Source organism: Neovison vison, chromosome 4, assembly GCF_020171115.1.
Source record: "Neovison vison isolate M4711 chromosome 4, ASM_NN_V1, whole genome shotgun sequence".
Classification (NCBI taxonomy): domain Eukaryota; kingdom Metazoa; phylum Chordata; class Mammalia; order Carnivora; family Mustelidae; genus Neogale; species Neogale vison.
This window is the reverse complement of record NC_058094.1, coordinates 78,164,674-78,308,852: the sequence shown is the minus strand read 5'-3', so window position 1 is coordinate 78,308,852 and position 144,179 is coordinate 78,164,674. Positions and strand designations below refer to the sequence as shown.

Below are 144,179 nucleotides of genomic sequence, written 5' to 3'. Positions count from 1 at the left end.
CATTATTCTTTCTGATGATCAAATTGCCTTCTGTTGATGCCTCCTGTGTCCTTTGAAGATGACCCCAGTAATTTTTTTAATTGTAGTAAATTATATATAACTTTTGTCATTTTCACCATTTTATGTGTACAGTTCAGCATTAGTAAGAACATTCACACTGTTGTATAACCACCACCACCTTTCTCCAGAATTTCTCATTTTCCCAAACTGAAACCCTCTACCCATTAAACAATAACTCCCTACACTCTCCTCCCCACCAGCCCCTGACAGCCACCATTTTTTCTGTCTCTGAATTTGACTACTCACTGTAGGCACTTCCTATAAGTCAAATTACACGGTATTTGTCTGTGACTGACTTATTTTACTCAGCATGTCTTCAAGGTGCATTCATGTTGCATCGTGTGTCCAAATTTCATTGATTTTTTTAGGGCTGAATAAGATACATTTTAGGTGTGTATCACATTTTGTTTGTCTGTGCATGGATGGTCCCTTGGGTTGCTTCTACCTTTTGGCAATTATGAATGATGAACATGAGCGTACAAGTATCTGTTCAAGTCCCTACCTCCAATTCTTTGAAGCTTATACCACACATGGAGTTGCTGGATCATATGGTAATTCTGTGTTTAGTTTTTTAAGGAACTACCCCCACTGTTTCCCAGAGCAGCCGCACCACTAAGTGCCCAAGCATTCTGATTTTTCCACATCTCCATCAGCACTTCTATTCTGTTTGTCTTTTTTTTTTTTTTTTAACGATATCCATCATAAGAGGTGATTTTTGTCTTCCTGGCTGTGATGTATGCCCCACAAGAAATGAGTCTGATGTTCGATCATTTCTTTTGACTGTGTATACCTAAGCTCATTGGCCAGGGTGGCCAAAGAACCACACATATGGGAATGGGGAGTGACGAAGTACAGGTATCCCTCTTGGAGTGATGAGTGTGTCTTGGAACTGACTAGATGGGATGGGTGAACACCACCATGAATGTACTGAAAGCCACTTAATTGTAAACTTTAAAATAGCTAAAGGTAAAATTTGTGGTATGTGAATATTACCTCAATTAAAACAAAATGAACAAACCAACAAAAAACAGTGGAATGAGGTGGGATAAAGGAATAAAACCACTGCTGGATAAGCAAGGGAACATTTCTGAGGAGCTCCTGAGTGGTTGGGTTGGTTAAGCGACTGTCTTCAGCTCAGGCCCTGATCCTAGGGTCCTGGGATCTAGCCCCAGGTAGGGCTCCCTGATCAGCGAGGGGTCTGCTTCTCCCTCTCTTTCTATCCCTACCCCCAACCCCTACACATGCTCTCTCTCGCTGGCTCTCACTCACTATCTCAAATAAACAAATAAAATCTTTTTTTTTTTTAAAGTATGTTTTTGAAAAAAAAATATTTAAAGCTGGAAGTGTGAGGACCAAAGTTAAGTGACAGAGTGACATAGGAAACTGAAGAGCCAGACACTATTTCAAACTGAGATGAGGGGAATGGGAGGGCAGTGAGGAAGTTCTTCAAGATTGTTCCAGATTCTTTGCAGGCTAATTTAGGTATTTGGGACCGAAAGGGAAACTGAAAATCAAAACAGCCAGTAATTTCACTGTAGAGACCTCAAAAACAGACACCTAAAAAGCAATAATAAGCGGGATGTCATCTTAAGCTTTGTCGGACTCTGTCACTTGTTATTTCTCCAGTATGGGACTAAGTCCTAGTGGCTTCCATGGTCAAGGGAAGTTTCCTCTCTGAAAATTTGATCAGGGCTTTCCCTATCAAGTAATCAAAGTAATTAAATGATAAAAAGTATAATTTTTGCCTAACAGTTCAGCAAAATTTTAAGATTGGTAATGCTAGTATTGGTAATGTGAGGAACAGGGAACTCTCAGGCTCCAGTGGTAGCAGTGGAAGATCAGCAGCTCTGGGGGGTAATTTGGTAATATGTAATCAGTTTTTTAATATGCATACCCTTTACCCAACAATCTTACTTCTGTAAATTTATCCTAAGGAAATAACTGGAAAGGCATATAAAGTTTAATGTACAAATACGTTCATCATGGCATTATTTATAATGAAGAAATTCTCAATTCTCAGCAGAGAATTCATTAAATACCTTATTGTAAAGCCATGCAGTGAAATGCTGCTATATGGATTTAAAAATAATCATGAAGATCCGTATTTGTTATAAAGAAAAATGCCCATGATATTGTTATATTTGATAAAAAAAAGATTACAAAATCATATGTGTATGATCACATTTTTTAATATATGCATAGAAAAAATGGGGAAGGGCACTCATCCAAATGTTAGTAGGTTTTCTCTCTGGACAGAGGTGATTTTCATTTTTGCTTTACACTGTTTATATTGCCTAGATTTATTTCTATTAATGCATTATCTTCATTACAAGAAAAAATATATGAAGTGGTGTTTATTTTGAGAAACTCTCTAGTAAAGAAAAAATAAAAATGAGAAAAACTTAAGAACATAAAATACTTCCAAGACAAAGATACTGATGAGCTCAGCTTAGGTTGACATCTCAGCTGGATCAATGGCGTCTGGCCGCTGGATTCCTCCACTGTGAATCAAGGCTCCTGGAGAAGAGGAATTCACTGTGAGCCGAGCAGTCACTCCAGTTTTTGTATATTATGCCATATCAGCGAATTTATGGACAAATATCCTGACGGCAAGTCTTAAACCTCTAGGTTTAGATCAGAAATTGTAATTGCGGCTATAAATAGGAAACTCTTAAAAGCTAAAAAAAAAAAAAAAAAATCCTATCTGCCCTACCACACCTCTAAGAAGATTCTGTTGTTGGTGAGTAAGGCCCACACATGTTATATTTTAAACACTCCAGGGGATTCTAATATACAACCTGGGTTGAGAAATAATGGTCTACCCCAGACTGAGGATTTTTTGTTCTGGATTAGCATCTATGTGATTTAGAACCAAGGTTCTCAAACATGGGGAACAAGTTAGAAATGCAGATTCCTTGGCTTCAACTCAGACATTCTAATTTAGTAGGTTTGGGTGGGGCCCAGGAATCTGAATTTTTTACAAGTACATCCCAGGTGATTCCAGCAAAAGTAATAGCAAAGCTTCTGGAAATAAATACATACATACGTACATACATACATACTAAATAAACAAAAAGCACATTTTACAAGATATGTAGAGTAAAAAGTTTAGCATGGTTCTAGTCAGACCTTAAAAGCAGATGGCCATCAGAAATATTTCTGCCGCTGGGGCGCCTGGGTGGCTCAGTGGGTTAAAGCCTCTGCCTTCAGCTCAGGTCATGATCCCAGGGTCCTGGGATTGAGCCCCTCATCAGACTCTCTGCTCAGCAGGGAGCCTGCTTCTTCCTCTCTCTCTGCCTGCCTGTCTACTTGTGCTCTCTGTCTGTCAAATAAATAAAATCTTTAAAAACAAACAAACAAAAGAAATATTTCTGCCAAGAAATCTAGTATCGAAAAGTATGTAGATTTCAAGGAGTTACTTCTATGGAGGTTAAACAACACTGACAGAGAGTGGCACAGGATGGAAAATTTTTACTATTTTATTTTCTTTTATTTTATTGTATTGTATTTACTATTCAAATGCATCATTTAGGGCTACTAGAGTAAGTTGTCCCCAGAGCAGCAGTGTGACAAGGAAAGAGTCACTACTCGCCACAGTACTGTCCTCTGGCATGAAAAAGATGACTTCCTTCCTGCTGCTACTCAGGGGACACTGGGTTTCCCTTTTTCAGACTTTCTTCCCTCAACTTCAGAAATCTGAGGAGTAAGATAGAAAACAACATTCCTGTGATCGAATGGGAAAAATTTTTTAAAAATGCTTTCAAATAGATGAGGAATAAGTTAGAAATACAATTCTTGGGAAAGTCTTCTTTCAGAATCTCTTAATGCTCTCCAAGTCCTTTCAAGGAAAAATAATTCAAAGAAAAATTATGAAATAATGGCTCCCAGGCGGCACAACCAGAGTGGTTTTTGTACAAAGAACACAATAGTTGTTCTCTTGGAGAACTTTCCTGATGTCCTCCGGTATCACTCCGTCCCTCAAAAAGGAAGCACTGCATTGAAGGGCCATGAAAGTTTTCCATGGCAGGCTGGAGCAGAGCTTAATCTAAAAGTCAGTCTCCAGTGGCATACAAGTCCTCCTTTCCTTGACAGAATGAGGAGCAAGAAGGCTGTGTTTAGACTTATTGTCCATGTGTGGTCCTCCCCCTCATCCCTGCTCACTGCCACAAACGTTTTGCCCCCACTGCACTCCAGCTCTGCAAGATGACGCTGATGGAATAAGTTACAGCTCCAGAGCTGCTTGCTTGTCATAACTCATAAACCAAGGGATGCAAACACCAAATGTAAACCCTCAAAATAGTAACATCAGTTAGCCACTGTGAACCGTGTTGAACTTTTTCCTGGTCTCCTCTTTGCTTTTAGGAAGTCATGACAACACATCTGGACAGATTGCAAGGGAGTCCTTGTGGTTAGATGTCTAACTGGTGAGTCCCTTACAGTCTTGGGTTCAAATTCCAACCCTAATACTCTAATGTGTGATCTTGAGAAAGTCATCTATCCTCTGTCAACCTCATTTTCCATATCTGTAAAACACATAGATCAATGGAGCAGAATAGAGAGCCCAGAAATAGACCCTCAACTCTATGGTCAACTAATCTTTGACAAAGCAGGAAAGAATGTCCAATGGACAAAAGACAGCCTCTTCAATAAATGGTGTTGGGAAAATTGGACAGCCACATGCAGAAAAATGATATTGGACCATTTCCTTACACCACACACAAAAATAGACTCAAAATGGGTGAAGGACCTCAATGTGAGAAAGGAATCCATCAAAATCCTTGAGGAGAACACAGGCAGCAACCTCTTCAACCTCAGCCACAGCAACATCTTCCTAAGTACATCACCGAAGGCAAGGGAAGCAAGGGCAAAAATGAACTATTGGGATTTCATCAAGATCAAAAGCTTTTGCACAGCAAAGGAAACAGTTAACAAAACCAAAAGACAACTGACAGAATGGGAGAAGATATTTGCAAATGACATATCAGATAAAGGACTAGTGTCCAAAATCTATAAAGAACTTAGCAAACTCAACACCCAAAGAACAAATAATCCAATCAAGAAATGGGCATAGGACATGAACAGACATTTCTACAAAGAAGACATCCAGATGGCCAACAGACACATGAAAAAGTGCTCCATATCACTCGGCATCAGGGAAATACAAATCAAAACCACAATGAGATACTACCTCACACCAGTCAGAATGGATAAAATTAACTAGTCAGGAAATGACAGATGCTGGCGAGGATGCGGAGAAAGGGGAACCCTCCTACACTGTTGGTGGGAATGCAAGCTGGTGCAACCACTCTGGAAAACAACATGGAGGTTCCTCAAAATGTTGAAAATAGAACTACCCTATGACCCAGCAATAGCACTACTGGGTATTTACCCTAAAGATACAAACGTAGTGATCCAAAGGGGCACATGCACGCAAATGTTTATAGCAGCAATGTCTATAATAGCCAAACTATGGAAAGAACCTAGATGTCCATCAACAGACGAATGGATCAAGAAGATGTGGTATATATACACAATGGAATACTATGCAACCATCAAAAGAAATGAAATCTTGCCATTTGTGACGACGTGGATGGAACTAGAGGGTATCAGGCTTAGCGAAATAAGTCAAGCAAAGAAAGACAACTATCATATGATCTCCCTGATATGAGGAAGTGGAGATGCAACATGGGGGGTTAAGGGGGTAGGAGAAGAATAAATGAAACAAGATGGGATTGGGAGGGAGACAAACCATAAGTGACTCTTAATCTCACAAAACAAACTGAGGGTTGCTGGGGGGGGGGGTTTAGGAGAAGGGGGGTGGGGTTATGGACGTTGGGGAGGGTATGTGATATGGTGAGTGCTGTGAAGTGTGTAAACCTGGCGATTCACAGACCTGTACCCCTGGGGATAAAAATATATGTTTATTAAAAAATAATAAAAAAAGTTTTAAAAATGTAAATAATTATTGGCAAGGGTATAGAGAAATTGGAACCTTTGGATATTGCTGGGAGGAAAGTAAAATAGTACAGGCACCAAGAAAAAAATATGGTAGCTCCTCAAAAAATTAAACATATATATCATACATATAATCCACCAATTACACTTCTAGGTATATACCCAAAAGTAGTGAAAACAGGAACTTGAACAGGTAATTGTACATCAGTGTTCATAGCAGCTTTTCATAGCAACTTCTCATAATAGCCAAAAGAAGGAAACAACCCAAATGTCCATAGCCTGATGAATGGATAAACAAAATGCGGTTTATATACATACAGTGGGATGTTATACAGTCTGTAAAAGGAATGAAGTTCTAATGGATAATGGATAAAATGCGACATGAATAAAATTTAAAGACATTATGTGAAATGAAATACACCAGATACAAAAGAATATTGTATGACTTCACTTACATGCACTACTATGCAGTCAAACTCATAGAGACAGAAGGTGGAGAAGTGGTTACAAGGAGATGGAGGAGGGGGATGGCAAGTTTTGTTTAGTGGGTACAGGGTTTCAGTTTGGGATGTCTAAGAAGTTATAGAAATGGGTAGTGGTGATGGTTGCCCAACAATCTGAATTATACCCTCAAGAAAGTTTCAAATGGTATGTTTTATGTATGTTTTAACAATTTTCGTTTAAAAACTTTTAAAGAATCAGAGGATACCCTATTTGGCAAGCATCACAGAAATAAATGGTTTAGGCATCAATGTATCCATTGATGAGACTAGTGGGTGAAAGTATGAAGGAGAACAGGAAACTTAGAGTATCAAGGTACCTCCCTTCTCTTAATTATAGAAGGAAAACCGTGACTTTTAGAGTGGAGAAACCAGGCAGACAGGACCTTAACCAAATGATCAAGTTCATTTCACCAATATTAGGAGTAATGGACCCTCTGGGCCTCCTGACAGCTGCACCAGGAAACACAACAGCACTTCCTTTCAGCAGTGCTCCTACCAAAAATGTGTAGCCTAAATCTAATGATGAGGAAGTACCAGGGCAAAAGATACCACAATGAAAAAGGAAATTCCCAAATCAACTGGCTTACAACAAGGAAGACTTCTTTCACCAAGAGATAGAACTGCCCCAGCCTTAGCTAATCTAGCATTTTAGATTTGTATTTGTCTCTTGACGGTTTTCATTCTGCTATCCTTAGCCTGTTCAGCTCCCCTGTGTTTGCAAGAGAGCTGTGACTCCCATGTTACGTTCCAGACATAGCAATGGGCAACGAAGACAAGGAGCTATCTCTTTTGATATTTCTCACTTTTAATCAACGAGGAAAAGGCTTCCTAGAAGACCCCAATACAAGTTACCCTCCTGGGTCTTTGGCCCAATATAGGTCACATATGAACCCCAGAACAAATCTCTGCTAAAGGGGAAAGGGATTCCTGGGCTATTCAGGAAACCTGTGGATGTCACATGGGAAAGGTGGCCACCCAAACCACAGTTGGGCTCTTTGGCAAGTTCTGCTTCCTGGCGGTGCACAAAAGAAGAATGAGGCACAAACAAGTCAGCTCGAGAGAAAGGGAGCAGGGGACAATGGTAGAAAAGACTGCCACCTCAAACTACTCCTCAGTCCTATATTTATGAGATATGGACAGTAATCAACAAAGGAGCCAAAGAAGGCTACACATTAATCATATGCCTTGTAGATAAGAATGAAGGCAAAATATATTTGGTCAAGCAGTATAAAGTTTATAGTTGAGCAATCACATTCAAAGGGATCATCTAATTAGCCACAGGTGCTCTCCAGGGAAGGGGAGATAATGGAAAAATGAAGCAGGCGGCGTTCCGCCCTGAGCAGGCTAGGTATCCCCAGCTGCTCAGCTTCAAGGACATTTATCATTCTCTCCCCCAGAGGCCTATTGCCAGTATGTTTTTCTTAAGACTATATCTAAACATGCTTGGTAACTAGTATAATTTCTCATGGGTTATATTTTAAGTAATACATTGTTCTTAGGCACAGTTACAGCAAGGAAGAAACATGAATGGCTATTTCAGGGTGAATGGTGGACCCTCCAGGGCCAAGGCCAGCTTCAACTTTGAATGTTAGATGATTCATCCATCAGGTAGGGAACCAAAGATCTCCAACAAGGGAGATTTTGGGGGAGGAAATTGTAAATTACATCTGGAGGTCAGTAGACAGCAGTAACAAAGACACATGAAGATGTTGTAAGCAGAAGATATAGACCTGAAAAGAGGCTCTTTCTGTTTGGTTAAAATCGGCAACTAAGGGTATTGAAGTAGTAGCAGGCAGGTACGCATGAAGAATCCTGTAATCCACCTTTTTTTGTAAAAACTAACAACATCTTTAATGTTAGTGAGTAGGAAGGGGAAATAGAGAATACATGCTCAAATAATGGGACTTGGGTGGATGAGGAAAAATAAAGTTTTTCCAGGAGAAAATGGATGGACTATGTCTTTTATGCAGTTATCTTTTTAGTGCTTTAAAAAAACAAAAACAAAAACATTCTCTGGGATTCACAACATCCCTGTCTAGCCCAGTATAGTGCTTTATCACCCCGAGTCTCAAGAAACTTAATCAATACCATGCTTGCCTAAATGTAAGTCCAATTAGTCTTTTTCAGTCTTAAACACACATGAAATACAACTGTTTATTTCCCAAAGTTGCTACATAGAGATTTCACAAAATCTATTTAATTGTATCACCGAACACTTGAAAGATACCTTATTGTAACATCTCAGGCTGGCAGTGCCAATCAATAAAAATGAACAATTCCTAGATTCAATTTGCAGAAAACTCAATACAATATATTTTACAGGGGGGTTTCTTTGTTATGTCTACATTCTAGGTTTAGTGTTGTCCTGAAGGCTGATCTTTAGGGGAATCAAATTCTTTCCATTTGTCAATAGAGAAAAGCATTTTTGAGCAGATTCTAATTACCTAGCTAATAGGACTTGTTGCTTGGGATTTAAATACATTGGTGCATTTTTATAAATCAATTAAGCCATTTTTTATATGAAGCCAAACAATTTTATCACAAGAAAATATTTTAATCTTTTCATACACTTTCCTCATGTATTCAGTAACTATGTATAACACAGAAGGAACCAAGGACACAACAGTCTGGAAGGAACCCAACAGTCAATGATACAAACCACTGTTGAGTAATAATACATAACATGTGTCCAGTGCCATGTTTTATATGCCAGCACTGTGCCAAGGGATTTACATCTTGGTTTTTTGGTTTTATTTTATTTTGTTTTCTGTTTGTTTGCTTGTTCCTCTCAAAGAGGTCATGTGAGTTGCCCAAGCTACTAAGCTAAGAAGTGGAAGAGGCAACATTCAAACCCAGTTTTGTTGTCGCCACAGCCCATGTCTTAACCACAATGCTATAATGCTTCTGGCAGATAACATACGTTAAGAAACTACAAATGTGACAAATGAAATAGAAAGGAAATCTATGGCAGCCAACATTGTGGGAGGACAGAGAAGACCAAAGTGGGCCCGACATTTTAGCTGAACAAGAGTTTGTCAAGGAAAACAAGAGGAGGTGAGGGAAGTATGCAGCTAAGCAGAGCAGAGGGAAAGTGGGGGGGTGGGGGGGATGGGCAAGCTGCAAAGAAGCTATAAAAGAAAAAACCCTGTGTGGCTACAATAGAGAGAGGAGAGGAGGGAGAAAGGGAGAGTAGTAAGACTGCTTGTGAACCTTTTCAGCAAGGCAGGAGTTTATTTAAATGCACCTTAATGTGGCTGTCCTATATTCTTCTGTTTTCATAAGTATTTTCCTTTAGTTTTAATAGAATGTTTCAACTTTTTAAGTTACCAATTGAATACAAATACATTTAGTTTTCTTCCATTTTTCATATATTAGAGATATGACTTGGATTACTGGACTGTTTTTTGAAGAAAGTGATTTTTAATGACGACAAATTCTACTTCTTGCTTAGAGTCCTTCTTTGTGAAGATAGGTTTTGACCAGTTTTAAGAAGATCCTAGGTTTTCAGCTATTTGAAAGGCACAGATCTTATGATAAGTGGGTACATTTTGCTTTATAAACACCTTGACAACTGGTTGGCAGGTTGGGACCCAGTTCCGAGTAGCAGCAACTGGAACAACAGTCCAGCCAAGAATCAGGTTTTGCAGCCCAGAGCCAAGGTTTGCACTTGCAAGAGGTTAAGTCCTTGCAGGCACTTGCTTCTAATAGATACCCATTACATCAAAATTAAAATAATTCAGATATGGGAAGCAATCTTCAGCAACAGTGGGGAAAAAAACCCACTTCCTACAAAACACTCACAGCTTCTTCCTCCGCACTTGCTGCCCCCTGCCCCAAGATCTCTTAACTTTGTGAAAAGAATGGTGCTTCTTGAATCCATAAGAGCAGCCACATGCACTGAAGAAAGCACTACTGCAGAATTTAGGCCCTTTTAAGTTTTTTGTACATTGCTCAGGCTCTTTTGTTAACTCTTTTGTTAACTCATACAAAAGCTTGCCTTTGATCAACTTAGAATATTAGCAAAGCGGGGGGGAGCCACATATGAACCATGATGCTTTCATGTTACACTGACCCTGTCCCCCTATCGCCTACTTTACAAGGTTGTTAAAAGATTTTTAGAAGACACCTAAAGTGCTTTGAACAGCACCTGGCTAGTGATGAGTGTTCAGCGGCTGTTGGCTGTTTTTATTAAATCGGGATCCTCTCTTATTTACAATGTTTAAAATTAAGCCTTCCGAGCCTTGTCAGGTTATGAGAGAAGATTCCCCAGGCCTTGGAAGGGGGCCTGGCACGACAAGGGAAGGGCTAGCTGCTGGTAATGCAGTGAGGGAAGACTGAACTGAAGGGAGACGTTTATGGATCGGTCTCATTAGGGAAGCCTGACGCAGGCCAAGCTGTGGGGGAGCCTGGACGAAGAGCCTGGTGCCATGACGGCAGTTGTCATGTCTCGTTAGTTAGTTAGTTACAGATTATAGCACTAGCAATTATTAATGCAACTGCTTAATCTCTATCCTGGAGGTATCACTTCTAGATGACTTTTCTCCTCTTGACTGATACAAAGAGTTCCATGCAGACCCCAAACACACAATTGTCAACTTAATTAACATAAAGCTTGATTCCCTGGGAAGATGGATGCTTACTCCAGCAACCCATTTGTCCTCTTCGGCATTTTGTTGAAGTTCTTACGGTTCAAAATTTGTAAATAGTCATACACTGCTGTATCATATACTTACCCTTTGAAGACTTGATGGGAATTTATCTTCTCAGGCCCTCCATGGAATACTGGATCCCGATATGACCCGCAAGGAAAGAGAAGTGAAAAATGATGTTTCCCAGGTTCAGCCACACTAACTTAGTACTTGGAGTTTAAATGCGAGTCTTCCACAGAAATGAGATTTTCTAACATAGATGATTATCAAATGAGTTCCTGAATATCCACCAGGAAAAAGGTGGTTTAACAAAGTAAAGGGTGTGTTTGTTGTAAAATATTAAGCGTCTATTAGAAAGGATGCGTTAGGTCTATATCTATTCATTTGGAGGTATGTTCAAGTTATGTTTTCTTCTCTTAAAGCAGGTTTCAAGACAATATTTATAATTAGATCTTATGTTTGCAAAAACAGCACACACACACACACACACACACACCCCACATACACCACAGAGTATAATAGTTCCATCTAGTGTGTATCCATCTGAATATGTCTTGCATGCGTGAGGAAGGACGGAAAGGTGTGAGGAGGCTGGCAACACACCAGGACGCTGAACATACACACCTCAGAGGCTCATGGCGGGGAGGCATGAGGGGTTCTTTTTATTTTCTTTATATGCCTTTGGACAAAGTCACTCATTACAAAGAACATGCTTTACTTTCGTATTTTAGAAATCTATTAAAGAGGATTTAAACAGGAAAAGTTGTCCCAACCAAAAATTTTTAAGACGTTTCCCTAGGGATTTCTATTTTGCCTTTATACCTCCACTATAACATTAAAAACCAACCTGGAAAGGTAGGGCTGGACTCTAAATTGTCTATTGTTGTGTGTGTATTTCCCGATTCTTAAAAATGGCCTAACTTGGCCTGGCCTCCTGCCAAGTGCCCCCAGCTTCCAGGGCAGTTCCTCCTTTCCAGGGCCTGCTTTCCCCGGCTCCCCTGAGGGCAGCCTCTTCACTCACCCCATACCTCTCACTGGCCTCTTAATAGCTAATGTTGACCACCTCCAAACGTCGGGTCCTGAATTGAGAACCAGACATGATTTCCCCCCTTGTTCGGTTGAAACCAGGTCAGAGTGGCACAAGACTGTGTGCCTCAGTTTACATTCTTCCCCAGAGCAAGGAAAACCTCTCATTTCCTAGGATTCTTTTCCTCATGGTATCCAAATTGCAGCCCCTCTTCCTTGAGTCCAGAGTTCTGCCAGAAGAAGTGGACCAAGGCTGCAAGTCCACAGTTAAATGAGATGCTTTCCCACCTCATGATTTCATCAAGGTAGCTGTAGCAAGTGTGCTTTTTGTTTTCTGATGTCCTTTCTTCTTCTCCAGGAATAGGAATCTCAGTTCATAGCTGGGCACTATGCCATCAGCCTCCCTTGTGGTTAGTTGTAGTTGTCTAGCAGTTCCTCCAAAAGTTGAAAATAGAGGTACCCTACAACCTAGTAATTGCACTACTGGGTAATTACCCCAAAGATACAAACATAGTGATGATATGAAGGGGTACCTGTACACCAATATTTACAGCAGTAATGTGCACAATAGCTAAATTGTGGAAAGAGCCCAGATATCCATCGACAGATAAATGGGAAAAGATGAGATATATATACACAAGGAATATTACTCAACCATCAAAAAATGAAATCTTGCCATTTGCAACGATGTGGAGGAAACTACATGTTATAGTAAGCTAAATAAGTCAGTCAGAGAAAGACAATTATCACATGATCTCACTGATATGAGGAATTTAAGACACCAAACAGAGGATCATAGAGGAAGAGAGGAAGAAATAAAACAAGAAGAAGTCAGAGAGGGAGACAAATCATAAGAGATTTTCAATCATAGGAAACAAACTAAGGGCTGCTGTGGGGGGTGAATGGTAGGGGGATGGGGTAATTGGACGATGGACATTAGGGAGGACACATGATGTAACGAGCACTGGGTGTTATATAGGACTGATGAAACCTCTGAAGCTAATAGTACATTTTATGCCAATTAATTGAACTAAAAAATAAATGAATAATTACCACTTCCCCCAAAAATTATAAAACAAAATAAAAAAAAAAAAAAGAAAAAGAAGAAGAGGCAAAGCAGGCAGGGACAAGGGGCCCCCCACCTTAGAGGAAACCACCCTTAAAAGGATTTTATACCAACATGGAAGAAGCTCTCCACCCTTTCCCATGTGATAGGCAGATGACAAAAACCTGATCGGATGATAGGCACATGGAGGGTTAATCAGATTAAAACAGCCCACCAACAAGCCCAGAAAATCCCCTAGACTTAGAAACTCCAATGGCAACCCTCTTGGGTACCCTCCCTCTTGGGGAGCTTTGTACTTTCATTCAATAAACTTCACTATTCACTCAATAGACTTCGCTTTGCCATCCACCCCTACCCCCCAAAAAGATGTAGTTGTCTAAGTAAGTGTTGGGTGTTGAGGTGTAAACTAAAGTACTATGTGAAGAATTCCAGGAACTCCCTTAGAGGGAGGGGGTGCAGAGCTGTCTTCTGCTCACCCTCCTTTCTGTAGACTGGATCACAGTAGGAACCTAAACCTTGAACCATGTCATGGACCATGACCCAACTCAGGGGTAGCAGGAGATAATGATGGAAGGGTTCAGGGCATGGATTTCCTTTAAGTGAAAGAAAGATAACCTTCCAATGTTTTGAAACTACTGTTATTTGGGGTTTTCTGTCACATGCAGACAAACTCATCCTAACTCATCTATTCTATAGTGATTGATTGCTTATTTACTCATTGTATAAGTTTTTAATCAGCAGGTAGTTGTTAAGCATCTATGTGCCCAAGAATTGCTCTATGCTCTGAAGGACACAAAGAAAGTAGAAAGAATCACTGTCCTGAAGAGGTTTATATCCTACTTAGGGAGCTAAGATAGAAATAAGAAAACAATGAAAGGGCAGAGAAAGATGACATATTTAATTAAATTATGTGACAATGGTTGAAAGTCCAAGAAGAATTTTTTTAAAGATTTTATCTTTGTGTCAGAGAAAGACAGAAAGAGAGTGTGTGTGCATAATTGGGGGGCACACAAGTAGAGGGAGTGGCAGGCAGAGGGAGAAGCAGGCTCCCCACTGAGTGAGGATCCTGATACTCACTGTGACTCAATTCCAGGACCCTGGGATCATGACCTGAGCTACAAGCATACTCTTAAATGACTAAACCCACCCAGGCGTCCCCCAAGAGAAATTTGGAGAAATGGAAATTTGAAAGAATGACAGTAGTCTGCATTTTGAAAGAATGGATTATTTTCTTTCTTTCTTTTTTTATTCTTTATTTAAATTCAATTTAGTTAACATATACTGTATTTTTAGTTTCAGGGGTAGAATTTAACATACACTGTTAGAATTTAGTGATTCACCATTTAGAATTTAGTGATTCATCATTTCCATATAGCACCCAGGCACCCAGTGCTCATTCCGTCAAGTGTCCTCCTTAATGCCCTCACTCAGTTACCTCACCCCCCCCCACTCACTTCCTCTCCAGAAACCCTCAGTTTGTTTCCTAGAGTTCAGCATCACTTATAGTTTGCCTTCCTCTATTTTTGTCTTATTTTTTCCTTCTCTTCCTCTATGTTCATCTGCTTTGTTTCCAAAATTCCATATATGAGAAAAATCGTATGGTATTTGTCTTTCTCTGACTGACTTATTTTGCTTAGCATAATACCATCTAGTTCCATCCTTGTCATTGCAAATGGCAAGATTTCATTTTTGATGGCTGAGTAATATTTCACTGTGTATTTTTATATATATACCACATCTTCTTTATCCATTCATCTATTGATGAACATCTGGGCTCTTTCCATAATTTGGCTATTGTGTACATTGCTGCTATACACATTGGGGAGCATGTGCCCCTTTGAATAACTACATTTATTTTCAAGGAGGAATGCCTATAAATTCTGTTGTTGTTAAATGAGTTAAATGATTTCTCTAAAGGTCCATTATTCCTTATTCAATACTTCAGGTCAGACTTTTAAAATAAAGCAAGAAATGCTAGAATAATAAAATCATTAATAGAATGAAGAATCATTATTCAAATGATGAGAGATAATTCAAGATGATTATTTTAAAGATATATTTTGGTTAGCCCTTGTGAGTCTACTAATGTGTTTCAGTTTCCCAGTGGCAGTGTGATGAGGACTGGGAAAGAACAAGTTGTCTTGGACTTCCTACTGCTGGTGCCCTCACTAGACTGCCTACCCCTATTCAGCCAGTTCATAAGTCATTTATATTATTATTTTATTTTATTTTATTTTATTTTATTTTTTCAGTGTCCCAAGATTCCTTGTTTATGCACCACACCCAGTGCTCCATGCAATAGGTGCCCTCCTTAATATTCACCACCAGGCTCACCCAACCCCCCAACACCCTCTCCTCCAAAACCCTCAGTTTGTTTCTTAGAGTCCACAATCTCTCATGGTCCCTCTCCCCTTCCAGTTTCCCCCAGTTCAGTTCTCTCCTTCTTCCAATGTCCTCCATGTTATTCCTTATGCTCCACAAGTAAGTGAAACCATATGGTAATTGACTCTCTCTGCTTCACTTATTTCACTCAGCATAATCTCCTCCAGTCCCACCCATGTTGGTACAAAAGCTGGGTATTTATCCTTTCTGATGGAGACATAATACTCCATTGTATATATGGACCATATCTTCTTTATCCATTTGTCAGTTGAAGGGCATCTTAGCTCTTCCTATAGTTTGGCAACTGTGGACATTGCTGCTATGAACACTGAGGAACAGTGTTTTCACCACATCTTTATCTTTGGGATGAATACCCATGCAATTGCAGGGTCATAGGGAAGCTCTATTTTTAATTTCTTAAGGAATCTTCACACTGTTTTCCAAAGTGGCTGCACCAACTTGCATTCCCACCAACAGTGTAAGAGGGTTCCCCTTTCTCCACGTCCTCTCCAACACTACTGTTTCCTGTCTTGTTAAGTTTGGCCATTCTAACTGGTGTAAGGTAGTACCTCAATGTGGTTTTTGATTTGAATCTCCCTGATGGCTAGTGATGATGAACATTTTTTCATGTGTCTGTTAGCCATTCGTATGTCTTCTTTGGAGAAGTGTCTGTTCATGTCTTCTGCACATTTTTTGACGTGATTATCTGTTTTTTGAGTGTTGAGTTTGAGTTCTTTCTGATCTTGGATATCAGCCCTTTGTCTGTAATATCATTTGCAAATATCTTCTTCCATCCCATGGGTTGCCTCTTTGTTTTGCTGACCGTTTCCTTTGCTGGGCAGAAGATTTTGTTCTTGATGAAGATCCTAGCTAATAAGATCCAACAGTAATTAAAAAGATTATCCACTATGACCAGGTGGGGTTTAATCCCTGGGAGGCAAGGGTGGTTCAACATTTGCAAATCAATGAATGTGTCAGAACAAATCAATAAGAGAAGAAAGAAGAACCACATGGTCCTCTCAACTGATGCAGAAAAAGCATTTGACAAGATACAGAATCCATTCCTGATTAAAACACTTCAAAGTATATGGACAGAGGGAACATTCCTCAACTTCATAAAATCTCTGTTAGGAATCTCTGTTACGAATAAGAGACAAACTCCCTACTTCTTCCCCAGATTTTCAGAATGGGATGGATATGGAAATGAGCCTTCCACCCACCACATTCGGTAGTTGTGGACAGAGTAAGTCCACTGAGAGTTGTTTTCTTAAAATCCATGTCTTGCTGTTAGCACAGATCCTCTAGAAAGCAGAGCCAGAGGCAAGGATTAAGATGCTAATACTTTATTTAGGAAATGCAAGCTGAGGGCAGTGACAGTAAAGTAAAAAGAGAGGTAAGGCAGGCAGAACTGTGACACAGCATAAGGGGATGTATTAGCATGACTGCTCAAGCTGTTTTTCATTCAGGGATAATAAAAAACAGCAGGTTGCTCTGCAGTGTGTTTATTCACCACATATCATCATCCAGAAGGGTTGTTAAGAGGGACTGCATTTCAGAGTAGTCCACAGTAGAGAGAAAGGAAGGGAATACACAAGCCTAACTTCAACTCATCACCTGGCTCCCCCTCACTGGTATGCAATTCAAGGGGAGCTAATTCCCTCACATGCGCAGATTGCATTATCCATTGGTAGTATCATACCAATTGGTAGCTACTCAGAAAGGCAAATATCAGAGTCTTCTGTGTAAAGTGTTAACAAAGTCCAAAAGTGGAAGGCCAACGTGGTACAGGCAGTGGGCCAACCAAGGAAGCGAGAAAGAGGAAGTTAAGAGGGTCTGAGAAGGAAGACAAGGTTTCAAATCCATTATATAGTCATAAGCCAACTGGGTATGCTTCCAAAATTTCTTTACTTTTGGCCAGTTTTTTTGGTTTGTTTTTAAAAATTATGAAGTAATTTTGGTTATGACATTTTTGATACAGTAAACAAGGGAACAACTGTTCACCAACTGATAGGCATTAGCTAACATATTTGGGCAGTGTGAGAAGTTCTGGTCAAGAATATGCTGTGAGGTCAAGCTTTATGTTTCCTCCTTCATTCCAAAACAAAGCAGTAACAGAGGTTAAAAATAAGAAAAATTCATCCCCTGTGGGACTAGAAGAAATAGTCATCCCTACTGAACATTAGGAAAAACAATTACTGATGCACCTGGGTGACTCAGTCCATTAAGCATCTGCCTTCAGCTCAGGTCATGATCTCAGGGTCCTGGGATCAAGCCCTGCATCAGTCTCCCTGCTCAGCAGGGAGTCTGCTTCTCTCTCTGCCTCTCCCATCTGCTCATGCCTGTTCACACATTCTCTTTCTCAAATAAATAAATAAATAAAATCTTCAACAAAAAAAAAAAAAAAGAAAAAATTACTAAAGGAATTCTATAGGGTTTTTTTGTTTTGGTTTGGTTTGGTTTGTTTTTTAGAGAGAGACAGAGAGAGTGCACAAGTGGGGATGGTGGGTGGGGGTGGGGCAGAGAGAGAATCCCAAGCAGGCTCCACACCAGCATGGAGTCTGACATGGTGCTCAATCCCATGACCCATGAAATCATGAGCTAAAACCAAGAGCTGGATGCTTAATCCACTGAGGCACCCACATACCCCAGGAACTGTAGTATTTGTAGCAAACATTTGTAATTTTTGTTTTCTTTTGGCCATCTAGAAGCTAAACACATTTCCTAATTTGGAGAAAACCAAATTTGTGGAAATAGGATGCTTCCAGTAGGACAGCTAATGTGAAGGGGCAGTTATAGTTTCTCTTCAACCCGCCCACAGCTAAGCCATGGTTGCATATCCTGGCTTAGCCAATTAGATGCTTCTGCCTAGAGCTTTGACTCTTGAGAGAAAATGTAAAAGTGATGAGGCAGAGATTATTCCTTAACGAGTGGTAGAGACAAGAACCCTGAGACACAGAGCAGGAGTTCAAGAGCGAGAGTGTCACAAGTTTGTTCCACTGCTGATAGTGCATCTTTGAAGCCCAAAAATGTAGACTTTCCATTGATCACGCAAGCCATCCAATATCCTTAAAAAAGGGTTCTTCTGCTTAAGTTAACCAGATTTAGTTTGTGTTATTTGCAACCAAGAACCCTGACAGAGTCAAGATTGAGAGAGAGAACCTGGAAGAAAGTAGGATGACTCAAGAAACTGTCATAAAAATAAATATGCCTGGAGTGACACCTGGCTTCCCCATACATTCTCAATTCCATCAATAAGCCTATAAGAGGGGAGATGTGTACACTCAGACTTAATGTTTTTCTTTGTCACCTGGAGTTAAAGGCCAACAGTCTGGAATATAATCATGCAAAGAAGACAGAGATGAAGACTGGAGTCACATGGACACAAGCCAAGGAAGCTGGCAACCATGAAAAACTAAAAGAGGCAAGGAACTGCTTCTTTCCATGCGTGGCCTTGCTGACACCTTGATTTTGGACTTCCGGCCTTTAGAACTGTGAGAGAATCAATTTCCATTGTTTTATACCACCAAGTTTGTGGTAATTTGTTACAGAAATCCTATGAAACAAATACACACAGCAATTTCACTCCTAGGTATTTATCTAAGTGAAATGAGAACCTATGTTCACCTAAGACTTGTACAAAAATATTTATAGCAGCTTTATTTGCAATAGCCAGAAACCGAAAAAAACCCCGATATCCCTCTGCTGGGGAATGATTAAACAAACTACACTATGTCCATATCATGGAATAATGCTCAGCAGGAAAAGGGAAACAACCAGCAATACATGAAATGACATGGATGAATTCCAAAGGTATTATGGTAAGTGAAAGACGCCAAACCCCAAATGCTATCAAGTGTCTGATTCCACTGAGTTCACATTCTGGAAAAGGCAAATCTTTAGGGATGGAAAGCAGAATCATAGTTACCATGGGATGGAGTTGGAGAAGGGTTGACTACAAAAGTGGCACATTGCGCAATTTTGGGGTTGGATGACACAACAGTTCTGGTATCTTGGTTGTGATTGTGAGTATATAGTGATGTCTTCAAAGCCCACAGAACTACACATCAGAAAGGGTGAACTATAGATCAATCTTAAAATTAAAAAAGTAAAAATACTCTGATAAATCATCATTCTAGAACTGGGCACCAGGGGACATGGTAATCAGGAAAGTCACTCAAACACTCCAAGATGGATCTTGTTTTGCCTAAGAAAGATCACCAAGGAAAAGGATACATTTCATTTTAATTTAATGCCACAAACCAAAAATACTTTTTTGAAGGATAAAGTTTGTATGAGATATGCTAATAGGGGATAAGTTTCTTAAAAGAAATAGTACTTGCCCTTAGCATTAAAGACCGGGAGAAAACTAATATGTAGAATATAAACATCATTTTGACAACTTGAAGGAAGTGTGGTATCAAAATTTGTTCCTGGTTTATTTTTCACTTCTCCTGTGCACTTAGGGCTATTTTGGTTTTTTTAGACAAAAAAGTACACTTTGCAGTATTTTAAAAAAAAGAAAACCCAAGATCTCTAAAGTAATAGAAAATGAAAAAGGAGATTTTAGAAAGTAGGAAGATTCGAGTAAAGGAGGAAAACAACAACAACAAACACAACTCTCTTCCAAAATGGCTAAGAGTCAGTGAAATATGAAAACTGCTGCTGAGGATCTCCCTGGACCAAGAAAAAAAAAATATGTAGTTTGTAAATCTTGACTTGCCTTGCAGTTAATTACATCCCACATTCAGTAGAGAGAAAAATATGAAAAATTATTATTCCATCTCAATTGTGAACAATAGTTGAAAATGTAGTTTTCAAAATAATTGAAAAGGTAAAAAGCCATGATATCTTAAAAGCTAGCAAAGGAATTCTGAACACAGACACTTCTGAGTTCAGATAAAAATAGCCATATTTCTGTAATTGGAGATTCTACAAAAGGAAGATGACTCAAGAGGAAGGAGAAGCCAAAAACGGATGACCAAAGGTTGAAGAAATGGAAGGTACACATCAAAACCCTTGTAGTTATGCAAATTGATCTCAAGTTTTAATAGGTCATTATGAAAGATGGAAGAAATAATAAATGTCCAAGAACAAGTTCCAAAATAGCATGACATGAAACTCTAGACCGGCATCCGAGGCTGAAGCAGAAAATGAGAACAATATACCAGGGTTCTCCAGAGAAACAGAACCAATAAGAGATATAGACATACATAAGGATGTTTATTATTAGAAATCAGTTCCTATGATTATGAAGGGCAAGAAGTCACGTGATATGCCAGCTGCCAGCTGCAGAACCTGGAAAGCCACCAGTTAAGTGCCAGCCCTATCGTAGGAGACTTTTGTTGTGGCACAAAAACAGGCAAAGAGAGCAAATTCTGCCTTACCCTACCAGGCCCAATAACACTGGGCTCCCAGCTTCATAGAAAAGTGACCATTTCTTTTTTTTTTTTTCCTAAGATTTTATTTATTTATTCTTTATTTCTTTCTTTCTCTTTCTTTCTTTCTTTCTTTTTTTCTTTATTTATCTGACACAGAGAGGGAGAGAGAGAACAAGCAGAGGGAGGGGCAGAGGGAGAGAGAAGCAGACACCTAACTGAGCCACCCAATGCCCAAAATGTGGCCATTTCATTTATTTTGTAATAGAGACCATAATTTCTACCTTCAAGGACTGATAGAACTAAGTCATATCTGTTTGTGATTTAGCACATGGCAGGTACCTATGATGTGAGTACTGAACTATTTCCTATCAAAATAGTAAGTAACAAAAGTATTTAATAACAAAGCTAAACATTTAATAGCACAGCAAAAGCACTCACTTTCAATTTAGATTTGGCCTTCGTTAGAAAATATCTTAAAACTAGAAAAGTATAAATAATCTTTCTTCAAAAGACTTGATGCTTAAAATATGTTGGTCAAAACATGGTGATTATTCGTTGTTTTTGATTTTTCACATCTCCAGGTCCAGATGAATTAGAATTTGTAATTATTAGTATCCAAGGAATTTTGGACAGCGGTATAGAGACCAAAATTTTCAGGGGGGAGCTTGAATAAATGTCTTAGTTTTCAAGAGGAGGCAGAGGTGGATTCTGAGAAAACCAAACCCATAAAGAAAGAAAATGTAGAATTTGAAAGCCAGGTGAATTGTTTTAACTCATAGACACGCTGCTTAAGACAATTCTAGCTCTACTGATCAAGCAGATATTTTGTTATCACTCAGAAAAGAAGCCATATATTAAATCCAGGAGCCTAGGAGCAGGCAATATTCATGGCTCGAGTAGGTGGGTGGAAAGAAGATTTACAGTTGAAGAGAAATGACAATAAATTCAGAATTGAGAACTCCATGATTGGAACTAGGATCTGAGTATCCTGGTCAGAGCTAGAAATAAAGCACATGCACAAAGCTGGCCAAGCAGGGCAGTTGGTTTCTGAGATGGATATTAGCATGCGAAGGGCTATGGTCTCTGGACCATGAGGTGCATTAAGAGCAGGAGAAGAAGGTGAACTACAGTGATATTGCAAGAGAGTGCTGCCAACTCCATGGGGAGGGCCTGGAGCTGGGGTGGCCCTTAAAGACATCTTGAATTGAGACACGGAGCAGGGCTATCTTCTTCCTGCAATGGACTAGTCACAGAGGTGAGCTAGTGCCTGGGGAGTGGCTGCAGCCCTTTCAGCAGAGGGCAATGACAGGAGAGATGCTCAGCTGTCTTCAGCAGCTGGGGGATAAGCACCTCTGTCCGAAGGAGGATGGTACCCGCTACACCTGGCCTGATGCTGGATCTCCATAACACCAAGGAGGATCACCTACAGCCCTCCTTGCTTTGAGCAGGGCTGAGACTGGAGGCAGAGTGGTAGTTGTGGAAAAGTCAAGGACTTTTGCTAACAGATCAGCAATTTGCTAGCAAGTTGAAAGTTATTTAACTTCTTTGAGCTCCTGGTTTCATCCATATTTATAGAACACTTAGGGGCAGAATTAAAAGGCATAGCATATAAAAGAAAGAAAGACATATCAGTATGTTGATGATAGAGTCAGAGAGATCATTACAACTTGGAATGATACAGTGAAAGAGAGCATATAAGATTTAAGAGAGATTAAATACATAAGAAGTTTGTATTTATTAAATACATAAGAAATATTTAATAAAGGTCCTACAGTTAAATTGCACATACACACACATACACACCAGGAAAGTAACTAACAATAGTAGATATTTACTGAGTACGAAGTACCTATCATGAGCCAGGCCTTACCCTCTATGCTTTCAATACTATGCAACTAGATGCCATAAAGTACTAAACACCTTACAGGGATGATTTCCATTAATCCTCTCAGCAAACCTGCAAGACAGGAGCTTTTATTACCCTTCCTCTTCATAGAGGTGATCTTGGTTTGGGAGGGTAAGTAATTCTACCCAAGGTCAGTTAACTGGGAGAAGGTAGACCCAGGACACCAAGAACCTTGAAACAAACACAAAGCTCTTACATGTGACCATCACACCATGTTAGAGAGAAAAGAAACTAGTATATAACAAATCACATGTTACATCATTTGATCCACACATAAGTCAGGATATATAAATTGCAAGTAATAATAATTTTAACAGATTTAAGCCCAAGAGAAAGTAATTGGTTCATGTAACTGGAAGTCCAGAGGTAGAATGGCTTTGAGGGTTAGAAAATGGCTCCATCTCTATTTTCTTGCAAATCTTTCTACTGGGCCTCCAGTGAGGTTGGCTTCTTCCCAGACTGGAAGCAATAACCTCACAGCAGATCCGGGGCTCACGGGATCCAAAAATTAATCCAGACAAAGAAAGAAAGGGTCATTTCCAGGAGCTCACCCAGAAAAACGAGGGAGAATTTTCCCAAAGTCCCTGGCTCAATTCTACTTACATCTCCCTGTCAAAATTATGAACAGATCAAGGACATGAGATCATTCTTAGACAAATTGGGCCATCCCTGGAATTGCAAGAGGGGTCAGCATACCCTGAGATTCACAAAGTTCCTGGGGAAGGGGTGGGTACCTAAATAAAGTTAGGGATCTCTTTGGAAGAAGAAAGGAGGGAAAGAATGGGTCTTGGGTAGAGAATCAACAACGTCTGGTTCAGAGAAATAAATTCTCCTCACACCCTCCTTTTGTGATCTGTGGCTTTAAAACAGTTCTTGTGAAAAACAGCTGTGGTTTTTGTACTAATAATAAATTTCATATGAGCTAAATGGATCAGAGGGCTAATGTAAATGTATCTTGAGCTCACTGATGAGAGTGGCCAGGATAAAAGAAGGAATAGCCTTATCGTACTCAATTCTGGTCATACTGAGACATGGTATCAACTCCAGATATTGCACGTAAAGAGGAATATTAAAGATCACAGAGGAGGTGGAAGCATAGAAATAGTCCCCATAAGAGTGGAAACTCGGCAAGTTCAAATCCCAATTCTGCCATATTCCTTCTGTGTGAACTTCCGCAAGTTGTATGAACTCTAGACCTGTTTCCTCATCTTTGAAATAAGGATATTGACACAGACCTGTACCCCTGGGGCTAATAATACATTGAATTTTAATAAAAAATTTAAAAATTTTAAAAATCATAAAACTAAAATAAAATAGGGATATTGATAATACTTACCTTGCAGAGTTGCTGAGAAAACCAAGAAAGACCAAATTCTGCAAGTTCACAGGAGCATAAAGTTTATTTGAATATCATGATTTCTAGACCCTAGCTTCTGCTGGATTTGTCCAGCTCAAGAATTGTGTAGAAGACCCCAGTAAGCTCACTTGGCACTGCTCCTAACCCACCTAGACATAAATCTTGGTCGCTTTCTTTGATTTACACAGAAAAACAAACAACTCCCTCAGTCTCTTGAATAAGCATCAATGGGAACACTAGACAGACACATGCAAAAGAATGAAACTGGACCACTGTTTTATGCCATGCACAAAAATTACCTCAAAATTATTAAAAGACTTGAAATTAAGATCTGAAACCACTAAACTCCTGGAAGAAAACAGTAAGCTTAGTGATGATTCTTCAGATCTGACTCAAAAGCAAGGACAACGCTACCAAAAATAAACATGCGGAGCTTGTCAAATTAGACAGCTCTGCACACCAAAGGAACCATCAACAAAATAAAAAGGCAGTCTACTGAGTGGGAGAAAATATCTGCAAATCACATATCTGATAAGGGGTTAATATCCAAAACATATAAGAATTCAATAGCAAAAAATTAAAAAATAGTCTGATTGAAAACGGAGATTTTTAAGATTTTATTTGACAGAGAGAGATCACAAGCAGGCAGAGAGGCAGGCAGAGAGAGAGGGGGAAGCAGGCTCCCTACTGAGCAGAGAGCCTGATGTGGGGCTCAATCCCAGGACCCTGAGATCATGATCTGAGCCGAAGGCAGTGGCTTAACCCACTGAGCCACCCTCCTGGAGCAGAAGATTTTAGTAGTTATTTTTTTTGAAAGACAACACACAGATGGCCAACACGTAGATATAAGAAGATGCTCAACAAAAACCACAATGAAATATCACCTCACACCTGACAGAATGGCTATTATAAAAAAAATAATAAGAGGTAATAAATCCTGGCAAGGATGTGGAGAAAAAGGAACTGTTGTGCACCATTGGTGGGGCTGTAAATTGATGCAGCCCTATTGAAAACACTATGGGCATTCCTTCAAAAATTAAAAATTGAACTACCATACGATCCACAACTCCACTTCTGGATATTTATCTGAATAAGACAAAAACACTAACTCAAAAAGATATCTGTACCCTGATGTGCATTGCAGCATTACTTGTAACAGCCAAAATATGTAAAAAACATAACTGTCCACTGACAGATGAATGGATAAAGAAGACATGGTGTGTGTGTGTGTGTTCGTGTAATATTACTCAGTCATCAAAAAGAATAAAAAATCTTGCCATTTGTGATAACATGGAAGGACCCTAAAGGCATAATGTTAAGTGAAATTAGTCAGAGAAAGAGAAATACCCTAAGATTTCACTTTTATGTGTAATTTATAAAATAAAAAACAAACAATACCAAGTTCATATAAAGAACAAACTGGTGGTTTCCAGAAGCAGGGGTTAGGGGTAGACAAAACAGGTAAAGGGAGTCAAAGGGTACAAACTTACGATTATAAAATAAATAATGTGCAGCATGTAATGTACAGCATGTTGACTAGAACTAACAGTACTGTACTGCATATCTCAAAGTTCCGAAGAGGGTAAATCTTTTAAGTTCTTGTAAAAGAAAGAAAGAGAAAGAGGAAGGAAGGATGGATGGAAGGGAGAAAAAGAGAGAAAGAGATGGAGGGAAAGAAAGAGGGAGGGAGGGAGGGAGGGAGGAGGAAAGAAAGAGATGGAAAGAAAGAGGGAGGGAAAGAAAGAGGGGGTAAGGAAGAAAGGAAGAGTGGGAGGGAAGGAGGAAGAGGAATTCATCAAATATCCAACTCAAAGAATAAAGAGCTAAACAAGTAAAAATTGCAGGAGACTTGGGATAAATGAATCTATCAGGGGCACCTGGGTGGCTCAGTGGGTTAAAGCTTTAACCCCTCTGCCTTCGGCTCAGGTCATGATCCCAGAGTCCTGGGAATCTTTGCTCAGCGGGGAGCCTGCTTCCTCCTCTCTCTAGATCTCTCTCTCTCTGCCCTCCTCTCTGCCTACTTGTGATCTCTGTCTGTCAAATAAATAAATAATTTTTTTTAATAGTGAATCTATCAGAAAGAAAAACAGGTCCCACAGAAAACACTTAAAACCAACATGCCATAGAATATAATAGGAAATGACTCAAAAATTCTGAGAATGGAGGCGCCTGGGTGGCCCAGTAAATAAAGCGTCCTACTCTTGATCTCAGCTCAGGTCTTGATCTCAGGGTTGTGTGTTCAGAAATCAACAAACAACATGGAAGAGATATGAGTCACATCTATTCTTTCACCTTTGAACGTGAAACATAATCATATAAAGACAAAAACGCACTTTCACCACATGTATTCAGCATACTGTCAGAGGTTCTAATTAGAGTAATTAGGTAAGAAAAAGAAATAAAAGATACCCAAATTGAAAAGGAGGATGTAATCTATTTGCAGATGACATGAATTTACATACAGATTACTGTTAAGATTAACCAAAAAAGGGGATCCCTGGGTGGCTCAATTGGTTAAGCGTCTGCCTTTGGCTCAGGTCACTATTGCAAATCATGGGATAGAGTCCTGCATTGGGCTCCCTGCTCAGCAGGAAGCCTGCTTCTCCCTCTGCTTGCCACTCCCCCTGCTTGTGCATGCTCTCTCTCTCACAAAAAATGAAATCTTAAAAAAAAGATTCCACCAAAAAAACCTGTTAAATAGATGAAATCAGTAAAGTTGATGAAACAAAATTAACACACAGAAAGCACTTGTACTTCTATACATTAACAGTGAACAAGTGAAAAGTAAATTAAGAAAGCAATTATTTAATAGAATAAAAGAGAATAAAATGTTAAATGAACACTCAAAACTATAGAACATTGCTGAAAGAAATCTAATATGATATAAATAAATGTAAAGTATCCTTTTCTTTAAATACTTAATATGAAGACGACACCACCACCCAAAACAATGTATGGATTAAATATAAATCAAATACAAAATCAAATACAAAAATCAAATACAAATAGTTTTTTTTTTTTCATAAACAGGAAAACCCATCCTAAAATTCATATGGAATCTCAAGGGACTCCAAATAATCAAAACAAAACAATCTTTAAAAAGAACCATGAGAGACTATGGACTCTGAAAAACAATCTGAGGGGTTTGCAGTGGCGGGGGGGGGTGGGAGGTTGGGGTACCAGGTGGTGTGTATTATAGAGGGCACAGCTTGCATGGAGCACTGGGTGTGGTGAAAAAATAATGAATACTGTTTTTCTGAAAATAAATAAATTGGAAAAAAAAATTCTAATGGAAAAAAAAAAGAACAAAAAGGGCTCATACTTCTAGATTTCAAAACTTACTACAAAGTTACAGTAATCAAAACAGTGGTAATGGCATATGGACAGACATAGAGGTCAATGGAACAGAATAGAGTCCAGAAATAAAGACTTGCATTTATGATCATTTGATTTATGAGAAGGGTGCCAAGACCACACATGGAAAGGACAGTCTTTTCAACAAATGGTTCTAGAAAACTGGACAGCCACATGCAAATGTATAAATTTTATACCAAAAACAAAAAATTAACTTAAAATGGATCAAAGATCTAAACTTAAGAACTAAAATCATAAAACGCTCAGAAGAAAAAATAGGGGGAAAGCTTCATATTGGTTGGCAATGATTTCTTGGATATGACACCAAAAGTAAATACAGCAAAAGAAAAAGTAGATAAATTAGATCTCAACAAAATAAATTTTAAAGATTTATTAGCCATTCTAGAGAGTGGGGGAGGGGCAGGGGAGAAGGGGAAGGAGAATCCCAACAGAGTCCCTGCTGAGAGGGGAGCCCAACATGGGGGCTGATCCCATGACCCCAAGGATCATGACCTGAGCCAAAATCAAGAGTTGGAGGCCCAAATGACTGAACCACCCAGGCACCCCTAGGTCTTAACAGAATTAAAAACTTTTGTTCAACAAAGGACGCTATCAAAAGAGTAAAAACACAACCCACAGGATAGGGATCAAATATTTGCAAATTATATAACCAATAAGGGATTACTATCCAGAATATATAAAGAACTCTAAAAACAAAAATAGGACTTCAATAGGACATTTCTCCAAAGATGATATGCAAATGACCAACAAGCACATGAAAAGATATTAAATCATGTCATTAGGCAGATGCAAATCAAAACCACAGTAAGATACCACTTCATACCCTTAGGATAGTTACCATCAAAAAAATTGAAAATAACAAGTGTTGGTGAGGATATGGAGAAAACGGAATCCTGGTACATTGCTATCAGGAATGTAAAATGGTAGTCTATGGAGATTAGTTTGGTGGTTCCTCAAAAAGTTAGACATGGTGTTATGATCATCCAGCAATTCGTCTCCTAGGTATACATCAAAAAGAATTGAAAGCAGGAACTCAAACAGATACTTGTATACCAATCTCCACAGCAACATTATTTACAATAGCCAAAGGGTAGAAACACCACTTTGGATAAACAAAATGTGCTATATATATACAATGGAATATTTTGAAGCCATAAGAAGATATAAAATTCTGATATATGCTACACAAATGATCCTTGAAAATATTGTAGTGGTATAATAAAATATATATGTATTTTGTCTTTGGTCCTAGCTTCTGGCACTGAGCTCCTAAAATCCTGGTAAATTCCTGAGTGATAGGAATACCTGTTTTATGCTAATGACTCCTAGTTGGGTATGATGGGGAAAGGCTAGATAGCTTCAGGATGAGGCTAGTTATCAGGAAAACTATGCAATTAGAGAGTTAGAACTTTGAGCTCCATCCCCAGTTTCCAAGGAGGAGTGAGGACAACCAATGATGCCAAGATGAGGTTTGGGGGAAACTTCTGGGTTGGTGAACACATCATATGCTGGGAAGGTGGTACACCCAGAGAGAACATGGAAGCTTTGACACACCTACTACTCCCATACCTTGCCCTCTTCCATTTGGTTGTTCCTGAGTTGTATCCTTTATAATAAAACTGTTAAGTATGGTATTTTCCTGAGTTCTGTGAGTTGTTCTACTAAATATCCAACCTGAGCAGGGGAGGATGGGAGAAGGTCATGGAAACTTCCAAATTCGTCATAGGGCAGGCAGAGCGGATAGGGCTTGGAGGCTCTATTTGCAACTGATACATGAAGTGGGGACAGCCTTATGGGACTAAGGCCTTACCTTGTAGAGTCTGGGTTAACTCACTCCAATAGTTAGGGTCAGAATTGAATGGAATTGTAGGAAACCCAGTTGATGTCGGAGATTGGAGAACTGGCAATGCAACTGTTATCTAGTGTAAGAGAAGATACCAAATAATTTTGCTAAGTGAAATAAACCAGACACAAAAGAATAAATATTATGATTCCACTTATATAAAATAGAGATTGGGCAAATTCATAGAAAAAGGAAGTGGAAAAGAGGTTATCAAGGGCTGGGGAAAGCAGGGAATGTAAGAGTTATTATTTAAAGGACACAGAATGCTGTTTGGGATAATGAAATAGTTCCGGAAATGAGTAGTAGTGATGGTTCTACAATACTGTAAATGTATTTAATGCCAATGAATTGTATACCTTAAAAAGGGCTAAAATGATAAATTCTTTATACACATTTTATAATAAAAAAGTAACAAAAATATATTTTTAAAATAGTAATCATATACAAATACAAAAACATCCCACTTACCCTTGTAAATATCTATTATTTCAAAGTTTCGTAAATGCTATAAACTTGAGGGTCTCATATTTAAATTACTTAGAAGTATAAGAATACTCCTTTGAACAAAATATGAATCTCAGTGTCCACAATGATAACATCAAGTATGTGGGAAGAGCAGAAATTGGAAAATTCTTTATTATAGTGGAATGCCAACGCATAAATGTAGAATAATAGTTAGAAAATCACACTTTTGGAAACCTCAAAGTAGTAATTATTTCAGGAAATAGCCAACCTAAGGAAGGTAAACTAGAGGGTGAAAGTGTGAGGAGAAACATTTACATAGTCTCTAAGTACCTCTCCATAAGCTCAATACAAAGGAAAAGTTTACAGGGAAAAAACCTAGTGGGTGCCATTTTAACCAGGTGATCAAAGTTACTACCATTGTTAATGACACAAACCAACATTATGTGCCTCCTGATGTGAAACACTTGAAAGAGCACAACACCATTTATGTGGTATTTCTGGAATAATGCATAACCTGGATCAAATCATGCAAAAACAGAGGGAGGGTATCTACAAAACAAACTGTCTTCTCTAAAAATGTCAGTATCATTAAAGACAAGGAAGGGCTAGGCAATCATTCCAGATTAAAGGTTACTAAAGAGATATGTAAACTAAATGCAGTATGTGATTCTGCTGTGAACCATGAATCAAGAAGAGAAACTGATATAAAGGATATTGAGACAACAGGTAAAATTGAAATCTGGCCTTAAGATCAGATACTAGGTATCAATGATAAATGTCCTGATTTTGATCATCGCTCTGTGGTGCTATGAATGGATGGCCTTATAATCAAAGGTAAAGGTAAAGGGCATGGCATCTGCAATTTACTATCAGTTGATTCAGAAGAAAAAAATTTAAAAGAAAAAATTATTTATAAATTTATAGAGAGAGAGAAAGAGGAGGAGGGGTGGGTAAACAAATGTGACATAACAATAAGTCAGTCTGGGTGAAGAGTACATGGGAGTACTGTGTACTGCTATTGCAACTTTTCTGTAAATCTGATGTTGTTTCAAAGTTAAAGTTTTTTTTTTTTTAAAGGATATGAAAGATTTCCCAGAGAGGTATGCCATGCTCATGCTTCTGGAGGGTCCCTAGCTTCCATCAGACTTCCATCAGAACACTCCCTCAAAAAGGAGTACTTTTTTTCTCTATTTGATCGTATTCCCTCATTTTTTTTTTCACTTATTTGTTTTCAGCATAACAGTATCATTATTTTTTCACCACACCCAGTGTTCCATGCAAGCCGTGCCCTCTATAATACCCACTACCTGGTACCCCGACCTCCCACACCCCCCACCACTTCAAACCCCTCAGATTGTTTTTCAGAGTCCATAGTCTCTCATGATCCACCTCCCCTTCCAATTTACCCCAAACCCCTTCTCTCTAACTCCCCATGTTCTCCATGCTTTTTGTTATGTTCCACAAATAAGTGAAACCATATGATAATTGACTCTCTCTGCTTGACTTATTTCACTCAGCATAATCTCTTCCAGTCCCGTCCAAGTTGCTACAAAAGTTGGGTATTCGTCCTTTCTGATGGAGGCATAATACTCCATAGTGTATATGGACCACATCTTCGCCTCTTTGGAGAACAGTGTGGAGATTCCCTCATTCTTCTAAACGACACTTAAATTCGAAAAGCAAAGATAAAGATCTTGCACTGAGTGAGACAGGATGGCTTCCAGTTACTCTATCAGAGAACAAAGCAAGGTTTTAATTAAAGCAGTAAAACTTAAATACTGTAAAAAATAATAGCTTCTGCTATATGAACAATGAATATCATTCTTTCTTCCATTTTTAAAAACCAATAGTTGCCCCAAACATTATTCTCATTTGTTTTATAATCATTTATTCATTCATTCTGGAAATATTTATTGATTTCAAACAAACACAGCTTACTGCTAGAGGGCGAAAAAAGCTTCAAATAATCATTGACTCTTTTCACTGAAATTGAAATTAAAATATATTAATTACATTAGAAAGTAAGGTTTACTCTTTGTGGCTGAGATAGATGAATATGATTACAGGTGAAAACTGAATAAAGAGTAAAACAAAAAGTTAGTTTGAAGTAAAAAAAAGTCACATATGCAATTTCACAAGAAAATGAATTGCAATTCAGCTTTACTTTTATTTTATGTTGCTTAATTCTATATACATTACAGATATCATACATATATACTTGTTATACAAAAATCAATACAAAAATCCAAGTAAGTTAATATCTAAAAAAAGGAAGAGGAAGATACTGCATTTGATTTCTGGTACTCTTCCATTTAAATACTTTAAAAATTCAGATTTCAAGGAGACAACAAATCAAAAGCCATTAATTTATCAGAAAGTTTTGTGTTTACATAAATTTATCATTCAAGTATATTTTTATTGAAACAATAAACCATTTGACTGGTTGCAAAGTCAAACTGAATAAGCCATGGTATTCAGCAAAGGCAGAGCTTTCTTAGTTCTGCTTTTATCAGGCTAGAATCAACTTCTAACATACAAAATGCAAAGCACAACAGTGATTTTTAACCTTATACTATTAAATGTCATGTTACATAGCTGACAATGCACAGCATACCCTATATGGTACGTCTACAGATTCTTGTTAAAAAATAAAATACTAAAAATAATAATAATTATTAGAAATTCTACTTTTCCTAATTTCCCTTTTATTCAATTTGAAAAACAGTGTATCTTTCCCATTGTGCTTGGCAACTTGACATCATACCTAAAGAAATAATTTAAACATCACGTGGACCAAATATATACATAAATGTCTAAAAATTCTTGGTATTGTTTAATTCAGTTATAATTTCAGTTCTACAGTTATCAGTCACAGCAAATACAAAGAATTTAAAATTTTAAAAAAGAATTTAAAATAATATTCCTCAACAAAGTATTAGCATGTTTTTAAAAAGTGAATTGTTGAGGCACAAAAACATTACATGATTCGCCCAAGGTCATGAAAGGAATGAGGGGCAGATAAAAGAGTATTTTTTCTTCTAACTTCAGTGTCTGTACTGAATTATGCCATCTTGCAAAATCAGTTCAGTGCAACAGATACAGAAATTAGATGCATTATCTTAGGAATGTTTGTTTAACCTAAATTGCTGTTATTAATAAACTTAATTTTTAAAATCTATATGTTTATCATACATTATCAGGAATTTATAAAAAGAAACATCATTTTCTGAATTATTAGGCATGTAATGAATTTAAATTTGACACAACTGATTGCAAAAACAAAATCAATACAATTTTAAACAAACGAGTTCAGTCTAGGATGCTTATTAACATTTAAAAAAAAAACTAATTATAGAACCTACGAAATTTAGAGGACAGTACCACAGACACAAACATATAAATATAAATGTATTAAATCATTTTCTAGTCGTTCTTCTGTTTTTTATGAAAACGTTCTAACAAAGCGCTCATAATGTTTCCTGGTATTCTTTGGTGCTTATCAATCAAAGCTTGAAGAGCATTCTTTGTCTATTAAGAAAACAAAAGAAAAGCCATTATTCTTTCGGTTCCCAAAATAGATCATTTATGTTGTAAAGATTCTAATACACTACTTTCAAAAAAGTCCTCCTTAATTTAGCACCCATCTCTCAAAATTAGTGACTTCCTTCTCAGCACACAGAGGGCATAGCATAATCCTCGCACTGACTGTATTATGCTGGAAGCCCAGTTAACATTACGTGGCTATTTTCTACACCAGACTGTAAGTTCCTTAAGACATAGCTTTGTATTTCTCCAGCACTGAGCACAGCAATGCTTTGCATACAGTAAACACTACGAGGAACTGAAGGAGAAAAATCAGAAGGAAAAAAGTAGTAGGAAATTTTCTAGGGGAAGTTCTACTCCTTTCCATTCAAGAATAAACTTGTGTGCATTTTTCTTTCATCACTACACACCCAAACAACTACAGCAGGCAGTGCAAGAGGAGAGAGTGAGGAAAACTATGACTGAGTTTTTAGTCACTTTTTAGTGACATTTACACTTTTTAGTTCATTAGGTCAATTTCTCAACAGTTTAACAGAAATTTAAATTAGAGCACAGCAATGGGTCAAGTAAGATATAACAAGAAATCTCCTAAAACTATTTGTTTCCCATTAAATTCATGACAAATTTCAATAACTTTTACTTTTAGATCAGTTTGTGGCTATCTAAAAAAATTTTTGTGCATGCACATAATGCACATATATTCACACATACACACTTCCTTTCAGATGCTAGCCTTTCAATAGCCTTCTTTTTATAAATCTTGGACCTTCATCTTTTCTCTAAGTTTTTATTTAAATTCCAGTTAGTTAACATACAGTGTATTCTTAACTTCAGGTGTACAATTTAGTGATTCAGCACTTCCATACATCACCTGGTGCTCATCACAAGTGCCCTCCTTAATCCCCATCACCTATCTCCCCCATTCCCCTCCCACCTCCCCTCCAGTAATGATCCATTACTTTTCTATTGTTAAGAGTCTGAGTTGCACCTCTTTTAAAATATTATAAACCCTAGCCCAAAGATGTATTTTAAAAATAAGCCTCTCTAAACCACAAGTTTTCACATCTCTGAAAAAAGAACTACTTCATACACTTATTCTAAGTATTAAATGAAATTACAACCATGTCTTCAGGTTCATGGCACAATGTGAAGTATATTCTTTAAATTTTATTCACTTATTTAGAAAACTGATGCTTTGGAAGCTATAACGTCAGTGAAATGAGGCTCTAATCTCAAGCTCTTAACTTAATAAATGGATCAAGTACAAAGTAATAAAATATGTAAGATCATTTGTAAGATGTATCTATTATCTGAGATGTGTAAAGAAAGCATCTGGAAGTTCAGACTTGAGAGCCCACTTGGTGGGCAGGGAAGGACACATGAATGAGATACTGTTTGGTCTGGGTCTCCAAGGACCAGTACGATTTCACTGACAGCAAAGGCAAAAGCAGGAGGAAAAAGACCACAGGAAAACAACTGCCTAAGGAATGGTGAGTTAGCAAATTAGGCTGGAATTTCAGGTAGGTGTTCAGAAGCTGGATGTACAAGGCTCTAAAATTAGAATTCAATTAAATCATCAAAGGCATTAAACACCAAGTGAAAAGATAGACTTAATTTAATATGAATTGAGGTGTCAAGGAAGGGTCCTGGGTGAAGAAATATTAGGGCAATGCATTAAGAAAATACAACTCTTGCAAAATCACCAGTGACATCCCTCTGTCACCAAACCTAGTAACATTCTTTTAATCTTACTTGACCTCTCCATCACCATTGATCTTGCTTCTGAAATTCTCACACTGGAGGAAAAGCTAGATTTTCTCCTAGCTTTCAGGCTGCTCCTTTTCAATCTTCTTTGCAGATTTATAATCCCCAAATCAGGCACTTACTTATTCTTCAAAGGTTCAGACAACTTTAATTACCTTTCATTTGCTGATGACTCCTAAATCTGTATTTCTGGCCTGCTCGGCTTCATATAGGAATATGCAATATGACTTCCCTTGAATGTTTTAAAGGCACCTCAAATTCAATATGCCTAAGACTAACCCAGCATTCTTTCACTCATACTGTGTCCTCTTCTTAGTTCCTTCCCTATTTCAGCAAATTACACTACCATAAACCTAGCCTAGTAACCCAAAACCTAGGAGTCATCCTTAACAACTTCTGCTTCTCACTCAACAATGGTTAATCCGGGGCGCCTGGGTGGCTCAGTGGGTTAAGCCGCTGCCTTCAGCTCAGGTCATGATCTCAGGGTCCTCGATCTCAGGATCGAGCCCCGCATCAGGCCCTCTGCTCAGCTGGGAGCCTGCTTCCCTCTCTCTCTGCCTGCCTCTCTGCCTACTTGTGATCTATCTCTGTCAAATAAATAAATAAAATCTTAAAAAAAAAAAAACTGCAGAAAGGCAGAGAACTATAAGACTTCTTCTTCTAAACAACAACAACAAAAAACAATGGTTAATCCATTGGCAAAATCCATTCATTTCACTTCCCAAAGACCACTAACATCTATCTACTTCGCTCCATCTCCTTTCCACCTTAACAATACAGGTATATGACATATGCATGTATATACGAATAGACCTGTATTTATATATATGTGTGTGGGTGTGTGGATGAGACTGTAGAGAGAGTTAAAGAGACAGACAGAAACAGACACAGTAAATGCAGAGATGGAATGATAGATTAAGACTGAGAGAACTTTCAGGGTATGTCCCAAGTGCCCTATTCAGCACTGGCACACTGTATTTTACTTTAGATTTAGACAGTGCTTACAAAATGGTTTCCACAATCAAATGCCTGAACAATCTATCACCCATATTTTAAATGAGATTTCATTTCTACATTAATGTGGATGCTAATAATTTTGAATTTGTGATAATCCGGGGATCATTATCTTAGAGTTATGCTTATATTATTGACAATGAAGATTGGAAAATCATGACAATATATTCACAAAAGGAAAATTCCAAGTATTCTTTATTTCAAGTATACTTCAGTTCAATAATGACAATTTACAGTAAAGAATATGAATACGGCACTATGTCCTTAAATAAATTCTCCCACTATATGGGGGAATATAAGTCTACTATGCTTTGGTAGACTACTTGTTACTTTAGCTACTGATAATAAAGTACATAAAGTAACAGGAAAGGGTAACTGAGGTATTTCAAGGATTCAGAAAAGCCTTCTTTCTTACTTAGTTTAAATAAGTAAGATTATACTATGTTTATATATATATATATATATATTTTTTTTTTAAGATTTTATTTTATTTATTTGAGAGAGAGAGACAGTGAGAGAGAGCATGAGCGAGGAGAAGGTCAGAGGGAGAAGCAGACTCCCCATGGAGCTGGGAGCCTGATGTGGGACTCGATCCCGGGACTCCAGGATCACGCCCTGAGCCGGAGGCAGTCATTTAACCAACTGCGCCACCCAGGCGTCCCTATATATTTTAATATATAAAATATCTAATTCCAGCAGTGACATGAATGTGAGTAAATTTTCCTCTCATGTGAAAAACCCTCATATGAAAAATCAAGGCACTAGAATTTAACTATCAGTAATATATTTTCCTTAATTAAGGAAAATAAGGGAACAGGGTTCATTTAAGAAATCTGGAAGAAATGTCTGAGATCATCTAGTTCAATTTCTCTGCTCTACAAATAAGCAAACTGGGACCTAGAAAGAACATATTTATCCAAAGTGACACTGCTGCCTAGTGGTAGTGCGAGGATTATAGCCCAGATCCTTAAATTTCCACATCAGGATTTTCCCCTTCATTCTCTATTATCTTCTATTTTGCCCATAAAAAATATGGTATTTGTAAAAAGTATTCCTAAGTAGCTCTGGCTCACTTAAATCCTAATAGTGAGGAAAAAATTTAAAAGAATAAATCAGAATTTGGTTATATCCTCCAGGCGAATGCACTATTCGGGGGCAGCAAAAAAATGTGTTATATTAATAGTAAAGTGTGTGTGAGCAGAAGCAACACCACGGGGTAAGGTCCCTGGTGTGAGGCTCCCGGAGCCCTATCAGTAAGACATCATCTCGGGATGAGAAAACAATCATGCTATGCAGAGAGCATGTCCTGACCCTAAAAACCAGTGTTCACACGTTTTTTTCAGGATGCAGGAAGGCAATAAACTATGAGTATATTCAATGGACCAGCAGCATACCTGGAGGTAAGTTTTCTAAGAATGAAGTTCGTTGACAAGGCACACAATGTTTCTTCACTGTTCCCTTTGTGAAACTTCTTACCTATCCGCTGCCTGATTTGAATAGTCCCATCTAATATAATATTACAGCTGTTTCAGCTGCATATCCTTTTTTTTTTTAAAGATTTCATTTATTTGACAGAGATCACAAGAAGGCAGAGAGGCAGGTAGAGAGAGAGGAGCAAGCAGGCTCCCTGCTGAGCAGAGAGCCCGATGTGGGGCTCAATCCCAAGACCCTGAGATCATGACCTGAGCCGAAGGCAGAGGCTTTAACCCACTGAGACACCCAGGTGCCCCTGCATATCCTTGTCTAAGGGTCCGGTCTTGCTGAGTCCCAGTATGGTATAGTAGATTACAGTGATTCATTCCCTCTGCCTACCAGCCCCTCTCTTCTGGGCCATCCTAGGGGAAGAGTACAGATCCTGTCCCAATAAAATCCAGTGTGGCCGTGTGACCGCTTTGACCAGTAAAATGTCCATGGGAGTAAGTGAGCCACTTCCAAATAGAAGCTTTAAAAGGTTCCATTCCTGACATTTTCTTTTTACCATGGCAACATCCCCCATGAATTAGCCATGAACCCAGGAGAAAGAAGACATGGACCTCAGGGGAAATATAACATGAACAAGTAAGCTTTACTGTCCTAAGCCTCTGAGATTGTTTGGTTGTTATGGCAGCAAACCCTAGCAAAACTGACTAAAATCATCCAGTTTTCTCATATATAAAATAGCAATAATAAGCTCTACCCTACAGGATTAAATCAGTCTTATACATAGAAGGAAAAAGTGAAATTCCCTTTGTTCACAGATGACATGATTTTATACATAGAAAACCCTAAAGATTCCATAAAAGAACAGTTAGAACTAATACACGAATTCAGCAAAGTTGAATATAAAATCTACACACAAAACTCAGTTGTGTTTGGGTACACTAACAATGAACAGTTTGAAAACAAAACAAAAACCAAGAAACAATCCTATTTACAATAGCATTCAAAAAAATAAAATAAAATACTTAGGAAAAACTGTAACCAAGGAGGAAAAAGACTTTCACACTGAAAATGATAAAACACTGCTGAAAGAAATTAAAGACACAAATAAATAGACATCTGTGTTCATGGATTAAAAGATTTAATATTATTAAGCTGTCCACTCTATCCAAGGTGATCTACAGATTCAAGACAATCCCTACTAAAATCCCTACAGCAGAACTTGTGTGCTGAGCTGCAAGGTGTACCAGGCACCCAGGACGCAGCTTCACCTCTTGTTTATGCTGTCCTTAAAAGCCTTTGCCACGGGGGGGGGGGGGGGGGGACAAGATGGCGTGGTACTAGGAAGAGGCGTCTTTTCAGCTGGTACCCCAAAGTGAGCTGATTACCTACCAAAGAACTCCGATCACCCATGAAATCAGCCTGAGATCAGAATTATACACGTCTGGATCTCTACAGGGGCAGAAGACGCCAGTGAGCAGGTAAAGCGGAATGGGAACAGCGGACTGATATCGGAAGATAAACAAAAGGGGGAGGGGGCCACCAGAGGCAACCAGTGGGAAAGTAATACCCCGATATGAGCGAGAGTGCCCTACGTCTGGGGACCAGCATTAACTTGGAGACTGGTTGAAAGCACTGCAAAAGAGCAAAGGATTGCGGGGGGAAATTGTGGGAATCGGGGTGGCTAGGGACAAGGGGCTTAAGTCCCCGGTCCCAGACGGCCTCCCCGGCGCGGAGGCAGAGAGAGTGCAGCGAAGAAACCAGCTCCTGGTCCCTAAGCCGCCAGCGCGCCCCAGAGCGCGGGGGTTCCGGCTCCTGTGAGGGGATGGGAGCTGCGCCGGTCTGCAGACCGCGCACTAGCCCTACCACAAAGCTTGAGATGCGCGCGCATGTCCCTCCAGCTCTCCTGGGTTTCTAAGGCCCGGGGGCGCTTCTTGACCCGCGCCATTGTTTCAAAGTCTAAGCCGCGAGCGCGCGAAACTCTTCCCCGGACAGAGGCGCGCAAAAGCCCAGCCTGCGGCTTACGGACCAGCGCCCTGTTCTCAGTGCTCCAGACGCGCGCCCGACCCACAGCCGCCTCTGAAAAGAGGTGCGCGCAAGCCTGGCACTCCCAGCCCGGGCTGGCGGCAAAATCTCAGTGTGCGATCACTGCTTGGAACCTCTCTGGCGGTCAGGAGCTCCCAGACAGCCGCCACTGCCTTGGCTTTGGGGACGAGCAAAAGATCCTGCACCCCCAGGGTCTTTAACTTGGAACCTGCACTGCCAGCGTCCAAGGGGGAATTTATTCAGCTTCTGCACCCAGACTGAGGCTTCTCTCTGAGACGGAGATCAGGAAGTGTTCCAGGGTGCACCTTGACTGCACCAGAGTTGATACACCCAGCTACATCTGTTCAGTCTTCTCCCACCAAAATGACTAGGAGGAGGAATGCCCAACAGAAGAAAAATACAGAGGATGGACCTTCTGCAACAGAGCTAATGGCTATCAACATAGACAATATGTCGGAAAGAGAATTCAGGCTAACAATTATCCAGGCAATAGCTAGGTTGGAGAAAGCCATGGATGACCAAACAGAATTGATTAGGGCCGAACTGAAAGCGACCAGACAGGATGTTCACAATGTTAGGGCGGAGCTTAAAGCTACCAGAGAGGAGGTCCACAATGCTCTCAATGAGTTCCAATCTAATCTAAACTCCCTCAAATCTAGGGTAACTGAGACAGAAGATAGAATTAGTGATCTGGAAGACAAACAGATAGAGAGAAAGGATCAGGAGGAAGCCTGGAACAAACAGCTTAGATCCCACGAAAGCAGAATCAGGGAAATAAATGATGCCATGAAGCGTTCCAACGTCAGAATTATTGGAATTCTTGAAGGGGAGGAGAAAGAAAGAAGTCTAGAAGATATCGTGGAACAAGTCCTTCATGAAAATTTTCCGAATCTCGCGAATGAAAGCAGCGTTCATGTACTAGAGGCTGAACGGTCTCCACCCAAGATTATACACTCCAAAAAAAACACCACAACACCTGAGAGTCAAATTGAGAAATTATAATTGTAGGTATAATCTCTTGAAAGCCGCCAGGGCAAAGAGGCTCCTTACTTGCAGAGGGAAGCCCATCAGAATAACGTCAGACCTGTCCACAGAGACCTGGCAAGCCAGAAGAGGCTGGCAAGATATATTCAGGGCACTAAATGAGAAGAACATGCAGCCAAGAATACTTTATCCAGCAAGACTGACATTCAAAATGGATGGAGAGATAAAGAATTTCCAAGACTGGCAAGGCTTAAAAGACTATGCAACCACCAAGCCGATACTGCAGGAAATATTAAGGGGGGTTCTATAAAAGAGGAAAAAATCCCAAGAATAGCATTGAACAGAAATATAGAGACAGTCTACAGAAAGAAAGACTTCAAAGGTAACTCTATGTCAATAAAAACGTATCTATCAATAATCACTCTCAATGTGAATGGCCTAAATGCACCCATAAAACGGCACAGGGTTGCAGATTGGATAAAACGACAGGACCCATCCATATGCTGTCTACAAGAGACCCATTTTGAACGTAAAGATACACGCAGACTGAAAGTGAAGGGATGGAGAAGCATCTTTCATGCCAATGGGACTCAAAAGAAGGCTGGGGTAGCGATTCTCATATCAGATAAATTAGACTTCAAACTAAAGACTGTAGTCAGAGATACAGAAGGACACTACATAATCCTTAAAGGGACTATCCACCAAGATGATCTAACAATTGTAAATATCTATGCTCCCAATATGGGAGCAGCCAATTACTTAAGAAAACTGTTAATCAAGATAAAGAGTCATATTGATATGAATACACTAATCGTAGGAGATCTTAACACGCCTCTTTCAGAATTAGACAGATCATCGAAGCAGAAAATCAATAAAGAAACAAGAGCATTGAATGACACATTGGACCAGATGGACCTCATAGATATATACAGAACATTCCACCCTAAAACAGCAGAATACTCATTCTTCTCAAGTGCACATGTAACCTTCCCAAGAATAGACCACATACTGGGTCACAAATCAGGACTCAACCGATACCAAAAGACTGAGATTATTCCCTGCATATTCTCAGATCACAATGCTTTGAAACTGGAGCTCAATCACAAGGAAAAGTTCCGAAGGAACTCAAACACCTGGAAGCTAAAGACCACCTTGCTTAAGAATGCTTGGATCAACCAGGAGATCAAAGAAGAACTGAAACAATTCATGGAAACCAATGAGAATGAAGACACTTCGGTCCAAAACCTATGGGATACAGCAAAGGTGGTCCTAAGGGGAAAATATATAGCCATCCAAGCCTTGCTCAAAAAAATTGAAAAATCCAGAACACACCAGCTGTCTCTACACCTTAAAGAACTGGAGGATCAACAACAAATCAAACCAACTCCACACATAAGAAGGGAAATCATCACGATTAGAGCTGAGATCAATGAGGGAGAAACCAGAGATACAGTAGAACGTATCAATGAAACTAGAAGCTGGTTTTTTGAAAGAATCAATAAGATCGATACGCCACTGGCTACACTAATCCAAAAGAAAAGAGAGAAATCCCAAATTCATAAAATTATGAATGAAAAGGGAGAGATCACAACTAACGCCAAGGAAGTAGAAACAATCATCAGAAGTTATTATGAACAGTTATATGCCAATAAGCTTAGCAACCTAGATGAAATGGATGCATTCCTGGAAAAATATAAACTACCAAAATTGAACCAGGAAGAAATCGACAACCTGAATAGACCGATATCTAATAACAAGATTGAAGCAGTGGTCAAAAACCTCCCAAAAAACAAGAGCCCAGGACCTGACGGATTCCCTGGAGAATTCTACCAAACCTTCAAAGAAGAAATAACACCTATTCTCCTGAAGCTGTTTCAAAAAATTGAAGCAGAAGGAAAACTTCCAGACTCTTTCTATGAAGCCAGCATTACCCTGATCCCCAAACCAGGCAAGGACCCTACCAAAAAGGAGAATTTCAGACCAATATCACTGATGAATATGGATGCTAAGATTCTCAACAAGATCCTAGCCAACAGGATCCAACAGCACATTAAAAAGATTATCCATCATGATCAGGTGGGATTCATCCCTGGGCTACAAGGATGGTTCAACATTCGCAAATCAATCAATGTGATACAACAAATTAATATGAGAAGAGAGAAGAACCACATGGTCCTCTCAATTGATGCAGAAAAAGCATTTGACAAAATCCAACATCCGTTCCTGATTAAAACGCTTCAAAGTATAGGGATAGAGGGAACATTCCTGAACCTCATCAAATCTATCTATGAAAGACCCACAGCAAATATCATCCTCAATGGGAAAAAGCTTGCAGCCTTCCCATTGAGATCAGGAACAAGACAAGGATGCCCACTTTCACCACTCTTGTTCAACATAGTATTAGAAGTCCTAGCAACAGCAATCAGACAACAGAGAGAAATAAAAGGTATCCAAATTGGTAATGAAGAAATCAAACTCTCTCTCTTCGCAGATGACATGATTCTTTATATGGAAAACCCAAAAGACTCCACCCCCAAACTACTAGAACTCATACAGCAATTCAGCAGCGTGGCAGGATACAAAGTCAATGTGCAGAAATCAGTGGCTTTCTTATACACGAACAATGAAAATAGAAAGGGAAATTAGAGAATCGATTCCATTTACTATAGCACCAAGAACCATAAGATACCTGGGAATAAACCTAACTAAAGAGGTAAAGGATCTGTACTTGAGGAACTATAGAACACTCATGAAAGAAATTGAAGAAGACACAAAAAGATGGAAGACCATTCCATGCTCTTGGATCGGAAGAATAAACATTGTTAAAATGTCTATACTGCCTAGAGCAATCTATACTTTTAATGCCATTCTGATCAAAATTCCACCGGCATTCTTCAAAGAGCTGGAGCAAATAATCCTAAAATTTGTATGGAATCAGAAGAGACCCCGAATCCTTAAGGAAATGTTGAAAAACAAAAATAAAGCTGGCGGCATCACCTTACCTGATTTCAAGCTTTATTTCAAAGCTGTGATCACCAAGAGGCATGGTACTGGCATAAAAACAGACACATAGACCAGTGGAACAGAGTAGAGAGCCCTGATATGGACCCTCAACTCTATGGTCAATTAATCTTTGACAAAACAGGAAAAAATATACAGTGGAAAAAAGACAGTCTCTTCAATAAATGGTGCTGGGAAGACTGGACAGCTATATGTATAGAATGAAACTCGACCATTCTCTTACACCGTACACAAAGATCAACTCAAAATGGATAAAAGACCTCAACGTGAGACAGGAATCTATCAGAATCTTAGAGGAGAACATAGGCAGTAATCTCTTCGATATCAGCCACAGCAACTTCTTTCAAGATACGTCTCCAAAGGCAAAGGAAACAAAAGCGAAAATAAACTTCTGGGACTTCATCAAAATCAAAAGCTTCTGCACAGCAAAGGAAACAGTCAAAAAAACAAAGAGGCAACCCACGGAATGGGAGAAGATATTTGCAAATGACAGTACAGACAAAAGGTTGATATCCAGGATCTATAATGAACTCCTCAAACTCAACCCACACAAAACAGACAAACACATCAAAAAATGGGCAGAAGATACGAAGAGACACTTCTCCAATCAAGAAATACAAATGGCTATCAGACACATGAAAAAATGCTCATCATCATTAGCCCTCAGGGAGATTCAAATTAAAACCACATTGAGATATCACCTTACACCAGTTAGAATGGCCAAAATTAACAAAACAGGAAACAACATGTGTTGGAGAGGATGTGGAGAAAGGGGAACCCTCTTCCACTGTTGGTGGGAATGCAAGTTGGTGCAGCCACTTTGGAGAACAGTGTGGAGATTCCTCAAGAAATTAAAAATAGAGCTTCCCTACGACCCTGCAATTGCACTCCTGGGTATTTACCCCAAAGATACAGATGTCGTGAAAAGAAGGGCCATCTGTACCCCAATGTTTATAGCAGCAATGGCCACAGTCGCCAAACTATGGAAAGAACCAAGGTGCCCTTCAACGGATGAATGGATAAGGAAGATGTGGTCCATATACACTATGGAGTATTATGCCTCCATCAGAAAGGATGAATACCCAACTTTTGTAGCAACATGGACGGGACTGGAAGAGATTATGCTGAGTGAAATAAGTCAAGCAGAGAGAGTCAATTATCATATGGTTTCACTTATTTGTGGAGCATAACCAATAGCATGGAGGACAAGGGGCGTTAGAGAGGAGTAGAGAATTTGGGTAAATTGGAAGGGGAGGTGAACCATGAGAGACTATGGACTCTGAAAAACAGTCTGAGGGGTTTGAAGTGGCGGGGGGGTGGGAGGTTGGGATACCAGGTGGTGGGTATTATAGAGGGCACGGCTTGCATGGAGCACTGGGTGTGGTGAAAAAATAATGAATACTGTTTTTCTGAAAATAAATAAATTGGAAAAAAAATAAAAAATAAATTAAAAAAAAATCCCTACAGCATTTTTTTCAGAACTAGAAAAAAAAAAAAAAAAAAAAAACAACCTAAAATTCATTTGCAATTTCAAAGGACTCTTAATAGACAAAAGAAGAAAAAAGCTGCAGGCCTCATACCTCCCAACATCAGAACATACAACAAAGCTGCAGAAATCAAAATAGTGATACTATCATAAAGACAAACATATAGACCAATGGAATAGAAAAGACAACCCAGAAATAAACACTTGCATGTATAGCAAATGATCTTTGACAAGGGTGCCAAGACCATACAATGAGGTAAAGGCAGTCTCTTCAACAAATGATGGTGGGAAAATGAGATATCCACATTAAAAAAGAATGAAGTTGAACCTTATCTTACATTACACAAAAAAAAATTATCTCAAATCGGATTAAAGAGCTAATCCTAAGACCTAAAACTATAAACACTCCTAGAAAAAAATGTAGGCGAAAAGCTTCATGACACTGGATTTGGCAATAATTTCTTGACTACGACACCAAAAGCACAGGCAACAAAGCAAAAATAGACAAACAGGAATACATCAAACTCAAAAAGTTCTATACATCAAAAGAAACAAGCAGCAGGGTGAAAAGGAACCTACAGAAGGAGAAAAAAAAATTTGTAGATCATATATCCAATAAGGAATTAATATCCGGAATAAAGACCTTCTACAATTCAATTCAACCCAAATGTAATTATTTATATTCGTATACAAATACTATGATTATATTGTAATGATTATATTTTCCAAATAATATGATTAAAAATGTGAGCCAACACCTTGAACACACATTTCTCCAAGGAAGATATACAAATGGCCAACAAGCATATGAAATGATACTCGACATCAGTAATCATTAGAGAAATGCAAATCAAAACTACAATGAGATACTACTACTTCACACCCATTAGTAAGATGACTATCATCAATAAAACAGAAAATAACAAGTGTTGGCAAAGATGCAGAGAAATTGAACCCTTGTGCACTGCTGGTAGGGATGTAAAATGGCATGGCCAACTATAGAAAACTGTATGGAAGAGGCTCCTTGAAAAATTAAAAAAGAATTATCATAGTGTGAGATAATAGAAAATACTTATTGTTCTCTGCCCCTGGATCCTGGTACAGAGGCCCTGAAACTTTTATAATTTCATCAGTGATAAGGGCACTAGAAACATATTTTGTTCTATTGTTCTAATATTTGGTTTCTGACTCCAGTTCCTGATGCAGTGCTCCTAAAACCCTTATAATTTTCTCAGTGATAAAAATTTTTCACTCTACTGGACTCGTGGATGGCTTCTGGGTAAGGGCTGGTCACCAGAAAGACCAAACTATGATTAGAAGCTTGGAATCTTTAGCTCAATTCCATCATCGCTCATAAAATTCCAATAGTACAGACTTCAGGGGAGTTCAGGGAGCTTCCAGGTGGGTGAATACACCCACACCAGGAGGGTGGTACACCCTAATGTCATGGGGGCTCTGCACCTGGGGCCCTCTCATTCTTCATTCCTCCGTTATCTCTTAATCTGACTGTTCATCTGTATCCTCTATTGTATCATTTAATAAACTGATACAAGTGTACCCGTGAATACTGGGAGCCACGCTAGCAAATTAATTGAACCTGGGGAGGGGTCATGGGAACCTCCAATTTATAGCTAACTCAGCATAAGTTTGAGTTACCTGAGGACCTACTACATGCGATTAGCATCTAGAATGGGGTGGGAATAGCCTTGTGGGACTGAGCTCTTAACCTGTGGGATCTACACTATCTCTAGGTAAATTGTGTCCGAATTGAGTTACATTATCGGACATCCCGCTGGTGTCAGGAGAATTGCTTGGTGGGAGGAAAAACCTCCATATATTTGGTGATCAGAAGTGTCAGAAGTCACGTGGTATGTAAAAGTAAGTAAGATTCACAAGTAAAAGAAAGACATAGTACGGAAGAACTGGGCTTTTCCCTAGAGGAGGGAAAAGCTGGAATTTTTTCTTTCCACATACAATCCAGCAATCACACGTCTGGATATATATCCAAAAGAATTCAAAACACGATCTTGAAAACATATTTGTGCATCAATTTTCACTACAGCATTATTCACCACAGCCAAGAAAATGGAAGCAACTCAAATGTCCAACAATGAATGAATGGATAAACAAAATGTGGCATATACATACAATGGAATATTACCAGCTTTAAAAAAAAGAAAGAAATCCTGCCACATGCTATAATACAAATGGACCTGAAAGGCATGCCAAGAATCACTATCATAGTGGAATCACTATGATTCCACTTTTCTATAGCAGTCAAACTCCTAGTACTAAAAAGTAGAATGGGGGTTTCCAGGGGCTGCAGGAGGAGAAGTGGTAAGCTGGTATGATTCTGCTCACATGCGAAATCCAAAAAAAATGAATCTGTGGAAACACAGAGTAGAATGGGGGCTGCCAGGGTGTGGGGAAATAGGGAGATGTTGATAAAGGGTACAAACTTACAGGTCTCAGATGAGTAAATTCTAATGTGCAGCATGGTTGACTTACAGTTAATAATACTATATTATATATTAGAAAGTTGCTAACAGAAAAGGTCATAAATATTCCCACCACATATGCAAAATAGTAATGCCGGGTGGTGGAAGTGTCGTCTAATCGTATTGTGATGATCATTTCACAATACACAATTTGATATTTACAATATCAAATCTCCACCTTGCACATTAAACTTTTAGTGTTATATGTCAATTATATCTCGATAAAGCTTGGGGAGAAAAAGAATCTTGTGTTGCCCATAAAGAAATCAGAGTAAATTGGTGGATATATATCAAAAATATATTTGATATTTGATTTCTGATATATATATATCATATATATTTGATATATTGATGTTTGATGGATATATATTAAAAAAAGAGAGAGAGAGAGAGAGAAGGAATGGTTAGTTGGGTGTTCAGTGGACACAGAGATTCAATGTAGCAAGATGAAAAGGAGGTTCTAAAGATTGGATTCACAACAATGAATAAATATATTTAGCACTAATAAAACATATACTTAAAAATGGTTAAGTAATAAATTTTACATTTTTAACCACAATTTTTAAACTTAAAAAAATCACAGTATACATACAAAAGGCTGGTGGTATAAAGTTATAATCACAACACATTCATCCCATTTTCCAGGTGATTCAGTAATTTGACATTTATTTATCTAATTTTATACTTTCTGAAGCTGTAACTACAAGCTGAGTGGTCTTTTTTTCCTTGATCTTTTTTTCCTTGTCTTTGCAGGAATGAATATTACTGATCACTTCTGTTTTTTAAACATCCTCACCTGCTGACTTTACTCACACTAATTTCCTTGTTCCCCACCTCTCTGCCACTTCCCTTTCTGTCAGTTTTGGGTGTTTTCCTTGGCACACCCCTTACATGTTACTTGTCCTCCCGTCTGTCCTAAGTCGTCTTCTTTCTCTCTCTAGCTGCTTTGTAAAACTCATGACTTCAGTAACTATCTCATGCAGATAACTTCTAAATCTTCATCAATTCTGACCTCTCTCCCAAACTTCAAAGCAATATTTTTTAATTTTAATTTTACTTATGAAGGGGCGCCTGGGTGGCTCGGTTGGTTAAGCATCTGCCTTCGGCTCAGGTCATGATCTCAGGGTCCTGGGATTGATTGAGCCCTGAGCCCTGTGCCAGGCTCTCTGCTCAGTGGGAAGTCCGCTTCTCCTTCTCTCTCACTTGTGCTCTCTCTCAAATAAATAAATAAAATCTTAAAAAAAAAAACAAACTATGCATATAAATCTATACATACATATCCTGCAGGTAGCTATAGAATTAGGTTTCAAGTCTGGTATTTTCTCTCTGTAAAATCTCTCAAATTTGTACCTTGCTCTCCCTTTCAAGTACATAAACAGATCATTATGTAATTCATTCATTCATCAAACATTTATTGTGATCTAATTAAATACGAATGCTCTGCTGGGAACTGGAGACACAAGATTCATAGCCTAACCTCTGCTTTTAAAAAGCGCACTTGTATTTATATGTATCTAAGTGATCACAATTACTAGAGTCATCTTCACAAACCACTGTAGAGGAACAGATTATACATCTGCTTGCTTCTGCCAAATAACTCTGAATGAAACTGATACAAGCCACTCCCAAACAGAGGCCTATCCTAATTGGAAGGTACTGGTAGACAAATTCCCTAGTGTGATAGTTAAGGGCCTAAAAATATAGCCCCTACTTACTTTTCCAGTTTCATCTCAACAAAACCCTACTCACTAAGCTAGTGATTCCCCAAGTTTATTTTTCCACAGTTGTTATTAAATGCTATTCAATGAAAAACAAGGAGAGGGTTTTGGTCAGGTGAGAACAGGAAAATGTGCTTTGAAACAAAGTTAAAGAGATCTCTTTGTTGCGGGATTCTTAGAACTTTCAACATGTTGATATGTTTTGCAAAATTCCTGGAGAATTTATCAGACAGTCTTTCCAACCTTGCTGTTCTAACCCCCTCAGATTGCTGGTATATGGTCAACTTTCCTATCACTATTTCTTTATTCATACTCTTCCTCCAACCCCAAGTCCACATGTCCAAATCACATCCTTCTTTCAAGACCCACCACAAACACCCTCATTCCAGAAAGCTTTTCCTATTTTTTCCTTCACAAAGCGGTCTTTTTCCCCCTTTGAGTTTCTACTCTCACTCAAATTCAGCCTCCATATTGCTTCCAGTGACCTTTGCAAATGCAGACCTATCACAGTGTTCACCTATTTTCAAGACCACGACACCCCGCCCCTGACCCAGCTTTTAGGAAACAAAATCAACTGTAGGCCATGATTATCCAGACCTGTCCTGTGTTTCTAGCTTCATCTTCCATAACATATACCCTTCTGGCGATACAAAACTATCCGCAATTCCCCAAAGATTTTACACTGTCATATTGGCATCCATTTATACATTTAGTTTCCTCCACCTCATTACTCTCTGTCCAGCTAATTCCTTGTATTTCCAAACTGAATTCAGCCATCACCTCTCCCAAGGAGGTACCCCTGATCTAATTTGGGTATCCTTCCTTTGTGCTTCCATAATACCCAAAGATAGCAGTTCTCAGGCGGGATCTTGCCCCACTGGGTGTTACATGAGAAGGTCTAGAGGCATTTCTTCGTTATCATAATGAGTGAGGGGTGAGGATGGGAGTGCTACCGGCTCTAGTGAGGAGAGGCCACAGAGGGTGGTAAGCCCTGTATGGCACACAGGACAGGCCTCCACAACAACATGTTAGTAACACCCGGAGTAAGAAACCTTCTGCAAGCACACCACTGTGGTTAGTGCATCACCATATAAACGCTGATTTAGTTATTCTGTTCCCCTGCTGGACTGCAAGTTCCTAGAGTAATGGTATTCACTTTTGTTAATAATGTTAACACCCAGCATTCGCAGAGCACTTACTATATACCCTTCCCTCTTCCAAACAATGAACACGTATAATCTCATGTAATCCTCAGAGACAACTGTAGGGGTTATGATTCAGGGTCATGAGACTGAGTCCTGTGTCAGGCTCCATCCATGTTGGGCATGGAGCCTGCTTAGGATTTTCTCTCTCCCTCTGCCCCTTCCACAGCCCCTCCCACCGTTTATTGCACACGCTCGCTCTCTATTTTTTTTATTTTCTAAAAAAAAATAAATAAATAAACAAATATGCTCTTCCATGTTCTGCAGACTAACAGAGTAAGCTGTGGACTCCCTGAGGTCACACAGCACACACGTGGTGGAACTAAGAACAATCTGACTTCATAACCCACACTCTTAAAAACTACTCTACTTTCCTGCCAGGATATTTCTATCAAACAAGAAACACTTTCCTTTCATGGAGGTCAACTCTTTCTTCTGAACATCACTTATGAAACTTTTTAATTACCAGTGCCAAGAGCCCCAACCTCTTAGCACTTGTGACATTTTAAAATGAGTGGTTCTTTGTTGTGGGGAGCCGTCCTGAGCATGGTAAGAAGGAGCATCCCTGTCCTCTACTCACTACAAGCCCATGGCCCCACCACCTCCCAGGACCTGCCTGTCATGACAATAACTTAACGTCTTGAGACACTGCCAAATGTCCCTTGGGGAAAAAAGCACCGCTGATCAAAACATATCTGTAGAATGAATGAATTCATTTTTAATACAATAATTGAAAGTAAAAATCTGTTCAAAGATTAAGAAAAAAAAGAATAATTTACCTTCTCAGCTAATTCTTCTGCTGTTATCTTTGGATCATAGGGAATAGGATCACCTAAATAGGTACGTAATTTCACTGGAAAACCGCCATACATTGGAGCAAATGGATAGCGGAATTTTTCATAAAGCCACCTAAATAGCCCTGTTTTAAAGTAATCAAAATTATTTTAATTGGTTAAATATTCTGAGCAACTGTAAATTTTCAAATTAATAATTAATAATGTGGGACTTAGAAGAAGGTAGCAAACAGTATCACCTCCCAGTAATTAATACAATATGTATATATTTTAAAGATGAGCTTTTCATCAATTCTAACAAATGTAGCACATTAATATAAGATGTTAATAATGGGAGAAACCAGAAGGTGGTGAGAAGCTTTATGGGGTACTCTCTGTACTTCCACTCAATTTTTCTGTGAACCTAAAAATGCCCCCAAAATAAGGTTTATTTTTTTAAAATGAACTTTTAAAAATATGAGAATTTTAAAAGGCAAACCAATTACTATTATTACAAAACTGAGGGTAAAGATTGCAACCAAAAGCTAGAAGCTAAAAAGTCTAGAGACTCACAAATATAGGCTTCTATGAATAAAAGAAAAGAAAAGGCATAAGATAAATTCACATAAACATGAAACTAAAATGCACCAATAAATAGGTAAAAAAAATTATTGTAAATTAAGAAAAATGCAAAAAGTAGCAAAGAATTACTAATGCTAATGACCAAGTATGAAACCCAGCAAAATCAAAAGTGGCAATAATGTAAAATAAACTGCGGGATTAAGTAAAAAAGAAAGTCAAAAAGCAGACACAAATAATTTTTAAACTACTTTATAACCAAAGAAACAAAATTGGGAATAATTCTGTTAAGCAACTTAATTTCTGAAGAAATAACCTGAGAGAAAATTAGAAGAACAATTCTACAGCAACAGCTAAACATCACATCAATCCGCCTTTCCAGTTTAAATGTGGGGGGAAAAAAAAAAAGAGGGAGGAATGTTAACATCTAAAAAATGTAATAGAATATCAACAACATACCAACATTACACATAGAAGAAACAATAAAAGTTTAAAGTTCTTTAAGAGGGGATTTGTATGTGGATAGGAATAATATAGTTATGGGGATATACTTTTATAAACAACCACAGGGTATAAAAACACACTGAAAATTTCAAAATAAAAAGAAAACAACAGAGATATTGCAAAGAAAAAGCACTTCTAATTGTTATCATTCCAGTAACTACACTCAAAGCTTATTTTGTTACACACAAATTAAAGTTAGGCAAAAAGAACTTTACAATATAAATGTATTATGGTTCAAAATATTATAAAAAGCAAAAAACAAGAAGTAACAGAAATGAACCAATGCAGATGATACATCCTTAGTCATTAATCTTAATTCAATATCATATTGTCCTCCATTTTTAAAGCTGTAACTTCTTCAGCGTTGAGTTAGGAAGATAGTCTGGGTAATGGGTACATTTGTTCAAAACCTCAACAGCATGACTCAACCAAGGAAATTAGGTAACACTGTAATTTTAAGAAGCCCACAAAACAAATAAGCTTCAGTATGTATATAAGACTCTTAACAAAAATATAATATCTAAGAACTGCCACTACTTAGAATCAGTTATCATTTAGACTTTAAATAATAAAACATCTAATAATATATCCATTATCTAAAGTAATAATTCAAAAGAATTTCTTATAGGGTTCAAAAGCCCAAGTTTCGAAGATTATATTCTAAATATTACATTATAATTAGAAAAACCGTATGAATTAGAACTTACTTGTTCCTCCAAGTGATCTAAATCCTTCTCGAATATTTTGTGTAAACATAGGAATAATGGGCTGAAGAGAGAATTTGAATTAAGAAAGTAAATATATTGATCCATTCAATATCTCCATTGAGTCAATAATGCAAACTTTTGAGGGCTTGTTTAAGATTAAGAAAATGAGGTGTTTTTAAAATAAAGGTACACTTTTATCACCAGTGTGATTTATTATACTAAATTTAACTTGATCATTTGTAAAAACAAAAATTGGAAACACTGCCCTCTAGTAGCAATATATAATATTTCACTTACAAACTTTCCTATCCTTTCCACATAAACTCTTGAAATTCAAAATAAAGATTACAGTAATCATTAATTTCATTAAATAAAATTAATGTGGTAAATTAATTTGATTTTAGTGGTCCACTGAATAGTATGCTCACTGGAGAAAAGTTACAAGGCAGATATTCCCTCTTAGGAAATTTATATAAATTCAAATGACAGGTTTTGGAAAGAGGCTGTCATGCAACCACCAAAACACTATTTTTTCATGAGATTATTAAATCTAAAAATGTTGACTATCAATGAAAAGTGTAAGACTCACTGAAAAAAATAAAGGAAAATTAATATATAAATAATTCCTTTTATCATTAATATTAAAGGATTTCTGCTCACAAGTTCATGGTTTTTATCATTCCATGAACATCTGTGATTAAGTACAATTTTTTAAATGGAGACCTTAATCAAATGTCCTAAAACAATGAAGTCGCAAAGGATCATATAAGAAGACAGAATGATGATGAAACTGAAGTAGATAAAAAATTGAATAAGAACACTTTAAAATGCTCACAAAATATACTGAATTAAATGACATTTTAGAATTTAAAAAACTGAGAATCACTTTACTTACATTCTACCATCAGTATTTGCCTAATACAGAGTTAGTTACCTGTCCTGGTGTGCAGGGTTTGAGATATTTAAATAAGCTGACATTTAAAAAGCCATTCTTATTCAGTTGTGGAAAACATTAAATATGGTGGACTAAAGGAAACGGACTCAGGTAGAGCTTTCTCCATTAAACTTATTAACTCACATAGAACTACTGGTCATTTATTTAGTGTATTTCTTCCCCCACCAGAAGGACACACTGTTTTGTTTACAGCTATATCCCCAGCACCTGAAATAGTGCCTGGAACAGACTGTGCTAAAAACAAAGTGTGATGGATGAATTAATTAACGAAAGAATGAAGACACAGGACACAGAGACATTGCACATAATGAAGTAGTTTGTATTCTCTGAATACAAAATGTTGGAAATAGGCAGCAATCTTTAAACAGTTTGGAAAAAAGACGTCAGGTAAAGAAAGGCACTCTGACCGAAGAATTTAAAAGTCTCATGGTGTTAATTCACAAAGCTAAAATGTAAAACAAAGTACACTGACTCTTTTGTACAAAATTCAGATTATGATCTAGGAAACCAACACTAGATTTGTGAAATAGTGACTGCTGACATTCTAACTTTTTAAAGAGTTATAAAATGTCTTTAGAGTTGAGAATATAAAATGCCCAAGAAGAAACAGAAATCTTATGGCTCATATATACATCCTTTGTCTTCTCTGACCAATACTGCTGGATTTGTGTCTACTGACTAGCATGAATCCCTAGATTCATACTGAAGCATGCACTTTATGAAAACTCTTCAGGGTACATACCACCCTTTAAATAGCTTACTCTCCAGAAGCTCGATATATCTAGAACCTATTAAGAAGGAAAATGCTTACCCTAGCAGACTCAGTATTCCAGGCTATAGTCTGGCCATATAGTTTCTATATTTGCATTCAAAATAACAGCCGTAAAGTTATAAGCATTACTTTATAACAACTTGATACTGTAGTATAATCATTCATTCCTTTTCTTATATACCTAATGCATACAAGGTATTGGCATAAGTAACCTGGAATTAAATTGTTTGCATGCATACATGTGTCTCCTTATATACGTGAATGTACATGTGTGAAAGAGAAAGAGAATGTGTATTTTGTTAAAACTATTCTTGGGGCATTAGTTTAAAATGGTCTTAGAGTCTAAACTTTGCCCCTAAAAATAAGTGAGCACCACTGGACAAGTTATTTACCACGTTTATTCTTCAGGTTCTTCATATATAAAGTGGGAATAATAAGAATTATACTATATCAAAAGTTATTTTTTAGATTGATATAATACATATAAACAATTTTATTAAGACAAATGTTATTTTCTTTTACATCACTTGTTTTTCCAAACTGAGTCAATGGGCTAATATTTTTCCAACTTACTTAGATATGAAGTTACCTAAAAATTCTCAGGAATTTCATAAAGTAAGAGTGACTTAAATTATATTAAAAAGCCTATAACTTTCAGAAAACCTTAAACATTTTTTTTAGCAATATTGTGTGAACTTGCACTGAAAATCTAGATTTTTTCACTTTAATTTGTTACCATGTTACAATTTAAATGTAGTAATTCCTCCAACAGTCTTAAATTTTTTACTTTATGATAATTTTGTGTTTATGATAGTTTATGATAATTCTGTGAGGACCATGAAGGGGTTTTCCAGATTGGACACTTGTACCATTTACGACTATCTCTATATGGTTAAAAATGCTCCCTCATATATCTGGACGGTGCCTCTAACCTCAAGGTCAGCAGACTCACTGTGAAATGCAGTCAGGGATGGCAACAGTCGCGGTTGCCTGCAGTCCTGAACTGTATGCTCTGCTCTGCTTCTGCCTTGCTGTATGACCCGATCCCTCCATCCCTTCATCTCTCTGTGCCTGAGTTTCCTCATCTGTAACATTGGAATAATTATATATGTCATCTACTTAATGTACAGGAGTACCGACATAAAGCCTTTTAAAAGCACTACAAAAGGTTGGGGTGGTACAATAGTTATCATATGTACAATGCTACCTGTAAATCAACAATGGTAAAGATTTCTGACTTTAAACTTAAAAAAGTTGTTTATAAAATGTTCTCAAGTTTCATACAAAAACTTTAAATTATCTAGATTATCTTAATTATCTAGAAACTCTATCAAAGATTGAAAAAAATAGTTCCTTTCTCTCTGTAATTTCTTTCTTTCCAGCCTTCTTCCAGGCAATGTTCCTTATATCTGTGAAGTTAAGTATGAGAAATTAGAATCTCATGATCAATTTATGTAATTCCAAACCTACTTCTGTGATTTTCACCTTAAAACTTTAGAAGAAATAATCCTTTCAAATATAAACCTGAAAATTAAACTATCTTTGATTAGGGTTTTAGCTTTTATCACAGCTTTAACAGACAATTACTTTCATTACCCTTAATTTTTGTACAATGGTGCATAATATCCTTTTGTACTTTCTCATATATTCTAAAATTTTTATAATCAGTGCTTAAGACTCTAAGAAATAAAATGTGCTATGAGTTAACTGTCTGTATCTATTAATGTAAGTTAAATTCAAAATGTAAGTTAAATTCAAAATGTCCCTTTCTAGTAGTGTTTAATATTGTGTTAAAAAAATCAATTCAATTTAATTCAAATAGCCTACTAAGTGCTAGTCACTGTACTTAGGACTCAAAATATAAAAAGATGATCTTGTCCTTAGGGAGCTTATAATTTACTGTAGGACAATAATGTTTAAATTTTTACGTTGTCTATAATTAAACACTTGGACAAGTACATTAACTCTTACTCTGGGATCACATTACTAAAGCACTACAGCAATTACTTTTAGTAGTTACATGTACATGTGTACAGAAGAGAATAAAGTTCAACACATTTTATTTTAACTCTGCAGTTATTAAAAAAAAAAAAAAAGGAAAATTCCATATTTTTTTCCAAAAAGAAAATTTCCATTTTTTCCCAAATACTAGTCTTGGGTCAGAATGAGACATCCATAAACTCGTCGTTTTTAATCCTATATTTGTAAAATGAACAGGTAAGCTAAGGGTGCATAATGGTCTCTATATAGCAGCAGAGGGTACACAAAAAACTGAAACATGAAAGTATTGGCAACAGTCTCTAACTAATTGGCCTGGAAAAAGAACACCATCCTGTCAAAGGTACTACCATTTCTTTTTCCAACAGACAATCTAAAATGAAAACAGAAAACAAAGAAGAAACATTCCATAAGTAAGAAATAAATGTTTCATAGAATAAATTATAATATGGAGACCAAAAAGTTTGAGAATTACTTTCCAATGCAAAGAAAAGGACAAAATAGCATTCGTATTCTCCAGTCTACCAAGTAAAATAGTCACCATGGATCCCTGAGGAACACTTAATCTTATTGACTAATTTTTTTGTATAAAATCTTTTTAAAAGATCTAAATTACATTAATAACTATTTCTTTTCTTTATTCATACTATCAGATAGCTGATCACATTTGCTGAAAAAAAATAACAGGAGTTATGCATTCAAGTCCCATTATTATACAAATTGGTCACATAAAAGAAATGCAATGAAACCAACCAACAACCATCACTGAAATATGCCAACTCAGTCATACCAACGGCTTAAAACTGAAAATACTTTTGAAAAAGATGTAACTGAAGGAATACAAAAAATTTTACAGATCTAATTAAAAGCAGCTAGATTTTGAAATGTAAAATAAAACTTGGATGGATATTTTCCAAATTTTCAGATTAATTTTTTTAAGATGGCATCCCAAGCACAAGGAAAATTTCTCTATCATTAATCTTACAAAGAGTTATGTACACTGATCTTTAAGTAGTGCAATTAAAGTATTTAAATTCTTATATATTCTGGCCCACTACATAAGCATTGATTTTAAATTCAACCTAGCTTTACTTTAATAATTAGTTTTATATAACTCACCACTTTTGCATCAATTGCAACCTGAGCGAAGCCTTTACGATTACCCCAAATGATGTTGTAGGTTTCATCACTAATTAGGGCTTCTCGAACTCCACCTGGTGAAATAGCTAACAAGTGACCACTCCTCAGAATTTCAACACATTTTTCTCTTGGTCCATGTAGAGCACAAAATACATCAAGTAATAAACTAAACCCTGTAAAAAACATTAGCATGAAGATATATCTTAAGTACTTCTTGTCCAATTCTTCAAGACAAAAATCTTTACAACCTATATAAATTATCTATACTTCAATCAGTAAACTCCTTTTTTTACTTTTTTTTTTAAGTCAACAAGAATTCTTAAGGTTTGGATAAGATTAATGTTGCTGGTAAAGTAATAGCTAAGCTTTATTGACCACCTCCTACTGATAATTTCCTCAGTGATCACCTACTACTCAGGTTACAGTGCATATTCAAACTTTCTGAATTAAAACTCACAAAATCCTTGGAAAACAGGGATTCTGATCCCCATTTTACAGGCAAAGAAGTTGGTTCAGAGGGTAAGTATCTTGCTCAAAGTCACACACCTAGCAAATGGCAGGGCAGAGATTCCAGTCCGGTTATGTCTAGTCCAAAGCTCCTTCCACTGCATCTCAGAGCCAAACACTGTCTATAGTATTTATTACAGCAATCAGAAATGATATCCCATCAGCAATCACAAATCTAATCTTCCTTCAACCCTATAAGAAAAAGAATCACTCAAGAGAATGTAAATCTGACTATACTTAGCCTTACCAAAATTGGCAAGCCATAACACATCTACTGAAATTAAAAGTCAGATGATGTTAATCCCATAATTAATTTGTTAAATCAATAATAACAGCAAAATCATTAAGAGTTTTTAATGAAGTGAGTATTTAATTCAGTTACAGCTAATTCCAAGTCTTAATATTATATAGTTTTTCAAAGCACAACTATTTATGGATGAAAGAAATAATCCTATCAGTAATTAACTATTTTAACCAAATATTAAACTGGAACTTCTGAGGACTGAGGTTAGTATAATACATTACTTTTGAGAATGGGAAATATGAGTAGTGAAATTGTACAGACTAAGCAAACTTCTCACAGGTTTAAGGATCTGAAGCAAGATTATAAAAATTATTAAGATTCAAATAATATTCACCACATATTATATTAAAAGCTCACTGACTTAACTGGATGCATTTTCATAATAGGTTTCATAAATTACAAGATCATAAAAGAGAAATCTCTTTAAAAACCAAGGGCTAAATAAAAATATTCACATTGTATTATGTATAAAAAGAAAAAAATGGAAGCAACCTGTAAGAGAAAACTAGTCAATAAATATTTTAGTCATACATTAAAACTATTCTTTATAAAGCAAGGTAAAATGTTAATGCTAATATTATATTTTTTTTAAAAAAACACAAAAGAGTTTACATAACATGTAAAAATATACAAATTAAAAATGATGTGTAATAAAAAAAAAAAAATGGGGACGCCTGGGTGGCTCAGTTGGTTAAGCAGCTGCCTTCAGCTCAGGTCATGATCCCAGCGTCCTGGGATCGAGTCCCACATCGGGCTCCTTGCTCGGCGGGGAGCCGCTTCTCCCTCTGCCTCTGCCTGCCATTCTGTCTGCCTGTGCTCGCTCTCTCCCCTCTCTCTCTGATAAATAAATAAAATCTTAAAAAAAATAAAAAATAAAAAATAAAAAAAATGTAACTGGTTATGTTAGGGTAGTAAGATTATAATGATGTTTTCCTTTTCTCTAGTTTGCAAATTTATTATAAAGTGATCATATTGCTTTCTAAAGAGAAATCTTTTCTAGCCAATTTAGTTTAATCAGACAAAAGGATACCCAAAACATTAACCGTGTTTATGAAAGGCACTGAATAGATTGTTATTTAATTCACTGTTTGGTATTTGTCTCTCTGGTTGATGGGTGGGAGGCTTCGGCTTTTATTATTCTAAAGGACATGCTATCAGCTTTGTTGGCTTATTTCTGGTGATTCAGTGACAGAAGAAAATAAGATTTATTACCAATGAGTTTTAGAATGGCTTTTTAAAAACTGTCTGAAACCACTTGGTTAACTAATCTTTTTTAAAAGGTATAAAGCATTTATGAACAGATTAAGGAGAATATAGTCCTTAATTTTAAGAGTTATAAGTCTAGCAGGCAAGTCAAGTATGATAAAGACATACAGATTCTTTAGGATAGGATTTCTGAAGCAATATTATTATATGAAGACAAAATATATCCTGGTTGATTTTTTAAATAATTTTGATTTGCTATAATACAGACAGTAACCAAACTTTAATTACTCTGAAGTTAAACTCCAAAAATCAGTATCTCATTGTGAAATTCATCATATGAAAATCAACTACCCTCTATACCAAAATATAAATTAATTGCATGGCAAAAGTTACAATTTATTTTTTTAAATTGGAAGTTTAGCATTTAACTTAGAAAAATAATGACTAAATACCTATTAATAAAGAAAAAAATTAGATAACATTTTTGACCATGTTTTTATATTTAGATACATTATCTAAAGAGCATTATTAGATATTAGAGCTAAGTGTTACCCTAAAAAGGCAAAAAGCTTTTCCAAATGTACTAGAGATCTCAAAGATACAAAATTTAATATAATCTGATCATGTTAATTAAACATTTTTATATCACTATCTACAGTCAAAGTTTACCTGGGATTTTAAAGACAAAGTGATCAGCTACTACGCGGCAAGTTCTGCCTTTGTGGATAAAAATTTTAGCCATGAAGTAGTAAAAATCTATAGGAATAGCTCCATGATAAAAAATGATAAGTGCTGGTCCTTCTTCTGGTATTTTTTCCATCCCATGAACTTCATACCCTGTTGGAAAGACAAAATACAATGCTTAAAATATATTTATTAGTTTATTTAGACTACATGATGTTTATTAACCCAGAAACTCGGTCTTTTCTTATAGTATACTATACTTTTTTCTTATACTGTACTACAAATACTTATACTGTATATAAGTATTATACTGTACTACAAGTCTTTTCTTATACTGTACTACAAGTGAACTTAAAGTGCATAAGCCTTCCTCTTTGTCCTTCCCTTCTTGCACGAATCAGTCCTACAGCCATTGGGTGGACCAGAGTGAAGTCTGGGGTGGAGGGATGGCCTGGAGTACATGCTGGAGCCCAATCAGGGTGGAGGGCATCCACATGAGGCGGCCCAGAGTGGGGAGTCAAAACCCAAGCAGAGTTTTGAGTGCACCCCCACAGGAGAGTCTAGAACAGGGTGCTGGGGCCTAAGTGGGAAAGGGAGGGGATCCAATGGTGGGATTAAGCACAGGATTAGAAGATAGCATCCAGACACTTCAGTGGCCTAATATGGGGTAAGATAGTATCTGCAAGTGGCAGTGATAAGAGGTTGGTTTCATAGGGGGAGTTGGTCAAATGAGTCTACACATTAAGGATGTGAGCTTGGCTCCTCACTACTGGAGAAGGTAGCTACAAAAACAGAAAAGGAGAAAATTAGAATAACTCAAACCATAAGAGAACCTTGCTCGTACCCTAAAAGTAAGAAAAAGCAGTATGTCAGAAAGCTGAGGTCGCTCTCTCAAACAGATGAACCGACCGCTCCAATGGGTGATAAGCCCCTCTAATGAGAAACAAACCGAGGATGGGAGGAAGACATAGGTACTCCAAAAATAGGCAAAAAGAAAATAACTGAAATGTTAACAAATTCAAAGACCAAGTGAGGTGACCATTGAGTGTAGAATCCCTGGGAATCCCAGATACAAACAAGAGTCCACACTCACCAACATTCCTCCATGGGACTCAGTGGGTGCTTATAAGAAAAAGCGGGGGCATGGCAGTGAAGATACCCAAAAGAGTCCTTGCAAATGGTATAGAGAACAAAATCCTACTTGCTTCTCAGTAGCTTCTCTTGGAAAAGCAAAACCTGACACTGGGAGAGGTGCAGGAAACTCTTCCATACCTTCTAAAAAAACAGCATCTGTAAAAAGCAACTGATGCTGAAAAGGACAGAACTCATTCCCCCCTCCTCTCACCCTTGCCTCACCCTACTATCCTACTCTCGGGCAGAAGTCCACTTCTGGGTAGAAGGGTAGAAGTCAAAGCATCTGCCTCTGGGAGATAGAGAGTAGGTCCAGGTTCTGAAATGACATCAAACAGAGATCTGCTACTACTCAGAGAAAGAGCAAGAAACTTTGTGCCAACCCCAGACTCCCAGCTACACAAGGCAGAGTTTGCCTTCCATGGGGAAGAAGCAAAGGGACATTGAGAAAGCCTCACACCTGAGCCTCAGGCATATAGGGCCTGTGCACAATTCTGGCTAAACCAAGAAAACTGAAGAGTTGTCCCTGTCATCCCCGTCCCACCACAAGCCTCACATGGAATTACAAGGAAAGGCAAAGAAAGGCCCCCATCTGTGGTCTAGGCATACTGGGTTAAGGAGAGAGGAGGAAGATGGAGAAAAACCCTCTGGCACTGTTATATACAAAACATCATTTAAAGTGTTATATACAAATAAAACATCATTTAAAGTGTTATATAAAAGAGTTATATACTAATGTTGCAAACTTTTGTTTCACTCCCAAACATATAAATTATACTTTAGAAATTCCCCCCATTTTATTCATCAAAAACAAAAATGATTTTATAAAATCTAACTACCACATGCAGGGAAAAAACTGTGATGACAAATTTGAATTAGAGGTCAAGAAAACATCTCTCCTGTACTAGAAGTGAACTTAAAGACTAGTGCAACCCCTTACCTCTCCTTCCTGCCACATTGTTAACCCTGTTCCAAGTCACTGTAAGGGGAACAAAAGTTTCACCAAGAGAAGCAAATGACAAGCAAAAGACTGGTGGAGGTGGGGATGGGGATGATCTCTGGAGGCTTCCTTCTAACAAGAACCAGTTTACGTTGGCTTCCTGCCCATACTTTTTTCTTCCTCTTCTGCCAGCTAATGAGATTAACCTGCCTACTACCCTTTACACTGCTATACCAATACATTTTTTATGGCAATCCTGTGCTATTGGTGTTTGCGGGGAATATAAAAGATTTACGTAAACTCCACCAATGCTTCAGAGGAAAACACCCTGCGTATTTTATCACTAGAGTTTGAACTTATACTCTGAGGAGATGAAATGTGATCATGGTTCTAGTCATAAGATCTGTTTTTCCTTCCCATCTTACTGCTGCCAGGTGCCATACAGACCCCAGCCTCAGCAGGTCCCAGCAAAAAGAAAAAAGCAAACTGAACCACCAATGAATCAATGAAGAAATCAAAGTACCCTGAGACAAATGAAAATGGAAATACACTGGAAATGGAAATATACTGAAATAAACTTGTGGAACACAGCAAAAGTTTTAAAAGGGAAGTTCACAGTGATAAATGCCTATCTCAAGATAAATTTCAAATAAACAACCTAACTACACCTCGAGAAACTATAAAAAGAACAAAGTTAGTAGAAGGAAGGAAATAACAAAGATTAGAGGGGAAATGAGTGAAATAAAGGCTAAAACATCAACACAAAATATCAATGAAACCAAGTGGTTTCAGGTTGACTAAGTGGTGGTTCAGTTGACTAAGCTTTTGCCTTTGACTCAAGTCATATTTCAGAGTTCCAGGATTGAGCCCCACATCAGGATTCCTGTTCAGCAGGGAGTACGCTTTTCCTTCTGCCCCTTCCCCTGATCATGCTTACTCTCTCTCACTCTCTATCTCCCTTTCAAATAATAAATAAAATCTTAAAAAAAAAAAAAGCAGAGATGACTCTTTTCAAAGATAAGGAAACTGACAAACCTTTAGCTAGATTCACAAGAAGAAGAGAGTACTTGAAAAATTAACTCAAAGAGGGGACCTTACAACTGATACCACAGAAGCACAAAGAATAAGAAACTACTATGAAAAATATATGCCAAGAAACTGGACAACCTACAAGAAATGGATAAATTCAAACCTCTAAGACTGAATCATGAAGAAACAGAAAATCTGAACAGACCAATTACTAGTAAGGAGATTGAATTAGTAATCAAAAACCTCCCAACAAACAAAACTCCAGGACTAGATGGCTTTACCAGTGAATTCTACCAAACATTCAAAGAGGAATTAATACCAATTCTCAAACTCTACCAAACAACAGAAGAGGAGAGAACTCTTCCAAACTCATTTTACATTACCCTGATACCAAAACCAGACAAGGACATTATAAGAAAAGAAAATTACAGGCTAATATCCCTGATGAACATAGATGTAAAAATCCTCAACAAAGTATTAGCAAACCAAACTCAGCAATGCATTAAAAAATCATATACCATGATCAATGGAACTTATAAGAATGTAAAAATGTTATTTGGTGTTTTCAGCAAAAGAATGTAAAAATGGGGGACGCCTGGGTGGCTCAGTTGGTTAAGCAGCTGCCTTCGGCTCAGGTCATGATCCCAGCGTCCTGGGATCAAGTCCCACATTGGGCTCCTTGCGCAGCAGGGAGCCTGCTTCTCCCTCTGCCTCTGCCTGCCTCTCTGTCTGCCTGTGCTCGCTCTCTCTCCCTCTCTCTCTGACAAATAAATAAATAAAATCTTTTAAAAAAAAAAATGTAAAATTGGTTCAACATTTGCAAATCAATTAATGCAATACACCACATAAACAAAATGAAAAGTAAAAATCATATGATCATCTCAATAGATGCAGAAAAAGCATTTGATGGAGTTCAATATCCATTTATGATAAAAACTCTCAACAAAGTGAGTATAGAGACAATATATGTTAACATAATAAAGGCCATATATGAGAAGCCCATAGCTAACATCATACTGAATGGTGGAAAAATCGGAAGTTTTCCTCTATGATCAGAAATAAAACAAGGATGCACACTCTCACCACTTTTATTCAGCATAATACTTAAAGTCCTAGCCAGAGCAGTTGGGCAAGAGAAAGAAATAAAAGGCATCCAAATTGGAGAGGAAGGAATAAAACTGTAAGTATTTACAGATGACATGATATTCTATAGAGAAAACCCTAGAGACTCCATCAAAAAACTGTTAGAATAAACAAATTCAGTAAAGTTGCAGGGCACAAAATAAATGTACAGAAATCTGTTGTGTTTCTGTACACTAATACCAAACTATCGAAAAGAGAGATTAAGAAAACAATCTCATTTAAGATTACATGCAAAAGAATAAAATATCTAGAATAAATTTAACCAAGGAGGTAAAAGACCTATACTGAAAATAACAAGATATTAATGAAAGAAACTGAACTAGATACAAATAAATGGAATGATATTCCATGCTCATGGATTGGAAGAACTAATATTGTTAAAATGTCCATAGCAGCTAAAGCAATCTACAGATTCAATACAATCCTTATCAAAATTTCAATGGCATTTTTCACAGAAATGGAACAAGCAAACCTAAACATTTGAATGAAACCATGAAAGATCCCAAAGAGTCAAAGCAATCATGAGAAAGAGCAAAGCTACAGGCAACATTTCCCTGATCTCAAACTGTATTGCAAACCTATAGTTATCAAAACAGTATGGTATCAAAATAAAAACAGACACAACAGAACAGAATAGAGAGCCTAGAAATAAATCCACACACACATGGTCAATTAATTTTTGACAAAAGAGGCAAGAATATGCAATGGGGAAAGAATAGTTTCTTCAATGGTCACATTGGGGTCACAATGGGGAAATGGTCACATTCAAAAGAATGAAACTAGACTATCTTCCTCATACACAAAAATTAACTCAAAACGGATTAAAGATTTGAATGGTAAGACCTGAAACCACAGAACTCCTAGAAGACACAGGCAGTAAACTTCCTGACATCAGAGTTGGCAATGACTTTTTAAATCTGATTCCAAAATCAAAGGCAACAAAAACAAAAATACACAAAAGGGACTGTATCAAACTAAAAGGTTCTGCACAGCAAAGGAAACCATCAAGGAAATGAAAAGGCAACCTACTGAAAGGGAGAGGAGATTTGCAAATGATACATCTGATAAAGTTAATATGCAAAACACAAAGAACTCCTACAACTCAAAAACAGCAAAAAAAAAAAAAAAAAAAAACTCCTACAACTCAAAAACATCTAAAAAAATGGACAGAGAATGTAAATAGACATTTTTGCAAAGATATACAGACAGCCAACCAGTATGTGAAAGATGCTCAACATCACTAACCATCAGGGAAATGCAAATCAAAACCACAATGATCTATCACCTCATATCTGTTATAATAGTTATTATCAAAAAGTCAAGAAATAAGTGTTGGCAAGGATATGGCGAAAAGGGAATCCTGCATAGTTGGTGCAAATGTAAATTAGTGCAACAACTATGGAAAACAGTATGCAGGATCCTCAGAAAGTTAAAAATAGAACTATCACACCATCCAGCAATTCCACTTCTGAATATTTTCCAAAGTAAACAAAAACACTAATTCAAAAAGAGATCTGCATCCCCATGTTCGCTTTAAACCATTATTTCCAATAGCCAAGATATAAAAACAACCTAAGTGTCTATGAATGGATGAATGGATAAAGAAAATAGAGCATATATAGACACAATGGAATACTATCCACCTATAAAAACAAAAAGAACAGTATCTTATACTATCTGTGACCTGGATGGACCTTGAGGGCATTATACTAAGTAAAGTAAGTGAGAAAGTAAAAGATAAATACCATATGATCTCACTTATATGTGGACTTTAAAAAAAAAAAAAAAGAGCTCACAGATACAGAGAACAGACTGGAGGTCTCCAGAGGCAGGAGATGGGGGTGGGCAAAATGGGATCAAAAGATATAAACTTTGGGGTGCCTGGGTAGCTCAGTGGGTTAAAGCCTCTGCCTTCCGCTCAGGTCATGATCCCAGGCTCCTCCGATCTAGCCCCACATGAGCTCTCTGCTCAGTGGGGAGCCTGCTTCCTTTCCTCTCTCTCTGCCTACTTGTGATCTCTGTCAAAAAATAAACAAAATCTTAAAAAAAAAAAAAAAGATATAAACTTTAGTTTTATTGTAAGTTGTGGTGATATAATGTACAGCATGATGACTACGATGAATTGTACATTTGAAAGCTGCTCAGAGAATAAATCTTAAAAGTTGTCATCACAAAATGAACTTTGCCACTGTGTATTTACACCAAAGAACCAATTAAAATGGAAAAAAACATCATATGATGATGTATTTTAACTACTTACTGTGGTGATCATTTCACATTTATACAAATATAAAACCACTATGTTGTACACCTGAAATATGATGTTAATTATATCTCAATTTTTAAAAAGGAAGAAAATTATAAAGTAATACAGAAATCGGGACGCCTGGGTGGCTCATTTTGTTAAGCCGCTGCCGTCGCTGCCTTCGGCTCAGGTCATGATCCCAGGGTCCTAAGATCAAATCCCACACCGCGATCCTTGCTCAACAGGGAGCCTGCTTCTGTCTGCCTCTGCCTGCCGCTCTGCTTGCTGTGCGCTCTCTCTCTCTCTCTCTAACAAATAAATAAAAAATTTTAAAAAAAGAAGTAATACAGAAATTGTTTTTGCTATTACTGTTTTCCATGTCATAAAAGAAACGCCAACCTTGGTTTATACTCCATTCAGTTAAATAAAAATGTAGAAATCTTTCTCAAAACAAAACAAAACCCCAAGACATGGGGGGAAAGACACGCATTCAGAGGCCAAGGGCAGAATTAGGGTCAAAGTAAAAGGAAGCTAAGAAGAAAGGAAATTTCAAGTGACTAGAGCAGAAAAGGAAAGGAAGCTCCTGAAGTCAGACTGCCGCACCCGGAACAGCCGTCCCAAGAAGTCCACCACTCATGTGTAGGAGATAAAAGGGAAGTCCAGAATATGAGAATTTGCAACGATGTTTCTTTCCTTAAATCTATTCCCATTTGATTGCTAAGAAACAAATTTGAGTATCAAAGACTGTAGTATAAATTTTAGATCAGGAAATTTTTTTTTTAAGATTTTATTTATTTATTTGACAGACAGAGATCACAAGTAGGCACGGAGGCAGGCAGAGAGAGAGGGGGAAGCAGGCTCCCTGCTAAGCAGAGAGCCCGATGCGGGGCTTGATCCCAGGACCCTGGGATCATGACCTGAGCCAAAGGCAGAGGCTTTAACCCTCTGAGCCACCCAGGCGCCCCAGGAAATTCATTTTTGAAGTAGTTTATAATGTCTTCACCGAATAGATGAAGGTAAGTGTGGTAACTATGATTCTAGTATGGAAAAAATAAAGTATTGGTAATACCTCAAATGAACTTAAAGAATGTTTTTAAAAATTGAATTTAGTGAGATTTTGAGATTATGTATACTTTTAACATTTCTTTCCAATTACCTAGTTCAAATTCAAGTAAGTGGATTTACTTTTAGCTCTATAGAACAATCACTGAGGTCTCAAGTTACCAAAAGAATCAATTGTCTCACCTGATAATTTTTTTGAGAAATAAAAAATACTCCTTTGAGAAGTACTACACAGAATATTACACAGAATATTCCTGAGGTTTCTTCTTGCCTTCCAGAATATTTTTAAAAAATTAAATAATTGTACTTATATAACATCAAATATTTGGTTGAGACTAGTAACATTGTTATTTCAATTATTGACAGAAACTATGGTTTATCACTGTGGTAAATAAACATGAAATCCAAACATTAAACTGTGTTGCTCTTAAAGCAAAGATGTGATATACCTTACTACTCACTGCTCAGAAAGAACCAGTAAATTATACTCCAGTCCAACATTTCCGAGGCTTTTAGAGCCCAACTGCCCATCAATTATTATTAGTCAAATTCTTTCATGAATTATATGGACAAAAGATGTCTCCCTAAAAATACTTCCTCATCTTTGTGCTTCTAGTCACGTGACTGCCTCTAAATGGAATGCATCCTGTCCAGTGTCTCCCTAACAGAAGTAGAAACTATAGGGGCGCCTGGATGGCCCAGTTGGTTAAGCGTCTGACTCTTGATTTCGGCTTGGGTCATGATTTCAGTGTCATAGGATGAAGCCCGGGGCTGGGCTCCATATTCAGCACGAAATCTGCTTGGGTTTCTCTCCCTGTGCTCCTATCCACTGCTCTCTACCTCTCTTCTCTCAAATCAATCCCAAGCAAATCTTTGGGGGGAAAAAAAAAAAAGGTAATAACTTTAGAGCACTTTAGCTCTTCTTCCCTCAAGACTCCATATGTACCTGGTCACCAAAACCTCTTAAATCCATCACTCCTTCTTCCCAATGTTAGTTTTAAAGTGCAGTCCTATCATCTCCTGCCTATAGTATACTAATCCTTAGGGAAGCTTATGAACAATACAAGCTTGGAGAAAGTAATCACAATGGCAATTAATTATCACTGTTCATCCAACCACTGTCCAGGGAAGGGAAAGCATATTTTGACTAGTGTGGACCCTGGGCATAGGTCACACAGTGGTGGAGCCAAGGTGGGAACCCACATTTGTCTAACTCCAAAGTCTGTGCTTCTCACCCTAAACTATAACCTGTACTACAGATATGTCCAAGCTAAGCTACATCTTGATTTGCAAATGCTGGTTGCAACCTATTAGTGAGTTATGAAATCACTTTAGTGAGTTATGAGATTTTTCTTTTTAAAAAGGAAGTACAATAGAAAATAAAAGAGATCATCATAGAAAGTACATATACTTTGCATGACTGTGTATGTGTGTGTACTGGGCAGCAAAATGCATTTCTTACTAGGAAAAACTATAAAAAACTTGATGGTCTAAAAATATCTTGAAAACAGTAGGGACTCTTAATATAGTAGGTATGATAAGTTGAACTTAATTATGATCAAGATATAGACAATATACTTTGGTGCCTTCCAAATTATGAAGGAAGATGTTCTTTGGGGTCCCAGGTGGCTCAGTCAGTTAAGTTTTCAAATCTTGATTTCAGATCAGCTCATGATCTCAGGGTCATGAGTTGGAGCCCAGCATTGGGCTCCATACTCAGCAGGAAGTTTGCTTGAGATTTTCCCTTTCTCTCTCCCATTGCCCCTCCCCATACTTGCATGTACTCTCACTCTCTAAAATAAATAAACAAATCTTTTTTAAAAAGATGCTCTACAATTAAGATAGCTAACATTTATCAAACATTAAGTATGTAATAGAAATTATGCTAAATACTACTTTACATGAAATTTCACTGACTCCTTATAACAACCCATTTTCTAAAAGAAGAAAATGAGGTTCAAAATCATTAAGTATCTTGGTTGAGAAAGATTACTTACATAGTTTTAAGTGGTTCCCCCAAGATATTTTTCAATTACAAAGTAAAAAATAGCAACTTCATGGTGGAGAAACCTGGAAACAACTCCTTAGCCATAAAATCAAAGTCATTACACCAGTAATAAGACATAGCAACATTATGAACATCTGATACAATGCACTGAGATGGACACATCATCATTTTTGTGGTATTCTTGTCAAGTATGTGTAAATACACGTAACTTCAGTCTCATTACAGAAAATATCAGATCTAAATTGAGAGTCTACAAAATAATTGAGCAGTCCTTTTCAAAACTGTGAAAGTCATGAAAGATGCATACAACAAAGCAAAACAAAACAAAACACCTAACTAAATAACCATCACAAATTGGAGGAGACATGGCAACTAAATGCAGCATGGAACTCTGGTACAAGGAAACTGATGAGAAAACTGGTAACATTTAAGTAAGTCCTGTAGTTTACTTAATGGTATTATACCATTATTAAGTCAGTAACTGTAGAAGTGGTTACATAAGATGTTAACAGTAAGGGAAGTTGGGTGAAAATATGCAGGAAAAAATATTTTTGTAACTTCCCTATAATTCTAAATATTTTTTAAAAACAATAGAAAAATCATGATTGTTGCAAAAGGCAGGGGGCAGAAAGGAGGGGGGAAGTGGAAAAAGAAGTTAGGTAACTTGTCAAGGCCACCAGTAGGTAGTTGGGGAGAACCTGGTTTTGAGCTCAGGGAATCCCACACTCAATAAGAGAAGAGGTTAAAGGAAACACTTTTCCAACTGAAGTAGAGAGGGAATGTCTCTTAATACCTCAATTTAATTTTCCCATAGGCTTTGCTACATACCATTTAATTTATAGGGCCCTTTTAGTGAATAAATTGTATCCATTTCTTTATGAAATAATAATAAAACATAAAGTAAAAGAAAGTTGAATTTAGGGATGCCTGGATGGCTCAGTCGGTTAAGCGTCCACCTTCAGTTGAGGTCATGCAAGACCCCAGGGTTCTGGGATCAAGCCCCACATCAGGCTCCCTGCTCATTGGGGAGCCTGATGTGCAGCTCCCCACTGAGCTCCATTTTCCCCAACCCCCACCCCATGCATGCTCTCTGGCACACTCTCTAATAAATAAATAAAATCTTTAAAAAATGTTTTTGAGTTTATGCTATTATGGCCCACTTTAAAAAAAACTCTAACTCATATAACATAATAAACCATGATCAGCCTACTTATTCAAACCATATTTTTCAAAAATTTTGTACTGCCAATGAATTTAACCAGTTATGAGGGCATTAGGTAAACATACCTATTTTCAGATAATAAAGTAAATTTCCCTTGTAAAACAAACACAAAATGAAATAAGATAAGGTAAACAACTAAGGGGCACCTGGATGGCTCAATCAGTTAGGTTCAGGTCATGATCTCAGTGTTCTGGGATCAATCCCTACATCAGGCTTCCCGCTCAGTGGGGAGTCTTCTTCTCCCTCTCTCTCTGCCCCGCCCCCGCTCATGCTCTCTCTCACTCAAATAAATAAATAAAATCTTAAAAAAAAAAAACAAAAAACTAAAAGCCCCAAAAATGAAATATTCCTTACATCCCTAAGGTGAAAGTTACAGTCCTCATTACCTTTACAGTTGTGCGAAAATATACAGCTTTTACTTTTCTCAAAAACATCTAGCTATCTTACAGAGGACTTAATTTTCAAGGGAAATATTAAATGTTACGAGTCCATCTTTTAAAAATGTTCATATTTTCTAGGAATAATGTTTTTTGAAAAATAAATCAAAAATTTTAACACTTTAAAAGCTAACTTGAGGGTAGGCATTTCATTGACCTACCACCAAGCAAACTGCCTAGAAATATAGGTATTTAAGAAATATCAAATTAATATTTCTTTATTTATTATAGGCATTATGTTATGCAGCAAATAAGAATCAGAATTTTTTGAAAAGTGACAGGGCACTTAAATTATGTACAGTATAACATAAAATACAACTTCAAAAGACAAAACGCTGGATAAAGTCTCATACAAAGATACTTATAGTGAAAAAATTATAAATAAATGATGGTTCAACAGATAACTGACTAAATTCATTGTAAGATTTACAGAGTTCCATATAGTCATTAGAAGTCACTAAGGCTTAGTGACATGAAAAATACTAGTTGGCAACACACAAAAAATTATAAACACATCAGAATTTTAACAAAACACAACTGCAATAGTAAATTTAAGGTGATCGTCATTTGCCTTATTTTTTTTACCGCATTTTTTTTACAATCAACATTGTTATTAGTTAAAAAATTCTTTTGAAGATTCCTTAAAGAAGCATGAATTAAAACTGATTTGATACCAATACAAAATCCAAATATGCATATAAATGCCTTTTATATATGTCCCTAAACAACAGGGCAAAGAAAACCATCTTTTCCAGTTTTACTGAGAAACAATTGGTATGTATCACTGTGTAAGCTGAAAGCATACAGAATGATGGTTTGAATTACATATATTTTGAAATGATTACCACAGTAGGGTTAGCTATCCTTCATTATCTCATATCGATAAAAGAGTAAAGAAAAAAATATTTTACTCCTTGTATTAAGAACTCTAAGAATTTACTCTTTAAAACTTTACTGTATATCATATAGCAGTGTTAGCTATAGTCGTGTTGTACATTACATCCCTAGAACCTACTTATCTAGTAACTGGAAGTTAATACCTTTAACCATCCTCCTCCAATTCCTCTTCCCCATCCTCTGCCTCTGATAACCATTAAGTCTGACCTCTTTTTTCAATGATGGTGGGTTTTTTCTTTTTCTAGATGCCACATATAAGTGAAATGATACAGGATTTTTCTCTGTCTTATCTCACTTAGCACAATGCCTTCAAGGTACATCTATGTTGTTGTAAATGGCAGGATTTCATTTTTTAATGGCTGAATAAGGAAAAATCATTTATAAGAGAGTATCATTTATCCCAATAAAATATAATATCAAGTTACCATAAAAAAATTTAAAACAGGCTAAGAACTATATATTTTAGTTCCTCTGAGCCATAAATGCATATTTAAAAATATCTCAGAAAGATTAAAAACACCTCAAAATTATATATTCTATTTCAAAATAAGCTTAGTGCTTGAAGTTACCTAAATTAAATCATGTTTCCTGAAATATAAATAAACTCAAAATTCCTTATGATATACATAATCCTGAAATATAGGGGATTATCTATTTGAGATAATAGAGCAGCCTACAAAGATGCAATCTCTGCAGATGGACACGGGTGATATACTGAAGGACCATCTTGTCTCACGTAAAACAACCATAAAAGGAAATGAGTTGTAATGACTAGCAAGAGCGTTAGTATTAATGAGTAATGTTCAGAATTCAGTACATCAAAGGCAAAGGGCTCCTGTTTGCAAACCCGCTGAATACCGCTACTTTGACCCTGAATTCCCAACCTGAGATAAACTGACCACACAGCACAGATCATAACAGCACAGGCTCTAGAGCTTGATATCTGAAATTGTATCCTGACTTTTCTTCCTAGCTTTCTAGTGTGTCTTGGGCAAATAACAATCTTTCTGTTCCTCAACTTCCTCACAGGAAAACTGTAAATGGAGATAATACATGGAATCTATCCTAAGTTTTAAAAGACTGTATGTCAAACATTCAACAATGGTGGCATAAGAAGTACTAAAAAAAGACTTCTAAGATTGCATGTAGTATTAAAATGATGACACAGTGGCCTAATAAGCAGGTCACTGGTGATCTTTGCTAATAGCAGCCTTGTATTGCTGTGGTATATATCCTCTGGTATCTATTTCAAAATCTATGCTTCTGTGCCTTTCTGGGAAACCACTTTGATGCCCAAAATGAAATAGAAGGTACATCTTTGTTACACACCTACTGAATTCTCTGTATTTTTTTATAAGTCCTAGTGCAAAAATGGCTAACAAATAAGATAAAAATTGGTAGAGATAATAGGCCACAAGAGGGCAATTTTCACAGTAGCCACAGAACCAATCATTAAATATAGAACAATACAATTTCTCAAATGATAAAGAAAAGAATGAATATCCTGGAGAGAAACTTGTTGCTATCTCATTTATTCAAGAGACATGTGACCTCTGAAATTAATCAAACAGAAAATGGGTAAACTATGGTATACAAATTATATTTAATATTATTAGTTAATATTCATTTTTTAAATATCTACACTAGGAAATTCACTTATTTTGAACAAAATGGAATTAAATACTAAATAATTAAAGGTTTCTGTAGGTTTCTATACAGTTTTAATTAGTTTCTTACTCTTTTAGATGTCTTACACATAAACTTGAGTATTTTAAAATAGGTTTCTATACAGTTTCAATTAGTTTCTTGGTCTTTTAGTTATCTTACATATAAACTTTAATATTTTAGGTTACAGTAAGAGCCTACATTATTGTATGGTTCTTTGTTTAATGGGAACTAATGTGTTTGGGAACACTAATTTTAAGACAGACATGTAGATACACCATGTATGCAAAGAGATAAAATGAAATAGTAAATATCCCTTATATTTTTTACTATTGATCAATAAAATGAGATGATGATATAGCTTCAGTGCCACACAGATGAACAGCCACACAGAGACAGCAAAGTAATCTTGCTTACCGTGCCAAACCGCCGCATGTCCATCCCAAAGAGTTGCCACCGTCTTCCTTGCACCATCCCATAAATTATGAGAGTAGGCTTCTTTTAATACATTCTTCCTCTTATAAATGTGTAAGAAAATAATAGTAAGATAGAGAAGAAAGATAGTAAAGTAAGGAAGTATTAAAAGTATTAGTGGTGTAAAAACCCACAAGAGATAGTTTGCAAAATTCAAATAGTCCTCCAACTGTTCCACACCAAACCATTCTTCAAGTATGTGAATCAGACAAGTCATATAGGGCATAGAATCCTGTCCTGTGCCACAGGTTTGATTTTTGTTTATCATTTTTCTTTAGGTGAAAATGACAAATTCAGTCTCTTTCTTCATTGTCATGGTAGGTCTTTAATTTGGCCACTAGAAGGGAAAAATAACCCAAGGTTATTCCTTTCACAGTTGAAAAGTTAAATGTTTTAGTCTACATAAATACTACATAGAGTCATTTCTTAATACCAAAAATGAGTAGATTGCTATGGTTAACTTTGTTGCAGACTTCAATGCAAAAATTATAAGGTTTCATTTGCATGCTCATGAAGCATGTCAGGTTTAGCTTTTGAAATAACTCACAAGCTTTAATTGAGAAAGAAAAATAAACCTGATGAAGAATGAAATTTCAGACTGATCTTAATAATGTGACTTACATCTTAAGTGGATCATACTGAATGTTTCTATCTTAAACCAGGTTATGTTGAGGTAACTGTTCTTCACAAAAGAAAGCATCAATATTTCACTCAATAAAAGTAACCCAATTCTTTAGGAAATGATGACATACATTTTTGGCTACTGTTTTTTAGAAGTAGGTTTACAAAAAAAAAAAATCTCTATTCTTTTAACATTATGCAATAATAAAAAATTTATCACTGTCATTTCTATCTTATAGTCACTAAAATTTCTCTTAAGTGTTCAATGACTGAAACTATAGCCATACAATTATTTCATGTCACTTATCTCTAAACCAGTCACTTAACTTACCAGAAATTAAGTAAATTTCTTGTCTCAAGTTTCAGTGTATGTGTTCTGGAAAACAGCATACAAATGGAAGAAACATATGATTAAAAAAAGATAATCATTAATATCTAGAGTTCCCATAAAATAAATATCAAGACACATTCACAAATGTGTGACATATATTATAGACCCACACCAGTGTATCACAGTTAAAAATTATATTCATGCAACCAAAGATTTAATGAGGACAGCTTTACACACCATTTATGTCCATTATATAAAAACCACTTGAGACTTCAATTAAAATTCAGAGCTATTAAAAAAAGAGAAAAAAGAAAAAAATTTTCAGAGCTATAAAAACCTTTGCTTCTTTGGAAAAAAAGTATGAAGGTAAAATGTGTAACTGACCAGGTCTCTTCTTAGTAACTTTCCCAGATAATAAGCCGAAGTCAAATATGATATTCAACGGTATAATTACATTAGCTCTTAGGATCATGTCCTACACAAGATCTCCTTCTTTCATTCCTATCTTCCCTGGTTCTGATTATATTCTTGGAGATATGTTATCATTCCTCCATGCTACCTAATCTTTAAGAAAATCATCTTAAACCCTTTATAGATGAGGCAGGAAATGAGTAAATAAATAAAGGGATGGAGGGAGAGGGAGAGACAGATATACAAGAGCAGTTATATGTTGTCTTTATCCCAAGATTGTCTTGCTGACTGACTTATTAACAGGGCATACACTTTGACTTAGTCCTCCAGGGATGGAAGATTTAGTCTTATTTAATTTCCTTGTAACCAAAAGCATTTACTTGTGAGAAATTGTACGCCTGCTATGGTAACAGAAGGTAAACACAACACACATTAAGCCCACAATCTAGGCTTTTTATTTTTCCCCCTGAAGTATAGTAGACACACAATGCCATTTTCGTTTCAGGGAATGAACATAGTGATCTGACAACTCTATACGTTATGCTGAGCTCACAATATGGCTACCATCTGTCACCGTACAACGATGTGGGCTTTAATTACATCATATTCTCATCAATCCATCTAAAGACTTGAACCCTTATAATGTATCAGGGTTTGAACATTTAGAAGGCAACATAAACTTAGTGAAACTTACTACTTTTAAAATGAGAGCTTCCCCCACTGGGATGGCTGGAATCACAAAAATGGAAAGTAAGCGATATGGAGAAATTAGAACCTTCATACACTGCTAGTGGGAATGTAAAATGTACAACCATGGTGGAAATCTGTTTCGCAGTTCCTCAAAAATCTAAACAAAGAGTTACCTAATGACCCAATAATTCTATTCTTAGGTATGTACCCCGGAAAACTGAAAGCATGCATTCACACAGAAATTCATGTATGAATGCTGATAGCAAAATTACTCCTAAGGGCCAAAAAAGTGAAATGCCCATCAACTGATGGATAGATCAATAAAATGTGCTCACCCCTACAGTAGAATATTATTCAGCCGTAAAAAGAGATAATGGTTCATGCTACAATAGGCATGAACCTTGAAAACATACTAGAGTAAAAAAATCAGACACTAAAGGCCACATTCTATATGAGTCCATTCATATGAAATAACCAGAATAGGCTAATCAATAGAGACAAGAGGGTAAGTGGTTGCCAGGGGCTGGGGGGAAGGGGCAATGAGAAGTGGCCACTAATGTTAACAGAGAGAGGTGTCTTTGGGAATAATGAAAAGGGCCCAGAATTAGATTGTAATGATGGTTGTACAACCTTGGGAATACCCTAAAAACCGTGAAGTTGTACAGTTTTAAATGGTCAATGTTATGCTAAATTATACCTCAAGAGAAAAAGAGATATTAAATATTGTTAATAAATTAAAATACATGACAGTCTCTCAAATATGTTAAAAGGAGCTTTTCCTAGGCCTAAAAACCAATCATTTTGATGATCTGACCCTTACTGCTTAATACAATGGCCCTAATAATCTAGTCTCATTTTTTACTTTAACAGGATCATAACATCTTGTGATTTTATTTTTCTTAAAGATTTTATTTATTTATTTATTTATTTGACAGAGAGAGAGAGAGAGAGATCACAAGTAGGCAGAGAGGCAGGCAGAAAGAGAGGGGGAAGCAGGCTCCTTGCTGAGCAGAGAGCCTGATGTGGGGCTTAATCCCAGGACCCTGAGATCATGACCTGAGCCACAAAGGCTTAACCCACTGAGCCACCCAGGCACCCCCCCATATCTTATGATCTTAAAACCTTCTTTAGTACTACCCCCCACTCAAATTGGTAATAGAACTGTACTTCTTATCCTCAATTACACTCTGACTTATCAAACAAGCACAGTACAGCAAAGAGGGACATCTTCATAAGTAGTCACTGAACAGTGGGCCGGTGCTGCACACAAGAACCTCCTCCAAAATAGTCATCCTCGAATTCGATTTAAACTTTCCAGAACAGAAAACTCAAAAGGTGTCGATTCCATCTTCAAAATCATCCAGATCTTGCACATACTTATCTCACTGTAACTTTTCCCTACTGCACCCAGTTCTACACCATAGAACCTTTTCCATTACACAAACTCTCAAGTTTCAACAAAGCTATGATGAGCTGTGAAATCCCATTTTCTGGTCAGAATCCTTAATTCTTTCCATCACTCCTCAGACCCTAGTTTCATAACCTTTCAGCACTCAGGTCACTCCCCATGACAGTTGTATGATACTGAGTAACCCACTTGTAACTCAACTTGCTAAGGTCTATAAAATTAGGATATGGTGGTACATATACTACATTAGATGATGATAAGTGCTATGGAGAAATATACAGCAGGATAAGAAAAAAATAGAGGTCTATATCACTCAAGAGGGTAGGAGGGAGGGTTGCTGTGTTATATACAGTTGCCTCTTTGAAAGGTACATTTGAGCAGAGACATGAGGAAATGAGGAAGCAAACTATGTGGGTATTTGGAAGAGAAGTCCTGGCTAAAATAAAAGTAAATACAAAGGATGTCTACTGGTGGGGTCTGAGGAGCAAGAAGGAAGAAGGCTGAAGAAGAGTGATAGGGAGAGCAGTCAGAAATGGAGAGAGGAGTAGCACTGTAGAACTCTGTAGGCTTAGTTTAACTTTGAGATGAAGAAGGCACCAGAAGAGTGAGACTGCCTAACTTGGGTTTTAAATGACTGCCGTATTGAGACTACACTGCCATATTGAGAATATCAACAAATACGAAGTTCAGGCAATAATTGAAATGAGTGATGAAAGTGGCTTGGACAACGTGACAGAGTGAAAGTCCGTAAGAGATGATAATTTCTGGATATACTGTGAAGATAAAGCCAAAGGAGTTGCTGATGAATGGATGTACAATATAAGTGAGAGAGAAGTCTGGGATGACTACAGTGTTTTGGCAATATGGGTCTGTACTCTAGGAGACTCTGTTACTTATTGTATGACCTAGGCAAGTTACTTATCAAGTCTGCCTCAGTCTCTCCATCTGTAAAGTGGGGATAATAACAGTACCTGTCTAGTAAGACTGTTGTGAAGAATACACACACACACACACACACACACACACATTTTAGATTTTATTTATTTATTTGACAGACAAAGATCACAAGTAGGCAGAGAGGCAGGCGGGGGTGTGGGGAGAGTAGGATCCCCGCCGTGCTGGGAGCCCCACATGGGGCCCGATCACAGGACTCCAAGACCATGACCTGAACCAAAGCCAGAGGCCTCAATCACTAAGCCACCCAGGTGCCCCAAGAATACATGCTTTTAAAAAACGTTAGAAGAGTACCTTCCACTATATAAGCCCTAAGTAAGCATTGCTAGCATCGTCATCCTATTAGCTTGCTTGTGAAAAGATGGAGTTACGGGAAGAACAGGTCTGGGATTGGAAGAGAGATCAGAAATTCAGTTTTAAACATGTAAAGATTCTGGCAGACATCCAAGTGAAGACCTTAAATAGGCGGCTGGTCATAGAGATTAGCAGGAAGATCAAATTTGGAGAAATATATCTGGGAATTGGGAATATAAATATTGTATGAAAACCATGAAACTAAAAAAGACCCTTCTAGGGAGGAAATATATAATTAAAGAGAGCCCCCAGAACTGAACACTGGGGCACTCAACATTTTAGAAGTTGGGACAACAATGAGGAACCAGCATTGCCCTTCCAGGAGTGGCACCCTGCATGTCAAAGTAACAAAGTGTTCCCAAGAAGAAAGGAGTTATTCAGTGGTTTCAAATGATGCAGAGAGGTCTAAGAAATTATCATGGACCACTGGGTTTTAAAACACAGAGACACTGACAAGTCCAGATAATTAAGAACTATTTTGTACAGTGGGGATGAAAGTCGGGTGGAGTAAATTCATGAAAAAGTGAGAGGAAATGAATTGGAAACAGCAAATATGGACAACTCTTTATAGGAATGCTGATGCAAAAAGGAACAGAGAAATGGGTGAGCACCTGGAGAGGAATGTGGGCCAAGTTTGTTATTGTTTTGAGATGAAAGAAAACATGGTCTTTAATACCAATGCTAATGCCTCAGTGGGAGAGTAAGAAATAGATGAAGCAGGAGAGGAGTAATTGTTGGCAGCAGTCCTTGACTAGGCCAGAAGGGACAGAATACAGTGTGTAATAAAGGGCATGGCATGGCTCATATAAGACTTAAAACATTGGGCTATTAATTCATTTACTCAACATATGTTTACTAAGCAAATAATTTGTGCTTGACACTATTCTAAACACTTGGGGATACACTAGTAAACAAAATCATATGAGAAAACATATGTAAAGCACTTAGAACAATACGCCTGGCACATAGTAAGCACCTAACAAATACGAGCTAAATAAAGATAGACCTTAACTGTGTTCATTCAAATATCTGACAAAAGATGTGGACCAAGACAGTGCCCTAAAGTTTGTCACTAAAGAACTACCAGAAGAGTCTGAATAATAAGCTTTTAAGTTGATAAAATACTTACTTTTGATGGTGTGAGAGCATGGCTTTAGAACTCAATGAACACAACCTCTTAATTTTGCAGAAACCAGTTAAAAAGAGAAAGCCAAGTGACTTGCCCAAAGTTACTAAATTAATTCAGTGAAGAAACAAGGGCCAAAATTAAAACCCAGTTTTCCTACTTCCTACTCTGGTTTTCATTACACTTTCTTTAATCTCTCTCTTCCCCTCTCTCTCAGTCTCTGTCTCTCTCACAGAAAGGCTGAAAATGTTAAAATTGCAATCTCTGTTCCCTCTACTTCCACCTAGCCCTCCTCTCCCTCCAATTTGGCATAGACTATATTTGACTCCTTACTAATCTATTCTAATCCAATTAAAAACTATAATTGTTAAAAGATGTTCTGGGGGAGATACAGTATTTTAATTACCAAAATTCCAGGTCATTTCCTATTTTAAAAAAAAAATCTACAATTAAACATAGCCGTGTGCATCACATATAAAGAAAATATCACCATGCTGATATTGCTGGTGAGGAACATTTACTGTAAATGACCTTATACATTTTCAAAGTAAGAGTATTTTGAAAAATAATATATCAGAACAGAGGATTTTTTTGTTTTCTAGAAAACTTTACAAAAAATAAACAATTTTTAAACACCCATTATCAGGACTTTTAGCACCATGGATGCCAACAGATCCCTTTCTTACTTTTAGTATATAAGCCACATTGAAGATACACTGAAAATGCCGATTAAATTAGTCACTGAAATAAAATTAATTTCCCTTTTCTCTCCTTCATTGTTAATAATTGTTTAACAGGGGTTTAGGATTCAGCCCTAGTGAGCAGGCATTCCACTTCAAACTAAAAGAAGTTTCTCTAATATAAATTAAATAAATATATTTGGGAAACCTAATCATTTTATCTTTAAAACAATACCCTTCAGATTCAAGCTTCAAACTCTAGTTTCTATTATGAACGACCTTTCAAGGTTTTGTGTTTTGTTTCTGGTTTTGTTTGTTTGTTTGTTTGTTTTTAACCCAGAATGTCCTTCAACTTCTAGATAAAATCCTCCACTGTGATCATTACTATTCTAGCTTTTTTTCTTAACCTCTCTTCGTGCCCCAAATGCGGCCTGTCTACACCGGCACTCTTACTTTCTTGAGTCACTAAAATGAGCATAGCCCGGATATCAAAGTAAGACAGCCGTAAGGATGTGGAAATAAGCACTCCGCGTGGAAATAAACATTTGGAAAATTAATTTTCTATTTCCATCTCATGGAAAACGCGACCAAAATACTAAACCTTAAATATTCAGCCTTAAACACCCGGATTTTACCTCAGTCGTTACACACGCTAAATAATGCTATTTTGGCATTAACAGCACAACCAAGTCCGGAAATTCTCCCACCACCTTCGCGCTGGAACTTGCTTCTTCGAGGAAGCTGCCTGGACAGTCTCAACGACTACCACACACCGAACACGAGCTGCCCTTTTCGGACCTAGCAGTGGTGTTCCGGTTTTCGGCATCCTTAAGCGCACACGCATTTTTCTTACGCGTCAGCCGCCTGAGGACCGGTTCCACCGGCGGCAAACCCCAGGGACCAACGCGGCGTCCGCCGCGCGCAAACCAGGTACCCACGGAAACTGTTAATAGCATATGAGAGGTCTGACAGGAACAGTTTCATTCAGTCCTTCCAGCAGCCCTAGGAAGCAGGGACTCTTCATCACTCCGATTCTACGGATGATCACAAGGAGGCTCAGAAGGGTTAAGTCGCTTGCCGGGTCACACAGGTAGCAAGGGAGCATCAGACCCGGATTCCGCGCCCGACCTGCGGGAAGCCTTCTTAACCACTTCATTCCTGCGGCACCCCCGAGCCCAGGAGGCTCGATTCGGATCCTGGAAACAGAGGTCACCGGGCAAGCCCAGAGGCCTCTGCCCAGGTTCGGACACCTCGCCCCGCCGCCCAAGTTGAGAGAAAACGAGGTTTTTGAGCGCGAGGGGGGATGCGCGGCGGACAGAATAGGCTCGTTGTGACCCAGGCAGGATCACCCGCCCCCGCCACGCCGGTGCCCGAGCTTACACCGAGTGCCGCGGGAAGCCCAGCCCGCCCGCCCGCCCCCGCCGGGGACTCCCGGGCTATCCCACCGAAACTAGACGTGCGGCCTTGGCCGCTGCGAGCCCCGTGCGATTGACGCGGAGCCGTGCGCCCGGAGGGGAGGAGCACTAGGAAGCCAAGATGAGGACCGACACACCTCGGGCGGGAGGGGCAGAAGCGGCTCGCCCTCACCCTCGAACAGCGGCAGGAGTTCTTCGGTGGCTCGGCGACCGAGGGAAAAGGAGAAATTTCAGCGGCGGGTTTCTCCCCGGCGCAACCTGGTTAAGAAAAAGACAAACTGCCGCTGCAGCACGGACGGCGTTGAGTGTGACACCCCCACCGCCCCGCCCCTTCCCGGGAGCGCCCAGAGCCACTTCCGGTGGCGGCTCCTTTGCCCGCTGCACGCTCGAGCTGCCCGGGCCCGTTCCTAATCCCTGACGTACCCCTGGGCGGGCGGGCGAGACCTCCCTTCGGTCTCCGGGAACCGAGCAGAGGCCGGAAAGGCCTGTCCCGTGCCGCTTCCCGCAGAACGTCCTGCCCTGAGGTGGTAAAATGTGCTGCGAGAAGTGGAGCCGCGTGGCCGAAATGTTTCTCTTCATTGAAGACCTGGAAGAGGATCATAAAATCCTTTGCCTCTGCTCCAGGGCATTTGTAGAGTAAGTAAAAAAAAAAAAGGTGTTCCTCTTCATCTCTAGCATGGTTATTTCCCAGAAATGTAGGCCTTGCAAACTACGTGGAATTGGGATCCACGGCCGGAGTATAAGACCCTTGGGCAGGGTGATGTTTCAGGAAAAAAAAAATCTTGGGCTTCACGGAGAGGTCGCCGATAGCCATTAAGTTAAAGAGTAAAATCTACTTTGTAGGCTTTTGTGGGGGGGAAAAAAAAAAGGTAGCTGATTTATTTCGTTTTAATGAGCGGACATTTAAAAATCGGGAGAAGTGAAATGTAAAATGAAATCTCCTTAGTGGCTGTGACGTCACAAGATGAAGGCTGAGTAACTCTTGGGGGTTAACATTTTTAAAACCTTAAGTTTTATTAAAGCGCAAATGCGCTGAAATAGAGCTTCTAATTACCCGAGAAAAAAGATTTAGCTCTTTGGAGTTTTGAAATGCATTTTTGGAAAATATATGTTTGGGGTAAACATTGCCGTGCATGGAAGATAGCCAGCGGGTAGGAAAAAACTGACTGAGGAATTAATTGTACTCTGGGTGAGGCTTTCTTTATATTAGGTGTGTGAGTTTAGCCACTTGAATCTTTTCTTCATCCCTAAAACAGGTATATCTACCCCGGTTATCTCACAGGCTGATTGTTAGATTCAACTTGAGGAAGCAAATTTTATGTGCTAGAGTTTTAATATAGTTTATTGGAGTAAAGTTTAAGTTTGAAGCAGTTCTTCCTGTTTGCCATTGTGTGTTTGTGGAGTAATTGGAAAATTAATCCAAAAAGAAGTGAAACACTTTAATTTTAAAAGTATTGTCTTTGTACACATGCATGCATGTATTCATTCAATAAATGCTTTTTGTGCTTCCTTGTATTAGCTTCGCTGATGGGCACCGGGGTACAAGAACTGCCTGTCCCACAACCTTTGAGTTTACTTTCTAGCAAAGGAGATGAATATTAGGACAACTGTTACATATATATTTAGCAAATTACACTTGTAAGTACTGTAAGAGAAAAGTACAGATATATATGATAGCAGAAACCTAACCTTTCTCCACAGATCACAGAGATTGTTGAAGGAAGTAGTATTTGAAAAGAAGTCTAAAGAGCAGAGATAAACTGGGGTATATTTGAGCGGGAAGGAGCAACAATCAGAACTCTGAGTAAAAAACAAAAGAAAGCCAAGACTACATACTTAGTTCTTAGCCTAAAGCTGGATTTGAGTCTTGGGGTTGTACTCCTTTCCAGAAAGTACAGAAAGACAATGTAAGTAATAAATGTAAAAGGTTGAGAAAAATTGTCATGTCGTACCCCTACAAAACTATGCTTCTAGATTTCAATTAAAGCAACTTTATTTTAAACACAGTGTAATTGGTGTATAAATCAATTAGTTTGAATTTAGTCTCATTTGAATTAAAACATTCCTCCTCTATGGTTCAGGTAATTTCATACATATTCTTAAAACTTAGAATCTCTATTTACTTAGTTCAAGTAAAATTGAGTTCAAAATAAAGAGAGAAAAGAATGACTTTTTCCTTTAGATCATTTAATGCTCAGATAAATTATAACCCTTTAGAATGAAAAGAACATTTTGAAATTATTTCCAGTAGCCACTTGAGAAGTCTTTGGGATCACTTCTAGGCCTTTTGGTTAAGATCAAGTGGAGGAATCTTTGGGACTTTGGAGACATGCTGGAATTTCAGAGGCTTATTAGTATAACCCTGCTTTCCAGATAGGGAAAAGGTTTGTTTCACAGTCTTCTTTGTTTGTTTCCGTCTTAAAACAACACATTGATTCTAGAATAAGTTATTAAACTGAGAAAATAGTCCATGTAGCAGAAAACAGAAAATGAGCATTAGCATAGGTGCCTAATACCTTTTTAGTATTGAATTGATTCTCATACTGAGTAAGGTTATTGTACACCTCTCCTCAAAGGCAGGAAATCGAACCTAACATCGTTAACTAATGTTTATCATCTGAGAACATTATATGAACATACTGTCTTATGAGCTCTAGAATAATAATTGTTTCATCTATGCATTCAGGTTTCCATTAGTTATATATGTATGATATAATGGAGCTCTTAAAAATAATCTTTATAGAGCCACCTGGGTGGCTCAGTCCCATTAAACAACTGCTTTCAGCTCAGGTCGTGATCCCAGGGTCCTGGGACCAAGCACTGCATCAGGCTCTCTGCTCAGAGGGGAGCCTGCTTCTCCCTCTGCCTCCGCTGCTCCTTTTTCTTCTGCTCTCTCACTCACACTCTCTCTCCCTCAAATAAATAAAATCTTTAAAAAAAAAAAATCTTAAAAAAAATAATAATAATAAAATAAATAAAAAATAAAAAAAATCTTTATAACGGCTCAGTAGTAAAATGAAAAAATACTTTGTATTAACGTATCTGAATATAAAATATCTACACTATGATTACAGTTATGTAAAATTGTGTACAATTATATACAAAGCCTAGAATTGAACATAGGAAAATGCTGAAATGATGGAGTAGTAAATTCTTGTTATAAAATTGTTTATGCTATAAATAACAGGCTTTACTTAATTTTCTTAAATCATTTTAAAATAATTTAAAATTTTAATTTAAATTATTTAAAATAATTTCAAACTTGCAAAAAAAGGTCAGCACAGGAGTAAAGAATGGGTTCAAACTTAAAAACAAACAAAAAAACAAAAATAAGTCAAAGAACTCTAATATTCCCCTCTCCTAGACTCACCTAGTATTAACAGTTAACTGCATTTGCTCCATCTCTCCCTCTGAATACACACAGACACACGCGTGTGCCCCCCTCCTGCCCTGCACACAGTTTTTAGTCTTTTTTTGAACCACTTGAGAGCAAGCTGCATATATGATTCCCCATTACTCCTAAATATTCCATTGTGTATTTCCCTAAAACAAGTGTGTTCTCTTTCATAACCACTGTAGTGAGTTCATATTTCCCCAACTTTCCCAGCAGTGTCTCTTCTTTCTGATCCAGAGTTCCACATAGTTCCTCTTATGACTTGTCAGTCTCCTCTTTTGGAAAAATTCTTCACCTTTTCCCTCCCTATCATGGCCTCAAAATTTTAAAAAATGCAGACCTTATCTTGTGTGCTGATCTTCCTTAACCTGGGTCTATCTGACATTTTAGCACAAACAGAGCTGGGCCATGCTGTCGTGGCAGGAATGCCACAGAAATAATCCTGTGTTTGGCTCTGCATCATTTCAGTCACTTGCTGTGGACCCATTCCATTCCTGATGACATTGACCTCCATTACCTAATTATGTTGCAGTCTCATAACTATCTCTGCTGTAAAGTTAAACTGGTTCCATTTGTATGTATTAGTATTTGGAGGGAAAGTACTCCAGTGTTAGTACCCTGTTCCTGTGCCTGAATCAGCTGCCTCGGAAGGTTTCCAAAGAGCAATTCTCTGTCATTCTGCTTTTATTAGTTGGCATTCTGCATGGAGAATGCCTTCTCTCCTCATGTATTTGTTTACTCCTTTGTTTACATTAACATGAATTCTGGATTATTCATTTTTTAGTACATTCTATTTTATTACTCTCATTTATTTTGATGTTCACTTAGTTTTAGCTGGTATGGGCCCCTCGAGGTGGCTTGTATATCATTTTGATGTGTCCCTGGCATTCTCTGACCTCCTCCTAACCCTCTAGCACAGAAGGTGACCCAGGCTTATCTTTTATAGTCCGTGCTTCAACCTGGAGCTTCCGCTTCTCCAAGGTACCTTGGCTCCTTCTAGCAGAGTAGTGTTCAGAAACCAAGACTTGCGTGGTCATTGTGTTCATTGCTCCTGGGTTTTCATTGCCTCTACGCTCTCTCAGCAGATACAGTTAGTCAGGATATATCTGTACTTTACATGCATACATAAATACCTGTATGTGTATAGAAAATCTTGGCTGTCATTATCCTAAATATACTTACTTGCTCAATGTAACCAATTTTGCCACCATATTGGTCTCCTCCTCCACCTGACACCTAGTGCCCCATATCTGTGGGTACTGGTGGGGACACCATTGATGTCCTCTGTACAGCTGCTGATCTCCCCCACCACCCTAATCACTTCTCCATTGTCCAGTGTTCTTGGGGACTAGTGGGCATGCTGCCAAAGCACTTTTGCACTTTATCCTCTGGCCTGTTTGCTGTCCTGCTATGAGCGATCACCTACTTTATGTTTTATAAAGTATCAAAAAATAAACAGGAGGACAATAAAATATATCAAATATACAGGAATTTTATTTTGTTGACTTTATTGTTGCCCCATTAGAAAAGTAGTATTCGCTAATACTTGAAGATAGCCTTATTATGGCACTTATGGTGGTGTTTTTTACAGCTGAATTTAATGGTAGGAAGATAATATCGAAATTTTAATTTTTAACTGTTCTGTTAAACTCATTTGGGTTAGGTAGTTTCCAGTCTTAGCAGATAGAGAAAAAATTAAGAAGTAGATATGTAAAGAAAAGTTTAATCATTCACTGTTTTTTTAAAAATTGTTGAGACTAGGATGGCTGTCTGGCTTATTTGGTGGAACATATGACTCTCCATCTCGGGGTCTTGAGTTCAAGGGCCAGGTTGAGCTTGGGGCTTACCTAGATAGGTAGGTAGGTAGGTGGATAAAATTTTAAAATTGAGGGTGAATTGTTTTGATTTATGTTTCAGTTTGATTAAATATTTAAATAAGAACTTTGGGGGTTAATCCCCACAAAGCCTTTGCTCAGACCATTAATATCTTGTCTACTAGGCATGATAACTTGGCCTATTTGCAAATGGAGTAGGATCTGCATGTGGATTTATATATATGTGTAAGATAGATCTTTCTACTTTTATGCTCATTTCTTCGAGCAAATTTAAAGAACACTTCATCGTTCATGTATTGTAAGATTGATTCTTCCTCCAAACCAGAACTACCATTTAATTTTAATAATCAATAATTAACAATTAAAGATGCTTCCCATGTGCTATCTATTAAATATTTTACAATATACTATTCTTATAATAACTTCACAGGTTAGGTATTATTACCTGTATGTTACAGATGAGGAAAATATATTAGCAGATTGCTTTTCTGTTCCTTAACCTTTTTAATTAATCTGTGCTGCCTCAAACTTGTTTTTTTCTCAGGTTTATAATTTATTTCAATATTGACTATTTAATTTGCTTTGTAGAGATCGAAAATTGTGCAATCTGGGATTAAAAGGCTACTATGTCAAAGGCAGTGGCGACAATGCAGGTAATACAGTGTAAAACATTATGGCCCTTTTCTTGCGCAAAGTAACTAATAGTGTATTGATTTTAAATATAATTTGTTATACTATATTAATTTGTTGGCATTAAATATTATAAATGACAACCAGTAATCATAGGTTACTTTCCTTATTTTTTATTATAACGTGGTTCTAGAATCCCTGTCAAAGCACATCTTTTTTTTTTCTGTAGCTAGCTCCTGTGTGGACTTGAGGTAGCCTCTTTTGTTCTGTGTAGTGTTCCTTCCTGAGTTTTTGCCATTAGATAAGAGCAAGATGAAATTTGAAGCTTTGAAAAGTAGAGAACATATGGTTTTTTCAGCAAAATTTTATTGTGCGGGAAGATGAACAGAGGCACATTAAAATTTTCAGGAGTTTATTTGAACTTATATCTATGCAACTCAGGCAGTTGCCAGCTCCCTAGATAGGAGCACCACTACAGGACAGGAGTTAGGGGAGAGTTTTTTAGTAGAGAAGATATAGAAGCAAAGCAAGGAGATTATTGATTGGCTCTATCTTAAGGAATGACCTCATTTGGGGAAGCCTAGTTAGCTGTTTGTGATTAGTTGTTCTTTTCTTAGATTTGAGTGCTTTGATTGTGGCTTATGTGTTTGGTTTCCTTACAGAGACAACGAAGGCCTTCAAGCCACCTCAGTTTAATGAACTTCTTGTTTAATACTTTAACAACTGTATAGATAAATTATTCAGGATAAATGCAAAGTGAACATCCTTAGTCTTCTGCTTGAAGTAAAGAGGCCACAATCTGGGTTAACTTTCACAAATAACAAATAGAATTTATTATGTATTTTGAGTCTTACCTAGTTAACCTGAAAACTGTCTTGGTCTCTCTCAGACTTCCCTCAATGACCTCATTTGTTCTTTCCACACAGGTCTTTTTTGTTTCTCTAGATAGAAAACTAGTGTGATTTCTAGGCTAAATTCAGCACAAATGAAGTGCATCATGTTACCCTTAAAAATCCTTTAACTCTCACAGTGGTGGAACAAATCACTGTTTCTTTAGTTGATCACTGAATGAAGTGTTTGGTTTACATTTCAATGTAATGTACAAATAAGGTTTCTTTAGACACCAGGCTCCTACTGAACATAAAATATGCATACCATGAAAGGATCATAAAACTTAGCACATTTGTTTTTCCTATTTGCTGTCTCCTGATCTTTCATAAGTTCATTGAATAGCATGGTGAGTGGAATCTTCTTTAGGTAGGTATCTTTTTTCCCTCTTTGTTTTAGTAGAATTTATACACAGAAGATTCCTCTTATTTACAGTCCCCATTTTTGGTTTGTAAGATTCACTCTTTTATTGTCTATGATCATTTAGCTGGAGTGCAAGCTCAGCCCTAATTGAGTATGTCAGTGTATAAAGTGATACTTCTCTCACATTTTAAATGGTTAATGGAGCTTTTGAATGGCATTTGTCCAATTAATGGTGTGGTAAACTTTTATATAACCATGCTAGTATAAAGCTAAACTTGTTTCGTTATAATAAAACAGGTTTTCCGGGAGAATCAGGGCATTTGAAAGGAACTTCCAGTTTAGGGGATTTCAGACTTTTATAGCTCTCATTAAATCATTACTCCCACAGAGTCACAGAATATAAATCCCAGTTGTGATTGAAAAAACCATGAGGCACCTAAAGACATACCTTTTGCCACTCTTCTTACTAGATCCTAAAGTAAACTCCAAAAATCATCATTTTAAGTTCACTGATCTAATTGAGGAATATTGCTCATTGATAATATTCCTTATTGAGTATGATATATCCTTATTGGTTATGATATATCCAATAATAATATTACTTATTGAATAATAAGGAATGTGAAAATGTGTTTTCCCTGTGGTTATTCTGCCACATTCCCTCTTACATCCTCAGTACTTTGCACAGTACACAGCACAGAAGAGATGCTCAGCAAGTGTAAGTTGATTAGGCAGCTGGTGGTGGGCAGAGCCATATTAGAAGTTGTCTCCTGATTCTTAATTGGCTATTTCTTACTTGTCTGTGTTACCCCTAAAAAATCGTAACCTTTGCATAACTCTTTGGTCTCAGGTTTCTCTTTAAAATGAGGATGAGGGGCCCCTAGGTGACTGTTAGTTGAGTGTCCAGCTCTTGATTTTGGCTAGAGTCATGATCTCAGGGTCCTGGGATCAACCCCCATATTGGGCTCCCTACTCAGAGGGGAGTCTGCCTGTCTGTCCTCTTCCTCTGCCCCTCCCCCTGCTTGTGTGGGCTTGTCCATGGTCTTGTGCATGTGTGTTCATGTTCAGAACTTTCTCTCAAATAAATAAATTTTTAGAAAATATAATGATGAAAAAATGTGCATCTGCATTTTCTATAAAATGAAGCTAACAGATGCTGTCTGTAGGAGACCAAGCTACAGAAGAGGAAGAAGGGGAGGAAGGTGGCACTGCAAAGTCACATGACAGTAAAGGCTTAGGCCTTGATGAAAGTGAACTTGATTCTGAGGCTGAACTCATGAGAAGTATGGGACTACCACTTCAGTTTGGTGGGATATCTGCACATAAGAATTTTGAGGTAAGTTACTAATGTTTCTTTTTCTTAGTTTTCTCTGTAAGATATCACAAAGAATTTTTTTATCCCAAATCTAACATATTCATAAATTAGAGCATTCTACCTCTTTTTAAACATACATATTTATAAATTAATTAAAACTGCAAGTTTTGATATATGTCCTTTTTTCCTCCTCCTGGAAACATAAATAGTAAGATTAACTTGCTTGTATAACAAAAAACCCAGGATGTGGATTTGACAGTAAATTATTTAATTTAATGTTTAAAATAGACTTGGATTCTCTTTATTTTATAGTTTATTTGTGAGCTGCATTTTATATTCAAGTTGTTTATCTTATGTAGGTTTCTATGAATACTAGAAATAAAGTTAAAATAAAAAGGAAAAAGAAAAAACATCAAAAGAAGTACTTAGATGAAATTATAAGAGAATCTTGGAGACAAGAATATGAAGATGACATTTTGGCTTCAGATGATCCATCTTCAGTTGAACAGTATGAGAGCACCAAAACAAGTAAACGTCAAACCAAAAAAGATACTGAAACTGAAAATCTTCCTGTTGAAAATACATTAACTCCAAAGCTAGAAATCACAGAAAAATGGGAAAAATATTGGAACGAATATGGTGGAGGAATATTATGGCAAAGCTGGCAAGAAAAACATTCAGATCAGACACTATGTTCTGAACCTTGGAATATTCCTGATACAAAGGAGGAATGGGAACAACATTATAGTCAACTTTACTGGTATTATTTGGAACAGTTTCAGTATTGGGAAGCTCAGGGTTGGACTTTTGATACCTCACAAACCTGTGAAACAGATACTTGTGGGTCTAAAATAGAAGTTGACAATGAGAAAGAAGAAAATTGCATGAAAGCAGACTTAATGTCTTTTCCATCTCCATCTATTACAATTGATAGTGAAAGCTCTAGTTCAAGTGATAAAGAGCATATTGAAATTCTTGATGGAATTAGTAATATAAGTTTGAATTCAGAGGAAGTGGAACAAAGCCAGTTAGATTCTTCAGTAAGTTGTGATGGACATCAGTGGCTAAGTGAAGTCAACAGCAGCAGAGAATGTCCTGCTTCTGGCCAGAGTGAACCGTGTAATGGAGGAACCAAGGATAGCAGCTTGTCTGGGAACAGAAGCACAAACCAACCAGCTCAGGGTAAGACTGGCCAAGATTTATCCTACTAAGTAACAGTTAGGAAAATTAACCTACTGACCAAAATAATTAACACCTATCCTTTATGTTAGGGTTATACAATGTCAACTATAATGTCACATAGTTTAATTTATGTATTATAAGTTTATTACTTTTCACATAAATAAAAAGAATATTTGTTTGGAGTTCTCAAAACTACCATTCCTTCCACTTAGACCTTGGTGGCCAGTGAATTAAAACTTGGAACTCCCTTGAGAAATTTTTTAATAGAGTGGATGGGGAACTTCCAGGTTTCTATGGAGCAAATGAATTTATAGGAGGCCTATTAGAGAATAGTTCAGAGTACACAGTGGACATCAGGCAAATCTGATTGTAAGTCATACTGGAATTTATTTCCAAGCAATTGAAGTCTTGCTTTGTAGGGAATCTCAACAGGGCATGATATTAATTCATAATTGGAAGGGTTGACTTTAGGATTCTCATAAAATATCCAGGATAAGGAACTTGATTGACTCCCGCCTAAGTGATTTGAAACCAAACAAAAAATCTGGTCTAAAGAAAGGACTAAGGAAAGCCATTGAGAGGTATATTAAGAAAAGTCAGAGGTTGGTAAGAATGCTCTCGCTCAGAAGGAGAATTCTAACTGATGGCACCAGGAAAATGAGAGAGAAAATTTTTATAACTTCTGAACTTCCAGAAGGTCATTAAGATGCCTTCTTGGCATCCTTGATGTTTAGTGCTAGAAAAGTCTGGTTTATAATATAAGACTTTCTTTTCAGTCTCATCCCTATATGAAGCAGAAGTTTTTAGCCTTTTATTTAACAATTGGATTTGCTTTGCTCCTCAGATTGCTGGTCTTCATCTACCTGAGAGTTTCCTTTAGAGAGTTACTGAAGTGGCTCTACCTACCTCTTAGTCTCTTTTTTCTCTGTGCTCTTCCAGTGGAAGTTACTTACTCTCATTCCTTGTTATTTTCATATTTTTTTAAATAATGTGATTATTTTATATTGGCCTTTTGATACTCTTCTATACTTTCCTGATTTCTTTCTGTGCTAATTTTGACCATAAAATTTGAAATATGTATACTGGCCAATGAATTTTCCTCTCTCTTATTCCTTCTTGTTATTCCTTTGATCATCCTCACTTATCTTCCTATTTTTCTCTGTCAAATATACTAAACCTTATAGTCCGTGCCTTCTGTTGCCTTTTTCCTAACTATATATATAGATATATATATAGATTATCCATTTCTTTACTTAGTCCCAGGGTGAGTCCCATCAGAATAAATCTGAGAATTCTAGGTTTTAATTTGTTTTAGATCTTGCCTTGGGATCAAAACACAAGGTATAGGGGCGCCTAAGTGGCTCAGTTGGTTAAGGGTCTGTCTTCAGCTCAGGTCATGATCCCAGGGTGGTGGGATCAAGCCCCACATTGGGCTCCCTGCTCAGCAGGGAGTCTCCTTCTCCCTCTTCTTCTGCTCTTTCCCCACTCATGCTCTCTCTCTTGCTTCCAAAGAAATAAGTAAAATCTTTAAAAAACACACACGATGTATATATTGCATTTCTATATAAATATGTTTTCTGTTGTTTGTGGTTGGGTGTTCTCTTAAAATAATCTCTGCCTACAGATTGCCTACAATCAAAGACTCTCTTTGTCTACACTGTAGATCTCCATTTCCAGTCCCACCCACTCACTTTGTGCCAATCTGAAGAAACACATGTCCCTCAGGTAGAGCTACCACAAGTTAAAAATATTTTTTCTAAATGGTGGTGCTTACCTTGCTGTTACTTTTAATTTAAGTAATATTAGAGATAACTAACTGTGTTGGCTTCTTAATAAACAGAAGTCATTTTATTTTAAAGATTTTATTTATTTATTTGACAGAGATCACAAGTAGGCAGAGAGGCAGGCAGAGAGAAGGAAGCAAGCTCCCTGCCGAGCAGAGATACCAATGCGGGGCTCGATCGCAGGACCCTGGGACCACCACCTGATGCGAAGGCAGAGGCCTCAACCCACTGAGCCACCCAGGCACCCCCGCGAAGTCATTTTTAATCAATGTATTATGCTGTCTTCAGAGTGATTTAAGTTAAAATTCCATCAAAATATGCGAACCTTAGTGGCTCACTCAGTTAAGCATTTGACTGTTGATTTCTGTTCAGGTCATGATCTCAGGGTCATGAGATCAAGCCCCAAGTCAGGCTTTATGCTCAGCAGAGTGTGCTTGAGATTCTCTCTCCCCATTTAATATTAATTAATTAAGTTCTATCAAATGTGATAACTGCTTAGCTATCACAAAGGTAACTGTGGATTACTTTCTGTAGATATGGACAGCTATGAGGAAAAAGTTTTAGTCTGTTTCTTTAAGTAGTTAAACCATGGAAACTTTTAAACTTTAATAATTACACATAGCTATAGTTTTTTATGCTCAGATTCTGGGTGTAGATATACAAAATAGGTAGATGTGGTCTGGCACTGTGCCTGATATGCATGTACAGTTCATTGCAGGAAGGTAGCAAAAATATTTCGATAGAGTTTGCAAAAGGCAGATGAGTTGTCACACTAAAGGGAAAATCCACTGCAATATGTCTGCCTCTTTAGATTCACAGGACTCTTCAGAAGCAAACACAATCAAAGAAAGACCACATCCCAACAATATTGATGGAGATGAGAGTGAAGAAGATCCACCTGAACATAAGCCAAGCAAACTCAAGAGAAGGCAAGTTGCATATTACCTCTCTCTCCACAGTGTGGTAGCATAAGCACTTGTGTCCTTGAGGGAGTGCCTACAAAGGGCTTGTTATATTGTAGTGCTGTCAGTCCTGTGAGGAAATAAGATGAGACATACTAGCAAGACGCTACACTCTGGAACACTTGGCAGATCCCAAGTCTGACTCTGCCACGGTTTCTTGCTTCTAAAGTGGAACTAATGGTTTTTTTATGAGCTCGTTGGGAAGACAAAAAACTAGCGTGTAATAAATCTGACAGTAGCTATCCATGGATGACAGCTTTTAATTCGTATATAAGTTGAAAAGGTTTCTCTCAAGGAAGTTCTCTTTCTTCCCCCAAATGTCTGAGTATATTTAGCAATTTTATTGCTAAAATAGATCTCAGAAATATGTAATCTAATGTTCTTAATCTGTAGGTGGGAATATTAAAACAAAATGAGGATAAATGCCTTTCCCAGAGTTACATAGCAAAACAATGGCAGCTCTAAGTCTAACACCCACACCAACTCTTCAGGAAGTAGTGCTAGTATACTATTGATATGTAAAATTAAACAAGTAGCAAATAATATAAGTAGAATATGGTCAAATGCTCATTCCGTAAAATACAAGGAAAGAGAAGACATTGCAAAACTTAGATGTTAGCTAATAACATTTTAATTCTTTGACAGGATATGAAGTATTCCATCTTCTGAAAAAAACAATATGCAAGCTTTGGAGGCTAAGTAACTTAGTATATACATAAAAGCATGCTTCCATTATGTTTTTTCTACATGCTATACAATGCTCCATAATTCCTCCTTTAGTTCCTGGAGGCAGAGACTATGTGTGGCATACTTATATTTCTGGAACCTAGTAAGTTCACCATAAATGTTCAATGACTAACTTAATTTGTAAGAATTATTTCTCACCATTTTCTCTTACTTGGTACTGTCATTAGGTAGTAGGGATCACTAGAAGGCATCCCCAATAAATTGATGATCATGGGTTACTTATTATTTGTATCACTACCTTATTTTTAATATATATACAGAGAGAGAGAGTAAATTTTTTGGTTGCATTGATACTTACCAAATGTTTCCATCTTCATTTTTAAGGAAAACTAAAAATAGCACTCAAGGAGATTAAAGTTGCAGCTTTTACAGGTGTCCTTCCAAAGGCAGATGGAGAGATAGGTATTAGTGCCATGTTCAAGTATAAAGATAATTAGGATTTGAGTACTTATTGCTGTGTTCCAAACACTGCTGGGTAGTTTAGCATATTTGGAAAATCTGATTAAACTGCCCTTTCCTGTCTTCCTGGATTTGTGAGCTGGTGGTTGGTTGTGCAGTAGGAAGGTGTGTTTGTAGGTTGATTATGATATCTTTTGATATTTGCCTGAACTGGTGAGCTCTGGATGTAATGGCTTATTGCTGTTTATCTTTTGTTTATTTGTTTAGCCACGAACTGGACGTTGATGAAAACCCAGATTCAGACTTTGATGACAGTGGTTCCCTTCTAGGATTCAAGCATGGCTCAGGACAAAAGTAATTTTACATAAATATTACATAAACACTGTGTCTTCTTGAAGTTGTAATACTTCAGCTATCTTCAACTTCTCTGATATTCAAATAGCTTATGATGGTTATAGATTTGATAGAATTTGAGATATTACATTAAAACACTAACTTCTCATAGATCACTACATGTTTGATATATTCACGTGTGTTATTAACTCAGTTGTACTTCAAAGCAACCTAATATTAGAGTTTCATGGGTAAAGCAGCTGCAGCCCACAGAGGTGTGACTTGGTCAGGATCACATTAAGGATTTAGGCCAAGCTCTTGAGACTTCTAAGCATGGTTCCCTTTTTCACCTTGGATCTCACATGTCTGCCTTTGTGTACATCTGAGATCTCTTGCAAGCATGTCATGAAAAGTTCAAGTCTGCAGTAGCCTTTTTTCTTTTTTATAATGAAAACATTAAAACTCAAAGCAGAAGTAAGAAAGAGTAAAAATCTTTCAAATCATTCCTCAGAGATAGGCAGTATTTGGCATATATCCTTCCTAATTGAATCGTGTGTTTTTATGCTTATATACATATAAACAGGCTACTCTTTTTTTTACAACACAAAAATAGAATCATAGCATACATGTTCTGCAGCTTGCTTTTTTTCCCTCAACAATGTACCATGAACATCCTGACTTATCAGTATGTGCACATTTATCTAGTATTTGTGTGTTTAACTGACCACCCTGTATGTCCTTGTAGGTTGTTCCTAAGATCTAAGCATATGCCCTTGAGGTTCCTTACAAGTTATGTGTTTACCAATAGTTCATTCCTACTTACTGCTGAATAGTATTTACTGTATGGATGTATCAGTTTTAATCATTCATCTGTGCAAGGATATTTGGATTATGTGTGGTATTTTGCTATTAGAAATAAAGCTGCTATGAACATTTGTATACAGAAAGTATAAGTTTTCTCTGGGATTAAATGCCCAAGCATTTAAATCTAAGATTTATAAGAAATCTGAAACCGAAGAAAATGAAAGAAAACTGAATTATATATAAGAAAACTGAGGGGTCTGTTGTATATACGTTGAAGACTGAACTGAGTAGTTAAGGCACACTAAAGACATTTATGTCAGCTTGCACCAGTGATTTAAACCAAGATTAAGGTCTTTGATGTTTCCTTTTTTTTTTTTTTTTTTTTTTTAAGATTTTATTCATTTATTTGACAGAAATCACAAGCACATGGAGAGGCAGGCAGAGAGAGAGAGAGAGAGAGGGAAGCAGGCTCCCCGCTGAGCAGAGAGCCCGATGCGGGACTTGATCCCAGGACCCCGAGATCATGACCTGAGCCGAAGGCAGCGGCTTAACCCACTGAGCCACCCAGGCGCCCCAGGTCTTTGATGTTTCTAAGGGGTGAGATTTATTTTCTTAGTTGTGAAATTTTAACTGATACCTACATATTATGAAGTCAGAAAGAAGAGGACATAGATCTCAAAATTGACTTATAAAATAAATCCAAATTAGCTCAGAAATATATGCTCATAATTATAATACTATGAATATATTTAAACTATCTGTTATCTCTCCTTATGGTACTTGAAGGCAGTTGTAGTTCATAGCATTTAAAGCTAAAAATCATAAAGATTAGTAATATAAAATATTTTCCTGATATTGCCATGTTTAAGATTCTGGCAGAATTTATTTCTACCCACATATAATTTTATTGAGAAATTACTTGGGTGGCTCTTGCTAGTATACATTTGTGGAGATTTATTCTGTTACCTGGAATTTAACTTTTCTTCTATTTAGGATTCCTAGTTCTACTTTAAAGGATAAAATTGGGGCACCTGGGTGGCAAAGTTGATTGAACTTTCCGCTCAAGTTGTGATCTCAGGGTCGTGGAGCAGGACCCACTAAAGTTTCTCCCTCTCCCTTTCCCTCTCCCCCTCCCCATTGTGTGCACATGCTGTGTCTATAAAATAAATAAATCTTAAAAAAAAAAAAGCATAAAATAGACTTTATAAAGAAGTTTACAATACGGCTAGGTGATAACACCTGACATTTAACATTAAACTCTTTAGTTCATAAATGCTAATTGTATATTACACTTTAAATTTCTAAAAGTCTGTGGCACTGTGAAAGATGTACTTAAACGAGGCTTGATACAGTCAAAGAAGTCTTTGTACTAGTTCTGTATGATTTAGAACTAAAAAAATTCAGATGGTTAGATCAACTGGTATTCTCTAAATATTTTGATAATAGGGGTTTGCTTCTTTGGTAAGCTCAGATCAATTTAAGTTAAAAAATCAGTGACCACTTTTAAAATAATTCATAGAGAGATGCCTACGTGGCTTGTATAGGAATGCCTAGGTAGTTAAGCATCTACCTTAGGCTCAGGTAATGATCCCAGGGTCCTGGGATTGAGCCATACATCAGGCTCCTTGCTCAGCATCTCCTCCCTCTGCCTGCTGCTCCCCCTGTCTGTGCTTGCTCTGTCTCTCTCTCACAAATAAATAAAATCTTCAGAATAAATGAAAATAATTCATATCAACAATAGCCAAATTATGGAGAGAGCGCAAATGTCCATCAAATGATGAATGGGTAAAGAAGATGTGGTACATATATACAATGGGATATTATTCAGCCATCCACAAGAATGAAATCTTGCCAATTGCAATGACATGAATGGAGCTAAGAGTATGTTATGCTAAGCAAAATAAGTCAGTTCAGAAAAACAAATACCATATGACTTGACTTACGGAATTTAAGAAACAAAACAGATGAACATATGGGAAGGTGGAGGGAAAAAAAGAAACCATAAGAGACTCATAATGACAGAGAACAAACTGAGGGTTGATGGAGAAAGGTGGGTGGGGAATGGACTAGATGGGTGACAGGAATTTAAAAGGGCACCTGGGATAAGCATTGGGGTTTGTATGTAAGTGATGAATCACTGAATTCTACTCCTGAAACCAATATTGCACTGTATGTTAACTAACTAGAATTTAAATAAAAATTTAAAAGATAAAATAGTTCCGATGTACCCAAATATGTATTAAAGTGCTTTGATATCCTCTCACCATGAGAAAAGATTATATTTTCCTAATATGCAGTGGGGTTATATTTTTCTAATATTTCCTTTTTATATTTTACTATGTAATATCTGCTTTCTGTTATATGTAAGGTATATTGATCTCCCCAACTGGTGTTTCACATTTACTTGGAAGTTAACATATAACCAAGACCCTAAATTCCTCTACATTCGAACTTTATTTCATAATTTAGTCTCATAATTTATAATTTAGAAAAATAAGATGGTGGCTAGTAGAAAATAAAATAAAAATTAAATGGTGGTAGTAGAAAAATAGTGAAAATCGTCAGTTTTATTCTCTTTTCATATAAGAAAACAAACTCAGAACTTAAGGTTTGAGTCAGCTTCCTTTGGTTTGATCACAGATATGGTGGAATTTCAAACTTCAGTCATCGGCGGGTCAGATACCTACAGAAGAATGTGAAGTATAAGTCAAAGTTCCTGGACATGAGAAGACAAATAAATATGAAAAACAAACACATTTTCTTTACTGAAGAGTCAGAAAAAGCATTCAAAAAAAGCAAAACCTTGACTAAGGTACATATAAATTTTATTCTTTATTTACAGATAAAATTTCATTTTGTGAGCTTGACTCTTTAAAATTTTTTTCAGGTGGAAATCTTGTTTCTATCAGATATAAAGGTACCTGAAATTCTCTTCCCCTTCCTTCCCAAAGGCATATATCATGTGAACCAAATTTGAAATAGAATAAGTTGAGAGTAATATGAAAAAGTGATGTTTTGAAAGCTAGTATCACTGGAAAGGTAAATAGATAAAATTGCTTCATATATATAGTAACAGTGAGAATTTCTTATCTGCCTCAGGCTAAGTAGGATCCTGGTCCTGCATTTATTGTAAGCTTTAATTTTGAGCTCATCTAGAGGTGATCAGTCAAACGTTGCACTAATCAGTTCATCCTAATAGTTTGATGCTAATTTAGTGATTTACATTGCTAACTGGAATATTCACATCCCCTCTCTTTCACTCTGCTATACCTGCTGTCCAAGCACCTGAAAACAAATGTAATTAGAATTATTTTTGCTTGGTTTGATGAGTGATGCTTATCCATTATAGAGGGGAAAAAATAAAACACCTTCTAGTGAGCAAAACCTTTGCGTCGGTTACCTCTCCAACAGCTCCTTCAGGCAATAAAACAAAATCTCAGATCCTGTGATGACTTTGTTTTACCCTTAGGATACATTATCCTTCCCAACTTAAGCATTCTTCTAAAACATGCTATAGATTTATAGCTAGCTTTGTTTTTGTTATATTTCAGATTGGTTGCTGGTGATATTTTAATATTTTAGTGGCCCTGGTTATATCTGGAACACATTTCCCAGTATCAGCAGTCAGTCTTACAGAATTTTTTACATGTTGGATGTGATAGTCCCCATACATCCAGCTATAGACAAAGAGCAAAAACATAACTGCTAAGTATTGCCAAGAAGAAAAAAAATATGACCCGTTGTGTCCTTAGATATCTGACTGCTCTATAGACACAGTCCCTTTAAAGACTCTGGGTTGTTATTTATGCTCATCGTCCAATTTCCTAACTCATAGGAAGGTCACCAGGATCTGTTACGAAAAATGTTCTTGTTACAGAAGTGTGCAAGGATGTACATATCATCTGTTAACACCTTGTTAACATTTCTGAGAAACTCGGTTTTTAGGAATCATTTTACTGGCTTTACTGCTCCATTAAAGGACAGCTTGTATTCTAAGATAGCACTCCTCTTTTCCTTACAGATAGATGGACACTAGATCTTTTTAGTTTATCTTTGGTGCTGAGTACAGTTTAACGTAACCTGAGCCATTGAAGAAAGGTCTGTATAATTTGAAAAGCTAATAATAATGACTCAACAATAAGTAGGTACATTTGTAATGGTAATACCACATAGTATGGTTATATTATTAGAAGCCTTTTATGCAAAGCTACTAGAACAGTTCAGCTTTGTCTTCTTAGTGTTAATTGATTACAGGAAGGTCGTTGTCATGTGTTTAATCTGATATTTTCTTCCTTTTAAAGAAATCTTTAATAAGGTCATGGTATGTCCAGATACAAAAGTATAGTTAGCTCAGAATTACTTATATATAATTAGCTTGTATGATACAGAATACTTATTAGAGATAATTACAACAGCTTCAGTGAAGTCCAAATGGTAAAACAGATGGGAATATTCTGTGTAATTTGGAATTCATTCATGCTCGTAATGACTTAAAATTTCAGGTAGAAAAATTCCTAAAATGGATTAATGAGCCAATGGATGAGGAAGCATCACAGGAATCAGTTTCTCATGACAATGTGCAAGACACCTGCACGAGCAGTGACTCAGAGGAACAAGAAATGCCTGTTGAAAAAGGTGATGACCCACTGGAGACAAGTAATCCAGAGCCTGAAAAGTGTCATGCCATGTCTTCAGCTGGTGAACTTGAAACAGAAAAAAAGGAGGGAGACAACACAGTAGTAGCTATTATGGATAAAGAAGATGGTGTTACTCAGATTACCCCAGATTCTCTTCAGGTAGAAACTGAAGGTAAGATTAAGAATGCCTTCAGCTTGCTGATGAAATTAGGTAATATGCTTCCCTAGTTTTCACTTCTAAATCATCTGTACCTAAGGATTCAGTACTATTTATTTTTAATTGGAGAGAAGGCACAGCAAGTGTAAATGCCAGTGGCAATGATTTGGCGCCAAAACACTACATTCTTGGCTGAACAAGCATGAGAAAAGAAAAGGCCAAGCACGTGGGAAAACTGAGTCCCTCTGTCTGTGCCATTAAGATTGGTCTCTGCCGCTACCCTATTCCCTAGGCTAAAAGTGACTGGCTTAAAATTTGATATGCCCTGGTTTTCCTTTTGATAATTCTTTGGGGGTGGGGGGTGCTTTTGTGGTAATGGTTGTTGGTAGTGGTAGTTTGTTGTTTGGATGGTACACTGACATAAGGTATTTATAGTAGTTGCCTATAATGAATGCAGAATGGAGTCACATTTTTCAGTTTATGTCCTTTTGTACTATTTGAATGTATTCTACAGTAAATGTTCTTTTATAATTTATAGTTGTATTCAGTGGAATATTGAGGCTTTTATGAGGTAGAAATTTCCATTTGACATGTATTCATTTTTATTGATGAATGATTTCAGACTTGCCCTAATGAAACAATTATATTGTGATGGTCTCTTTCTTAATTTAGAATTTTGGAAAATACCTCATTTGAATCTTAATTTGTGTGTGTGTGTGTGTTTGTGTGTATAGAGCTGTATTCTTTGTATCACATACTTCTTTGCCTTTCTAAAATGTATACTTAAAGTAGTTTAAATTTTTGTATTGTCGTGTACAACTGATGTTTATGTGGTACTTGAAGATTTCCAAAATGCCTTTATGTGCCTCATTTTTATTTAATCTATAAAATAACCCAGTGAAGTAGGCAGGATTATCCTCATTCTAAAAATACAGAAAGTTAAGCTCAGAGAAACTAAGAAATTTGCCTGAGATCACAGAACCAGTTGGCAGCATAGAAGGACTCAGTACTAGGTTGTCTGATTCCTCAATCCCATTTTCCGGCCCTCCCCTACTTCCCTAATTACCTTGCCTCATATTGCTGGTAGTTCTCACCTGGGGTGATACCACCACCTCAGGGGCATTCGTGGGATACCTGGACTCCAACAGTTAGTATTTTGGGTTGCTTAATGTTATGTCATGTACAGGATGGTCTTGCACAGTAAGTAATTATTCACTCAAAATGTTAGTGTCCCTTCTCCTAAAACACTCTTACTACACTTTGCTGTTGATAACACCTTGTGTGTTACAATGCTCAGATGACCATATTAAGACATAGTCCTATTCTTAAGGATCATTTAAATGTAGTCATTTTTATTTGTCAACATCAATTCTTGTCATTATACTTAGCTCTGATAGCACTCTTTCTAAGTTGCTGTTTCTAACCTTGGAACTTAAACCAAATAACCAAATTAATAAAAATTGTTTATCTAAGCAAAAGTCAATCTTGGAATGAATGAGATCCCTTTCTATTAACATTAAAGCAGTGACCTGTTTTAATTTCCCAGAGGCCACACGACTCTTCAGGTCATGTCTGGATTCAGAGGATTGACCAAGTTGGAAGTTAGGGGCTTAATCAGTCCTTGGGAGATTATGTTTTTTAGTTTTTTGTTTTGTTTTTTTAAGATTTTATTTATTTATTCAACAGGTAGAGATCACAAGTAGGCAGAGAGGCAGGCAGAGAGAGAGAGAGGAGGAAACAGCTCCCTGCTGAGCAGAGAGCCTGGTGTGGGGCTCAATCCCAGGACCCTGGGAACGTGACCTGAGCCAAAGGCAGAGGCTTTAACCCACTGAGCCACCCAGGCGCCCCAGAGATTTTGTTTTAAAGAATGGAAGAGAAATGTTTGGATTTCTATAATTGACCAATTAAACTAGTGTCTTCTCTAACAGAAATAATAACTTTTATACCTATATAGTATCTCTACATATGTCCTAACAATCCTGTGAAGTAAGTAGGTGAAATACTATTCATTCATTCCTTTCAAGGAATTAAAAAATTGGATCTTAGAGAGGCTGGGTTACTGTTCCAAGCTCAGGGAGCTTATAAATAGCAAAATAGGGCTGTAATCTAAAGTCAGTGCTGTTTGCAGTATGCCCTCCCGCTTCTTCTGGGGAGCCGTTGCCTGTATATTCTACAGTGCATTCCCACATTGTAATTACTGAACCTGGCTACACTTACTTCTTAGATAAATTCATCTATGATTTCCTTTTTTCCTAGTGAATATCTGTATTTATATTATATTATTTTATTTTAGTGGAAAGTAAAAAGAAGAAGAAGAAAAAGAAAAACAAGAACAGAAAGGTAATTGGTCTGCCTCCTGAGATAGCTGCTGTTCCTGAGCTGGCAAAATACTGGGCACAGAGATACAGGCTCTTCTCCCGTTTTGATGATGGGATTAAATTGGACAGAGGTAAAATATGTATATAATGTTTAACACTATTTTGAAATAATTTCAGACTTACAAAAAAGGCAGAAATAGTAAAAAATTGTTTATAATGCCCTTTACCCAGATTTGGCTATTTTTAACATTTGCCACATTTGTTTTACCATTCTGTGTGTGTTTCTGATCCAGTTGCTCCTACCCCTTAACACTGTGTGTGTGTGTGTGTGTGTGTGTGTGTATTCTGAGAATAAGGATACTTTATGTAACAATGATAAAATTGCAAATTTAACATGACTACAGTTATTATCATCTGTAGTCCAGACTCTTATGTAATCTGTTATCCTGGTCATGTCTTTTATGGCATTTTTTTTTTTTCCTTCTAGTATAGGATCATGTATTGCATTTAGTTTTCATGTTTCTTTAGTTTCCTTTCATCTGGAATAGTTCCTCGGCCTTTTTGTTTTTTATGACTTTGACATTTTTCCAAAGAAAAGTGACCCATTTATTTTCTATAGTCTCTCTCAATTTGGATATACATGTGTTTTTAAAACTTCACATTCAGGTTTAATCTATACTTAATCTATATTTTAGGATAAATAGTAAAAGGAATCAATAGATTATTAAGCAGAACATCTGATGACAAAATACCTAGTTCAGAAAGACGCCACTTAATGAATTAACACTGGAACTAGAAAGAGTGTTCCTGCTATATCTTGAACACCTTCCTTAATTCAGTTCTACAAAGTGATGCTTAGTTTCATATTGGGGCTACTTAAACACTGGTCTTAATAACTCAAAATTAGGAGGCTTGATCTGGGGTTAGAATTTTGGGTTCTGTCAGCTTTTTATAGTAATTTACAAAATGTTGTGTATTGAAGAAAGTGCATAGGAGTTTGGAGAAATAAGACTGGATAAAAGCTTTTTAATTCTATAAAGGGAGTTTATATGTTTATTCTTCCAGCAATGAGGAGCCATTTAAAGTTTTGGTAAGGAAAGGGAACAGAAAAACTGGTGTATCATTTTTGTTCAGAGAAATAGCTTTCCGAAAAAAATGTTAATTCTATTGGGAAAGGAGGTCAGTTTGCTTCCCCATTAGAAATGAAGTAATCAGGGGCACCTGTGTGGCTCAGTGGGTTAAGCCTCTGCCTTCGGCTCAGGTCATGATCTCAGGGTCCTGGGATCAAGCCCCGCATTGGGCTCTCTGCTCAGAAAGGGAGCCTGCTTCCCCCTCCCCCTCTGCCTGCCTCTCTGCCTACTTGTGATCTTTCTCTCTCTCTCTCTGTCAAATAAATAAAAAAATAAAATAAAAAAGAAATGAAGTAATCAGGAAACTCAGTGGAGTTTGGAGAGTGAGCCAGTTGGATAGCTAACTTTCCATTTTCCATAATAGTCAGTAGTTAATACTTCAAACAGAAAAACTAAAAATTGCATTCAATTATTAGAAGTATATTACCAAAGAATCAGGCAAGAATTGAGGCAGTTGCTTTGGTGGAAATTAGGAATGGGAATGGTACTGGTCCTTTGTATAACAAGCTTGGCAGAACTTTAAAACTAAGTAATTTATAATTTCTGGAAAAAAACTAAGTTTTGCTCAAGTACATATAATATATATGTTATATATATAATGTGTGTGTGTGTGTTTGCTATGTTTATGCTTGGGTTGGCTTCTTGAAACTAAACATCTTAACAGAAAAACTCTTCGCTTCACAGAGGGCTGGTTTTCAGTTACTCCTGAGAAGATTGCTGAACACATTGCTGGCCGGGTCAGCCAGTCCTTCAAGTGTGACATTGTAGTAGATGCATTTTGTGGAGTTGGAGGAAATACTATTCAGTTTGCATTAACAGGAAAAAGAGGTAATTAGCCATCAAAGGAAGATCAATAATTTCTTTTTAATTTATTCAGTAAATGTTTCATATTGCTTTAGCCTGTCTTTGCTAAGATGTATTACATAATTAGTAATTTAATGCCAAATATTTAAAATAATAATAGTTAGCATATAGTAAGCATACAGTTAGTATCTCCTATTGGTATAAGTGCTTAATATGTATTTATTAGTCAGTGGTCTTGTAAAGTGTATCTTTTACTATCTGCGTTTCACAGATAAACTGGGAAATAAAGAGATGAAATAACTTGCTCAGGATTACACAGACACAGTTTGGCAAAGCCAAGATTATAGTATTATAAAAAACTAAAAATATTAAAATGGAAACCATTCTTTAGAAGATGAGTGGTTAGGGAGTTCCAGTTTTGCCACCTTTATGACTTTGGACATCGTTTAACAATTACAATAACCTCTGTAATACCTTTCAGTTTGTGCATTGTAAAATTGAAAATTTTTAAAGTATTAGGTTATTCTCATGGTCGTTTGACTTCGGAATCATGAAAAAGAAACCTTGTGTCACTATGTGCCAGGAACTATGTCAAGTAGGTTATATGTCTGCTATTTCCCAAAGCAAAAAAAAAAAAAACTTTGTAAAATTGGAAGGTCTGCCCAAATGGACATAGCTGAGTCATGAGGGCAGGATTTTTACTCTGTTTTTTTCCTGATATCCCTGTTATTTCTAAATTATTTTTAAAGTGTAGTATAATGTGACATTTTAAAGATACCAATTGTTCTCTGAAGATGCTCTTCCCCCCCAGCATCTTTGTATTATACATGCAGCATCTGTTTCAGTGAATTAACAGTTAAGTCTCTTAAATTTATTTAAAGTTATTAATGTTAATTAGGAAAGTATGAGTCTGGAAGTATAATATAGAAGCTAAAAACTGGTGAAGGAAAACTTAACCTTGAAGACCCAGACCCATGCTGCTGAACTGTGACCCTTATTAAATCATGCTCCAGTGCATGACAGTTCTCACCCTACATGGTCTTCTAACAGCCTAAAAGAAGTTGTCTTCACATTTACTGGAATAGGAGTTATTTTCTTATGTTCCTTGAATTCATTATTTACTCTTAAAGTTCTCCTCTGCACTTGCCAGCTCTGTTAGATCAGTGTTTATTGCATAATAATAATTTTTCCTCAAAAATTTTCAAATTTGTCTTCATTTTGACATTGTATCACAGCATGACAATTAAAATATCTGCCTTCTGGTAAAGCGGCAAACAGATATGGAAATTATTTCAAAATATTATGGAAACTATCCGTATTGTAGATTTGTATTTCTATGAATATAGGTCTCTTGCCAAAGCTTTCTGTAGCTTAGTACACATTTGGTAAAGAAAAATATCTGATGTGGGTCCCAAGCTAAAGGAAGGCTACTTCTGCTACGATTTCCCAGACCCAATGGTTGTCTAGGCATGTACTCAACTAAATGGATAGAGAATCCACAAAGTTTTGCATTTTTTTTTTTTTAAGATTTTATTTATTTGACAGAGAGCACAAGCAGGCAGAGAGGCAGGCAGAGAGAGTGGAGGAAGCAGGCTCCCCGCTGAGCAGAGAGCCTGATGCGGGGCTCTATCCCAGGATCCTGAGATCATGACCTGAGTCTAAGGCAGCGGCTTAACCACTGAGCCACCCAGGCGCCCCAAAGTTTTGCATTTTGATGTTAAAGATTTTCCCTTTCTATATACTTCAGTATTACTGCTATCCAATAGAATTTTCTGTGATAATGGAAATGTTGTGTATCTGCACTGTCTAGTATCATAGCCACTAGCCACATGTGGCTGTTGGTCATTTGAAATGTGACAGTGTGGGGGTGTCTGGGTAGCTCAGTGGGTTAAGCAGCTGACTCTTGATTTCAGCTCAGGCCATGATCTTAGGGTCCTGGGATGGAGCCCTGTGTTAGGCTCAGCACTCATTGGAGAATCTCCTTGATAATTTTCTCTACTTCTCCCCACTGCCCCTCCCCCAGCTTCCGAATGCATGCATGTATTCTCTCTCTCTCAAAGAAATAAATAAATCTTAAAAGAATGTGGCAGTGTGACTGAGGATCTAAATTCTTTCTGTCATTTTAATCAGTTTAAAGGTAATAACCACATATGGCTAGTGACTACCATTTCCTGGACAGTGCAGTTCTGTATGATGTCATTGAACATTTGCCAGCATTTCCTTTACATGATAGAATGAGTGCTTCCATTCTGTTAGGCCTAAAACCAAAGCAGCCTCTAGGACAAATGTAGATGAAAACATGAGGATTGACTGAATATATTTGATGTTGAAAATCATTTTTCCCATTGAGTTTTTGGTGTTGTCAGCATATCTTCCCATCTGTCTCTGTACTACAAATGGAGCAGATTTAACAGCTGAAAAGAATATTTTCGTCTTTTCTCTTAGGAATGGTAGTTTATTTAGAACAGAAAATATAGCATTGTAAATGCATGATTTCAGCATGTAATTGGAGCTTGTATTCATTGTTCAAGTGATTTATTTAGTGCATTACTTCTCAAAAGTGTTAACAAATTTTGAAACCAGCATTTTCTAGAAAACTATGTTTCCATGACAACCATATTGTATGCATCAGGGTTCCACTTAGCCTTTCCAAATATGAAATATTGCCACCAGCATACTGGTGCACATACAGGTGCACTTGAGTTATTGACTGCCAGATAGGAGTGAGCTAAAAATAACTTATGTTTGCATTGCTAATTATGAAATTGCAATAAATTAAATGAAAGCCCATCCAATGAAAACAGTGTTGTCGGTTCCCTCCTCCTAAGATGTCTCATTAAACATTATCAGCAGATGCTTTTACGTTTCTTCTTCATAAACTAGCTCTATGGGTTTGTCAGTAGAAGTTGTCAAATTTGTTCTTCTTTGGAAGCTTTGTTTCATTTTAGGAAATTGGTCGTTTCTGAAATCCTAGTGTTAGAGGCTTGACATGTAGTCAGTGATCTTTCCAAGTGTTTGCCACTCAGGCTGTTCAGAGCACAGAGCTAAGCACGTGTTTACCTCTCTGAAGATACGGTGTGGCAGCTGTCACTACTTGCTTTGGAAAACCTGGCTGAGTGACAACTTTGAAAGCCAAGTCCTTCGGTCAAATTTTCTTAGTGCTACGCAAGTGAATCTTTCTAACTTAGATTAAAATTTTTAATTAAGTTCTTTATCTCTGATACATGTGCCATATTCTCTCAGTCTTTAAAAAAAGTTCTTATACTGAGAAAAAATCAGACTGCTCAGAAGATGAACTGTTCTATAGATCAGTGTCATTTGACTCTTCTTTTCCTGCTTTTAGTGATTGCCATTGATATTGATCCTGTGAAGATTGATCTTGCTCGCAATAATGCAGAAGTTTATGGAATAGCAGACAAGATAGAGTTCATCTGTGGAGATTTCCTCTTGCTGGCTTCACATTTAAAGGCTGATGTTGTGTTTCTTAGCCCTCCTTGGGGAGGACCAGATTATGCTACTGCGGAGACCTTTGACATCAGGACCATGATGTCTCCTGATGGATATCCTTTGGAAGGCTGAGCGTTTACTCAGACAGTGGTTGTGGAGAGAAAGGTGTGCATATGAGTGAGTGTGTGTATGTGTGTTTCAGAAAGAGACATGATTGAAGTGGGGAAATATTAATAGCACTTGATAGATTCCAGTTTATTTCGCATAAAAAGCCAGTATGTAAAAATTAAGTGGTGGTTTACTTCCAAGAGGAATGGCAGGTGTGAAGACATATTTCCTTCGGGCACTATCCAGTTTTTTCATTATAAAACAACTGGGAAATACTAATTGCTTGAAATTATTGTCTTGGAAATTGGGAGTTTCCTCAAGACCTGTCCATAGACTCTGGGTGACCATCTCTTAACTTTTCTTCAACTTATATTGGCTTGTGCCTATTCTCTTTGCATCTTCAGATGTTCCCTGTCAGTCTTCCAAGATACTGAAGGAAACCCTTCTTTCATAAAGAATAACAATTATTTGTCCTTTTCTTTATCTCTCCTACCCAGAGGAGTCACCCTAACAGGAAGCATGTTTCTAAAATGCTATTTAAAATTTAGAATGTAAACCACAATGACCAGATTTACTTGTCTTTATTCTTTACTAGAAAGTGGTTGTATTGTGCTTTCCTATTATATTTTCATAATAATTAGGAAACGGCAGAAAGAGAAAGTGTATTTCTGACTCTTAGCTGCTTTCCACATGGGTAATTGAATGAATGGGCTTAACTTCTTTTTTTTTTTTTTTTGAATGGGCTTAACTTCTAATCTCTGACCCATCTGAATTACAAATCTGCTACTTAATTCTCTTAGGTTCCATTAGAGAATATAAATGTGTGTCTTATAGTTACATACCAAAATACATTTGAGTTATGATATAACATATCTGTGATTAGAAATTAACTGCTGTTTTTGTTACCATTCCTTAACTATTATTCACCTTTGAAATCTTCAGGCTTTCCCAGAAGATAACTAATAATATTGTTTATTTTCTTCCAAGAAATGCTGATATTGACCAGGTAAGCCACTACTAAGCAATTTCTATGAGCCTCTGGCATAACTTACAAAAAAATGGGCAGAAAAAAGATAACAAGGACCTTCCTTTGAGAACATATTTATGAGAAGTCTCTGGGTTTTTTACTATTATTAGAAAACTGGAGGTGTTTGGCAGTTAAATCCATGCCCGTTTCATCCACTTCATCTCCACAGCTGCAGGAGGATATATATATGTGTGTGTATGTATAAACCCTCTGGGCTTTTAATTATGTGTTCTGAAAGGATAACTGAACGTGTTGTGTTTCAAATGCGCATACCCAAACTAGCCAAGATCTGACTTTATTGAGACCTACCTTGAGAGTAGAGGTTTTAGGTATTCCTCAAAAGAGGAGCCTAAATAGAAATATACAGACAGATGAAACCTTAATTTGGCCAGAAGCAATTTTAACTGTAGTCTTGGAATATAGGACACTTGTCTAGTAGTTGAAGAGCTTAATGTCCCTATCCATTCTTCCTGTAAACACTTATTAATAATGTAATTTTTTCTCTTACAGAATTGGACTTGACCTAACTGCCTCATAAATATTTGATGATGTCTTTACTTCATGTTTTTGTTGATTTGCTTTCTGTAAACAGTTACTGCTACCATAGCTATGATAACACATATTATCATATGTATGATAAGCATTCTGTTGAAAATGTTGGTCTTTTTATATTTTAAATTTTACTGTAGTGTTACTAGCTCTGAGGTTTTCCTTTCTCTCCTATTTGATACTGAGAGCAGACCCTGTCCTTCTGACCTCTTTCATCTTGTTCTGAAGAAATTATCTCCCATTATTTATTCAATGAAATTTTTTACTACCTTTGTTCCTTTTTCTGGAGCATCACTTATGTGGACATTAGTCTTTCAAATTTATATTTCCTGGTGTTTTTTCTCTTCCTTTTTCTTCTGGGAGATCTGGTCTTCCAACTAGCTCATTTCTCAGGTATATGTGTTCTTTAATCTATCTCACCTATTGTTTTTTAGTTCAACTATTACATTCTTTATACTTAATATTTCTGCACTGTTTTTTTGTTTTCTTCTTTTATACTCTAATAATAATATCTCTTACTGTTATTTTAAGAAGTTTAAATTCCTAATCTGGTCTACCCTTTCTGTATTTCATATAATTTAGAATCCATTTTGTTTTTCTTCCATGAAATACTTGTGGTTCTCAATATCTTGTCTTACTATGTATTGGCTGTTCTCAAGTAATGCAGGAGACAGTGCTTTAGGGTCCCTGGGGACCTTTGGAAAAACTGTATCTGTCTAAGTGGCAGATCATTTTAATGTATAGCCTGGGTTGACAGCCACTGCTGAGGTTTGTGTTAGCCCCTGTGATAACCTCAAGGGATGAAAGTGGGTAGGCTATGGGATTGCCAATTCAGGCACCACAAGACTGCAGTTATCACCAAACACCATCTCAGGACACAGCTCCTCGCCTTTGAGGAGGATCTGGACAGAAATAGATTTAAAGATTGTATTCTTCAATCTTCTACTGTCATTTCTCACCTCACTGGCATGGAAAAGGAAGAGTGAGACAATCGGATTAGTTCCCACCTGTTCTCAGCTCTTCAGAGCAAGATTTCTTTTCAGACTGTCCTGACTTCACTACTGAACATAGACCAGAGTTCCCAGTTTCTCTAAGTGATATACCAAATGCAGGGTGATTGTGAGGGAGCAGCAAGAGCAGAATTTCTTTTTTTTTTTTTTTTTTTTTTTTAATTTTATTTTAGAGAGAGAGGGAAAAAAACACAAGGGAGAGGGGCAGAGGGAGAGAGAGAGAGAGAAAGAATCTCAAGCTCTGAGTGCAGAGCCCGATGTGGGGCTCAATCTCACGGCCCTGAGCTGAAATCAAGAGTTAGCTGCTTGACCAGCTGAGACACTCAGGTGCTCTGAGAGCAGAATTTCTAAGTTCTTGTTTTCTTTCTTCCCATCTTAGCTTCTCACAAACACAAGCACTTCCCTCCTGCCATAAGCCAGAGGTGCTCCCCTCCATCCTATACACATATTCAGACAATCTTAGGTCTCCAGAAGATTCTTTAGGGCTTGCAGTAACCAGTATTCATGCTAGTTCAGCATCTTCTGAGGGCTTTGGTCATGGGGACATAAATAATGCAACCTTCTCATTAAAAAGGTGGAAATTAAATGCTCTGGCTATCTTGTTAGATGACTTCAAGAAAGGTTCTGATGATCTAGGATATAAACTGGACTTTAAAAAAGCTTTGATAGTAGGAGTTGAGGAGAAAGTGGCAAGAGCACCAGTGACATGGAAGTGAGCATATGTGGATAATGTTCAGTTAATGGGCTCAAAACCAGACACAGAAAGAGAGATTAAGAGTCAAACAGACCTAGTTTAGTCTTAGCCCTGCCACTTACTAGCTGTCTGGTGACGATTGTGAGGCATAAATGAGTATGTGGGTATTTCACTTACCACCAGTACCTCTAGCCTATAAACTCTCAATAAAGTCCTATGTATGTGACTTTGAAGATCCTATTACAAAGTTTTTGTGAGAAGAATGTAAATGCTGCTAACACTTTGAAGAGGGCCAGTATGGAAAGATGACGTTTTTCTCTAGAGGATAGAATAGAAGGTTTTATATTTGTGTAATGATAGAATTTAATTTATAAACACTCTTTCCAGATGATATATTTTTCTCTTTCTCTTATCAGAAACATATACTCACTTGAAAGGACATATTCTTATGTCAGGTTGTTCCCCTCTCCCAGTCTTGGCTTATTTCCTTGGTCTTTGGAGCACTGGCTCTCAGCTCTGGCTGCTAATTGGAATTGCCTGAATGGCTTTTTTTTAATTGTGGTAAGATACACATAACAAAACTTAAACCATAAACTATTTGTAAACGTACAGTTTAGTGGCATTATATACATTCACATTGTTGTGCAGCCATCCCCACCATCCATCTCAAAACTTCATCTTCCCAAACTGAAACTCTACTTTTAAACACTGACTCCCCATTACCTGGAAACCGCCATTCTACTGTCTCTATGAATTTGATGATTCTAGGAACCTCGAATAAGTAGAATCACACGGTATTTGTCCTTTTGTACCTAGCTCTTTTCCCTGAGCATAATATCCTAAAAGTTCATCCGTGTTTCAACATGTGTCAGAATTTCCTTCCTTTTTAAAACTATTTGAATAATACTGCATTGTATGTATATGCTACATTTTGGGTTATTTTCACCTCTGGCTGATGTGAATAATGCTGCTATGGGCGCATAGTATCTATCCCTGCTTTCAGTTCTTTCGGGTATATAGCCAGAAGCGAAACTGCTGAATCAGAGTAATTCTGCTTAGTTTCTTGAGGATCCACCATACAGTTCTCCATGGCGGCTGAACCATTTTACATTTCTCCCAACAGTTCTTTTTTCTTTTTTTTAAAGATTTTATTTATTTGACAGAGATCGGAAGTAGACAGAGAGGGGGTTGGGGGGAAGCAGGCGCCCCGCCGAGCAGAGAGCCTGATTTAGGATTCGATCCCAGAACCCTGGGATCATGACCTGAGCCGAAGGCAGGGACTTAACCCACTGAGCCACCCAGGCGCCACATCTACCAGCAGTTCTTTAAGAGTTGCAGTTTCTCCACATTCTCGATAACATTTGTTTTTTTCTGTTTGTTGTTTGTAATATTACCTAATGGGTATGAAATGGTATCTCATTGTAGTTTTGATTTGTATTTCCCTCATGACTAATGATGTTGACCATCTATTCACATATATATTCTGGCTATTAATTCCTTATCCGTATGTGCTTTGCCCATATTTTTCTGCATTCCATGAGTTTGCCTTTTTACTATCTTGACAGTGTTCTCTGCTGCACAAAGTTTTTAATTTTGATGGAGTTCAACTTAGCTGTTTTTCTGGATATTCCCGGTACTTTTGGTGTCGTATTCAAAAAATTGTTGCTGAATCCAATGTCATGAAATTCCTCCCTGTTTTCTTCTGAGAGTTTTATCATTTTAGCTGAGTAGCTCTTTAAAACTACCAGTACCCTGGTCCACTAGGAAAGATTCTCTCTGATTTATTTTCTGAATGAGGCCCATGCATGAATTTTTTAAAAGTCCCTAAATGATTGTAATGTGCTGCTAGATTTGGGATTCTCTGGGTTAAGAGAAGGGTAAATAAAATGAAAGAGTCTGAGCTCGCTCTTTGGGTTAGAAGGAGATGAAATTAGATCTTGTTACCTGTCATTTGTTTATGAGCCACTGTGTCTAAACATTAGACCTCCCAAATACTATATGTTGTACCAGTTACAAGAAAAAGTACTGTCCTCTTACCCCCTGCATTTTTATGTCAAATTTGATACTAAACCATACCTGCTACTCATGTGACTCTGATCTGCATTGTAGACTGCCAGATAAGGGTTGAGCCTGTTGATTCCATAATTTTTATTTGCCCATGTAAATTGCAAATCTCAAAGTTTCAAAGAGGTTATATGATCCTTATATTAAAAATTAGATGGGCTTACTTGGATACCTGAATGACAATAGGAAATTTACTACTTGTTATAAAAGTTACAATGAGTACATTTTTTCTAGTTGAATTAACACCAGCCCAAGGAGAAAGTTAACTTTTTTCTTTTAACTTGTGTTTTCGGTTTCCTTCAACAACCTGTTAGAATCACAGTTGGTGACTTTACATTTTCTACCTGTAGAGGGAGTAATGACACTGAAGAATGATAAAAGTCAAGAAAGAAATGAGATTTCAAGTATATTGTTTGGTATTAAATTTGGGTCAAATTAACAGAAGGAGGTCAGCTTTTCTTTTTAAAATGAAGAAAATCTATCCATATGTAGGATTTTTTTTAATGAGATAAAATGCAATACTGCAAGAATGAGAGAATGTACTCTTACAGAGAAGTCAGCTTTTTTTGTTAAGGAATGTTTAGAATGTCACAGCGACCAGAACTTACAAATGGGCTGGTTTATGAGCTCCCCAAGTTTGAAACTCAGGCTGGATTTTTCCCATAGAAATGTCTGTAGAGAACAGTTCATTTCCCATCCAGGGAGATTTTACTCTGGACTGTGTTTATATTTATTGTAACTAAACTAAGTATGGGCCCAACACAGATAAAGCTTGTTCTGTAGTCCCTCCATATGGGAGAAGAGGCCAGTTATTTTCCATATCTAGTAAAATATTTTTCTAGTTCTCCTATTATCTCAGTCTTTTATTCCCTCTTTTCCATATGGGGGTTACTGTGGCACACATATTACCTTGCTGCCTCAACTCTCACTACCCAGCTCAAGAACTAATTCAAAAGTATTTTTGTGCTAGGCTCTTTGGAAGGAAATCACAAGTGAAACTTTGGAACTGATTAGCTTCAGTTCAGAGGACCCAGGGTAAATGTATTTATCTATTGGATGCCTGTTCCTTGCTGTGGGGTTTTTTGTTTTGTTTTGTTTTTTTGTTTTGTTTTGTTTTCTTTTCTTTTTTTTCTCATTTGTTTCCTTTGACAGTCATACAATTGCAGTCATTACCAGCTTTGGATCCCCCAGGCATTCCAAATAGGAAAACTTCTGTTTTAAAAAGTAAACATACACAGTATGGATAGAGGTCTCTGAGCAGAGTGGAATGTTTGTATGAAGTCCTTGTGGGCGGAAGCTCCAACCCGAAGGAGCCCTGTCTCCTAGGCAGACATTGGAATGCGGGGAGGAGTGGCTGCTGGTTGGTGTGGTATAGCACCTCCTTATTCTTCCCTGTTAAAATGCCTGGCCTCAGGAAAGTGATAGCATTTATGCTTTTCAAATTTAACGCTCTTTCCTTTATGATTTGTTTAAACCAGTATAGAGAGCAGGGCCCCACTGAGCAGCATCCCGAAGAACAGTGTTGAAAAGTGGACTGGGAGGGGGGCCCATATCATGTAACCCTGGCATTTGTATGGTAGACATACTGCACCCTTCCGTGACTTCCCCCAGACAGACGTCATGACAACAGCTATATCTGTATTGGGCCCACACTCACTTTAGCTACCCTAAATATAAATACTGTCCAGAGTATAAATCTCCCTGGATGGGAAATTAACTGTTCTTTATAGACATTTCTATAAGATTAGTTCTGTTTATCTGCACATGGTAAACAAATGAGATTTTTATGCTAAAGTGAATGAATCTTAATTTTTTACTAATAGTTTTTCAGATAACTTGCATGCTACCTCAGGCTCTCACATATTATTTCCTGTTTCTTTCTTTTTCAAATGTTTACTTGTTGATTAAAACAAAGACGATTTTTAAAAGCCACCATAGTCAACAGGAGGGCATTGGGATATGTCAATAATTATCCTGGGCATTAAAAATTTACCTGCATTAGTCTCTTAGGAGAAGGCTACCAAAAATTAGTTCACTAAGCTTTACTTCTTACCTGTTCTCAGAGCTAGAATCTGGAAACATGAAGACTTCTTAAATTTAACTAGTTACATGAAGCACAACAGACCAGAGAATCAGGAAGTCCCCAGCTGTTAGCACAGGACTTGTTTGTAGCAGTCTGTGTGGTATCCTTCTATTTATCTACATCATTTACTAAAAAAAATTTACCCAAAGGGGTGAAGGAAATATAAACTTCTCCAGTGTAGTAATAAAACTGTTTTTCAGTGCTCTAATTTTTCTGTATCTTTCTTAAACTGTTTCTGTCCTTGATATTGATTATGTTTTTCCATTAGGATCCAGTTTGGTGGTTACTGTCTCTCATTTGTTCAGCTCTCATACACTTTCACTTCAAATCACTTTGCTTTAAAAAAAAAAAAAAAAAAATGCAGGGGTGCCTGGCTTGCTTAGTCAGTAGAACATGCGACTTTTGGGGTCGGTCGTGAGTTCAAGCCTCACATTGGGTGTAGAGTTTACTTTTAAAAAGAAAGAAGAAAATGCACTTTTAAATGTTTAGTTGGCTCTTAATCTTCGATCTTAAGTCTTTCATTTTTACTAAAATTACCACCTTTAATGTTTACCCATTTCTCCTTTCCCAATCCCCAAGAAACAACTATTATAAAATCTAGTTGATGGGAGTTCCAGCCTTAGTTCTAATTCCAATCCAAAATAATTGGGATTTCTTTTGGTAAATCTAGTTAGTATACTTGGGGGATATGCCAAAAACATGGCATATAATCGAGAGCCGTTGTTAACCTTTATCTATTTACCTACCTATGTTTTTCTCTCCCTCCCCTCCGTTTCACCCCCTCCTTTCCTCCTCCTCTCTCTCAATTTATTAAACTTTAAGAAAGGGGAAGGAATCAAATAATATTTTGCCAATTAAATCTGCTAGTGAAAAATACAGCTGGAATTTAATGGCATTAAATTTGATTGAAGCAAAACATTACTGATTTGAACTCCATAATTTTTGTAGTCTTTTCAACTCCAGAATGGTAACCTTTAGAGTTAGAAATTGTTTTTAATTAGAAAATGTGAAAGTAACATGTTAAGGGTTTTTTTCTTAATTTTCTCTCTAAACACTGAATAGAAACAATTTTTCTCATTGTATTTCGACATACAGTCACCTTTTCCTCCAATATCATGAATGGTGCACACTTGTTTTGTCTTTCACCTGACTCTCCCAGCCTTCAGGAAGGCAGAGATTATTTTGTTTTTGTTGCACTCCACTGCCTGGGACAAAAACCTCTAAGTGTTCAGTAAATAGTTGTTGAATAAAATAATAAATAATTCATTAACTTTTGCAGCAGACCTGGGAAAACCCCCTCATGTTGAGGGCATCTCCACTCCTTTCTCTGTCCAAAGCACCCAAGTCCAGGTAGCCCTCTAAAAAGTGGGGAGAAAAGAAAAAGTACCCCACCTCAGATACTCGTTTTAATGTGATTCTATTTATGGCTGAAAAATACCGATTTCTTAGGGAGATAGGTAGTATTCCTATTTTTCAGGAACCAATTTCTATACTGATGGTCAAACTGGTATTGAAATTTGCCTCTGACTTTGCTTTTAATTGTCTGCTAGATCTATTCTAGCATATGTGTGCTATGGTTTCAGCTCTGCTCTAGTTCTCTTCACCTGTGCTCTTCTCTCCGCCCCTCTCCTCCTTTCTCCTCCCCAACCAATACTACTCCCCCAGAGAAAATTTCAGCTTTTGCTGCCAGTGTCACTTCCTCTAAGTAAATCACTATTTAAAGAAACAGGAGAAACATTACACCTGAGTTATATCTAACTCCTAGAAAAATTACTGTGAAGTAATTATATTTTAGATGTACCACTTAGAATGCCTTCTATTGGTTAAAGACAAAGTTTTTCATTTTACCCTTCCTTATGAAAAACCAGACTGGCAGGGGCACCTGGCTGGCTCAGGCAGTGGAGCGTGTGACTCTTGGTCTCAGGGTCATGAATTCAAGCCCCACACTGGGTGTGGAGCCTACTTAAAAAAGAAAAAAAAAATCAGACTGGCATAAAGATACCAAAATAGAAATAAAACTATTCCTATAATTGCCAGTCTGAGACTAGTTGGATACTTTTAATATGTAAAGTTTTACTTCAGTTTATTCCTTAGTAGTGAATAGTAGATACACGTGTCCTTTTCATCATTATGACAGATACTGTGTTTGACTCCAGTTGTCAGCTATTCCTGTTGCTAAAAACACAGCCATCTCTTTGTGTCCCCTTTACAGATAGGGGTTGATATTGACATTGCTACTAGTTTAGTGGGACAGCTTCTTTTAGAATGACCTGTGGTTTCTTCCCTATTTCTGTATCTGTGACTTTCTTCTAAGAGGAAGTTGAAATGCTTTAAAATACATACTCATTGGTGATGCACAGTAAATCTTCCCTTCAGCCAGATGCTGGTGTAGCATGTGTAATACCACTGAGATTAGATCACTCAACCTCTAAAATTACACCAACAGCACCTCTCTTTGCAAAATACAATTTTGCCAGTTATGATCACAAAATGAATTACAGAAACTATGTCTTGGGCTCCTGGGTGGCTCAGTTGGTAAAGCATCCTACTCTTGATTTCATCTCAAGTCATGATCTCAGGGTCATGAGATCAAGCCCTATGGAGACTGTTTAAGATTCTTTTTTTCCTTCTCCCCCTCCCCTGAGCTCCTGCTAGCTCGCTCTCTCTCTCTCAAAAAGAAAAACTACATGTCTTTTTTTGTTGAAACCTACCTCTGACATTTTGGGTATCCCTTTTCCATCACTGTGTGCCTTTGGTTATCAGACTCAATGGGGCTTTCCTGATGCAATGCCCTTCTCCATAATCATTCTCACTGCTACCATGATGAAGCTCATCTCTGGTTATATAATCATGGGTTTAGAAGGGAACATTATTTCTTAGTTAATAGGCCTGAGACTGCATGAAAACTGTTGGTCAAAAACAAATCTTTTTCTGCATAAGAACTTAGGGTAAAGCATTGCTAGTTTGAAGCGTCTTTTTTTTTTTTTTTTTTTTTAAGGTTTTATTTATTTATTTGTTTGACAGAGAGAACACACAAGCAGGGGGAGCGGAAGGCAGAGCCTTGTTTAAGGCTCCTTAAACAAGGAGCCTGCCTGATATGGGGCTGGATCCCAGGACCTTGTGATCATGACCTGAGCTGAAAGCAGATAGATGGTTAACCAACTAAGCCACCCAGGACCCTTGAAGCATCCTTTTGATGTTTACTCTGTGAAGGTGGAAAGGAGGTGATGCTTTTAACTTCCTAATAAAAAGGTTGGTTGGGGTGCGTGGGTGGTGCAGTTGGTTAAGTTTCTGATTCTGCTCAGGTCATGATCTCAGGGTCAAGTGATAGGGCCCAGCACTGGGCTCTCTGCTAAGCCCTCTGCCCCTCCCTTCCTCTCTCCCTCTCTCCAAAACAAATAAATAAATCTTAAAAAAAAAAAAAAAAAAGTTCGGTCACTCTATTCTAGTAGACCTCGAAAAGTAGGGGGACTAAAAAATACACAAGAGCAGCAGATGGAGAAAGTAATTCTGGTTGGGACAGCAACACAAGACACCAATTAGAGAAGGAAAAAGTACAAGATCAAGGGATCATGTCTGTCTTGCTCTTTGATGTACCTTACTATAGCAGGTACTCAGTAAATAATATTATTGAATGAGTAAGATGGCAAGGTGAAGAGGGCAAAAGTTTTCAGGGAAGAGTTATTCTTTAAGTTTCTATCTTAATAAATAAAACTGATATTTGGGAAGACTATATTCATTTTCTCTTCCTCTGAGTTCTTTAGCTTCTGGCATTGGAGAGATTAGGTCCTGCACAATAACAGCATGATGGCCTTGCCCGTATTATCAAAAGTGCTTGAAACAAGTTCTTTCTGCCACCAAATATTGCATTAATGCTTGCCTGGAAAGTAGCAGTGAACATTTGAGATGCCTCATTACTTGAAAAACTTAAATGAAAGGCCAGGGTCTTGTTATTTGATAAAGCATATAAATAAAATACTTATTTTGTGATTGTGGTTATGTTATGTGTGACTTTCTTCCATTCCTTTTTTTAGGTGGCATCCTTAGCCGGGCCTGGAGGGCAAGTGGAAATAGAACAAAACTTCCTTAACAATAAGTTGAAGACAATCACTGCTTATTTTGGAGACCTGATTCGAAGATCAGCCTCTGAATCGTAACTGTGAGGGGGTACAAGGACAGAAAGTTCATGTGTGGTCAGAACATTACTCAGATGAGACCCTTGGGATTTCTTTCTATATTCACTAATATTTTGTACCCATGATCTTATATCACCATATGAAATGGAAACTTACAGTAGATTAAGGAATATTAATGAAGTACTTTGACATCTTTGGATAATTTTAACTCTGTACATTATACATTAGGATAGTAAGTATCTGAAATGGAAAAGGTGGGTTTTCCCTGTGCTTACTGTCAGACAGTGTGTATATATGTATGTGTATGTGTCTGGTTTTGGTTTTTTTTTTTTTCCAGAATTGCATGTGTTTTGGTTTAACGTCTTTGTAAGTATGTGTAAAAAACATAACTCTTTTTTTTCTAACATAGAGATATAAGAAAACAATGAACGAACCATAGCCTATCTGCCCATTTGATCCCTGCTAAAATAATGTTAAACCCTTAAGGGTAGAAACAGAAACAGTACAGAAAGTTACAAAATAAAAAATAAAACTCTCCCACCCCCGGTCCTACCCTTTATTCATTTATCTAAAGATAACTATAGCCAGCAGTATTTTATAATTCCTTTGGAAGACAGAAAAGGAATTGCAGTATACTTTAATACATTTTTTCCGCCTCTTGTTGATAAACTATCCAATACTCCTTCCTTTTTTTTTCACTTGGTCTTTTTTTTAAACTATGTACTTTTTAAAAAATCTGATACTGTTCTACGAATATATATCTTGAAGACCTTTCCATGTCCTTATATACATAGAGATCTACCTCATACCTTCTCATGGAAGATGGAATACACTATAGTTAATTTAACCAGTCCCCTGCTGATGGACACTTAGGCTGTTTTCAGTTTTTTACAACTCTCAACTATTGTGGGCATCATCAGGCATTTTAACTTTGTTATCTCATATGTCAGAAAAGTGGTATCTTATTGTTTGTATGTATTCCATAATTATGAATGAGAGTTGAGCTTTTTTTCCATATATTTTGGTCTTATAATAGTTTTCCCCTTTTAAACTGACTGTCCTGTCATTTATTTTTCTTTTGGATTATTACCTTATTAATATGCATGAATCTTCATAAATTAAAGAGCCCTTTGTCTTCAGTAGGTGTTTTTCCAGTTTGTTATTGGCTTTTGCTTGTTTTATGACTTTTTTTTTTATTTTGCCATACATAATTTTTTATATAGTCAGACTTACCAATCAGTCTTTTTCTCTGTCTCTTCCGGGTTTATGGTTTTTTGAAAGATCTTTTCCATTCCCAGAATACAAATACATTTGTCTAAGCTTTTTTCTTGAATTTTACTGTTTTTGTCTTTGCTCCATCTGGAATTTGCTTTTTAGCATCCTGTTATTTTATAAAGTTAGTGGTTTTTTTTTAATTTCCATTACAAAAACAATATGAAATATATTTTGTAACATGGGATTTATATTCTTTTTCTATTAAAATGGCAATGAAAGGAAGAATGTGTGTTGCCTAATTATTCATCTGAAAAAGTGCGTTCAGTTAATTTTACAAGTAGGTAAAGACAGGGACATAGGACTCTGGCTATCAGGGATCTGGGAGCTTTATATTTTATATGCGAGCGTGTTAAATATTAAAACATAGTTTGGCCTGGGATGAAGCTGGGGGAATTGAAATAAATTGGGGGAAATTTCAGTAAGTACTAGAAAGAATAACTTAAATGAAAACAACTTCGTTGGAGAATGGAGAAGCAATGCTAACTTCTGTCTCTCGAAACTTTACAACATATGCCCAAGTGTCCTGCCCATTGGAAGTAATAGAGCCAGTCATGAAGGGTTAATTTTTTTATTGACTTGCATCATCAAAATCTGTCAGTGTCCTTTGTCTTTATACTTTGTCAGCATGGAACATTAGTGTATGTATCATAAATTTATCATCATTTTTAAATTAATGGCAGCATGGGTCATAAACACGTGGCCTCTGGAACTAGAACATGACTTGACAGCCACTGAGGTAGGAGGTGGAGGAGTAAAAGCAGACTTGAAAATCACCACTTGTTTTTTAGTTTGTGTCCATTAACCTTTCATGCATACCTTTTTTCCACAATACCTTTTCTTATTTTTATATTGTTATATTAAAACTAGTTTATCTTTCTGAACATACATAACTTTATATGAGTAGAAAAGGAAGCCTAACCAAGATTAAAACATTTCTCTCCACTAATCACGCACAGATAAAACATTTATAGACTTGTTCATAGATTATTAGTGCCCCAAGAACTTGATTGTGCAGCTGCTTGTTCAAATAAAATCTTACCAAAATCCAAATATGTAAAAGGAATAAAAAGTGAAGCTGCTGGAGCTGCTTCAGTAAGAAAAATGAGGAAGCTAGGAGCTCTTACTCTAATCCAGCTCTCTTTTTTCTTTTGTTAAATTGCAAAAATTCTTAAAAAAGACATTTTTGTAAAACATGAGTATTGTCAATTTCAACACAAGGTTAAAAACTCTGATAGTGACACCCCTACCCTCACCTTCTGTCTGGAGCACGTCCTCTCCACCCTCCCTCCCACATTTCCACTCCACTTCCCAAAGGTCACCATCATCAGCACCTCGATATGTGTGCTTCAAGACATTTTCCTATCTAATAAATGCTTGCACACATGGTTATATTATTTTGACACCTGCCTTTGTCATTTAATATGCCTTACAAATTTTTCCACATAAACACATATACATTTGCACTTATCATTTTTAATCATCACGTAGTTAAGATCTGAGAGTTTCTTTAACCATTACGCTACTACGAACATTGAAGTTGATTCCAAGTTTTTGCAACTGCAAAGGGTACTGCCGGGGTATATTTATAAGTAGGGTAGGATTCTAGAAGTGAAATTTTAAGGTTAAAAGTTATGCTTATTTTTATATTTGGTCAAGTTGTTAAGTTACCCTAGAAAACTATATTCTCACCAACTGTGCATTGAAAGGGGCTACTTTTCCTCAGACTCCAAAACATGGCAAGTTTTCACTTCTGCAAACAATAAGGTTATCTTAATTGGCATGTCCTGGTTACTAGTGAGGGATGAACAGTTTTTAGTATATATTTATTCCTCGAGTTCATGTGTTTTTAGACATCTAATTTTTTTTACCATTTTCTAGTAAATGAACTAAATTTTCTCCATTAATTTGAAATCTAACCTCTATGTGTGTATGTGTGTTTATAATTCTGTGTCTAAAATTCTTTTTTTCCATCAATCATTTGTCTATTTCTGTGCCGTATGTTTTGAATACTGTAGTTTTCATTGTACATGTTAATAGTTGCAAATACCCCATCATTAGTCTCAGATATTTCTTGGCTCTTCCTGAGCATTTTTTACTTTTTCAGATGAGCTTGAATTTGTTAGTTCTATATTTAAAATCTTTAGGATTTTCACTTGAGGAAGAATGAAGTCATCACAGTATTGAATCTTTCTATCCAAAGACTTAAAATGTATGTCCCTTTCTGATATTCTGTGTCTTTCTGTAAAGCCTTCATTTTAGTTGTATAAATCTTGCATATTTTTGTCAAGTCTATTGCTTGGTATTTCACACTTCTATTTGATTTTTCTTTTTTAAGATTTTATTTATTTGACAGAGATCACAAGTAGGCAGAGAGGCAGGTAGAGAGGGAGGAGGAAGCAGGCTCTCTGCTAAGCTGAGAGGCTGAAATGGGGCTCCATCCCAGGACTCTGGGATCATGACCTGAGCCTAAGGCAGAGGCTTTAACCCACTGAGCCACCCAGGCACCCCTTACTGTTAGATTTTGAATGCGAATCTTTTTGTTGTTACTTTCCCTAAGGGGCTATTGTTTGCATGTAAGAATTCTTTTACTTTCTTACATCCAGTCACCTCACTGAACTCTTTTTAATAGTCCTATTATTAACTGATTCACTTAGTTTTTCTAAATGGGCAGTCATGACATCCATGTAAGAGTTTTCCTCTTTGCCAGTATGTGTGACTTTTAATTCTTATTTTCCTATTATATTGGTTAGAGCTGCCAGGAATGTTATGCTAATCGCACTTATTCCTTGCTTTTTATTTTGCAATGATAAGATAGAAGCATTTCTATTAAATATTAGAGCTTGCCGTTAAAATTAGAGATGTACTTTATCCTAGAGGTTTTTTTATCCTTATTTAATAAAGGTACTAAATTACTTTTAAAATTTCAAATTATTCAGGGCGCCTAGGTGGCTCAGTGGATTAAAGCCTCTGCCTTCGGCTCAGGTCATGATCCCAGGGTTCTGGGATGGAGCCCTGCATCAGGCTCTCTGCTTAGCAGGGAGCCTGTTTCCCTTCCTCTCTCTCTCTCTCTCTGTCTGCCTCTCTGCCTACTTGTGGTCTCTGTCTGTTAAATAAATAAATAAATAAAAATCTTTTTTAAAAAAAAAATTTGAAATTCTTCAACCATATGGGAATTTATCATTAAATTCTACTCTATTACAATGTATTATTTTAGTCCACTATTGGATTTCACTTGGCAGGTTTACTCTATTTATGTTTGGTTTTTGTGTGTTCTACCTGGTTTTGGTATCAGAGTTAGACTATTCTGGCAGAATACTTTGAAAATGCTTCCATTTTTTTCTGAATCCTAAATAATACTAGCATTATTGGCTCATTGAACCCTTGGCTAGAACTCCAGGAAAACTGGGCCTGATACTTTTTCAAGAAAGATATTTTTAATGTAGAGTTTTTTAAAATACTCTTCAGCTTCATTCTTTCATAAGTTTTTGTTTAATAATTTCCTAGAAAATATCCATTCACTTAGATTTTGGCTTATTGATACACAGTTAGTACATTATCTTATGATATCTACTTGATTATTTCACTTTTTTTATAATTTTTGTCATAAAAAGATTAAAAAACTGGCATAAAAAATTTTTGTGTGTGGGCTGCCTGGGTGGCTCAGTTGGTTAACACTCTGCCTTCAGCTCAACTCATGATTCCAGGGTCTTGGAATCAAGCCTCATATCAGACTCCTTGATCAGTGGGGAGCCTGCTTCTGTCTCTGCCTGCATATCCCCCTCTCCTCACCCCGCTTGTGCGCTCTCTCTGTCAATTAAATAAAATCTTTTTTTTAAAAGATTTTATTTATTTGTCAGAGAGAGAGAGTACACACAAGCAGGTAGAGAGGCAGGCAGACAGAGAGGAGGAAGCAGGCTCCCCGCTGAGCAGAGAGCCCGATGTGGGACTCGATCCCAAGACCCCAGGATCATGACCTGAGCCGAAGGCAGCGGCTTAACCCACTGAGCCACCCAGGCATCCCCTAAATAAAATCTTTTTAAAAAAATTTTTGCTTGTATGTGTATAGTTCACTCATTTTCCAGATGTTAATGTCTTATCTCAAGCTACTACTTGGGAGTAGATCTGGGCAAATTCTGGAGACAATAGCAGATGGTCTAAGATAAAACAAGAAATGCTCCGAAGCCCTCATCACCCAGATGACAGCCTAACCAGACAGAAGCAAGACTTGAGCCCGGCCAGGGCTGCAAAGACTTCAGGTAGTTGTCTGCTACCATTGTAACATCGCCATGTCTGTGTCAATGTGTAGGGTTAGTTTTTTTTCACCTCAGCTAATTTTTTTAAACTTTATATGAAAAACAATTCCAGATACTGCCATAAATGAAAAATCACTCTCCCTTTTAATATTTGTATACTAAGATTTAAGAAAATGTTCATCCATTTACTACCGAAGGCAATGCTATATACCACGCTTGGGAACAGGGGGATGGATTGTGAATGATAACGACCCACACTGTCCCCTCAAGGAGGTGAGAATTGATTGCAACATGGTGCCCTGTGTACCAAGAAAAGGCTTCCCTTTGAACAGCTTGGTAAGTTATCACAGGTAAACAAATCAGGACAAGACTCCAAGGATGGAAACAGCATTTAGAAGGCACAAAGGCAGAAGCAGAGTCTATTTAGGCATCAGTAAATGTCAAGCCCATGGCAGAGTTGCTGAAGAATAAGCATGCTGCTTTATGCTGTGCTAAGGAGTACCTGCTACATCCTGAACACAATGTAGCTTTTTCTTAACACATCAAATAAAATCTGAGGGAGGGTCTACCAGCTGCTGCAGTTTCCAAGTAGTGAGACCTATAAATGGTTATTTCAAGAAAGCACCAACAACTAAAATATTACATTAAAACATGTCTAATGTCTTGGTGGCAGAGCTCAGGTACTGCTAGGAGCTTATTTCTATATTTGCCACACAGCCTCACAGAGGGCCTGAATTCTAACCCTGATCCCTGTGGGGGAACAGACTCCTGGATGAGGAACTCCCAGATAGAGGTCTCCGACTAAGGAACTAGCCTGAGGCAGCCAGAGGCAAGGGAGGAAGCTCACCCACATCAATGATGTGCGTGTGGCTAGGAGGACCAAGGCAGAGGCAAATCCGAGAAAGGTTTAGGAGGTAGAGCTCACAAGAGAGAGGCAAATTAGTGTCAGCCCCCTGGGCAATTCCTTACTTTCCCTAAGAGACACTCAGTTCCTGGAGACAAAACTTTTCCTTTCTGCAAGAGAAAAGTGGGTTTGTTCTCCAGCTTCGAATGGAGAAGCCATTCTGTAATTAAGTAAGATGCCCTGTGGAGATAGTGAAGAAGATTAATGGGGACCATCCAGATCAGCACTGTCCAATAGAAGTATATGAGCCACAAACATCATTTTAAATTTTCTAGTGACTACATTTAAAGGTAGACATACACAGGTGAAATTAATTTAATAATATTTATAAGTATATTGAAAATATTATCATTTCAACATGTAAATGACATAAACACTTATTAATGAGATATTTTTCTTTCTCACTAAATTTCCAGTATCCGGTATGTATTTTAAATTTACAGTACATCTCACTAGTACCAGCTACACCTTGTGTTCAGTACCTCTGTGGGGTCAGTTGCCAATGGCTTCCATTCAGATAGTGTGGATCTAGATTTCTAGAGAATAAAAAAGAACACTTTCATTTTGAGGCCGTGGTATCTAGTAGTTAAATCTCAAATGCTTAGGAATTCAGATTTCATCCTCAGCTGACAGGGAGACATAGAAATTGAAGCTGGAAAGAGAAATAACCAATTTTGCATGTTATTACATAGGATGAAATAGTGCCCAGGTCTTCCTCCTTCCAACTAGGAATATGGAGATTCTTCTACAGTATTTCAAATAAGAGCTTAGGAAGTCCTACATTAAGGTTATGATAGTTTAATTGTCCCAAATGAAGTATAATCATGATTTTAATCCGTTAAATAATTAGCAAAAATATAGCTGAGATTAAACATAATGAACCTATATGCTGAAGGTTTTTGTTGTAACTGTTACAGTGACTTGCCTCTGAGCCTAGACTAGCTATGGATCTTGGATGAATTTGCTTTAATTCTTTTAGGCCTGACAGCCTCTCTCCAGGAGCTGATGAAGAGCTTGGGCTCCACGAGAACTCTGGGGAATTTGCCATTTTGGGGAATCCCTTCTCAGCTTGCACCATGGCCAGAGACAGAAGCATTTTACTCTTAAGTTTTAAGACATATGCTCCCTTTATCCAAATCCATTTTCTTTAAATTACCTTTCTACTAAATAAATAGAAAAAAAGCAACTAAACATGAATGTACATGAGGAAATGCAAATTGTATGCAAACACAAGAAATGTACTTCTCCCTAATAATCATCTGTTAAACAAATAAGTATGCTAGGCACTGCTAGATGTTGGGATCTCACAATCCCAGTTAAAACAACCTGTAGAGGGGTGCCTGGGTGGCTCAGTGGGTTAAAGCCTCTGCCTTCGGCTCAGGTCATGTTCCCAGGGTCCTGGGATCAAGCCCCACATCAGGCTCTCTGCTCAGCAGGGAGCCTGCTTCCTCCTCTCTCTCTGCCTGCCTCTCTGCCTACTTGTGATCTCTGTCTGTCAAATAAATAAATAAAATTTAAAAAAAAAAACTTTAGATACCAGATTTTATCTCATCAGTAAGCTATTTAAAAGTAGTAGCATCCCATGCTAGTTTGTTATGATAAATAATTCACTCATTCAATAGCTGTTCATCATTAGCGCTTTTTGCAAAAGCCTCGGAATGGGATCTGAGATGACTCAGAGTCCATTAGTGCTCACTGCCTACCCAACCTGGTGGCTACAGCTTGAGAATTTAAGTTCCCACAGGTACCTCTAGTTCAAATACACAGTTTCTCGTCTTGTGTTCCTCGGATCCAACCGCTTATCCCTGGATTCTGCTTGGCCTCACAGTTCTTCCTTTCCATTTCACGTCAAGACATGGTCTTGCTCCATGCTGGCCTCTTCATCCTCAGCCCTCAGTCTAGGCTGAATATACTCCCTCTGTCACTTACCAGACTCCTGAGGATCTGCTCTATGGAAATAAATACTTGAGGTGTGGGGGGCAGACATATACGTGAAGATGTCCATTGCATAAAGGAAAAAATTGAGAACAACCCAAATATTTCGTAAAGAGGAAGGGTTATTGACGCTGTGCCTATTAAGACTATGAAAGCACATAAATCCATTTACAGCTCAAGAGACTCTCTAAAGCATACTTTCTAACAAAAAAATAATGCACTTTGTGGCCCTCTTCTTAGGTCTTGCTACCCTCTCCATTGATCAGAGTGGATCCCATGAGTCCTGACTGCTCAGCCTCACAGGAGCCAGCACAACTATATTGTCTTGCTCTGTTCTGGTTCAACCTCAAGACAAGCCCTAGAGAACTGAGAGTGGGCTGTAAAGAGTATTTCAAGTTCTACTCTTTGGGACTGAAGCCCCTTTGGGCCATTTGTTCTTCTCCCTACGCCCCACACCATGGATTCTCTGTACCCCACTGTATGTATTGATTTACATCCACAAAGTTAACACCTGGGCTAGAGAAGATAGCATTCCTCAGAAGAGTCCCATGCCCTTCTCTTGGATAAAATGAAAAGCACAGTTTAAAGGACTTCCCCAGAAGGGAATTGCGCAAAAAAAGTTTTTAATTTTTTTTTAAATTGTTCACCAGGTTCTACCGACCGTCTCACCATTTGGGATCAGGATTCTCTCTAGAGAAAAGTGGTTTCTAGTTGCATTTTTACCAGACAGCTATAACAGTTGAGACACCATCTGTTCTGAGATTTTATACTATAACATATGATAATAAATCAGGCAAGCAGTGTAGCAGGAAAAGACATAGAAAACATGGATAAAAGGCTGTAAAGGGTATGAGTGGTAGATCTTTGCACTGTCATCAGATAATCATCAGTGCTTCTTAGTAACACCAATAATGAGACATTAAAAACTGACTTGCATCTTCATAATTACTTCCCTTTGGAGTTTTGCATCATTTTAAAGTAGTACCTTCTAAAATTTTTACTGTTGGACAACCTAAAATGATGTCTTAACTCTTTTTAAGATTTATTTGTGTATTTGACAGAGAGAGAGAGAGAGAGAAAGAACAAGAAGGTAGGAGGGGCAAAGGGAGAGGGAGAAACAGGCTTCCCACTGAGCAAGGACCCTGGGGTCATGACCTGAGCCAAAGGCACATACTTAACTGACAAAACCACCCAGGCACCCCTAAAGTGATGTCTTTAATGTAAAGTATAATTGCTAACTAGTAAGCAGCCTCTATGATGGCCTCCTAGTGATCCCTGCCTGGCATTCACACCCTTGTGTAAATACCCTCCCCTTTAGTGTGAGGGGATAAATAGAATTTGGCAGAAGTGAAAAAATCTGTTTCTAAGATTAGGTTGAAAAAAAGCATGCTTCCATTTGGGCACTGTTTTTCACTCTTGGTTTGCTCACCCTGAGAGAAACCAGCAGCCATGTTGAGAGGCGGTTGTGGCAAGCCACTGAGGCCTGCCAACAAGTACATGAGGGAGCTTGGAAGCACATCCCTCCCCAGCAGAGCCTTCCAGTGAGACCACAGCCATAGCCTGTGGCTTAACTGTGATCTCAGGAGACACCCTGAATCAGAGACAGCCAGCTGCACTCAGCTTCTCGGCCCACAGAAACTGTGAGGTAAATATGTATGTTGTTTAAACCTGCTGAGTTTGGGAAAATTAGTTACAAGGCAATAGGTATTAACACAATAAACAAGCAATGAAGGCTGCTATGGCCACGTGGTTGACCAAATGCCTTTTGACTTTTTGTTAATGGCTTATAAGCAAGAATTCCAAATTTCTAAATAACCAGTGAATCACCTTTTCTCTACTGATTCTCATGGAAAATATCCTAGTTCAGGCCACCCTCATCTTTAGCATCAACTTCTACAATGGCCCCCTAACAGTTATTTTTGGCTCCAGGGCTGTTCCCATCCATCTGTCTTCTAACTCTGCAACCAGAGCAAGGCTTTCCAAATTCCAAATCTGATTAACTTAAACTTAAAACTCTTTAGTGACTATTCTATCCAAAAGAAAACGCTGTGTCACTCCTGAACCCTCCCTCAGGGTGCCCTCCAAATAAAGCTCAAATGCCTTCCTGTGATCTAAAGGCCAGCATGGCCAGCCCACTCTTGCTCATCTCCCAGCCATACCATTTATTCTCCACTCAATCTACCATCCAGCCCTGAGGATACTGTTCAGTTCCAGCTTTTGCACAGGCCATTCCCTCGGCTAAGACATCCCCTCAACACACAATAGTCTTCTGACTAACACCAAGTCAACCTAGCTCTCTGAGCTCAGAGGCCTACCTTTCAGTCCCCTCTTGCCACTTCTGTGGACAAGTCCCTTCCCTGGGCTCCTGTGACTCTCTGCCCTACTCACCTGCAGACCCCTGGCACTGTCCGAAGACAGATTGAGTTGAGGCATTGAGCACAAAACCTCTATGAAAACATAAAAAACCCTATGTTAATCACAGAATTTTGTGTTCTCAGCTAAAATAGTTAGGTTGTCATTGTCCTTTTACTTTTATGGGAAGATGGCAAAAAAATTCTTACAAATTACTCCATCCATTATATGGTAAGGATTTATAGCATCATCTAATCTTTCCATTTATAGAAATTGAGACTGACCCACAATCACGTGATCAGTTAGTTTCAAAATCCAGAACAACACATACAATTCTTGAATCTCTGACTTCTGCCCTGAGCTCTTATGAACACTTCCTCTATCTCTCATGCTCTCAAATCCATTGACTTCTCCTTTCTGCCTATGAGAAAGGCGACACCCAGCCAGCATTACAAAACACTACATATGCCACAAATACATTTGCTCACGGAAGTCTTTACATAAACATTTTTACCATATCTGGAAAATTCATATCCATCCAAGTTTATCTGAATGATAAACTCACTTTTTCTATTCTGTTGATGAAAATGATAATAAAAAATTAGATTTTCACATCACCATGTGATCGATACTAAATGTCAATTTTGAGTTTACTTTCTAGTCTAGCTCCGTCAGATTTATTTACTGTCTGTACATGAAAGGAGAGTTTTAAAGATCAAATTTTACTATTTGCTGCTTTTTAAATGATTTTAAACTTGCATTAACTTTTTCATTTTAATTTCTTTTTAAAATAATTTTTTAGCTTTTTAATTTGGAAGCCTGCAATGTGACAAGTTTTAAAAATTGCTTCTCTCTCACTCACCTTAGAGGAAAGCAACCAACTCCAGCAGAAAAAGTGAACCATAAATCATTTTTTTAAAAGTCTGTAATCAAAACTAAATATTTGGGCACTTGGAAAAAACAAAACCTGTAAAGCAATCTATATCTTTCCAGAGAATATAGCAGCAACTGTATGTTGTAGCAATTCATATCTGTGTGTAGTGCTTTCACAGTTCATCATGTACCTCCAGATAGCTACTGCCTCAGTTGGTCTGCCTGACATTCTAGGATGATGTATGACAGCTGTGATCATCCCTGTCTTACACATGAGCAGAAGTCAAGAGAGTTTCAGTGAATTCATGGCTTGTTCCACCTACCATTTGCAGGACCCAGGCCAACAATACCAGTGGAGGTCCACATACTGTGTGTCTTTTGGTGTTGGTGATTTATGATGTCTCTAAAGCTTGGGGGCTATGGAATGGTTCTAAGAACAGATTTGTTATTAAGAACTAGAGCCACAACATGGATCTTTTAAAACCAGATCCAACATTCAATTACCAGAGTCACATCATAGCCAAGGGCAAGGATCTCAAGTCAGCACTTGAATCAAAACAGGGCCAGTTGGACTTGGGGCATTTTAAGCTCTTATCCCCTAAATTGGCCTATGAAGTATAATACACACTGTCTCATGTTCATAACCCATGAACTATCATAAAGAATTTTATTAATGGTTACCAACCTCCCAGTCATTCTGAAAGGATCTGCAATTTCCCTGTCATGGGATTTAGGTAAATGGCCCCAGCCTTTGTTCTAAGGGTGGGCTGAGAGTAGCCAAAGCAAATCATTATGGTCACATCTGCCCTGTCACAACAACTGGATTAGAAGTGGACCCACAGTCTAAGTCACTTCAATCAGCAAAAAGGTAAGACTCAGGAGAGTTACTACTCTTTTTAGAGGGATAACTTTCATGTCAATGATTTCCTGTTCCTCCGCTTCTGTGAGGCTCATGTTTCTCCTCTGCCACAGTTTCCCTGCCTCAAAGTCTATGTGTCTCCTCCCCAGATGTGAGGGATCTTTTTTTCACACACAAAAAAAGAAAGATGGTTTATTTTTACAATGTAGAAGAGGAAGAAAAAGAGGAAAGGAAAAAAATGGGTGTGTAGCATATGGATAATCTCTGACTCATGTACACAGTTCTTGGTACTCAATCTATGTATCTAAACATAAAATATTGAATGATTCCACTTATGTGAGGCACTTAGAGCAGTCAAATTCATAGAGACAGGAAGTAGAATGATGGTTACTGGGGGCTAGAGAAGGGAGGAATGGAGAGTTACTGTTTATAAATACTGTATATTTATATTACATACTGTAATATATTTATCTTTATAGTATGTATAAATACTGGATGATGGAGATGAGGGAAAAAATCTGGAGATGGACAATTGTGTTGACTATACAACAATGTGAATGTACTTAATGCCACTGAACTGCATATTTTAAATGGTAAGTTTTATTACACTTTACCACATAAAAAATGAAAAAGTGTGTTTGTGTGTATACATATCATACATCAATATGTGGTGTTTATTACATAATTATGTTTACATCAATATGTAGTATTAGTTGCATAATTATATAACTATCATTTTTTATGTGGCTTTATCTATCTTACTTCCTCGTTAAGCTATTTGCCAGCCCAGCCCGCAATCATTCCAGACAGTAGACTCAAAATGACATCAACACAAGTCATCTTGTGGGAGCTGGGGAACAGCTCCACAGAGTCAACCCCTACTGTGGTAAAGGAAATAATGCAGTACTCACAATAATGCAGTATTTCCTTTACCGTGGTAAAAGAAATAATGCAGTACTCACATGCTCCAAAAGCTCTGTGTTTATATGTATATTTTTAAAGATTTTCTTTATTTATTTGACAGAAAGAGCACAAGCAGGGGGAGCTCCAGACAGATGGAGAGGGAGAAGCAGGCTCCCCGCTGAGCAGGAAGGTGGACCCTGGGATCATGACCTGAGCCAAAGACAGATGCTAAACCTACTGAGACCCAGGTGCCCCATATTACTATTATTATTTAAATTCAATTAACATAAAGTGTATTATTTGTTTCAGAGGTAAAGTTTAGTGGTTCATCAGCTGCATATAACACCCAGTGCTCATTACACCAAGTGCCCTCTTTAATGCCCATCACCCAGTTACCCCATCCCCCACCCACCTCCCTTCCAGCAACTCTCAGTTTGTTTCCTATAGTAAAGAATCTCTTATGGTTTCTTTCTCTTTCTAATTTTGTCTTATTTTATTTTTCCCTCCCTTCCTCTTGATCCTGTATTTTGTTTCTTAAATTCCACATATGAGTGAAATCACATAATTGTCTTTCTCTGATTGACTTATTTTGCTTAGCATACATAATACCCTCTAGTTCCATCCACATCGTTGCAAATGGTAAATTTTCATTTTTTGATAGCTAAATAATATTTTGTTGTGTATATATACACCATATCTTCTTCATCCATCTGTCGACAGACAACAGAGCTCTTTCCAGGATAGCTCTATTTTTAACTTCATGAGGAACCTCTATATTGTTTTCCAGAGTAACTGTACTACCTTGTATTCCCACCAGCAATGTAAGAGGGTTCCCCTTTCTCTGCATCCTCCCCAAAACCTGTCATCTCCTAACTTGTTAATTTCAGCCATTCTGACTGATGTGAGGGGGTATCACACAGTGGTTTTGATTTATATTTCCCTGATGCCGACTATGTTGAACATTTTTTCATGTGTCTGTGGGCCATTTATATGTCTTCTCCAGAGACATATAAATGTCTGTTCATGTCCTCTGCCCATTTCTTGACTGGATTATTATTATTATTATTACTGCATTGAGATTGATAAGTTCTTTATAAATTCTGGATACTGGGCCTTTATCTGATAAGACATTTGCAAATATCTTCTCCCATTCAGTAGGTTGTCTTTTGGTTTTGTCAACTGTTTCCTTTGCTATGCAAAAGCTTTTAATCTTGATGAAGTCCCAATAGTTCATTTTTGCTTTTGTTTCCCTTGCTTTTGAAAATGTGTCTAGCAAGAAGTTGTTGTCTGTGTTCTCCTTCAAGATTTTGATGGATTTCTGTCTCATATTTAGGTCTTCCATCCATTTTTAGTTTATTTTAGTGTATGGTGTAATAAAAATGGTCCAGTTTCATTCTTCTGCATGGGGCTGTCCAATTTTCCCAACACCATTTATTGAAGAGACTGTCTTTTTTCCATTAGATATTCTTTTCTGCTTTATCAAAGATTAGTTGAAAATAAAACTGAGGATCCATTTCTGGGTTTTCTGTTCTGTTCCATTGACTTATGTGTCTGATTTTGTGCCAGTACCATACTGTCTTGACAATTACAGCTTTGTAAAAACTCTGTGTATATATTAACTCATTAACACATATAAGAATTCTAAAATATAGGTAGTATTTTGCCCATTTTGTAGATCAAGAAACTGAAGTACTGGAAGACTAAGTAACTTCTCCCACGTTCAGAGGACTAGTAAACAAGGTAGCTGAAATTCAAACCCAGGTATTCTGTCTCCAGAATTATTACACTCTTCTGCTCAAATGAAACTTAACAAACCGGGGATCTCTCTATGCCCCAGGCCTATAAGAATACAGAGATGTGTCGGGGCACCTGGGTGGCTCAGTGGGTTAAAGCCTCTGCCTTCAGCTTAGGTCATGATCCCAGGGTCCTGGGATTGAGCCCCGCATCAGGCTCTCTGCTTAGCAGGGAGCCTGCTTCTTCCTCTCTCTCTCTCTGCCTGCCTCTCTGCCTACTTGGGATCTCTGCCTGTCAAATAAATAAACAAAACTTAAAAAAAAAAAGATAACAAAGAATACAGAGATATGTCTAGAAATGAACCTTCCTTCTCTGTGCCTTGGTTTCTCCACCTGAAAAACAGATAATAATGACACCTGTCTCATAGAGTTGTCACGAAGATTAAATGAGTTAATGGACATGACTTTGTAAAGTATGTCTATGTCTGGCATGCGGTAAGGACTAGCTAGTATTAGTCATTGTTCTTAAGGAAAAATCAAATATGTATTTAGGAATCAAAGATGGTTGTCATGATAAAGACTCTCAATAAACCAGGTATACAAAGAGTGTACCTCAACAAAATTAAGCCATATACGACAAGCCCACAGGTAACATCATATTCAACAATAAAGTGATGAAAACTTTTCCTCTAAGATCAAGAACATGACAAGGATGTCCACTCTTGCCACTTCTCTTCAACATACTACTGAAAATCCAGGCAGAGCATTTGACGAGAAGAAATAAAAGACATCCAAATCAGGAAGGAAGAAATGAAACTGTTTCTATTTGTAGATACTATGATATCATATGTAGAAAACCCCCAAAACCCTATAAAAAACTGTTAGAACTAATAAATTCAGTAAAGTGGCAAGATACAAAATCAACATGCAAGAATCAGTTGCATTTCTATATACCAATAAGGAAATATCAGAAGATACCAAGAAATACCAAGAAAAAAACTTTATTTATACTTGCATCAAAAAGAATAAAAGAATCAAAAGAATAAAATACCTAGGAATAAATTAGGCAAGGAGGTAAAACACCTGTACACTGATAACTACAAGAGCCTGATGAAGGAAATTGAAGAAGACACAAATAAGTGGAAATACTTGTGGACCAGAAGAATTAATACCATTAAAATGTCCATACTATTCAAAGCAATGTACAGATTGAATGCAAGCCCTATCAAAATTTCAATGGCATTTTTCACAGAAATAGAACAAACAATCCTAAAATTTGGTGGAACTACAAATGACCCTGAATAGCCAAAGCGATCTTGAGAAGAAAGAACAGAGCTGGAGGCATCATACTTTGTGATTTCGAACTATACTATAAAGTTATAGTAGTCAAAACAGTATGGTATAGGCATAAAACCAGATATATAGATCAACGGAACAGCATAAGAACCCAGAAAGAAGTCCACCCATGTGGTTAATTTATTTACAACAAAGGAGCCAAGAATATACACCAGCGAAAGGATAGTCTCTTCTTTTTTTTAAGGGTTTTTTTTTTAAGATTATTTATTTATTTATTTGACAGAGAAAGAGTGAGAGAGTGCAAACACTCTCTCCCATTAGAGCAAAGGGAGCAGCAGAGGGAGAGAGAGAAACAGGCTCTCCACTGAGCAGGGAGCCCAGCACAGGGCTCAATCCTAGAACCCCGAGACCATGAGCCGAAGGCTGATTCCCTACCAACTGAGACACCCAGGCATCCTAAAGAAAGTCTCCTCAATCAGTGGGAAAGCTTGACTGGTAAAACTTGATAGCCCCATGCAAAAAAAAATGAAACAGGATCACTTTCTTACATCGTACACAAAAATCAACTCAAAACAGATTAAAGACTTAAAAATAAGACCTGAAAACATAAAAGCAGACACAAACATAAGGGTAAGCTTGTTGACAGGACTTGGCAATGATTTTTTGGACCTGAGGTCAAAAGCAAAAATATACAGGAGAGACTACAACAAAACAAAAAGCTTCTGCACAGCAAAGGAAACCAACAAAATGAAAAGACAACCCATTGAATGGGAGAAAATATTTGCAAATTGTATTTCTGGTAAGTGCTTGATATCCAAATATATAAAGAACTCATAAAACTCAAAGAAAAAAAATCCAATAAAAAAATGATCAAAGAATCTGAATAGATATTTTCCAAAGAAAACATCCCAATGGCCAACATGTACATGAAATTGTGCTCAACATCACTAATCATCTGGGAAATGAAAATCAAAACCACAATGAGATATCACTTCATACCTGTTAGAATGGCTATTATCAAAAAGTCAAGAATTAGCAAGTATCTGTGAGGATTTGGAGTAAAGGGAACAGTTGTGGACCATTGGTAAAAATGTAAATTATAGCAACCACTCTAGAAAACAATATGGAGATTCCTCAGAAATTTTAGAGTAGAACTAACATATGATCCCGCCTTTCTATTTCTGGGCATCTATCTGTAGGAAACAAGATCAACATATCAAAAAAACCTGTACTCTAGGGTTCATTGCAGTTTTATTCACAATAGCCAGGATAAGGAAAAAACCTAAGGATACATCAATAGATAAACGGACAAAAAAAAAAAGGCACGAGATAGCTAGGTGATATAGCTAGATATAGATAGATAGATAGATAGATAGCTATAGATAATGCCATATTATTCAGCCACTTATATGGATGAACTTTGAGGGCATTATGCTAAGTGAAATTATACAGAAAAAGATAAAACTATATGCTTGTCGCTTATATGTGCAATCTAAAAATAAACCAAACTCATAGATGCAAAAAACAGATTGTGCCGGAGATAGGGGGTGAGCAAAATAAGGAAAGTGGTCAAAAGGTACAAACTTCCAGCTGTAAGATAAAGAAGTCCCAGAGATATAGTAAGGTACAGCATATTGACTATAGATAATAATACCATATTGTATATTTGAAAATTACTATGAGAATAAATCTGGAAAAAAAATTTTGTAACAATGGTGACACGGTAACGAGACTCATTGTGATCGCTGCACAATGTATACAAATATCAATCATTATGTTCTGTACCTGAAATAAATATCATGGGCTATATCGATTAAATCTCAATTTAAGAAAAGAACAGAATGCTAAAAAAAAAAAAAAGTTGCTAAGAGAGTAGACTTAAGTTTCGTCACAAGAAAAGTTGTATCCATGTGTGGCAATGGAACTCATTTTGGTGATCATTTCACAATATATCTATCTATCAGATCATCATTTTGTCCACCTAATACAATATTACATATCAGTTATATCTCAATATACAAAAAATGGTTGTCAGGATGTTGATGAGAAACTTTTATTTTTGTTACATGAAAACTACCTTCTTAAGAATTTTGTAAATTTCAATTTTCTTCTTTTTGCAAATGAGTAAAGTTAGAGGCATGAACATTAAGGTCATTAGGGCTTTCTATTTTTGAACCTAAAACCCTCACCTTCCTGATCACATTGTTTTAATCATAAAGAAGGGATGATATTGGACTTGAGGTCATAAGACAGTAATGTGATCCAGTTTGGACAAGCGATTCAGCATCTCTGACTCTTCACATATTAAAGTGGAACTAACAATTGCAGGTTAGTAAAATAATTGGGAGAAGAAATGAAGAGATGGTGTCACAGAATGGCTAAGGTCATAGAGTCATTCGTACATGTATTTACAGCCCAGGGTCTTACTGAAGGCCCTTGGCTTCAGAGGTTCTCATAGGTGGTGTAGGGCTCAGCACGTAACTGCTCCAGAAACAGTATCGTCTCAAATCATCAGAACTGTTAGGGGGATATTGATGAAATGATGCTGTGTGTTGTGAAGGTGCTTAGAAAGTACAGGTTATTATTTCTGTTACTTCCTAAAGGAACGTGACTTAAAATCCCATTTAAAAAAGATTCAAGGTTCAAGTCAATTGTGGGCCCACCACATGATACATTCTTGAGCTAGTTTCCCTGTTTGGGAAGTCTGACAGTTTCTACTGCGCAGCCACTCAGAGCAGCAGAGTTCCCAGGTGGGGTCACCGTGTTGTGCCCTCAAGTACAAATGTGAAAACAGATTCAACAGTATCTGCTGCTGCGTTTTTAGTTTCACTACCGGAAAAGCCTGCTTGGATGGAAAAATTTCATTTGCTATGCTTTCTGCTTTTGAGTCTGGTTAGCATTGTAAGCAGGTGTTTTTTCATTCAAAACATGTTGTGGCCCTTGTTGAGAGCTACCATGCAATAAGTAACCAGCGCAGCCTGGGAGGGACACGACAACTGTGGACTTCCTAGGGCTCTAGACAGTCTCTAGAAATTCTGAAAGCAAGAAAACTTCACTCCCTGTCTCACACACCTCATCTCACTTATCTTACAGCAACCGTCCTTCAATCTCCTATAACTAACCAAAGGGCAGTGGTGAATATTCGAAATTTCTCAGTTCTTCTAGGTCAGGGGTCAGCAAACTATGCTCCATCAGCCAAATCTGGCGCAGCACCTTTTTTTGTAAGGCTTGCCAGAGAAGAATAGTTTTTACATTTATAAATGGGTTCTTAAAGGAGAAGAGTATTTTATTTCATGACAAATGAAAATGAAATGAAATTCAAACTGCAGTGTCTATAAATAAAGTTTTATTGGAACATGAGCCGTTCATTTACACACTGTTTATGAGAACTTTTCACGCTGCAGGGGCAGAGCTCTATTAGTCGGGAAGTTCCCATTACATTTTAGTTGAACAAAAACAGAATGAATGAGTAAAACAAGAAATACTTGCCTTTGAATATGACAAATTCTGATTTTCCCGTAGTGCTAGAAGTTAGAAATTAATTTCAGACTTTAATCTAGAAATATTTAGGAACTGGCTCAAACAAAGGGGGAAACCGTGTCAAAAAATATCGTATTTAATCTTTATTTTCTATACCAAGTGCCAAGCATGCATTCGCTATCCCATGGTTGTCTCTGAAATACTTATGCAAAAACAAAACAAAACACAAAACAAAACAATTGTTCTAGCATAGACATTAAGCTGAAATGGATGCTTTTGAAATTAGGGGCTTTGGCTAAGTTATTCAAGATTTTAGCTGCTGCTGAAATCATTCCCTTAATTCTCTATTTTACTTTGGTGGCAAGGCAGGCCTTATTGTAGACTACAGTTGATTATTAAATCTAATCTAGACTTTCAAAGCCTTTCCTTTACAAGTCTCCTGGGGCTTACGGCAGTGCTCCAGGCTCTGGGTTGGAGACTTTAGCCTTGATTTTGCTGTTCCTTCCTTCTCCTTGTGTCCCCCTGCAGAAGAAAGTAGTCAGTGAAGTGTCTGTGTGTGTGTGTGTGTGTGTGTGTGTGTATCAGGAGAGAAAGAGTGTAAGAGCCACATAGGCTCAGTAACTGAGTATACCCTTGATGACTCAGTACCAGAAGCAAGCTATCGTAGGTCCAGAGAACAGAAAACTTTGCTTGTACTAACAAAAAAGTCCAGCTACATGAGAGTAAGAATTTAAATGCAAATCAAACTCATCGTGTAGACGTTTACTGCAGTGATCTTCTGAGTGAACAGTTGAAAACAGTTTAGATATCCAAAAAAAAAAATATAAAAAACTGAATTTTTAAATAGACCATGGTACATACACCTAGAAAAACACAATTTAGAACCATGTAGAATTATTGTAGGAGAGGTCTGTAAAACTTGGTAGAGAAGTTCTGTGCCACCTTGTGACAAGCTAGTGGAATGGAATCTACCGATATATGGGTCCCCTCCGGTCCCCAGGTCAGGGCTACCTCCTCTATAAGGAGGGTCCCCAGATCTCTCCTGCCCCACATTGGTTTTACTGCCAGCCTCCTTTGTAACCATGGCCTGCTTCCAGAAAAGTCTCCACAGCCTGTGGACCATCCTCATTCCAAGGAAAAAGGGAGAGGGTCCCTGGGTGGCCCAGCCAGTTAAGCCAACATCTGACTCTTGCTTTCAGCTCAGGTCATGATCTCAGAGTCGTGAGACCAAGCCCCATTTCAGGCTCCGCACTCACCGGGGAGTCTGCTTGAAACTCTCCCTCTCTCCCTCTGCACCTCCCCTCTGTGCTCTCTCTCTCAATAAATAAATAAATCTTTAAAAGAAAAAGAATAAGGGGGGGAGAGACAAAAATAATTATATTGCAATAAACTTATTTACTGTTTTCCACAAGCAAAGTCATGTATTCAAATGATTATTTGAACTTCCTCCTTGGATTTGAATATTTGATACAATATTTTGTAGAGATAAAAATACATTACAAATTTTATCGAACATATTGAACAAGAAGATAGCAATTTACTTCAATAGCACTAATTTGCAGGCAGCCTATCACTAAGAGAACTAAAGAAGGGTTTGTGCATTTGGGTCTGTCGGTGCTTGCTGTCGGAAGTCCACTTGTGGCTCATTGAGACTCCCCTGGTAGCATATGGTTCTCTCATTTACACCATTTACTTAGCTACTGCTATAAGCTAAACGGTGTCCCTACAATCGTTATTTTGAAATACTAGTCCCCAGTACCTCCGACTGTGACTGTATTTGGAGATAGGGTCTTTAAAGTGGTAATTAAGTAGCCATGAGATCATTAGGGTGGGCCTTAATTTCAGAAGACTAGTGTCCTTACATGAAAAGATTAGGGCATAGACACACACAGATGACAGAGCAGGTGAAGACACAAGGAGAAGAAAGCCATCTACAAGCCAAGGAGAGAGGCCTCAGAAGAAACTGCCAACACTTAAACCTTGGACTTCTAACCTCTGGCACCAAGAGAAAATTAGTTTCTGTAGTCTCAAAGCCCCCCAGTATTTTGGTTATGACAGCTCTAATAAACTAATAGACTAATTCATCATGCATTAGGGAGTTTTTTAAAACATAATTTTAATTTTTTTTTTACATTTTACCCGTTTTTATGTAATTGGTCATGAGTACCATTTAAAACATCTCGTGTGGGGGCACCTGGGTGGCTCAGTGGGTTAAAGCCTCTGCCTTCAGTTCAAGTCATAATCCCAGGGTCCTGGGATCGAGCCCCGCATCAGTCTCTCTGCTCAGCGGGGAGCCTGCCTCCCCCTCTCTCTGTCTCCCCCTGCCTCTCTGCCCACTTGTGATCTGTCTGTCAAATAAATAAATAAAATCTTTAAAAAATAAATAAATAAAACTTCTAGTGTGTTTGTGTTTTTTCCCAACTAGACGGTGAGGTTCTTGGGGGGGCACTTCAACCCAAACCTATATAGCCCAGTGTCCTTGCA

At 37.4% G+C, this 144,179-nt stretch overlaps 2 protein-coding genes across 10 annotated transcripts; one reads left to right on the top strand and one right to left on the bottom strand.

Moving 5' to 3' along the window:
• Positions 1–32,108: 32,108 nt before the first annotated feature.
• TMEM68 (transmembrane protein 68) lies at positions 32,109–83,327 on the bottom strand. Of its 5 annotated transcripts, none has more exons than XM_044245580.1 (9): positions 83,170–83,327; positions 75,995–76,039; positions 74,986–75,379; positions 60,775–60,942; positions 58,068–58,261; positions 55,883–56,035; positions 53,224–53,284; positions 51,440–51,579; positions 32,109–33,493 (listed from the first exon to the last, which is right to left on the bottom strand). In XM_044245580.1, exons 3-9 carry the CDS (start codon positions 75,308–75,310, stop codon positions 33,389–33,391), a joined length of 1,146 nt encoding a protein of 381 aa, XP_044101515.1. In that variant the 5' UTR covers positions 75,311–75,379; positions 75,995–76,039; positions 83,170–83,327; the 3' UTR covers positions 32,109–33,388. The 5 variants fall into 5 exon arrangements, with proteins under 5 accessions (XP_044101515.1, XP_044101518.1, XP_044101517.1 ...); XM_044245583.1 differs by lacking the exon at positions 83,170–83,327 and adding an exon at positions 83,063–83,081; XM_044245582.1 differs by lacking the exon at positions 83,170–83,327 and adding an exon at positions 82,253–82,468.
• Positions 83,328–83,401: 74 nt separating this feature from the next.
• Positions 83,402–123,185, top strand: TGS1 (trimethylguanosine synthase 1). Of its 5 annotated transcripts, none has more exons than XR_006384231.1 (14): positions 83,402–83,668; positions 88,850–88,914; positions 91,309–91,478; positions 91,817–92,639; positions 95,235–95,352; positions 96,799–96,885; positions 100,309–100,480; positions 102,171–102,477; positions 104,756–104,911; positions 106,595–106,738; positions 110,058–110,274; positions 111,197–111,275; positions 120,721–120,948; positions 121,731–121,817. XR_006384231.1 is itself a non-coding variant. In XM_044245577.1 (13 exons), exons 1-13 carry the CDS (start codon positions 83,565–83,567, stop codon positions 121,851–121,853), a joined length of 2,565 nt encoding a protein of 854 aa, XP_044101512.1. In that variant the 5' UTR covers positions 83,402–83,564; the 3' UTR covers positions 121,854–123,185. The 5 variants fall into 5 exon arrangements, 3 of the variants coding, with proteins under 3 accessions (XP_044101512.1, XP_044101513.1, XP_044101514.1); XR_006384232.1 differs by having other exon boundaries at positions 120,721–120,920; positions 121,731–121,770; XM_044245577.1 differs by lacking the exon at positions 120,721–120,948 and having other exon boundaries at positions 121,731–123,185.
• The last annotated feature ends 20,994 nt before the right edge of the window (positions 123,186–144,179 follow it).

Coding starts and splice junctions, on each gene's coding strand:
- TGS1 (XM_044245577.1), top strand. CDS start 83,565: ATGTGCTGCGAGAAGTGGAGCCGCGTGGCCGAAATGTTTCTCTTCATT. Junction 88,915..91,308: donor AGGCAGTGGCGACAATGCAG/GTAATACAGTGT, acceptor TGCTGTCTGTAG/GAGACCAAGCTACAGAAGAG. Junction 92,640..95,234: donor CACAAACCAACCAGCTCAGG/GTAAGACTGGCC, acceptor CTGCCTCTTTAG/ATTCACAGGACTCTTCAGAA.
- TMEM68 (XM_044245580.1), bottom strand. CDS start 75,310: ATGATAAACAAAAATCAAACCTGTGGCACAGGACAGGATTCTATGCCC. Junction 58,262..60,774: donor CTTTGTCTTTAAAATCCCAG/GTAAACTTTGAC, acceptor TGTTTTTTACAG/GGTTTAGTTTATTACTTGAT. Junction 33,494..51,439: donor CAGAAGAATTAGCTGAGAAG/GTAAATTATTCT, acceptor TTTTCTTAATAG/ACAAAGAATGCTCTTCAAGC.